The sequence below is a fragment of the Spermophilus citellus genome, assembly GCF_964194105.1.
Source record: "Spermophilus citellus genome assembly, chromosome: 4".
NCBI classification, from domain to species: Eukaryota; Metazoa; Chordata; class Mammalia; order Rodentia; family Sciuridae; genus Spermophilus; species Spermophilus citellus.
The window spans coordinates 25873857-26012825 of NC_138185.1; the positions used below are offsets into that span (position 1 = coordinate 25873857).

The window sequence follows — 138969 nt, forward strand, 5'->3', positions numbered from 1 at the left end:
TGGCACTCAGTAACCCTTGCCCTGAGTGAATAAGTGGATGCAGACACCCATGACATAGAGGGGTTGAGCTGCCCATCTCCACCCGAGACAGGGGAAGCCCTGACTCCATGGCCCATCCTCTTTCCAGGGGAATAAGCTACTCAGGAGGTTCTGGATGGCTGAACCTCAGGAGGTTCCTCCTGCTGAGGCAAGAGGATCACATGTTCAAAGGCAGCCTCAGCCATTTAGCAACCCAGTGAGATGCTGTCTCAAATTTTTAAAAAATAAAACCTGGAGGGAGGAGAGGATGGAGAAGGAGCAGGAGAGAATTAAGGGACCCTCAATTTCCCTGCAGTTAGATTAGGGCCTTACTCAACCATTCAGCAGACTTCTCCCTGAGGGTCCTTGTCCTCAGTGGATTCCTGGACTTGCAAGAAATCCAAAGGCATTAAAAAAAATTCTGGTCCAAAGCAGGAAAGTGATTAATGCCAGAAGAAAATGAGAATCAAATTCCTTTGGAAGACCTGCAGGAGAGCAAAGGGTATCCAGGTGCCTGTCGCAGGGTCTTCTAGGAGGAGGGTCCTTGAGGGAAGAGTGAGCACTCAACAAGTAGAGAAGGAACCAAAGGGCACGTCAGCGAGAGGGCGCAGACTGAGCAAGGCAGAGAGCTGGGAAAGCCGGGGTAGTTTTGGGAACTAGAGGTTAAGAGTGGAGGAAGACAAAGTGGGAAAGAATGGATCTCAGAGTCAAGGACACAGAGGCGAGTTCCTGAAAGACCCTGCAGCCAGTGCTTCTTAAGATCCACAAAGATGGAAGAGAACTTAAATGCTTGTCTGCATGAGACAGCAATATAATACGTACAGCGGTGACACTGGCCGGCCATAGGAAGCTGACTACATCCAATAGTGGTGAGGATGAGCCTCACAGAGAGGAGAGAGTTGTGAAGGAGAACAGCTGCTCCAAAGGGGGAGGGGGAGAAAGTATGCATGTGCCCCATGACAGGAGATGCCACACCAGGATGTTTGGTGTGGCGCTGGGTGGGGGGGTTGATGGGAAGAGGTAAAGCAGTCCCCAAGTCATTCAGAGCTGCAGGAGCAAGGAACTGAGTGGGACAGATCTGAGAAACATCAAGAGAAGCTTTAAAAAAAAATAGGAAAAGTTCACAAACAGTACACTCATCGCTGGGTGCGGTGGCGCACCCCTCTAATCCCAGTGGCTCAGGAGGCTGAGGCAGGAGGATCACATGTTCAAAGTCAGCCTCAGCCATTTAGCAACCTAGTGAGATGCTGTCTCAAATTTTTTAAAAATAATAATAAGTGAAAAAGGGCTTGGGATGTGGCTCAGTGGCTAAGTGCCCTTGGATTCAATTTCCAGTACCCAAAACAAATAACATGACACTTAGGTATGCTTCTCTCTTTCTCTTTCTTTCTTTCTTTCTTTCTTTCTTTCTTTCTTTCTTTCTTTCTTTCTTTCTTTCTTCTTTTTCTTTTTCTTCTTCTTCTTTTTTTTTTTTGGTACCAGAGATGACTGAACCCAGGGGTGCTTAATCCCTGAGACACATCCCCAGCCTTTTTATATTTTGTATTGAGACAAGGTTTTGCTGATTGTTTAGGACTTTTTTAAGTTTCTGAGGTTGGTTTTGAACTCTCGATCCTCCTACCTCAGGCTCCAGAATCTCTGGGATTACAGGCGTGCATCACCACACCTGGCTTCCTCTGTGTGTTATACTACTATAAGAATTTCAAAAATACAGAAACACATAAAACAACACTATGTATTTTGCAAGATATCTTAAATATGTGAGGATGCACATCAAACACCATAGAGAGGGTTTCCATGAGGTCAGAACTGAGTAGGGATGGGGGACAAGGAGAAAATTATATAAAGAAAGGATCCTAGCAGGTCTAACATGATTATCTGTTAAGAGTTGATGGATGCAATGAATTCAACCCTCTGTATTTTGGTGCATAAAAAATAAATGTAAAAATTAGATGAGAAAAATCAAGCAATGAACTATAGTTCCTTTACACTATAGAATTTTTCTAAATGCTTTTTTAGTTGTAGATGGATATAATACCTTTGTCTTATTTATTTATTTATTTATTTATTTTTTAAAGCTAGAAACACTTTGTTTATTTATTTTTTTAAAGAGAGTGAGAGAGGAGAGAGAGAGAATTTTTAACATTTATTTTTTAGTTCTCGGCGGACACAACATCTTTGTTGGTATGTGGTGCTGAGGATCGAACCCGGGCCGCACGCATGCCAGGCGAGTGCGCTACCGCTTGAGCCACATCCCCAGCCCATATTTATTTTTATTTTTATTTTTTGGTACCAGGGATTGAACTCAGGGGCACTCAACCATTGAGCCACATCCCCAGCCTTATTTTGTATTTTATTTAAAGACAGGGTCTCACTGAGTTGCTTAGTGCCTCGCTTTTGCTGAGGCTGGCTCTGAACTCATTATCCTCCTACCTCAGCCTCCGGAGCCACCGGGATTATAGGCCTGCGCCACCACGCCTGACTCTTGTTTATTTATTTTTTTATGATGCTGAGGATTGAACCTAGTGCCTCACACATTCGAGGCAAGTGCTCTACCACTGCACTGTAACCCCAGCCCCATACACCATACAATATTTTGCAGCTGTTAAAGAATAAGAAAAAACTCTGAATGCACCAATCAATGATGGCTGAGAGCAACAGGTTTGGGACTAGGCCCTCCAACCTGCCTCCCTGCCCTCCACACACACTCCAGCCCCTTTCTCTGGATCCATGAGCAGGTCCTTAAAGGCATATCACAGTTCTGAAAAGATACAATCAAACTAGGACTCTCCAGGGAACTGAGATGCAGTGTCAAAAAGTAGCTTTGATCTTCTCCGTAATATTGTCATTTATTTTTTCCCCCAGTTCTTGAGATTGAACCTAGGAGTGCTCCATTACTGAGCCACATTCCCAGCCCTCTTTTTTTTTAATTTTTAAATTTTAAAACAGGGTCTGGCTAAGTTGAGGCTGCTGTCAAACTTGTAATCCTCCTGCCTCCACTCCCCAGTCGCTGGGACTACAGGCTCACACTACCACGCCCAGCAATATTGATAAGAAGAATCTATTCATGGAATTAACATGAATGAATAAAAAGTAGTGAAGAGCAGCTCAGGGAGGTATGGAATGTCCAATTCAAGCCATAGGTTCATCTGTTGCCTGGTGAAAAATCTAGGCGTGAGGAATTGGCAGACCTGTCCCCACCTGGTGTCCCCATCTGGCTGCATGACCTCAGGAAGGTCCCAGCCTCTTTCCTGGCCTCAGTGTCCGCATCTGCCCAATGGGAATCAGATTTCTGCATCACCCAGGGATGTGGGAGGATAAAGGGAGGGCACAAAAGGGAATCCCATGAATGTAAGAGATTATGCTCTGGGTCAGGGGAGGAGAGGAAGCGGAGGCTTCCCGTCCACCTGCCAAGCCCACAAAGGCACAAAGGAAGTGGAGGGCGGCGCCAGGGACCACCCAGGCAAGCACACAGCCATCTGCTGGACAGGCCGGGTGTGTGTGGGGAGGGTGCTGGGTCTCTTGGATCTCTCAAGGGCCAGAGCTGGCAGAGCCGCCACCCAGGCTGCCTGGAGAATTGGGATGTCCAGCTGGTTTCTCACACTGAATCCTCTTAGCCTAGTCACCCTTTCAAGCCCCCAGCGTCCCCTCCCACCCCGACACACATACACACAACCCAGAGGACTGTTCCACAGCAGCCCCTGTTAGCCCATCCTCCCGCCAGAACCAGAGGGGCTTCACCAGGCAAACCTAGCGATGCCCGAGCTTGCTCAAACCCTCTGACAGCTTCTCGTTGCTCTGAGAACAAACTCCAGAACCTTATTTTCAAGAAGGCTTGGCCTAAGCTGCCACTTCCCTCTTCAGCATCTGCCATCCGTGTTAAGAGCCTGGACTCAGAAAGAATCCATTTTGGTGAGGATTTGGGCTCATCTCTTCACTCTTTTATTCAAAAATGTATATTGAGCACCTACTATGGGCCAGGTTCTGTTCTAGGCATTTAAGACAAAGATTCCTGTCTTCAAAACGTGTCCTTTACAGTAGAGGGAGGTTGACCCTAAACTTAATCAGTAAGGAAATTACATAGCCTGCTGGAAGGTGACAGGCTACAGAAAAGAAAAATTAGAGCAGAGGAAGCTGATCAGGAGTACTGGGAGGGTGTAGGTTGCATTTATAATTAAGGTGGTCAGGGTGGGTCTCATTACGAAAGTGACACTTAAACAAAAACTTATAGGAGGTGAGGAAGAGTCATATAAGCAGCAGGGGTAACAGCAGGCAGAGGGGGCAGCCAGTGCAAAGGCCCTGGGGTAGGACCAAGTCTGACTTGTTTGAGAATTGCAAGGAAGTAGGAGAGAACTCAGGGAGGGAGGGTAGGTCATGTAGGGTCCTGTGGGCTTTGGTAAGGAGTGAAATGGGAGCCTTGGAGAGTTTTGACCAGGAAGGTTTGAAGGAGACAGGACAAGGAAGAAGAGGAAGCCCAGCAGGATCATGATCTCAGAAAAAGTTCTATGGGGGACTGCTTTAGCCGATCCTGCAGAGCAGCTCCAGGGTGTAAGCTCCACCTCATTGCCACCCACCCCACCCCTGCCTTGCCACAGGCCAGGAAGATGGCTGAGATGTTAGGCTACTGCTTGAAGGTTCCTCCAAGAGGCTCTAGCAGTCTTCCCCAAGGAGATACGGGGGTGGCTGGTCACTGAACCCACAGAAGTGGCTAAAAAAAAGACACAGGGGAAGAGTGGGGTATTGTTCCTGGTGGCTCCAGTCCTCACACACCAAAGCCCCAGAAGCCGCCTCCCTGGATTGGGACGGCTAAAGCTGGGGACACACTCCAAAACGATGCCATGGAGGTTCTGGGTTAGAAAAGACCACCCTGGGGCTGGGGATGTGGCTCAAGCGGTAGCGCGCTCGCCTGGCATGCGTGTGGCCCGGGTTCGATCCTCAGCACCACATACAAACAAAGATGTTGTGTCCGCCGAGAACTAAAAAATAAATATTAAAAATTCTCTCTCTCTCTCTCTCAAAATAAAATAAAATAAAATAAAAATATAAAGCCAAACCCCCAAATCTACCTTTAAAAAAAAAAAAAAAAGAAAAGACCACCCTGCCCAGACCTTGATCTCCTCTGCACTCTCCAGGCACCTGGTGGTCCAGCCGTGGCTCCCTTGCCTGCCTCCTGTGATGGCGAGCTGGTTGCCCTGAGGTGGCTCTGTTCATCTTCAGATAGTTTGGATTTTAGGAAGTTCATTCATTCATTCCATAAACAGTGCAGGGGTGAGCGCCTACTGTGTGCCCTACTGTGTGCCTGGCTGCATGGTTGTATCTGGAGATACACAGTAAACATGAGACCCACTCTCCATTCTAAGGAGCTCATGTCCAGAAAGGGGGAGATTCAGAGAAACAAAACAAAACAAAATCCATCTGATAAGGCAGGATGATCACTAGTTCAAAGCCAGCCCAGGAAGCTTCAGGGTCCAGAAGAGATGCTGGCCAAGTGGGGGATTTGAAGAAGTTGTGCAGGTGGAAGAAAATCCATCCAGGCTGGTGTTGGAGTGTGAGCAAAGGTCCCACCATGGGTCACTGCCCCACTGTCCCTGGGTTCAGCGACCATCCTCCTTTGTCTACAGGACAAAGACACCAGGACGCCATCATTAATTCCTCTGACTTCTTGGTGGGGTTCCTTCCTGCAGGTGTTAACTCACCTGCATTCCCTACTCAACCTGCATCAGCAAGCAGAGACCAGCCATAGTCACAGGCTTGTGGTCCAGGGAGGAGTTTGTGGTTTGGGGCGGGACACTGATAATGCTGTCTACAGCCGGGTATTCTCAACACCTCCATTCCCCCTCGGACTCCATCTCCTGCTCTCTCCCTCTCTTTCTGGCACTGGTCTCTCTGTTCTTCCAAAGGTGCATCTCAGGGCCTTTGCACCTGCTGTTCCTTCTGCCAGCAATGCTGTTCCCCCAGATAGCCACCTGGCCCACCATCACCTCCTCAGAGCAGCCCTCCTGGACCACCTGCGAGGTTCTCTCTCTACCTTGCTCAGCTCTGCTTTCCTCTCTAGCACTTATCACCACCTAATTTGAGGTACATTTACATGCTCCTTTGTGTATTATCTGACCCAGTGACTGGGAGCTCCTTGAGGGCAGGGACCGTGTCTGGTTTTGTTCATGGTGGATTCCCTATCACAAGGCTGGGAAGTCAATATGCATTTTTGAAATAAATGATCTGAAACGTAAGTGATCTCCAAGAGCCCTTCCGGGTCTAATCATCTTGAAGTTTTAGTTATGACAATGACTCACTTCCCCAAATTCCAGCGGCCAGGGGTGGCCTCTAAGAAACTGCTGATGTGGGAGCCTCCATCCACCCCTCCTCATGCAGACCCATCTGGCAAGGGTCAGGGGTCACCCTGTCCAGCCCTCTTTCAGCCCCAAAGTGGGAGAGACCCGGTGCTAGGGTACAGGCATCTCTGGGGCCCGGAAGTAAGCTCGGCTCTCCTTGGCAAATGCCCCGCTTCCTTCCCAGGGCCTGTGTCTGCATTTCTGAACCAGAAGGTGTTTACACAAAACATCCTGGGTTTGACACAGATTCACCCTCCATGAAGAATCCTTAATGAACCTCCCTTCTTCCCCTCACCAGGCGGCTTCAGGGAGAATTAGCTGTGTCTCTGGTAGTTACAGGCAGCCGAAGGCCAGGCAAACAGGAGGTGCTACTGCATTTCTGGGGCCACAATTTTGGCAAGAGTCCAGAGACAGCTGTGGAGTGGAGACAGCGCACTTCCAGACCCGGTCTGAGCCTGATTGGCTGTGTGACAGGCGTTGCCCTTCTTGTCTTTTCTTTCTCTTTTCTTTTGTAACTAGGGATTGAACCCAGGGGTGCTTTACCACTGAGCCTCAACCCCAGTCCTTTACTTTTCATTTCTTATTTTGAGACAGGATTTTGCCAAGTTGCTGAGACTGGTCTCAAACTGGTGATCCTCCTGCCTCAGCCTCCCAAATCATTGGGATTACAAGTGTGCACCACCATGCCTGGTGAGGCATTGTCCTTCTGGCCTCAGCCTGCAACTATAAAATGGGGCAATAAGAATCCTGTCAAGGCGGGCATGGTGTCGCACGCCTGTAATCCCAGCAGTTTGGAGGGGCTGAGGCAGGATGATCGCGAGTTCAAAGCCAGCCTCAGAGAAGGTGAGGTGCTAAGCAACTCAGTGAGACCTGGATCTAAATAAAATACAAAATAGGGCTGGATGAAAGAAACTCTTGCTTTCTCACTTTCCTTTCACTGGGGATGTGGCTTAGTGGTCGAGTACCCTTGAGTTCAATCCCTGGTACCAAAAACAAACAAACAAAAAAATCCTGTCTATACAAATGTTGCTGTGATTAAGTAAGACAAGAATGTGAAAGGGCCATGCTGCCAGGAGCCAAAAGGGGAGAATAAAAAGCTGGAATCAGGGAGGCAGGTCAGAGTCTTCTCCTCTCTCTGAGCCTTGGATGTGGCTGCTATACCAATAAGGGGTTCAGGCATGGAGATCTTTAGGGGACCTCTGTTATTTTGTTTGTTTTGTTTTTGTTTTTTTACAATAACAAAATGTTTATTTGGTAAAGCAAACAGATGCAGACCAAATACAAATGGCAGGAATACCAAAAGTTTAATTGACCATTTTATGTTTAAGTTCTAGATGTAACAGTGTAGCCGAAAGCCTCTGTCCTCCTCGTCTTCAATCCAATAACGAAGACAAGGTCTTGAAAAAAAGGGAGAAGAAGGTTTATTGCTTTGCTAGCCAAAGAGAAACAGAGGGCTGGGGATTAGCTCAGCTGGTAGAGTGCTTGACTTTCAAGGGTGGGGACAAAGAGACCATGAAACTGACATCTCATTAAAAGTCACATCATTCTGAAGACAAGAGAACATCATCTTTCAGGTGCTTTAAAAAAAAAGTCAACCTACAATTCTAAACCAAATAAATTTCACTTAAAGAAAGAAAGTGAGCTAGTGGGCAGTGGCACACATCTGCAATCTCAGCAACTAAGCAACTTGGTTAGACCCTGTCTCAAAAAAAAGAAAAAGAGAAAAAAAAAAAAAAGCTGGGGACGCGGCTCCGTGGTTAAGCGCCCCTGGGTTCAATCCCTGGTACCGGCAACAGCGGCAGCTGGGAGAATCGTGCTGTCCCGGCCTGCAGAGGGCGCTTCAAACCTACCCCACGCTAGGCCCCGCCTCTCGGCCCCGTGCGTGGAGTTTGCGCGTCACCGTTCTTTGAACTGCGCAGGCGCGCCGGAAGCCCTCTCCACCGGCGCTTGCGCGGACGGGGCCTCAGTGCGGCTTGAGTGGAGCTTGGGGCCTGATCGGATCCGTGACCGGAGCTGTCAGGAGCCATGCTGTCACCGGAGGCGGAGCGGATCCTGAAGTACCTGGTGGATGTGGAGGAACTCGCCGAGGAGGTGCTGGCGGATAAGCAGCAGGTGGGAGGCCATCCGCGGCCCTGGGCCCAGCGGCGAGGCCGTGCGGAAGTGCGCGGGGGGCAGTGAGTTGGCCTGGGCTGTGCTGTGGCCCAGCGGCTGCGCCGACGTGGGTCCGTCGCTCGGCCTGGGCCCCTTTTTCCGCGGGCGTTGGTTAAGAGGGCATTCCCGTTCTTGCCCCTCTCTGGCCGCCGCGGGCTCCCCAGCATCCCTTTCAAAACGCAGTTCTGAACCCCTTGGTGGATCTCGGTGCTGCACCCGATCGGTGCTCTGAGAGGACAAGAGGAACACGGAAGAGGTCCGAGGGGCCTTGTGGTTCGGCGCGAGGGGAAACGTTAGGGCCTGGTAGACCCGCACAGGGTCTGGTTCATAATTTTAATGCTTGAAGGTAGTTCATAGGTTGAGGGGCGGGTAGGTTTTTAAAGGATCCCTGTGACTGCTACATGCAGTACACAATGTAGTGGGGGCGGAGACAAGGGTGGAGGCAGGGAGACCTGCAAGGGGCCGTCGTCCTAGCCCAGACTCGAGATGGATCTAGGGATCAGGTGGTGGTGGTGATGTTAAAAAGTGAATTGATCAGAAACATTTTGGAGACGGACTCAGTAGGCTGTGATAATGTCTAGATAAAGGAGTGACTGAGCCGTCGGAATCAAGTATGATTCCTGAATTCCTCACATCTCCAGTGAGAACACACGAGAGGGGGTCAGGTATTCACTGAGAAGAAGAGGGGCTTGGGAAGAGCCTGTCAAATTACTGTTTAAAGGTCTGCCAAATGAGAATCAAAATAGCAGTTAAAGTTTATCATACACTGTGTGTTAGGTACTGTGTTAGCTTATTCAGTTTCTTGTTCAGGTACCTACAAGGTAGGTTCTGTTCATAGCTCCATTTGGTGGGGTGGTGCACCAGGGATTGAACTTTGGGGCACTCAATCACTGAGCCCCATCCCCAGCCCTATTTTGTATTTTATTTAGAGACAGGGTCTCACTGAGTTGCTTAGCAACTCAAAGTTACTGAGGCTGGCTTTGAACTGGTGATCCTCCTGTCTTAGTCTCAGGTGCTGCTGGGATTACAGGCTTGTGCCATGGTGCCCAGCTCTTTTATTATTGGGTTTCTTATAATACTACATCAGAATTAACAAGAAGAGCTTTTCCGAAAACAGAGCTTCTTAGGTCTTCTTAATTATAATGTCTAGAGAAAAGGTTTCCACTCCACGGTAATTCTGATATACCCACAAGTTTGAGTGGATAATATAAAATCACCCACTTAGTCAGTGAATGTTTTCTTAGCACCTTCTGTGGGGGCTAGATACCTGCACAAGGCCTCATCTTTAAAGACCTGGAAGTTGAATCCAGTTTAGGCAGGATGTTATCTTCGCAGCCTCTCATGTGTTGAGAAGAGACAGGTTGGGGCAAGAGACAGCTAAGTTTCAGTCTGCTCCTGTTTCAGATTGTGGACCTGGACACCAAAAGGAATCAGAACCGAGAGGGCCTAAGGGCCCTACAAAAGGATCTCAGCCTCTCTGGTAAGTTGAGACTTCCTTACCTGGAGGCCTATTCAGTCTTTGAAGTCATTCACCTTGTCCTTGTTAGATATCAGGCAGGAGGCCACAAATGTGTGTGATTCAGTCTCATGGGAAATTAAAACAGTCTGTGGAGGTGAAGGAGCAAATGTCACTGTTCGATAGGCCATTATTAGCTCTTGTCTCGATGATGATGGTAGACACTGAGACAGGGGATATATATAAAAATGACAGTTCAGGCCCTTGTGCTGTACAACAACATCCAATCTTGTCTTTAGCTTTTGCAAAATTTCCAGTTATATATCTTATGTTGTACAGCATAAGATTGGATGTGGGTAGGTATTGAGACTATCCAGGAGGAAGGGAGGGGGTAGTGTTCTTTGGATAAGGCCAGGTGGCAGATAAACTAAGGGGGGCAAGGTATGAGATAAGCTTGGAGATGGGCAGCAGTCAGGTCATAATGAAAGGCCTTGGGGCCAAGGGAGACATTTACATTTTGTTTAAAGTTTAGTAGCATGTACAAAACCTTCCAGTTGCTTTCTATCTCACCAGAGTACCAGAGTTGTCTTACAAGACTCCATGTAACCCAGCCCCCATAAACATTCCCCCCACCCCCACACATTGACTCACACTGTCTCTTTGTTGTTCCTAACACCAAGCACACTATACAGATCTTTGCTGTTCCTGTTTCCTCTGCCTGACTCCCTCTTCCCCAGATGTCTGCCAGGCTTACACCCTCACTTTCTTCAGTTTTTTGTCAGATATCACATCATCAGTGAGGCCTGTACCACCTGGTATGAGTAATGCATCCATCCTCTCCCTAGTATTCCTCTTAGCTGGCTTTCTTTTCCCACCAGCTCTCATCAGGCTCTAACAAATCATATCTTCCTTTGTTCCCTGCCATCTACTATAACACGAGCTCCATGATGGCAGGAGCCCTGTCTTCTTTTGCTGTGTTCTCAGCATCTGAAACAATCCAGCAGATAATAGGTGCTAAAAATAAATACTTGTTGAAAAAATGACTGTTTTCTATTTCAGAAGATGTGATAGTTTGCTTTGGGAGCATGTTTATCAAGATGTCTCACCCTCAGACGAAGGAAATGATTGAGAAAGGTAAGGCCTCCAGAGGATAGGTCAGGGATGTGGTTGCCTTTCACATCAGCTGAACTTTAACCCAGGCAGTGTGATGGAAGGCAGCTCTGCTACAGGGTTCAGACTGATGTGTGTTTTCTTTTTTTTTTTTTTTTTAAGAGAGAGGAGAGAGAGAGAGAGAGAGAATTTTTAATATTTATTTTTTAGTTCTCGGCGGACACAACATCTTTGTTGGTATGTGGTGCTGAGGATCGAACCCGGGCCGCACGCATGCCAGGCGAGCGCGCTACCGCTTGAGCCACATCCCCAGCCCCTGATGTGTGTTTTCATTCCTGCTCTGTCACTATGGGCTATTTCCTCATCTGTAAAAGGGGCACACATCCAAATAGCACAGTTAAAAAGTTGAGATGAAATAGCATATGTATAGCATAGTGCTTGTTTATAAGCTGGGTTACAAATAACAGAAGACCAACAAATTGAGGCTTAAGGAACTGTGATTCTATTTTTCCCATGTAAGAAGTTGCCCAGAAGACTGCCACAACTGCCCAGCAGTGGCACTTTAGTATATTCTCATGTCACCGTTATGGGCCTCATGTCCCATAATGTGCCAGAGTGAAGGAAAGGCAGATGACCCTCTACATATGGCCTTGCATTCTGTTTGGAAGTAAGGCCATCCTCCCCAGGGACTTCCTGGCAATACCTCATTGGCCGAGGCCATCCATAGCTAAGTCACAAGCCTACTCATAGTTGCAAGTGAGCTTTGTTTTTACGTCCCCTGCAGTAGAGACTGGTTGAAAACAGAGGTTTGGGGAGAACAAACCTCCCACAGCCTGGGCACCTAACGTGTTGTTTCCAAAACCATGAAAATTCTGAAAGTTCTGGAGAAACATCATAGAAGCCAAAAGGCTTTGTAAACATGGGTTCTTGACTGGGAAAACATTACACATATTTTCTCCTTCTTATCTTTGAAATCATATGGACCAACAGGACCAGCAAGGTTGCCTCGGTTCCTGAAGACAGAGTGTCTTCTTTATACCCTTTGAAACCAAAATTCTCAGGAAACTAGATCAAGCCTATAAGAGTTTCCAACTTTTGTTTGAAAAACACAGTCACAGTGCGGTTGGATAAAGAGTTTCTGTGCTTGGTGGTGGGCCGGAAGCTGCTCAGGCTGAGCTTTCAGCAGGGCCACTTCTCTGGGTTTAGGATCTAATTCTGGGCTCTATTGGCCCGCAGATGTGATCTAGTCAGTGTACCTAGAGGGGTTCTAGGACATATCATTGTTCTCAGGGATACACGCTGATTAGACAGACTCAGGAGACACTATTTCCTATTTACAATGAGAAATAGAACCATTGAACCAGATGCAGCGGTGTTCACTTGTAATTGCAGTGACTTGGGAAGCTGAGGCAAGAGGGTCTGAAGTTCAAGATTGGCTCAACAACTTAGTGATACCTTGTCTCAAAATTTTAAAAAAGGGCTGGGGATGAAGCTCCGTGGTCAGTCACCTCTGGGTTCTATCCCTAATACTGGGGGTAGGGGAAAGAAGAAAGAGGATCGTTGTCTAGACCCTGAAGCTTGGCTTCCAGGGCTTCTCCTCAGCCAAAGGATCGAAAGTCTGAGGGAAGACAGATTAGCCTGAAAGTTACCCATAGCAGGTGGGATTTCATAATATTTGATAGATGGTTAAAATTTGAGAGCTGCTTCTGTCATGTACAACTTCTTAGGTTCATGTCACCTAAGAAGTGAGGTAGGATCACTTTTTCTGTCCTCAAAGTTAATTATATTAAGCTGAGGCATTAGAGTTGCCCATTGATTGTTCAGGTCACACATTTTCTAAGAACCCCTAACCTTGATGGAATCGGGTTTGTAAAATTCGTCAGTCATCTATTTTCCAGCCATCGAGGTTGGCTAGATCCCTCATTTTGTTTCTCACATTTAAATCTTCCCTTGCTCACTGAGGGCCGGTGGCCTGCAGTGCTGAGGTGGCTTAGCCATCCACTGGCCACCTCAGTGTTCTTTGCATAACGAAAAAAAGATGAGTAAACCAGGAGTCGGGGAACTGGATGCCCAAGCCTCATCTTGGGCAGGTCATGTTCCTCTTGCCTTTAGCCCTTCCTCAGTTGATTTCTGGGGTCCCTTTTTCTTTCCCCAATTCTCCCATCTTGAGGGGTCGGGGGAGGCTGGGTTTCTCTCTCTGTAATACAGCCTCATTTTTTCAGATCAGGACCGCCTGGATAAAGAAATAGAAAAACTCCGGAAACAACTTAAAGTGAAGGTCAACCGCCTCTTTGAGGCCCAAGGTATTGCCCTGGGGGACCTGGAACCAGGAGGGGAGGGAACCATCAGTCACACTTGGAAGGACAGGATGGGAAGCCCCTCATAGATGGACAGTGATGGGAGCTTCATGTGCTGGAGTAGTGGTTGTAGCCACCCAGAGATAAAATGGATAGGGAGGTTTGTGGGTCTTTTAACTCCTGTCATAGCTTCTTTTCCAGGCACCAGAAACTGCCTGGGGTGGTGTCATATCATATGCCAGCACTTGATGTAGGGACCATGATAATAATTCTGAACGAGATAACTCAGGTGGTAGGCTGGGGCTGGGGGTCAGTGGTAGAGCGCTTACCTGGCACATGTGACACACTGGATTCGATCCTCAGCACCACATAAAAATAAGTAAACAAAATAAAGGCCTGTTGATGTACAACTAAAAAAATCAATTAATTAATTTTTTTTTTTAAAGCTCAGGTGATGAAGGTCAGAACTAAAATCCTAGGTAAACCTAAGCATTTCTGTGATGGGGTCTGGCATAAATCTGTAGTTCTGTAGGCAGCAGCTGTGACTTTGCAGGTTCTTGAGGCCCTGGAGCTGTGTTGCTGTGCATCGTCTAGTGCGCTGCAGAACCGGAGGCCCATCCTGTCAGACAGGCTGTTTGGCAGCATTAATGCAGAGTTAGCCGCTTTCCTGGGCCTGACTCCAGAGCCAGCAGTAGGTTGGGCAGCAGGAAGCACAACTTGCTCATGAATTCTTCTCCCCCCAGGCAAACCGGAGCTGAAGGGTTTTAATCTGAATCCTCTCAACCAGGATGAGCTTAAAGCTCTCAAGGTCATCTTGAAAGGATAAGACTCAAATACCAAGATGGGGGACGACCTACGGACCAGCATCCAACCCTCCAACCTTGAAACCTGCAAGGACAGGATCAGCCCTGTAAGGGCATGGGTGTCAGAAATATGGCTGTGGCTCCTCTATGAAGCCTCTATCTGTAGCACTTGGCTGCTGTGGGATCCCTCAGCTTGACCCTCTCTACTGTCTGACCACTGAGGCTCGGTGGACACAAGACCTATTGACAGGCCCTTCTGCTACCAGTAGGTGTGTGGGGGTGTTGAATGACTGCAGCAGGCACTTCTCAACAATGGCCTGCTGTCCAGATGGGCCCTGGTAGGGAGAAGGGAGAGGTGGAGCACAAGCTCCTGCCAGCATTCCTCTAGAGGGGGGAGGCCTTTTCAGGCAGCATGTGTAACAATGGAAGGAAAGCAGGAGGCTGGGCTGGCAGGTGGCTTCTGAATGAAGCTCGGACTCTGTTCATCACCGCCATCCATGAGGCAGACCTACGTTTCCCCCACCTCCAGTTTTGTCCTTCCTGCTGGCTTTCTGGAGCAGGTGCTGCTTATCAAGCCCCACAGCTGCTCTCAGTGGGGCCTTGCAGAATGCATTAGGGAGGGCTTCCCTCCTAGCTCATGTTCATATCTAGTGCCTCTGAAAGCTTTTAAAGGCAGTGGTGCTGCTCAGTCTTGGCTTCTTCCTGGCCTGAGATGCTAGGATAGCTGTGCTGTGAGGACAGAATTGTCCTTTGTGTTTATTGAAGGATCAATAAATGTTAGCTACACAAACAAGTAGTTTCTAGTTATCACTTCTTTCAGTCCTTCACTGAGGACATAGCATTCCTTTTAAAATATAATTTATGAAGGGAGGAGGCCCTTCCCTTAAAATGATACCAGGCTCAAACAGGTAACAAGTAACAAATGAGGTGTTGCACCTCACATGGTCCCCTCGCTCCACTTGGCCCCAAATGATGGAAGAACATGGGCCAGTATGGCCATAAGACTTCCAAGAGGAGCTAGAAATCTCCTGTCTTTTAAATATTGCTGACCAAATGTTTAGAAACTTGAGTTTCAGTCAGGTAAAACACCTTATGGAAGCCAAATCTGACCCAGACCTGCAATTCGCATCTCTGTGTAGAAATCCCTGTTTTCCTTGTAATAACCCTGAGAAGTAGGAGGTGGAGTCGAACAAGCTCCATGTCTGTCCACAGGGGACTAGTCAGAGGAGTGAGTAGCTCTAGAATGGACAGCCGCATGGCCGTGAGCAAGGAGAGGGAACTTGGACCCCAAAGTAGAACAAGTTCCAAGCTACACTGAGAAAAGCAAGAGGCAGAACAGGTGTGTCCGGCTGTGCGTCGACACTATGTGGTTCCCTCAAGGAGAAACAAGGGTGGGAGGGAAGGTGTCACTGTTTACCTTTTTTTGTAGATTTTGAACTTTATGTAAATATATTGCATATTTTAAAATAGAAATGTAAAGGTAGGAATTGCAGAATTAACTTTGGTATATGCCGTCTGGTATGACTATCTGGCTTACAGTGTCCCCTTTGGAACCTTGCTTCTGCTTGCCTGGTGGGTGGGTGCCCCAAAGAGCCAATCAGATTCTTTTTCCTGGAAACAGGAAACCTGGAGCCCATGCCTTGAGTTACACAGCCTTGCCACACAGGGATGAAGGGAAGTTCCCTCCTCTGGAGGCAGAAGGTCCAACGCTGGGTTCTTGGCCTTTCCAAGGCCAGTTGGCTCACTTTTTGAATTGCTGTTATTTTTCTTCCCCACATTTGCAGCCAGAACAACCCAGAAATGGAGAGTTAGAGGGAGCCACCTGGATCCCTGGGTAGGTAGGTCCCCATGGAGCAGTTAGCCTGTCAGTCAAGGTTGTTGTAACCCCTCTGAAACCAAGAATAGAATTTGGACGGGAATGTCAAAGGCAGAGGTGGGTAGGGATGCAGAATATTTTACTTGTATCCAGTTCCCCAGGCAATCTTGTTTACCCACCCAAGGATTTCTGGATTTGAAAACTCAGCTCCCAACTCAAATAGGAAGCCCCAGATAGGTGCCTAAGGCACCTAGATGACAGACAAAAGCATTTTGGGGTGAAGGGGTACTGGAGATTGGACCCAGGGGTGTATGATCACTGAAATGCATCCTCAGCCCTTTTTATTTTGAGATGGTCTTGGATAAGTTGCTTATGGCCTCACTTAGTTGCCAAGGCTGGCTTTGAACTCACAATCCTCCTGCCTCAGCTTCTTGAGCCACTGGGATTACAGGCATGTGTCACCACTCCCAGCCACAAATGCATTTTTGAAGAGACACTAAGCAGCTTTACCTTCCCAACCCTCACCTTTTCCATCTGAAAAATGAGCATACTGGCTTTCAGATGGTGACCAGGGAAATCCATGGGTTCCACTGAGAAGCAAGGTCATTGTGTTACAAAAAGGAGGGCTCAGCGCTTCCCCAGACACCTAGTAAACACAGTCTAATAATTGCTTGCTTTGCAAGAACAGTTTAAAGACAAATTCCCTGGAACCTGAACTCTTGATCCAAGGGATCCTTCCAGCATGATCTGAGAGACACCAAAATACCAAAGCCAGCCAAGCCTGGTGGTGCACACCTGTAATGCCAGCTACTTGGGAAATGGAGGCAGGAGCATTGCAAGTTCAAGGCCAACTTTGGCAACTTAAATAGACCCTGTCTCAAAATTAGAAAATAAAGGACTGGGGATGTACTCAGTGATAGAGCACCCCAGGTTCAAGCCCCAATACTGCCCCATTAAAAAAAAAAAAACAAAAGCTAAAGTTCAGTGAACCTGGCTGCAACCAACAGCCTCCCCTGAGCCAGACCCAGTGCCCAGTGACTTTCCTCCAAGTAAGGCCTGTGCTCATTTATTAGATGTGATCTCTCTAGGGTAGCAGAACTTGCTGCACTTGTCTTCTTTGGGTCCATTCACCAAGCCAGTCTGTCAAGGTTAAAGCCCCTCCAGTCCCAGGGATTGGCTGTCTCCTGGTGCAAAGAAGCCAGAGGGTGGGGGTAGGGATCCAAGGGGCCCATCCAAGCAGCAAGCAGAGGCTGCTTAGCCAGCAAAGCTGCTGCCAAGCTGGAGGGAGGGAGAGAGGGAGGGGAAAGGCCGCGAGGTACCACTGTGCTGGAATCTGGGGTGGCACCTTGCAGGGCCTCTTGGCTCCCCATGGCAGCTGGGGTCAGCTGGATGCTTTCTTCTGGGCTTGGAGGGAGCGGAACAGCTGCCTCAGCTGTTTTTTCCGATCGTTGACGCAGCCTGGAAGGGAAGTGAGGTGTTGGCTGGGATGCTGTTCTTGGGGGGGAGTGGAGGGTCCCATGCACCCATTAGGAGGGAAGAGGGGACAGCAGGAGTTGTGCAGCCACATGTGGCCAGGGTTTGCATCCTGGCTCCACTCCTGAGCTGCCAGGGCACTCAAGCGGTCATTTACCTCTGTGAACGTCAGTTTCCTCAGTCAGGGCAATACCACCCACCTTGCAGAGAGAACATAAGGACCCTGCAGCAAGAGCTGAGGTTGGCCTCCAGCCGGGTGTTGCAGGTGTCACACATGCATAAACGTCTTAAACCCTCACAGGGCCATGTGCCCCAGCTCACACAAGCAGCCCCATGGGGACTTGAACCCAGGCTCTCTGGTGCTGGAAGGAAGCTCATAACCGTTGTCTCACTTTAGTCCTGCTGTTGCTCAGTGAAGATGCATAAAGCTAGCACAGCATCTGAAGCCCAGGAAATGCCGGCTTTCTTACCCTACCCAGCCTGTGTGCCAGGCACAATTGGCTAAGAGATGAGTTGTCCCCACAAGTGGCCCCTGGCTCACCAAAATGTGTCCCTGGGCAGTCCATGCCGAGGCCACCTCCCAGCATGTTCATGGCGCGGCCTGTTTCTGCCTGCTTTCACAGCTGATCCTTAAGGCACCTCCACAGTCATTTAATCTGTGCCAGGCATATTGATGGCACTCATCAGTGCTGCCTGAATGGCTTGGCCACAGTACTGACCTGGAGGTACCTGCCATCTTAGCACTCAAACCCCTGCCGGTCATCAAGGCCTCCCTGAGCTGAGAGCCCACTATGTCTCTCTGGCCTTAGGATTTTCCAAAGTGAGTCCCCTGGAACCCTAGCTGTAACTGTCTGTCATTGGCTCGTTCATCATGCCAAATCTTCGTGTCCAGTGCAAACCCCTTTACAAATTGCAGACTGATCTCTTATCTGCTGACCTTGTCATCCAGATATCCCTGAGCACATCCCTAACTCAGTCCTCAATTATCTTCCTCCTGCCCCCAACCCCCACCTCCTGTGTTTACCACCACCCACCCAAATACTCAACTGGAAACTTAGAATAATTCTAGAGACTTTTAAAACAGTGGCTCTCTACCTGCACTGAGTCATTGGGAGCTTTTTAAAATGTCAATGCCCAGTCCAACTATATCTTTATTTCTGATAGGCATATTTTTTAAAGTTCCCAAGTGATTCTGATGTGCCACTGAGATGAAGAAGCACTGTGCCCTCTCTGGACTACCCAAACAGGTGCCTAGGAGCCAGCAGCACTGGTATTGGGAGTGTTTTGCCCACAGAGATGGCTGCGATTTTCCCCATTGCTACACATACCTCTGTGAGGTGACTGCCACTCCTCTCATCAAGAGGGGGTCTGTTTCCTCACTCTGCAATTCTGGGATGGCCTAGCAAATCGAATTGAGCAATGGATGGCAGCAGAATGCCAGTGTGGGAGTCCGAGCCTCTGTCTCAAGAGGCTTTACCTTGTCTTCTCTTGGAACCCTGGGACTACCAGGGGAAGAAGCCAGGGACAGGCTGTTGGCCACATTAAGGAGGCCCAGCTGACAGCTAGTATCAACCCTCAATTGGGATAATGAGGTTCTCCTGGGTCATTGTGTCCCAATAAAGCTGCCAGGGGCCTGCAACCCATGAGTCACCCCAGGAGAGACTTGAAGAATCATGAAGAAATAGTCATTTGAAGCCGCTGGGTTTGAGGAGGGCTGGTGACAACATAGTTAACAGAGCATTACCTGAGAGCCTGTCAAAAATGCAGCTGTCAGGCCCCAGCCCTTACTGAATCCTAATACACATTTAAACAAGATTCCCTGGCATTACAGTCTCCACCAACAAGGCAGTTGGGGCTCCATGTGGAAACGATGATCACAAGCCCCCTCATCTTTGCCTTCATCAAAGCAAACTGTTCCAAACTTGTAGCTGGGGTGGCCATGTGACCCAGTTCTGGCCATTAAGATGCCTTACAGTTCCCTGGAAGGGCTTCCCTTTTGAAATAAGAAGTTGATGCCTTTAGGACTTTTCTGTCTTCCCTCCTGGGACAAGGCACACAGTGCCTGGAGTTGGTGCAGCCGTTTTTGCAACCATAAGACAATAACTATGAACACCAGACCAACTGGTTAGTATGGCAAAGAAAGAAGAAAGAGCTGGGTCCTCAGGGTATCACACAGCCATGTGTCAGCCCTGTGTGGCCTACCCAAGACTTCCTGTGGCTCAGACAAGCCAGCCCGTCTCTATTAGTTGGCTTTTTAGTTGCATGCAGCCAAACCTGATCCTAAGTCCTACCAACCCTAAAAAAGATACAAAGTTTCATCAAAAAAGAAAAAAGCCACCATGAAACAAATTTAAAAACAAATGACAAACCCAGGGAAATCTTTATGGTAAGTTTGACACAGGGGTAATGTCTCCAACACATTAATATCCAAAGCTTTTATAAATTGAAAAAAAGCTATAAGCAACCCATAGAAAAATAAAGAGCATGGATAGCTTACAAAAGAAGAACTGCAAATTTAAGATACTGAAACCTCACCGGGATCAACGGAGTGCACATAAAACAACAATGTGCCACTGCTTTTTACCTATCAGTTGAGTTGGCGGAGACTTTTTTCTAAATTACAAACTGGCAAACTGGCGTGATCTTTCTGGAAAGCAGTTCAGTTGTAATACATTCATTCCTTTGGCCCTGTAAGTCTGCTTCTAGGAATCTGCCCTAAGGTAATAGCCAGAATCTCAGTTGGGTTATGGGAGAGGAGTCCATTATGATATTATAAAAGTAAAAAGTTAGACTGTGCCAAATGGCCAATCAGAAGAGACTGGCTTGGTGAATTTGGGCACACACGCAAACTCAAGTATTTCGCAGCTGTATGGGAATTTTAACTAAGAGGTCAGGAGAGTCCAGCAGTGAATGTTCGGGCCTTGGGGTCACTAGAGTTCAAGTCTGACTCATCACTTAAGACTGAGGCCTCCAGCAACCCATGACCCATCTGGAGACCATTTCCTCATCTGTAGAACGGTAACAAAACTCACCTAAAGATACAAGATAATGTGTGTAAAGGGTTTAGTCCAGACCTGGCCAAAAAATTCTTCCAAATGGGAGGTTCTGATTAATATTCTTGAATGGGAGATACTGGACTCAAAATTCCAGCCCAATGCCAATTTTATAGAAGAAAAAGTATGAATATATGCATTTTTGTAAAACTCGAAGGAAACACGCCAGATTGTTAAAGATGGTTATGTCTGCATGTTTTTTTTATCCTTCTTTAGTTTTCAAATATTCTACAATGAGTGTGAATATATATATATATATGTGTGTGTGTGTGTGTGTGTGTGTGTGTGTATTTTTTTCCCCAGTACTAAGGATTGAGTCAGGGGTATCCTAACCACTAAGCTACACCCCTAGTAGCCCTTTTTATATTTAATTTCAAAGCAGGGTCTAAGTTTCCCCCACTGGCCTTGAACTTGCAATCCTTTTGTCTCAGCCTCTCAAGTCACTAGGATTATAGATGTGCACCTGGCTGTGTGAATAATTTTTGGTCTTTTTTTTTGGTGGGGAGAGGCTACTAGGGATTGAACTCAGGGGCACTCAACCACTGAGCCACATCCCCAGGCCTATTTTGTATTTTATTTGAGACAGGGTCTCAAATAGTTGCTTAGCGCCTCTCCATTGCTGAGGCTGGCTTTGAACTCAGGATCCTCCGGTCTCAGCCTCTTGAATCACTGGAATTGCAGGCGTGTGCCACCAATTTTTATAATCAAGAAAAAAAATTCACTTTTTAGAAACTAGCTTAAAGCCAAGGCCTGAGGCCCTTAATTTCTCTTAATGACATTATGCATTTTTCCATTGGTTTTCCACTTAAGCCTTTTGAGATCCGCCTCCTGACAGATCAACAATGTCTCGCTGTGTGCCAGACAGTGTTCCAGACATACACGGGAACTGTTCCCTCTTAATTCCACAGATGAGGACCAGGGAGGTTGACTCCCTTGCCTGGGGTCACAGAGCTGGTGAGGAGCAGACTGATTCAGACATTCCAACTGCTCCTTGAGGCTGCCTCTAGACAACCCACCACCTCCTGGCGCAGCCCTGGTGCCCACGCCCCACCTGGCATGACATACCGAGGTGTGTGTTGGTCACGGAGTTTCCCATCCCTGACAGGTCAGCAGCCCCCTCCTCTCTGCTGACAGGGCCATCATTCCACATAAGGTCAAAGCCTCCGACCCGCTTTTCCCTTCCTGTGAGCCTGCACGGGCAGAGACACCAAAGTTAGAGAGGCCAGGACCCAGCCCTCTCTCAACCCCATGGGTGTCCACCCTGTCAGAAGCCCTTTTTTTGATCCAACCATTCACTGTCTGTTCCCTGGACCCCACAGTCTCTGAGAGGTTGTCCTCTATTTTTATGCTGAGGTCCCCACACTTGCCCTCAGGAAGATGCACCCAGTTGTGATTTTCAGTTTAAAGTCTGTTTTCCTCCCCAGACCATAAATACCACAAAGCCAGGGACTAGGTCTGCCATCTTCATTACCGTATTCCTAGTGTGTGGCCCAGGGTCTGGCATACAATAGAGTCTCAAATGTTTGTTGAATGAATAAGCAATGGTAGGTTTAGTGGATGCCTGAGGTTTCTCTGCTCAGCATCCAGTTCACCTTCTTTCAGTCCAGTGGTGCCTCTGCTTTTCTTGAAGAGTCACCCCTCTCTCCCTTACCCCTAGGCCTCGGGTGGGGTTGCTTCTACCCCCTGGTCTATCAGAGTTACAGTGATTGGTTCAGGAATGGGCACTCTCTCTTCCAGCATTGAGAATTGGCCCTCCAACTTTTGCTGGAATAATTGGGAGAAAGCTGATACAGAAGAGTGGGGGTGGGCAGAGAACAAGTGTGTGAGTGTGTTTGTGCAAGAGAGGGAGGGAGACCAACCCACTAACATTGACTAAGTACCTGGATGCACCCATTCCTGAAGCTAACCCTGGATCCTTCCCATTACATAAACATTGTTATAACAATAAACAGTCTCTTATTTGGGCAGTTACTGTGAGCTAAGCACTTTGCAATAAATTATCTTAGTAAATTAGAATAACCTGGAGGGACAGTCATTTCCCATTTTACCTATGAGGAAACTGAGGCTCAGAGAGGTGAAGTGATTGGTCCAGGGTCCCATAGTTAGGAAATTTTGAATAAATCCTGCTAGACTGAGTCTCAGAAAGCTGTGGATGGCCTTGCTCCCTTCTGGAGAGGCCGAGTCCTTGGGCCAGGACCTGACCCTGTGTGGACATCCATAAAATGTGGGGCCATCCAAGGGCCTGAGTTCTCTTCCCTGGTGGAGCCCCGGCTGCCTCGGCCAGGGCTGCCTCACCTGGCCTCCATGTCCACTACGTGCAGTGTGTCCTGCAGGAGTCGGGTCTTGAGCTCATAGTCCTCCTGGCTGCTGGCCGTGAGCGACGGGGATGCGTTGACCTCCAGGAGCCACCTGGGGAGGAACTGGAGGGAGAATCTGAGGATTTCCCTGAGGCTAGATGCGGTGCCTGGGACCCACTGTCACTCCACCCAGGTGGCTCCATCTTTCCCTCTGAAGAAAGGGAGCTTAGAGGAGCGGAGCCAGCCCTGGGCGAGGGGGACCATGGGGCCCTCCTGCTGGTGATGCTTTTCCTTTTCCAGTGGAGACCTGAGTGCAGGAAGATCCCTTCCAGAGGGACAGTTGGCCACGGCTGACAACTGACCTGCCAGGTCAGGGGCTGGGCAGGCGGGGATGGGGGTGGGAGGTGGCGGGAGACGGCTTGGAGGGGCGTCCGCATCTAAAGGGAGAGCTGTGGGCAGCTGCAAGCAATGTTGCTCCAGGGGAGCATGAGCCGAGAATTATGAGATCATCTGATTTTTCTAGAAAAGCCCCAAATCCTGATTTTTAGGTAAACATCTCCCAGATTTTGTCAAAAAAATTAAAAACAGAAACATTCTGAAGATCAAACCTAAAATACCTGTATCTGCAGGTCCCAAACAGCCCGGGACCTCCAGTTCCCCGGAGCCCACATGGGTCCGGAGGTTTTGTACAGCCTGGTCATTTTACAGACAGGAAGCTGGGGCACAGGAAGAGCAAAGGGCTCCCCCACTGGACAGTGGGGGGCCAGAGACCCACTTTCTACTCCTCCCAGCTTGTTCCCGTCTCAGTCTACCCTAATGATGCAGCCAGAGCTCGCTGCCAGGGGCAACAGGAGAGAGACCGCTGGGTGCTGGGACTCAGTGTCCCTTTAGCCAGGAGCTGACTCAGGTGTCACTATGCCTGGCTCTGAAAGCCCACAGCACCTCCGGGGTGACCTTGGGCAGGGGAGTGGCCTCCTGCATCCAGCAGTGCTGGTGGGGAGCAGCCCAGCCCGGGCACTTGACCCTGAGCTTCATTTTGCCCTTGACTCGCCGCTGACCTCCCCCTCCCCCAAGCCGACAACCCACGGGTTTCCATGTCCTGTCGTGTCATGTGAGGCCATCGCTCTGGTCCCTGCCAGCACCAGCTTGTTCTCCTCGCCAGCTCAACCCCCTCCATGGGCAAGAATGCACCACATTCTTGGCAGGAACAGCCACCGTGACAATATTCCCTTACGTGGCACTTCACATCCTCCAAGGGCCAAGACTTCCAGAGGGGAAGTGTTTTGCCAGGTATGAGGGGAGCACCCCTGACTCAGCCCACCAACAGGACAGGCTTCCCAGAGCCAGCACGAAGCCCCGTGTCCTACAGACAGCTCATTTGTCCCTCCTAACAACCCTAGAGGTACAGCACAGTGATCAACCCTGTTTTACAGACTGGCAAACTGAGGCACAGAAATAAAGAAGTGTGTCCAAGGTCACACAGCCAGGAAGTGGCCGAGCTGGGCTCCCAGACCAGGGTGCCCGCGTGTAAAGCGAGACCCCGGGCCCAGCCTCCCACTTACGGCTTGAGGTCCTGGTCGATGAGGATGTCGTAGCCGTACAGCTCGAAGCAGTGCTTGTCGCTGATGATCACCTTCTGCACACTCTGCAGGCTCTTGATGAAGATGTTGTCCATGTCGCGAAAGAGCGCCTCCACCGCCTCGGGCCCGTGCCTGGACGCCAGGTACTGCCGGAAGCGCTGCAGCATCCACTTGCAGCCCTGGGACCCGGGCAGTGGGGTTGGCAGAGGAACTTGAGCCAGCAGGACCCGCCTGCCTCGACCCTCCTGCGAGCCCATCGGCAATACACTAGGCCTGGGCAAGGGGGGCCCAGCCCTGAGTCCCAGGATTAGGACAGCTAGAGTGTCCCCCCTCGTGGGTGGAGATTCTGATAACCCATAACTGGCTACCCAGGCCCCCAGAGGCCCCTGCCCTGATGGCCGGCACAGGCCCTCTCCCTGGGTCTGCTTTTGAGGGCATCTCAAGGCCTAGGATGGTTAATGGGCTGCTGGTCACAGGGGTGTGTGTGTGCAGTCACCCTGTGTGGGATGGAGGCCCAGGACAGAAAAGAAGGGAGCAGGTGTGAACTGAGGCTCACTCTCCCGTTGCCCTAGATCAGGCCCTTCACTCCCAGAAGCTGGAGCATTCAGCGTTTCAACCTGGCTCTGCAGGTTACTACATAGATGATAGATAGATAGATAACAGATTGACAAAAAGAATGTCTATATGATATACCAGTCAATGGATTGATCAATAGGAGGTCTCTGTCGGATGGAGCACATTTTCTTTAGGGGTGCATTTTTTTGACCTGCACTTTTAAATATTGAGGTACCCGGTCCATGGACCTCTGTTGTACCATGCCCTGGGCTCTGCAAATGGCAAGGGTGGGCCTGTCCTCGCTGGTGAGCTATGAGCCAAGACAGGCCTGACCTGGGCTCCCTGCCTCTGCCCTTCCCTCCCAACCTCATCCCAGAAGGCTGCCGGGGAGGGTAGAAGCCCAGCTTCTCACCTTCTTTGGGTGGTAGTCCGGAGATGTCTTTTGCACAGCGACATTGGTGAGGTGAACATCTGGCAGAGGTTGGTGGTCAAGGACAAGTGTGGACAGGAAGAACAAGACACCCTCCATAGAACCCCCAGGACTGAACTGAGACCGAGTTTGGGAATTGATGAGGAAAACTACAAAACAGCTTAAAGTTCACATGCGTGGGCTGTGGAGCCAGATGGGCCAGGATTCAAATCCACCTGCCTCTTTGCTACCCGTGAGCCCCTGAGCCTGGGGCCCTTGCCCTCTCTGAGCCTTTCTGCCCACCTATTATAGTATGTTGGCTTCACAGGATTATTGAAGGATCAGATAAAACACTGTATAAAAATGCCTCTTAGCCAGGTGTGGTGGCCCACGCCTGTAATCCCAGGTCCTCAGAAAGCTGAGGCAGGAGAATTGCAAGTTCAAAGCCAGCCTGGGCTACTGAATAAGACCCTGTGTCAAAATAAAATTCTAAAAAGGGTTGAGGATGTAGCTCAGAGGAAGAACACTCCTGGGTCCTGTCCCCGGTCCCCACTCCCAGCAATCACAAGTGCCTCTCACAGGGCCTGGCAGAGCCGATATTATGATGATTTTTTTCAACTCAAGAGAGTTTTTTAACAAGTAGAGACACAAATGTAGAACAGTCATCTCAGGACACACTGAGCTCCCTGTCACCAAAGGAGTTTGGACTGGGTGGCCACTAGTAGGAATACTAGAGAAGGGATCCAGCATTGGGATGGGTTCAGGTGGCCTTAAAAGGCCCAGCCCTGAGAGTGTGCTTTTGGTATAATCACTTGTCACCTTCAAATGACATCAGTGACACGGTGCAGCTCAGAGTTCACACATATCATCTCATTTGTTTCCAGATACTTCCCATCTAACACATGAGACTTTGGAGGCCCACAGAAGGCAGTGACAGCCATCTGAGACACCCCTTCCTTCGCACCCTCCCCCAGGGAGCAGGACGGACACCTGAACCTCATGAAATGACCACTATACGCAGCTTCCTCCAGGACTCACTGGGAAGGTAGAGGCTCTAGGTCGCTGGCTCAAGTCTAGTTCCCCTAAAGAACTAGTTCCCCTGTCTGTCACATATGGGACAGGGCAGGGTGGCTTCCACCTCTCTGAGAAGGTGGGTGTCCTTGTCAGCAGCTTTTTCCTAGAATGTCATCTTCAGAACTTTTCAAAGATATTTTTTTCTTTCATATTTGAGAATTTTCCTGCCTCCACTTCTAAAGAAGGAGCACACGGACAATCGCTCCATAGGATGGAGCCCTCAGGCCTGTGTCCAGGTCATTTTCCAAAAGGTTCTGGGGCAATTCAATAGGGTGTGTGTGTGGGGGGGGGTGTTTTTTTAAACAAATGACAAATGCAGCAGGGACTCCTGGATATCCAAGTGCAAAAGAATAAAATAGAACCCCTTTCTCATACCTTAGACCTACATATAAGAGACAAAACTAAAAATTCTTAGAAGAATATATAGGAGTAAGTTGTCCATTGGCCTAGGCAGAGTTTCTTAGATATGACACCAAAAGCACAAGCAATAAAAGAAAAAATAAATAAAATGGACTTTACCAGAATTAAAAATGTTTGTGCTTTAAGGGACATTATCACGACAGTGCTAAGACACCCCACAGATGGGAGAAAGTATTTGCAAATCACATATCTGATGCGGGACCAGCATCCAGAATACATAAAGCATTTTTGCAAATCAACAATAGACAGATCATCCCATTTTTAAAAGAGTGAAAATTTGAATAGACAGATCTACAAATGGCCAACAAACCCATATGTGTCATGAGGGAAATGCAAGGTAAAACTACTTCACAACCAGGGGGGCTGCTGTAATAAAGTGGTTAGACGATATTGTGTGTTGGTAGGAGGTGGGGAAATCGGATTCCTTCACAAAATGCTAGTGGACATGAGAGATTGTGCAGAACTTTGGAAAACAATTTATCAGTTCTTCAAAGGGTTCAACAGAATTACCACGTGGCCAGCAATTCCATTCATAGCCATGTGCTCAAGAGAAATGAGAATAGCCCGTAAAAAAGTTTGTACCTCTCTCTCTACCTCTTTTAGTACCTAGGATGGAACCCGGGGCCTTGCACATGCTAGGCCAGGGCTCTGCCACTGAGCCACACCCCAGCCCTTTTGCTCAACAAGTTCTTGAAGCAGCCTTTTTTCATAATAACCCCAAAGGGGTCACAACTCCAGTGTCTATCAATAGGTAAATAAAATGCCATGCCCCCTTTATTGGAATAGAATATTATTTGGCATCAAAGAGATAGGAAGCTTAATCCCAGCTACTTGGGAGACTGAGGCAGGAGGATGGCAACGTTCAGTCCAGCCTGGGCAACTTAGACCCTGTGTCAAAATAAAATAAAAAGGGCTGGGGAGGCAGCTCAGTGGTACAGCACTTGCTTAGCGTTTGTGAGGCCTGGTTCAATCCATCTCCAGTACTAGAGAGAGAGAGGGGAAGGTATTGGTACATGTTACAATAAGAAGGAATCTTGAAATCATCATGCCCAGTGAAAAAAGGTGGACACCAAAGACCACACACGATTGATCCCACTTACATTAAATGTCCAGGACCTTGCACATGCTGGGCGAGCGCTCTGCCATGAGCTACATCCCTGTATCTAGGAAGATGCATGGAGACAGAAAGCAGTTGCAAAGGGCCGGGAGGGGAGTGGAGGGGGCATGGAGAGTGCTGGCTAGTGCGTGTGCGATTTCTTTTGGGGGAAGATGGAAATATTCTTACTGACTGTGCTGACAGCTGTTTGATTATGATACACACCATTCCTTTGCTTGCTTTATCTGGGTGAATTGCACGCTGTACAAATTATATCTCAATGCTAGATCTAGATCTCAGTATATAAAGAAGTTGTAAATAAAGCTCAATTATATCCCAATAAAGCTGTTATTAAAAAAAAATAGGAACAAGAGGAAACTCAGGAAAAACAAGTTCCTGACGACGACGACGCAGGGAAAGAAAGCTTGGCTCCCAGCAAGACCCGCTTCCCTCTGCTCCTTCCTGCAGGGGGGAGGAAGCAGGGCCTCCCCAGGAGCAGAGGAGGAGCAGGGCTGAGGGAGGAGAGCCAGGGGGCCAGCCTCAGCCCTCGCCTCCACCGGCATCCCCAGATCAAGTCCTGACGGACCCACGAGACAAGTAGCAAGGAGCAAACAAGCCATCAAAATCAATCTGTGAGAGGCACAGCTGTTGTGAAGTCTTTAGGGGAAGAGAATTTCCCTCGCCTAACGATGACAGTAGAGGTGACAGCGGATCTCCATGGACAGTGACGGAATCAGCTGAGTGCAAATGGAAACAATCACATCAGGACAAAAATTAAGGGGCAAACCCAATGAGAGACTATGGCAAATGTGACAGCCTAACGTTTCTGCCACATGAAAATCTCCATAAACTGTCAACAGTAAAACGCTATGTCCCTAATAAATAAAGGCTGTGAAAACATAAAAGAGAAACTGTCCCTGGTAGAAGGCCATCTGGGAAAATGCTCAAAAGTTTCTAGTAATAAAAGACACACAATTTAAAAAGGATGTAAATGAGGGGGATGGAAATTGATGAAATCCTGGGGCAGAAACCTCCTTCCTCATCAAGGCAGTTACACCTTTGGGCTTTTTCATTTTGGAAAATTTATAATTCAGAATAGTTGCAGGATAGCATCACGAAGGCCTGGGGATTCTTCACCCAGTCATGCCCATTGTCTTAGAAGTGGCTTTTTAAAATAATTGTCCCCAACAGTGGGGACTGGAGATGAAATGAGTGTGTTGGGGTTGGGGACATAGAGAGCTCCTCTGGGAAGAACCTGGTCAGATGCCCTTGACCCGGGATTTACTCCTTTGTCACATCATCCAAAGGAAAAAAAAAATACAGTAAAATTGTTGACCATCAAAGTTGTCCCTTTCTCCTAGAAGACAATGTAGGATCGATACACCAATGTGTAGGTGCAGGGTCGACACTTTCTCAATAGGACCCTAAAGCTCAGGAAGTAATGCCAAGAGTTAATAAATGGGATGGTATCAAATTAAAAGGCTTCTGCACAGCAAAGGAAACAATTAAGAATGTGAAGAGAGCCAGGAATAGTGGCATATACCTGTAATCCTAGCAGCATGGGAGGCTGAGGTAGGAGGATTGCGAGTTCAAAGCCAGCCTCAGTAACTTAGAGAAGCCCCAAGCAACTTAGTGAAAGCTTGTCTCAAAATAAGATATTTTGGGGGTAGGGATATGGCTCAGTTGGTAGAGTGCATGTCCCACATGCACAAGGCCCTGGGTTCAAACTGTAGCACCACACACAAAGGATATATATATTTATGTATGTATGTGTGTGTGTGTGTGTGTATATATATATATTTTTTTCTTTTTTTTTAAGGGCTGATGATATGGCTCAGTGGTTAAGCACTGCTAGATTCAATCCCTGGCAACAAACAAACAAAAAGAGAATGTAAAGAGAACCCATAGAATAGGAGAAAAATTTCCCTAGCTACTCTTCTGATAGAGGATTAATATCCAGAATATAGGGGCTGGGGCTGTAGCTCAGTGGTAGAGCACTTGCCTAGCATGCGTGAGGCACTGGGTTTGATTCTCGGCACCACCTTAAAAAAATAAAATAAAGGCATTCTGTCCATCTACAACTTCAAAAAAGTTTTTTTAAAAAATACAGAATATATAAAGAACTTTTAAAAAAACTTAACACTGAAGAAAACAAATAACCTAATTAATAAATGGGCAAATGAGCTAAACAGACATTTCTTAAAAGAAGAAATACAAATGGCCAACAAATATATGAACAAATGTTCAACGTCATTAACAACTGGGGAAATGCAAATCAAAACTAGATTTAGATTTCATCTCACAGCCAGAACGGCAGTCATCAAGAACATGAATAAACTGGGCGTGGTGGTACACACCTGTAATCCCAGCAGCTGGGGAGGCTGAGGCATGAGGATCAGCCAGCCTTGGCAAAAAGCCAAGGTGCTAAACAACTCAGGGAGACCCTGTTTCTAAATAAATACAAAATAGGGCTGAGGATGTGGCTCAGTGGTCGAGTGCCCCTGAGTTCAATCACCCACATCCAAAAAAAAAAAAAAAATAGAAAAAGAACACGAATAATAATAAATGCTGGGGAGGATGTGGAGAAAAAGGAACACTTACACTGTTGTGGGATGGTAAATCAGCACAACCATTACAGAAATCAGTATGGAGGTTCCTCAAAAGCCTAGGCATGAAACCACCATATGACCCAGCCATACCTCCTCGGTATTTATTCTAAAGAACTGAAGTCATACCACAGCTATGCATGCACACCTGAGTTCACAGCAGCACAGTTCACAATAGCAAACTAGGGAGCCAGCCTAGGTGTCCATCAACAGGTGAATGGATAAAGAAAATGTGATCTATATACACAATGGAGTTTTATTCAGCCATAAGGAAAAGTGAAATCATGTCATTTGCACGAAAATGGATGGAACCTGAGGATGTTAAGAGAAATAAGCCAAACTCCCAAGGTCAAGGGTTGCATGTTTGCTCTCATAAGTGGAAACTAGAGAGAAAAATGGAAAAGAAAGGTGTGGGGGGTGGGCAGGCAACTCAAAAATATGGAAGGGAGGTCGTCAGTAGAGGAAGGGGACCAGGGGGAGAAGGGAAGAAAGAGAAAGGGGAAATACCAGGGAATGACATTGGCCAAAGTATATTGTTATATTACTGCATGTACAAATGTGTAAGAAGTCCCACCATGTGTACAAGTATAATGCACCAACAACAATATGGGAAAAAAAGTTCCCTTGGAGCTTTGTGTGTTATGACAATCAGGAACTGAACACTTCCCAAGTGCCCACGGCCTGGAGGATTAGTACACCAGCACGTCCACTCAGTGGGATGTTTTGTAATTCGAAAAAATGTACACAAGGAAAATACTGATGATAATGTTTAGTTAAGAAAAATCTATGTTTATACCATGGGATCACTCATATATAAAATTTAAATGACAGCAAAATTTTTAAAAAGTTCTACAAATGAACCTGGAAGAAAATACACCAAATGCCAAGTAGTTGTTTTTAGGAAAGGACACTAGAGAAGGTTTTTTTCCTCTCTTTCTCTTTTTTTTTTTTTTTTTGTACTTTCTTGAATTTCCTGATTTGTCTTTAACAAGCTATACTGCTTTTAGGATGAAACCCATATTCTTTACATGTTTTATTGTTTTTATTATCAGAGTAAAGCGTGTCAGTTGCAGACACAATTCATACTGTAGAGAAATGTATGAAGCTGAAAGTCAACATGTCCTTGCCTGATTCTCATCCTCTGTAGTGTTCAGAGTTCCTAGATCAGTAAATAATGAACTTCCTTTCATATGTGTTTCCTAAACAGGAACACACATTTTTAAAAGCAAAAACAGGATTGCAAACAAACCAGCACTACAGCTTGCACTTCTTTCCACTTAGGTATTGCACACCTTTCCATGTCATGACATTCTACTATAGACTTTTTTTTTTTTGTACTGGGAATTGAACCCAGTGGTGCTTAACCACTGAGCCACATCCCCAGCCCTTTTTATTTTTATTTTATCTTGAGACAGGGTCTCACCAATTTACTTAAGACCTTGCTAAGATGCTTTGAACTCTCAATCCTCCTGTCTCCTCAGTCGCTGGGATTACAGGAGTGCGACACCACGCCTGGCCTTTGACTATAAACTTTATTGTTCTTAACAGATGCACAACATTAGTAGGTGCTTTATAATTCAGTTCACCATCCCTCGAGGATGATTTAGATTGTTTCTACTTGATCATTATTATATACAATGGTTCAGTTAATATTTTTATAATTTGTGTATGTTTGCATAGGTGTGTATTTGAATAACTGTGTGTAAACTATATGTAAATATACTACATATGTTAAAATTAGGTTAAAGATATTTCCTGTTATTTTGTGATTCAAAAACTTATCTGCTATTTTTTATATTATTTTTTAGTGATGGACACAATCTCTTTATTTATTTATTTTTATGTGGTGCTAAGGATTGAACCCAGGGCCTCACATGTGAGGGGCAAGTGCTGTGCCACTGAGCCACAACCCCGGCCCCTTATTTGCTATTTTAAAGTTGGCATTGTGGGAGCTGAAGCAAATGGGTAAAATATTAGGGTAAAATATGTTAAATATGGAGGGTAGATACATAGGACCCTGCTATAGTCTTTTCTGCAGTTTCTACACATTTTAATATTTCCAGATTTAAAAATCAAAAACAATTTAAAAGAAGGGGTGGAAAATAATGCGTATTCACTCCATTCACTCACTGTGAATGTTTAATGAGCACAGGCTCATTAAATAGAAACTGGCCCCGGGAGAGGGCTCAGTTTGCTTAATAATCCCTGAGATGCCTGGAAATGTACAAACACTCATGAATGTGGTGGTGGGGGGGGGGGTGGAGAACCCCAGCATTTACCGAGGGTCACTCCGGCAGGCACAGTTCTATGTGCTTTGTACGCATTATTTAATTTTAATAACAAAAGAGGTGGCAGTAAAACTAAACTAAATTTGATGACTTGCATGTGATAAATGTGTGTTAAAATTATACAATAAACATGCAGAAAAAGAAGTCAGCAAAGTAGGAAAAAAACAATTTGTGAAAAGTACTCAGAAGGGCCTGAGGTGGGTCCCTCGTTGAGGCAATGCCAATGTATGACCCTAGACACCCTCACATTAAGTGACAAAACCAAGGCAGAGAGGTGGATTCTGTGATGTTTAGGGGGCACTGGGGGTTGAACAGGGGACACTACAGCTGAGCTATACCCCCAGCCCTTTTGATTTTTCATTTTGAGACAGGGTCTAATTACCCTGCCTCCGCCTCTAAGAAGGAGAGATGAACTGACTAAAAACATTGCCTGGGGTTCCCAAGCAGGAAACTAGGCAGCATCATTCTCCATTTCCAAACACAGATTGTCTCCTACATGCAGGTAATCTAGCTTCTAGATCTTTCTGAATTGACTCTCCATTTTCTTCTAATCTCAGGCCTGGAAATCTTAAAAACTTTCTCTTTTTTTGGCACCTGGGATTGAACCTAGGGGTGCTTAACCACTGAGCCACATCCCCAGCCCTTTTTATTTTTTAGAGACAGGATCTTGTTCAATTGCTTAGGGCTAAATTTCTGAGGCTGGCCTTGAACTTGTGATCCTCCTGACTTGGTCTCCGGAGTTGCTGAGATTATAGGCATCAGTTGTGCAGTACTGTAATTGGCTAAAAGCTTTTCTTGATGTGTATCATTTTATAGCTAATACATTCACATGACCCAAAAGTCAAAAAGTGCAAAATACATAGAAGAAAAAAAATCTCCTTTTCACCTGTCCCTATCTACACATTCCTTCTCCCAGAGACAGCTTCTGTTTCCAGTTTTTCTTTCTTTTCTCTCTCTCTTTTTTTGTGGTGTTAGGATAGAACCCAGGGCCTTGTGTGTGTTAGGCAAGTGCTCTCCTGATGAGCTACACCATTAGCCCTGTTTCCAGTTTCTTGTCTGGCCTTCAGAGATATCTATGCACAGATAAACAGACATATATAGACATATAATTTTTAAACATAATTGGTAGCATGATTCTTGCTGTTCTATACTTTGCGCTCCACCCCAGGCACCTATCAGTACATAAAGCACTCTCCCCTTTCCGTTTTAATGGTTGCATAGTACTCCGCAGTATGAGTACACCATTTGCTTCATTGTTGCCTTCTTTTTTGCTCTCACAAGTGAGGCTGCAAAGTGCCTGACCTTTAAGCCTGTCTTTCTCTATATTGTGAGTATACCTGTAGGATGGAATTTCAGAGGGAAATTGCAGGATCAGGAGGCGTGAGCATTTGGCCTTCACAGATATTTACCAGATTGCCTTCTAAGGATTTGCGCTAATTTACACTCCCACCAGCAACAGAGGGATTCCCCCAGCCTTGCCAAGTCAGCGTGTTTTCAAAGTTTTGGTCCCTGACAATCAGATGGATGAAAATTGAGTTGTATTTGAGCCAACCACCAGGCATTAAAGAAAAAGGCGGGCGGGCGCACACACACACACAAGATGCAAACATTTTCGGGGGTGAGGGGGTGCTAAACTGTCTGCTATTTTGCATATGAAAAACATAAACCTTTGGCATCAGTCAAAACCTGCCTCAAGCCTGGCGAAGCCTCACAGGCCTGTAATCCCAGCGGCTCTGGAGGCTGAGACAGGAGGATCAAAGCCAGTTCAAAGCCAGCCTCAGCAACAGGGAGGCACTAAGCAACTCAGTGAGACCCTGTCTCTAAATAAAATACAAAATAAGGCTGGGGATGTGGCTCATTGGTCCAGTGCCCCTGAGATCAATCCCCAGTACCAAAAAAAGAAAAAAGAAAAAAAAAAAAAGAAAAAGAAAAAAGAAAGAAAGAAAGAAAGAAAGCTGCTCTGCGCCCTCCCTCCCGTCCCCCCAAGCCCGGGATCCCTCCATGGAGAGGCCCGCGCCAGTCTTGTGCCTGTTCACGCTGGTCCCCCGCCACCCCCCACCAGGCACCCAGCAAACATCCATGGGGTGAAGAGGCGCGCGGGGCTGGCCCCTGGGTGGGACCGCAGGTTGTGGGCGGTGGCTGATGGGACCCAGGATACACTGGTCGTCGATGCTGTTCAGCGTGAAGCGCGTGTTGGAGAACCGGGCGAAGCCGTCGCGGTAGAGCCAGGCCCGCAGCGGGATGTACTGGGGCGGGGGCGGGGGCGGAGGTGACTCGGGTGCCCGCTGGCACCCGGCACGCCTCTAGCGTTGGCACCTTGGGGTCCTCCACCTGGAACCGCCCCCTCTTCCTTTCTACCTCCTCCGCCAGCCCCGCGCCCCTTGACTCCACCCTGTCCTTCCCTGGGGCGGTGGCTTGCAGGAGGGAACCGAGGTGCTGGCCACCACGTGTGACACCCCGCTGGACTGAGAGGTTCAGGAGGAAAGGGGCCAATCCTGTCTCAATCCCTCTGTGGCCTTGTGCCCTGGGAGGAGTGGCACATCGAGGGCTTCGGGCGTTTGTTGAATGAATGAATGAATGAGGAGCGGAGGTGGAGCGAGGTCAGCGACTCCCTAGTTAAGAGAGCAGGCTCTGGAGCCACGCTGCCTGGATTTGAATCCCAGTTCTGCCATTCACTCGCTGTGTGCCTTTGGGCAAGTCACTAAACCTCTCTGTATCTGTAAAATGAGGATAATAATAGAATCTACTTCACTGTGTTGTTGGAAGGACTGAACGAGATACAACCTGCTGGGTACTAACTAGGGCCTGGTACTTAGTAGGTGCTCACTACATGTTCACGGTGGCTCAGGCCTGAAATCCCAGTGACTGCCCAGAAAGGATCATGAGTTCAAAGCCAGCCTCAGCAATGGCAAGGCGCTAAGCAACTCCGTGAGACTCTGTCTCTAAGTAAAATATAAAATAGGGCTGGGGATGTGGTTCAGTGGTCAAGTGCCCTGGGTTTAATCCCTGGTACCCCCTGCCCCCCAGCCCCCAAAAAGGACTGGCAAATCCAGATGCTGGAACACCTAGGATGGTGAAACTGAGGTGTATCTGGTGGCCCACTCCAGCCCTAGATGTCCTCTCTGAGCTCTCCTGGGCAGAGAGAGACTCACAACTCCCTGTTCCCTGCCCTGGTGACTCACCGACATCACCAGCACATAGACACGCAGGTCAAACTTGCGACCTGTCAGGCAAAGAAAGAATTAATTGGTGGAGCGAATACTGGTTACCAGATGTTTGGGGTGTGGCAGTGCACAGACGGAGCTCCCCGCAAAACACGTGAGGTGCCAGGAGAGAGGAACTGGGGGTCCCTGTTGGGGAAAAACTTGTGACTTAGTGGCAGCTAGTCAAGGTTTGCTGAGTGAAAGCCCCTGGGAAGTGGTGGCCTGCAGTGAAGAAGGGGCCCACCTGACCCAGAGGGGCACAGGGCCTTGGGGCAGGACAGAGGCCCTGAGGGGGCAGAACCCGGCCAAGGGAGAGACAGGAAGGGGATGAGGGGCGTGCGGTTGGTGGGGTCCCCGCGGTCTCTGGGGCGTATTCTATAAACCGCGGGAAGCTGCTGGAGGGTGTCTGATGCATCTGGCTATTGGTGCCGCTGTCCAGGGAGAGGACAGTGGCCAGGATCAAGATGGAGGCAAGAGGGACAGAGGTGAGAGGGGTGGCAGACAGCTGTGTGGGGGCTGGGGGTGTTGCTCAGTGGTAGAGCACTTGCCTAGCATGCATGAGGTTCCACCCCCAACATGCAAAACCAAAACCAAAAAAATCAGACAGGATGGGGGGGAGGGGAGGAGAGACCCAGGGGCTGCCCCCTGGGGAGGGTCATTGGCCCAGGAGATAGGGGAGGGGAGGGGCACTAATTCTGTTGCAATGAAGTGCCACCTACAAGAGGCCCCAGACCCTGTCCCTTCTCTCCTGTGTGGGCAAAGCCCATGCACCTGGGCCTAGGGAGGCCGCCTGAGCCTCAGGGAAGAGGCTCCCTGGGCCTCAGAGAGGAAGCTGGCTGCACCAGGAGCCTTTGTCCTTGCCATTCCCTCTTCCTGTTTTCTCCCTCCAGTTCTACCTACAGGTGACTCCCAGGTGTCACTCGTTTACTTCACAATGGCTACAGCTGCGTGGGATTCTTGGATTTCTTTGCTCTCTGGCTTAAGGCTGTCCCCTCACCTAGGGTAAAAATAGACTCCACAGGAGCAGAGCGACAGACGGCACCCAGGCCAGCGGCTGGCACTGAGGAGGGGCGTCATACTTGTTGGGTAGATGCATACGTGAAAGAATTGGTTCTCAAAGGAGAATTTTCATGAACCCAGAGGGGGAGGGAAGGCACGTCAACCACGGGGAATCTATGGGCAGCAGCCAGGACAGATCTTTCCTGTGCATCCCCCTGCCCTGGATGTGAGCCTGGGCCCTCAGTCGCAGCTAGTCAAGGTTTGCTGAGTGAGTGACTGACCGACTGGTCAGAAGGGCAGGGAGCTGGGGACAGCCATCTCACCTCCGATCAGGTATGGATTCTCGATGTAACGCTGAGCTACATAGTTCTCCACAGGGATCTCATCTCTTTGGTCATCAGAATTTCTTGGGTCCTAGTTGCAATAGTATTATTAACATTTATTGAGCGCTCCTGTGTACAAGGAATTACGTTAGGCACTCTACTTGGGATATCTTTTTTTTTTCTTTTTCTTTTTGGTGCTGGGGATTGAACTCGGGGCCCTTAACCACTGAGCCACATCCCCAGAGCCCTATTTTGTATTTTATTTAGAGACAGGGTCTCACTGAGTTGCTTAGGGCCTCATTAAATTGCTGAGGCTGGGTTTGAACTCTCAATCCTCCTGCCTCAGCCTCCCGAGCCACTGGGATTACAGGTGTGTGTGTCTCTCCATGCCCGGCCCTTTCACAATTTTTTGAAAGGAAACAAACAAAAACTTTAGTCCTTCAGTATCAGTGGCCACGGGACAAGTGCTCGATATGATGTCCACATGTGGCCAGTGGTCAGATACTAGACAGCTCAGATATGCTCTGTTGCCATCACTACAGAAAATCCTGTCAAGGTGCTGCCGCCAGGGCATCAGCAGCCCCTGAGGCCCGGAGGCCATCCCTGGCCCTTCTCTACTTGCCCACCCAGCTGGGGACGATGCCATGCTCTCACACAGGTGCACAGCCCTCCATGTCTGCAAACTTTCTCACCCATTATCCCCTTCACAGTCACCTGATGAGGAGCCCAGGCTCAAAGACAAAGGTCACATACTTCCTGGGCTCACACAGTGGCCCTGTGCTGGGAATGCTCTCCTGAGCAGACTCCCCGCAGACCCCCACACTGCTCCCCACCCCGACAGCCAGACTTCCCTCCAGGGACCCCGGCCACCCCCTCTACTCACATGGCTTCCAGAGGAACTGGTGGAGTAGCGGGAAGGCTGGGCCTCGAAGCCCTGGAACTTCTTGCAGGCAGTGCCCTGACAGGTGCCCAGGGAAGAATGGGGACGCAGGCAGCAGGGGGAGGTGCATTAATTGAGCACCTGCTGTGAGCCCACAGGAGTCAGGTCCTCCAGCTCCCCCCACCCACCCACCATCTCACTACCAAGGTTCAGAGGGCTCCAGTGATTTCCCCAGGGACACATGTCTGTTGAGAGGCCGAGGCAGGATTTGACCCAGGATTTCTGCTTGCCCAAGGTCACACAGCTATTGTTTGCAACGTCAGACTTTGAACCCAAACAGTCTGGTTCCAGTGACCCTGCTCTGTGGGCAGGCCTGTGCTGGTTCTCTGAACTTGGAAGGGAGAGAGGAGGGGAGAGGGCAGAGGACGTGTGGAGAGCAAAGGGAAAGAGGCAGACTCACCTTCCTCCAGTCCATGATGTCCTTCAGTCTCCGGAAGAGGAAGATACCCTTGCCCTGGGACCGGGCTACCTGAGGGGAGGGGCGGGGGACAGAGAAAGGCCACTGTCAGCTTGGTAGTTTCTTGTTGACCTCAGTACCTGGGAGCCCTCCCCAGCGTTTCTCTATGTCCATCTCCCCGAAACCCCTTAGGCCCAGAAAAATGGTCCAGCCCCCCCCCCCAGGCCTGGGGGAGCAAAAGTGCTAAACACAGGAGGGAGTTCAGACAGGAGGGGGAGGAGAGACTCCTCTGCGCACAAAGACACGCATTTGCATGAATAATGCAGAAGAGGAGACAATTAAAAAGCCATTCCTACAGTCCTGGGAACATATCATCCAATTCTTTTTTTGGAAATCAATTTGCCTTCCTAATTAGGTTTTGCTTCTGCTAATACCGAAATCAGTCTGCCTATGCTGAACTCCAGCATGGAGAATTCACAGCTCACAAGGCCTGGGGCCCAAGGATCTTGACTACGCTGCAGAGTGGTCCTCCTGTGTGTAAGGGGGCCCCAGCGGCCCATCCACCCTGGTCACCTGTCAGATCTTGCACATCCACAGTGCCCAGCAGCTCAGTCACCCTCTCCTCACCCACAAACACAGCCCATCTGTTACAGGATAGCTTTGCTAAGCGTTCATCCAAAATGTATATATTGGGTGCCTACTGTGTGCTGGATGTTATGCAATAGCTGTAACAGACCGCAGGAAGCATTCCCAGTCTAACCTGTTTTGAACTGAAATTTGCCAGCCAGGCCTGGCTTCTAGGGCCACCTGGAGCAGATCTGGTTCCTGGAACCACCCTATGGTTATCTGTGGCTACTGAGCCTGTCCCCCAGAGTCACCTTTATTTCAGCACAAATGCAACCAGCAAGTGCAAATTCTCATTTCTCTCTGTTCTCCTCTGAGCATGGGCCACCTGGCCCGCCAAGGCCTGCTGTACAAACTCGGGGCTGGCAGAGCTGCCACAGGGCTGTAGGTTGCCGGTCGGTCAGGCTGAGGCCCCCTGCTCTGCCTGCCCTCTGTGCACCTGGGTTCAGGGTTATGTGTGCCCAGAAAACAAGGTGGACACAGTGAACAGGTCCTGGGCTTCCCTAGTCACCAGGGAGACGCAAACGAAAATCACACTCCCTGAGCAACAGCAAGTGCTGGTGACACTGGAGAAGCGGGAACTCCCACATGCTGGACAGACAGGCACATCCCTAGGAGGGTCACAGGGCTGGGGCCTTCCGGGAAACTGAGGCAGTGTGAAGACCCCCCCTTCAAACCCTGATTCTGCGATCAACTCAAAAGATTTCAGACATGTCACTTGGAGTAACAGGCGGGAGTTTATTGAAGGGATAGGGAAAGGGATACTCCCGAGGAGAGACTGGGTCCTCTCTGAGAGGAACAACGTGGCTCTCCTGCACTGGTTCTCCTGGGATCCCAGAGAAGTTTCCAGAGAGTCCCGCCCAGGTCCACCTCTTGGCTTTTGACTAACAGCAACAAGACATCACACTTTCAAGTCCCCACTACCATGACAACCCTAGGCACTTTGTCCTGTGCTGATGGGTTCTAATTGGATTCTTTTTTTTTTTTAATATCTTTTAGTTGTAGATGGACACAGTGCTTTATTTTGTTTATTTTATGTGATGCGAAGGCTTGAGCCCAGGGCCTCACACATACTAGGCAAGCGCTCTGCCACTGAGCTACAATCCCAGCCCCCTAATTGAATTCTTAGCCATACATTCTTACAGGTTTTATGATCAGGAGGAATTATCCTATCTCTCTGAGTTTCGGGATCTGGTCTGTGGAAAGGGTTACAGAAATCTCCCCCTCGGGGAATTTGGTTCCTTTATTCAACATTATTTGGGCCTGCATTTCTCCTGCAAACAACAGGTAGTTTGCTGAGGAATGTGACAGAGCCTGTCCACCTAAGCCAGGCAGGGCTGCAGGGAAACGCTTCTTGGAAGAGAAAGCCTGTGGGGGTCAGCGCAGTGGGGGCCGTCTTATATAATTATTCCCTTGACCTGTGTTCCCACCAGCCTCATCTGTCTGTTCCATGTCAACAGCACCATTCATAAAAGTGCCAGCCTTGGAAATACTTTCTCAGTGGAACAGTACACAGTGATGACAGTTAGCAATTCCCAATTACTTACACCCGTAGGGTGAATCACATGACTAAACTGTTGAGGGAAAGAACTAGAAACTGTGGAAATATTCATATTCTGATTATATCAAGTAAAGAATCAGAACAAATCTGTGCCGTCAGTGGCTTAGGGGGTCGTGAATGGAGGAGGTCAGAGGGAACGCTGAGGAGCTGGTAGGGTTCTGTTTATGACCTGGGTGCTGGTCACTTGGATGTGTTTACTTTGTCAAAATTCATACCAGACCCCTATAACTTGGGCACCTTTAAATGTTTATCTTCAATTAAAAAGTGTCTTTTAGGGGCTGGGGTTGTGGTTCAGTGTGAGGCCCTGGGTTAGATCTAAGCACCACATAAAAATAAATAAATAAAATATTGTGTCCATCTACAACTATTTAAAAAAATCTTTAAAAAATGTGTCTTTTAAGGCATGTATGTACCCTTTGATCTTGGAACCCCTCTCTCACCCCGGAAGCCATTCTCCCTCTCTTTTCTTGCAGGCAAAGTCCCTCTCTCTGTGATGGGGCTAGAAAGGCTTCCTACTGGTTTTCCCAGCTTCCCTTGCAATTAGCATGAGCCAGTTTTGGCTAAGAGACCCAAGACATCTTCTTATCCATTCTGGGGAGATTTTCCTCTGTGTTAAAAATATAAAGAGAGAGGGAGGGGCCAGGTGCAGAGGCACACGCCTGTAATCCCAACTACTCTGGAGGCTGAGGCAGGAGGATCGCAAGTTCAAGGCCAGCCTCAGCAACTTAGCAAGACTCTGTCTCAAAATAAAAATAAAAAAATAAAAATAAAAGAGCTGGAGATGTAGCTCAGTGATTAACTAACCCTGGCACCAAAAGAAAAAGAAAAAAAAAGAAAGATAAAAGAAAAAAATTGAGAGAGAGAGAGAGAGCAGAAAGGGAACACAGGGAGGGGGGGGGTGGTCAGAGAGACAGACAGGGAGAGAGACAAGAAGAAATGTCTGGCCCTTCCTTCTTTTTTGCTTTTTTTCTGAGGAGGTGAGGTCTGCGGTCACAGCAGCCATCTCATAGACATGAGGTGACAGATCTGATGGCTAAACACAGGGAGGAAGCAGAGTGGACAGGGAGAAGACCCAGGGGGCCCTCAAGGCATCGCCACGCACATGCCCCAACCTGGAATGGCCGACCTCCAGCTCTTGTTGTGTGAGATGATAAAATGTCCTTGTCAGTTAAGTCACTGTAGTAACTTGACAAACCTCTTCCAAGAGATCCCCCTCCCCAAGGGAATAATCCTAAAAGTGAAAAATAAACTTCCTGCTCAGTAATAGATCAGGGTTGTTAAGACTGGAAGTCACCCAGAGCTCCGGCAGATGGTGTTTCCAAAACCAATCACAACATCTCCAGTCCCGTATGTTCTCCAGAACCCCACCAAGAGGTAAAGTCAATGTCCCCTCCCCTTGAGTGGGGGCAGGGCTTCAGGACGGTCACAGCTAACAGTGTGTGGAAGAAGTGGCAGGGTGAGAACTCTAATGAGGATCAGGAAAGACAATGTGGTTTCTACCCAGCCATGATGCAGAGCCCAGATGCCATGCTGTGAGGAAGCCCAAGTTACATGAGGGGCCCACAGGGAGGACAGCTGAGTCTTCTAGCCCTTACCCTGGCTGGGCTTCCAGCCAGCAGCCAGCACCATCTTGCCAACCCAGCGAGCGAGGCCAGATTGGCATCCTCCAGCCTCAGCAGAGCTGCCCCAGAGGATGCTGGTGCACAGATGAGCCTTCCCTGTCAAGCCCCAGTTGGAGGCTCATGAGCTAAAAACAAGAGGTTATTATTGTTTCAGGGCCTTCCATTGGGGTGGTTTGTTACTCAGCAGTACTTACCAGTTTACCTTGTGCCAGGCCTCTATGACATGGGCATTGATAGTATTCCCATTTTCAACCAAGGAAACCAAAGAACAGAGAGGCCAAGCATATTGCCCCAAGTCATCAAGCCAGCGGGTCATAAATCCAGGATAGTGAAATCTGTGCTACACAATCCCGGGGCTCATGTACCTCTTGCAGGGTGCCATGGGATACACAGAATCATATAGCAAGATTAGCTTCTGGGAATATTACTTGATAACTTGGGAGGAAAATATTTTTACATATAAAGATACATTTATGATTGGAAAACATTTAAATGGATTATTAGAATGAAACATAACTTTGGTTTTGTACCAAATGTGGCCATTTACAGTCCTTGTCCCCTTACCAAGAACCACATTTGGGTCACCCTGTGGGTTGTCCAGCCCTCTGGGGAGGTCTGAGCCCTCATGCTACTGCCATGGGATTGAATGAGGCATTAATCTACAGGATGCCACAGGAAGTTTGCTGCTGAGACTTCTGGGAAGAGTTTGTGACTTCTTCAAAAGTGACACAAGACCAGGGCATTCCTGTATTCCCATGGCTCGTAGAGGTATAAGGAGGTGACACTAGAGCTGTGGCAAGAGGAACCGTCTGCCTGTCGGGCTAGGAATTGATGGGGTTGTCGAGCTACCCAGAACCATCCCCTGTCCAGCTATTCTACATTAAAGGAAATTCCCCTGGACCTCTGAACTTGAATGAGAAAAACAACATCTTCCTTTTGACACCCTGCCATGTACCCTGTGTTCCCTTCTATGGTGAGTGTGGTCAACACATCATAGGAGTATCTGCCATCAGAAGTAATCACAGCTATTTTTATGTATCACATTACAATTGTTGCTGATGTCTCAAGATGTTGTTTATGCACCTGTGGTTTTGAAATTATGATAGTTCGGGGGTCTGCTGTTAACGAAGAGCACGTATATTCTATAGCACAGAGGGTCTTTTAATAATGTGCGTGGCAGCCCTGAGAACACACCGCACAGACCTCCAGCTGCAGGAGAGCAAGGCCTTGAGGGCGCCAGCTGCCGCCTGCTGACAGGCGCTGTGTCCTGACCTCCTGTCCAGAGGCTGCTCCCAACCCATGACTGGCTGGTTCCTGAGGCACAGGGGACTTCTCTGACAGCATGAAGCCCCCAGGTCTGGCTGGACTTTGCTCAGACTGCTCTGCCCTAGGAAGTTCCACCCAGCCTCCCTCCTCCCTCCCCTCAGCCCTTCCTTCCTTCCTTGCCTCCCTCCACTGAGGTCCCACAACTCCCCCAGCCTCTCCCAGCTCCTCCCCCATTTTCTCTCATAGGCTAAGCTCTGGCAGGTGGAGTCTTGTGGGTCATCTATTTCTTGGGGGACCCCCAACTAACACACATACCTAGTTTTCAACATAGTTGTTTTATTTTTAAAATATTTATTTTTAAATTGTAGGTGGTGGACACAATGTCTTTATTTCATTTTTATGTGGTGCTGAGGATCGAACCCAGTGCCTCACGTGTGCTAGGCGAGCGCTCTACCACTGAGCCCCAGCCCCAGCCCTAGTTGTGTTATTTTGTAATCAATTATGTTTAGATTATGCCTGTAATCCCAGTCACTCAGGGAGGCTGAGGCAGGAGGATCCCATGTTCAAGGCCCCTCTGGGCAACTTAGTGAGACAGAGTTTCACTAAAAAAATCAAAAGGGCTGGGGATATAGCTCAGTGGTAGAGCACCCCAGGGTTCCATTCCCAGTACCTTAAAAAAACAAAACAAACCTAGTCTTTCATGGATATGTACTGTACATACTCAGGTTCGAGCTCATTCAACTATGTACATCAAATGTGTGCAGATTTTATGTTGATCAGATCTCAATAGTGTGATTTATTTATTTTTTTTTTAGTTGTAGATGAACACAATACCTTTATTTTGTTTGTTTATTTTTATGTGGTGCTAAGGATGGAACCCAGTGCCTCACATGTGCTAGGTAAGTGCTCTACCACTGAGTCACACCCCAGCCCCACACAAATGCGATTTTACATAGGAACACTGTTCTTATATTTCACCAAATGTCAAAAAGTCCGAGGCATTAAAACAGTTCAGAAGCCCCACCCTCTTGTTCCAGTAAGCCATGTTGGTTGGGTTTTCTACTATTTGCTGACCAAAGCATCCCAACTCTGAGAGGGTTTGGCGGAGCAGTTTGAGATGCTCTGTTTGGTGCACACAGTGTAACTGAATGTTCAAATGCAGCTCTTCCTGCTGGTGGGTTGAGCAAAGAACAGCCCAGGGTCACCAGGGATACCCACAGCCCTGTGAAAAGGGCTTGGTGGACACACAGACTGATGGACAGGCTGGTCCCTGACCACCCAGCACCACAGAGAGGCGGGAGCAGTGGGAGTAGGCCATGTGGTCTGCGCCCTGCCACCTCCCACACCCCACAGGCCAAAGCTGCGAGGAGGGCAGAATGCTCAGGTGGGAAAAAGGATGTGCATTCATGTGCTTTTTACACTAGACTGGACATTTTTTCCCCCTGTGCTAGGAATCAAACCTGGGGCCTTGCACATACTCGGCAACAGGTGGCCATTGAGTCCTAGGCTGGACTTTAATGGTCAGACCTGTTTGTTCTTATTCTCTCCAAGATTGACAGCAAAGCTGGGAGATGGTTTGGGCTCCAGCCCCACGGGAAGAGGGTCCCTGAAGAGCAGCACTGGGGGACAATGCTGTCTCGGCCTTTCTGATCCAACCTGCCCCCTCCCTGGCTGTTCTGCCACCCCTCCCTGCAGAGGAAAATGAAGGGGCACAGGCTCCAGGGAAACTGCAGGGAGGACTTGGAAGGACAGGGCTGCCAGAGACTGGCCTGGCCACAGCAACCCCCTGAGAACTTCTGCCTGTGAGTGGACAAGGACCAACTAGGTCACAACAACAGGCCTTATGGGAAGAGCAGAGGGACTCAGGGGACATCTGTTTCCCAAATTTAAAGTAGTGTTCTACCTTTTACCATTCTCTTCTCCCCAGTAGTATCCAAATAATAAGATCCAGAACTAACACTCCAGGCCCCTGGTTCTCAGAGTGCCGCTGGAGCAGAAGAGCCCTCATACCTGGTGTGACCTTTCATCTTACGCATCAGCCCGGTGAGTCTCTGCTGCCTAGTTGTTTGGTCAAACACTAGTCTAGGTGTTGCTCTGAAGGTTTTTTTTGCAGATGTGAGGAACACCTGTAATTAGTAACTTTAAGTAGAGGATAGTGCCCTCCATGTGGGCGGGGCTCAACCAGCCCTTGAAGGCTTAAGAGCAAAAACAGAGGCTCCCTGAGAAGAAGAGATTCTACCTAAGACTGTAACACAAAAATCCTGCCTGAGCTTCCAGTCTGCTGGCCTGGACTGTACATGTTGGACTTGTGGCCCTCACAATATTGCAGAAGTCAGTTCCTTAAGCGCGCACACACACCCTGGGCTTCGGTTTCTGCACACTGCGCAGGCTGATACCTGGGGGACTTGACAGCAGCGCATTTGCTCGCAGGTTTGCCCAGGCCTCCGGGGTCAGCCACTCAGGTGGGCACGATATACCGGCCTCTGCCAGAGTCTGTCATGCCCCAGTTTAGGGTCAGCTTCTTTCCAACCTCACCAAAGTGTCACCTGGGGACCAGGGACCAGCAGTGTTGGCATCCCCTGGACACAGCCTCTCAGGCCCCACCTAGATCTGCTGAGTTGGGCTCCGCATGTTCGCCAGATCCCTAGGGGATGCGGGGACACAGAAAGTTTGAGAAACACTGCCCTAGTGCTTCCCAGCGGCAGGAAGAAGAGGGGTGTTTCCTGAACTCTTGGAAAGAAGAAGAAAAGTGAGACAATTATTGGGCACCTCACGCCAAGCCCTTGATAGAATTCGGGCGATGCATGGATATAACATGCACAGCTTCATTGAATTCTCCACTACCCCGTTGGGCAGGTCCACTCAGTCCCAGTTTACAGACGAGAAAGTGGACTGGCCGGGGCTGAAACCTGCTGGGGTCACGCAGGGGGAAGGGGTGGATTCAGAATTTGGCCCCGGCCACGCCCACTAGCAGCACCACTCTCTCCGGCCACGCCCATTAGCCCTGCTACTCTCCCAGGCCACGCCCACCAGCCGTGCCACCCTCCCGGCCACGCCCACTACCGCACCGCTCTTCCCCCACAGACAGTGCAGTGCGCCTCGGCTCTTCAAGGAGGAAGACGCACAGCCAAGATGCCGCCCCTTAATTACAGCTGTCTTGTGTCTGCCGCTAACAAAGGCCGTGGGCCGGGAAAGGAATCAACCTAATATGCAATTGCTCATTCCCAATTAGCACAAATTATCATTTGTCTGAGAGGATAATGCTGGGAGCCCGACTCTGCCCCTGGTGGGTGTCACTGTTCATCTGCCTAATCCCTACTCCTCCAGCCCCAGCCGCCTCACCGTGCCTCCCAGGAGCAGAGGTGGTGAGAGGGTCTGGGTACATCAGGCATCCCTTGTGCCCTGCACTGGGTCCCCCTCCAGGCACCCATGCCAGCTGACTCCGTCCACGCCAGCCAACACTGAGCCACGCTCTTCTGCTCCACGGGAAGGCTGCTCACACCTCCTCACATCCAGCTCCTTTCTCGAAGTCTGGCGCCTTCTCAAGGGGCTTTGATGATGCCCTTTGAGGCTTTGGTGGTGTCATGGTTTGGATCTGGAATGTCCCCCAAAATCTCTGCAGCAATGTCCAGAGGTGGGGCTTTGGGAAACCATTGGATCATGAGGGATCTGGTCTCATCAGTGGATTAATCTATTTGGTGGATTAGTATTTTGAATGGACTACAGAGAGGTGGTAGTAACTACAGGCATATTGAAGGAAGTAGGTCACTGGTGCGGGCCCTTGGGGATGGTACCCTGTCCCTTGCCTCCTCTCCTCTCTCTCCTTTCTCCTTCCTGACTGCCATGAGCTAGGCAGCTTTCCTCTGCCACAGCCTTCATTCACACACACACACACACACACACACACACACCACACACACACACACACACACATTTTTAATGCAAGTGCAGTAGAACTATACCACCAAGCCACATCCTTATACCTTTTTAATTTTTTTTTAATTTTGAGAAAGGGTCTTGCTCAGTTGTTGAGGCTGGCCTTAAACTTGGGAACCTCCTGCCTTAGCCTCCAGTGCTGCTGGAATTACAGGTGTGAGCCACTGCATCTGGCTGGTGTGATAGTCTGATTCTGCCTCACCTCAGGCCCAGAGCAATAGGGCCTCTGACCACAGACTGAAATCTCTGAAACCATGAGCCATAATAAACCTTTCTTCCTCCAAGTCACATCAGGTAGTCCTATTACAGCAATGAAAAGCTGACTAACAGGTGGCATGTGGCCGAGAGGTAGCCCTGGCACAGGAAGGACTGAGCGCCATCTTGCCCTGTTTCTTGACCCTGGAAGGGCTGTCCAGAGCAAGGCTTCACACATGCAGTCCCCTCTGCTGGAATGCTCTTCCCTACCTCCGCCTTTCTCCAGGCTGACTCTCAGGCATCCTTCAGCTCAGAGATCAAGACTAATCATTATAGTCACAATAATGACTATCATTTATAGAGCAGGTACTATATGCATTAACTTGTCTACTGCACAATACTCTGCAATAGGAACCACAGTTCTTCTCACTCTGCAGATGGGGAACTGGGGCACAGGAAAGTTGAGTAATCTGCCTGAGGCTGCACAGTAAGTGGGATGGCTAGTGTTTGAACCAAGGATTTGGCCTCAGATCTCAATCTCTCACTTCTTCTCAGTAGCTGCCTGGCTGGGGAGGTCCCCACCCCTGTTTTCCCTCTCCTGACACCATTCTCCTTTTTTTTTTTTTTTTTTTTTTGGTACCGGGGATTGAACTCAGGGGCACTTGGCCAATGAGCCACATCCCCAGCCCTATTTTGTATTTTATTTAGAGACAGGGTCTCACTGAGTCGCTTCGCGCCTCACTTTTGCTGAGGCTGGCTTTGAACTCATGATCCTCCCCCCTCAGCCTCCCAAGCCACTGGGATTACAGGTGTATGCCATTGCACCCATTCTCCTTAGTGACACTCAACACACCGTAATCACGCAACACATGTATCCTCTGCTGGCTTACTGTCCATCCTCAAAGAGAGCAAAGACCACGTCTGACTTGCTGAGAGCCGAATTCCCTGGGCCTAAGTCTGTGCCTGGCACATGGCAAAGGCCCAGTGAGCATTTGAGGGATGCTTGAATAAACAGGCCCCAGGCTCTCCATCCTTAAAATGGGGCTGGTGAGGCCCACCCCAAGGCTGATGGGCAGTAAAGCACTTGGCTGGTTCACCCACTGTTTTCTTCCACGTTAGGAAGAAGGGCTCTGGACCCCTGCCTTGTCCTGATGACCACTTGTGCATTCAATAAATGCTTATTGAGCACCTACTACGTGCGAGCAGTCACAGCCGCTGGCTCTACGAACTGCCAAGAAAAGGACCTCAAGTGGCCCTTTAGGGACGGCAGTTAGTGCTCCTAGCAGATCACCCAGGCAGAGCCGTCCCTGTTCGGGTGCCTGGGGCTTCCCAGGATCCCCGCTGACTCCCTCCCCCAGGCCCCTGCACCAGGCACTCACAGGCTTCATGATCCAGGTGATCCCCGGGTTTTTGCGAAACTCCTCCACAAACAGGTGGTACTCGCAGGGCATCTCGAAGGTCTTGGGGAAGAAGTCGCACTTGGCCGCCTCCAGCTTCCCTGCGTCGCGCTCCAGCTGCTTCCGGAAGCGCTTCAGGTTCTTCACCATGTAGTTCTTGCGGGTCAGCTGGGCAGCAGTGGGCAGGCTGGGTGAGCCTCCAGCTCCTGCCCGGCCCCAGCTCCTGACCCCAGCCCTGCCACCCAGTACACCCCCAGCCTCCTCTCCTGGCCACAAAATAGCAGGAACAGTCAGAGCAACCCAGACCAAGAGCCTCTAGTCTATGATTGTCCCACGTCCCAGGCAGGGACACCGAGGCAGGGCAGAACGCAGCTGGTGGCCCAGGGTGCCAACGAACAAGTGGCACATCCAGAGTTTGATCCAGCCTTTTCTGACGTGGAAGTTTGTATTTATTAACCATTAAGCCACACTAACATTTTATTTTTTATTTATTTTTGGTGCTAGGGATTGAATCCAGGGGCGCCCAACCACTGAGACACATCCCCAGCCCTTTTTATTTTTTTATTTTGAGACAGGGTCATGCTAAGCTGCTTTGCGCCTAAATTGCTGAGGCTGGCCTTGAACTTGCGATCCTCCTGCCTCAGCCTCCCAAGTCTCTGGGATTACAGGTGCGCGCCAGCTACGCTAACATTTTAAATCCCTCACCACTGGTCCTCCAGGTCTCTTTGAGGTCAGGTTCCCTCCAGACCTCCAATCTACCTCTGGACCCCAAACTTCTCAGCTTTCCTGCACCCTGAAGTCCCCCAAGACTCCTGCTCCTTGCACCCCCAAACCAGCCTGCCCCCCCATAGCCTGTGTCCTTAACTCTGCATCCTCAAACAGACTGCTCCTCAGGCTTTAGATCCGCACAACCTCTAACCATTGAGCTTGCCAGATACCTAGGCCTCATGTCCCCCACCTGGCATATACCCCATCATCCCCTTATATTTTTCTGTTCTGGTCCTTGTCCCTCCCAAACAAGCTCCTACTCATCACCACACCCTGTAACTTGAGTTGGTGGGGTGGGTCCCTTTGACCTGCCCAGCTCACCTCATAGTGGTTCCGAAAGTGACAGATCCGCACATGCTCGTCCATGTAGGTGTGGTCAAAGTTCTCCCGGAGCCAGCTGACGTCACACCAGTAGAAGTCCCACTCCCCTTCACTGGGGTGAAGAGGCAAAGGTCATGACCTGAGGGCCTCAGCACTGCTGGGGTCTGGGGCCCCGGGACTTGCAGCTGAGGGGCCCAGGGAAGGGCGCGTGGCAGTGCGTCCACCAGGAGTCCCTTGGAGGCCACCACTGTCTGCAGGTTGTGCCTTCCCTGAGCCCTTAGCACATGTGGGCACATGAGCTCAGGTACCAAGTGGCCGCAGCTTTAGGCAGGGCCTGCCTGTCCAGTCACAATCCACACCAGGCCCTGCACATGGGGCACACCTGTCCACTCCACCTGCCTTCCTCCTCCACAGCCCATGGTATCAAGTGATGGAACGGCTCACACCTGAAAGGTCTTCCCAGTTCACAAAGACCCCTCTTGCTAAGCCTCAGAGTGGCCCTAAGAGGTGACAACGATCATTCCAGGACAGGATGGCCTTGTTCACCAAAGACACGGCACCCCCAGAACTCACACCGGGCTCCACCAGGGGCCACGTTCTGACCCTGTTCTTCACCACCATGCCAGAGAGGGGGACAGGAAATCAAGTGATGGACTAAATTCGGGGACTAGAGCCAGGTGCTGGGAGCCGGGGTGCTCAAAAGAGGAATCAGGAAATAAAATAGTGCTGCCATGATTATGCCACTTTTTTTTTAAAGTACATATAACTGAAGGCCCCTGTATATCCCTGCATCTATCTCCTCTTTCTGCCCCAGAGGAAACCACCAGCCTGAGTTTGGTGGCTTGTCATCTCTTCACAGTGTCTGGATGGCTTTCCTCTGTCTGGACACGGCCTGTGACATTGTCTGGCATGTTTTTTCCCAACTTCCTTCTTGCTAATCCTTATGGCTCACCACCCGCCAGGCGCTGTTCTAAGTACTGTGCAAATATGAACTCATTGATCCCCACAGCAACTCCAAGTTCTGTCGTTATGTCCATTTTACAGATGAGGGAACTGAGGCCCACCCAGAGAGGTTAAGGAGCTCACTGAACAGAGGCCGCTGGGCTCCAGAGTCCAAGCTCTGGCCAGAACCACTGCAATCTGCTTCCTTATTTGTCACATGGGGTCTAATTCAGTAATTTTAACCATCACGTTCCACTTCATTGAGTGAACACACTACAGTGTATCCATTTTCAAACTAAGAGGTGTTTGAGTTGCTCCCTGCTTTTTTTTTTTTTTTTTTCCTACTATGGACAAATGGACTGAGTTTTGAAAAAAAAAAATCTTGGGGAACTTTGAGGCAGAAACTGAACAAGAAAGAGGCAGCTACAAGAAGGGTGACCCATGACCTTGGCCTGAACATGACCAACTGTGGGAGAATTCTGTGGTGGACTGCACTGCAATTCTAAGAGATGCCAACATGAGCCGGAGTGGTGGCACATGCCTGTCATCCCATTGGCTTAGGAGGCCGAGTCAGGAGGATCATGAGTTCAAAGCCAACCTCAGCAACTTAGCAAGGCCCTAAGCAACTTAGCAACACCCTGTCTCTAAATAAAATATATGTTAAGTGGTTAAGCACCCCTAGGTTCAATCCCTAGTACTGAGGTCAGGAGGAGTTTAAGAGCCATGTCCCTGCTTTAATGTCAAATGGGGGGAAAATAAATCAATAGCAAGACAAATGCATAATCCCACAGATGCTATCATAGCAATATGAAAGTTCCTTTATTTAAGGAAAAGGAGTGAGTCAGCTTGAGGACAATCCTAAGCAAACACCACATGCCTGCACAGGTGGTGACACAGGTGGTGGCAGTGATGGAGCGACATGAGTCAGGAATCACCCTTTTCCAATTCCATCCTGAGTTATGAATGAAAACCTGGGCCTGGGCCTCCTCCAAAGCTTCTCTCAGGCTGTTGCTGCACACACAGCAGTCGTGAGCAATGGCTACCATAGCGGATGGAAACCCCCTGGGGACATGGCCATCTGCCCTCCAAACCCTTGGTCACCAGACAGCCCCATTCCAGGCTGGCCGCCCAGGCCTCATCCAGCTCCCTGTCCCTCTCCACTCTGATGCTTGCACTGGGCCACATCATGCAGGAGAGAGAGCCCCTATTCTGGTTCTGCCACAGGCAATGACTCCTATGTGACCTTGCCCTCTTCTCTGGGCCTCAGTTTCCCTACTAGAGGATCAAGGAGTGGATATTTCTGCTCAAGATAATGGATATCAATGAGCCAGACCAATACTAAATAAGTAAGAAGCAGGAGAAAAAAACTATTTCCTTACAGAAGAACGCTACCCAGCCAGGTGTGGTGGCACATGCCTGTGATCCCAGCGGATGAGGAGGCTGAGGCAGGAGGATCATGAGTTCAAAGTTCATAGCCTCAGCAATGTCCAGGTGCTAAATTATTTAGAGACCCTGTCTCTAAATAAAATACAAAATAGGTGGGGATGTGGCTCAGTGGTCGAGTGCCTCTGAGTTCAATCCCCAGTACCCCTCCATAAAAGCTGATCTTTTTTTTTTTTTAAAGAGAGAGTGAGAGAGGAGAGAGAGAGAGAGAGAGAGAGAGAGAGAGAGAGAGAGAGAGAGAGAATTTTCAATATTTATTTTTTAGCTTTCGGTGGACACAACATCTTTGTTTGTATGTGGTGCTGAGTATCGAACCCGGGCTGCACGCATGCCAGGCGCGCACGCTACCGCTTGAGCCACATCCCCAGCCCCAAAGCTGATCTTCACTGGAGAAACACCACCTCAACTTAGCGACCCAGGTAACACCAGTGTAAGACCGGCTGGGCCCATGAGCCCCCTGATGCAGTTCACTGGGGAGGACACCGCATCACTTTGTGGTGTTCAGCCCTGTGATGAGAAGACATCAGACAAATCCCAACCCAGGGACATTCTATAAAATAAACAGTCCTCTTTGAATGTATCAAGGGCATATTTGTGGTAATAAAGATCAATTAAAAGTAATGTGGGACCTGGAATAGATTATGAGGCAGAAAATGAAATTAGTAAAAAATACTGGTGAAATTCCAACGATGCCCGTTGCTTACTTCATAGTGTCTGTTCACTTCCAGGCGTGGACAGATGTACTGGTCACATAAGCAGCTAGAGGAGGAAACTGGGTGAAGCTGCTAAAAGAAGGAGCTATGTCCTAAAACCAATCCCGCTCGTCACCAAAGGACAACTGTATTTTGAAGCTTTCAGTTTAAAAAGATTTCAAATAAAAAGTTTAAAAATTACAATGAAAATGTTAAAGTTGGATTCCTAACTCACACCATATACAAAATCAAATCAAAGACCTACACGTGAGAGTTAAAAATATAAAAAATTCTTAGAAGAATTTAGAGGATCAAGGGTTGTGGCTCAGTGGCAGAGTGGCATGTGTGAGGCACTGGGTTGGATTCTCAGCACCACATATATAAAGGTATTGTGTCTATCTACAACTGAAAAGTTTTTTTAAAAAAAGAAAGAAAATATAAGAGTAAAATTTTGTGATCTTGGATTAGGCAACGCTTTCTTAAATATGATACCCAGAGTACAAGCAACCAAGAAAAAAATAGATAAATTAGACTTCGTCAAAAATTAATTTTGTGCCTCAAAAGTCACAGTGAAGAAAGGCCACAAAATGAGGGGAAATGTTTGCAAATCATGTGTCTGATAAGGGTATAAAGAATACTTACAACTCGATAATAAATAGACAAAGAACTGGGTTTTTAAATGTGCGATAGGTTTTAATAGTCATTTCTCCAAAGATTAAAAATGGCCAACAAGCAAATGAAATATGTCAAGCATCATTGGCCACGAGGGAAAAGCTAATCAGAATGAGATGACACTTCACACCAACTTGGGATGGCTAAAATTTTTAAAATATCAATGAGTACTGGTGAGAATGCCTAAAACCTGACATTTTATACAGTCCTGTTGGAAATGGAAAATGGAATCCAGCGGTTCATCAAAAAGTTAAATATAGAGTTACCATATGACCTAGCAATTCTACTTCTAGATGGAGTTTCTCCCAAGAGAAAAGAAAACATGTTCCACTCAGAGTTCATACATGCATCTTCATAGCAGCATTGTTAGCCCCAAAGTGGAAGCAATCCAAATGCCTCTTCACTAATGAATAGATAAAGCATGGTATGTCCATACAGTGGAATAGTACACAGAAATGAAGGGAGTTGGGGGTCTAGCTCAGTAGTAGGGTGTGTGCTTAGCATGTGGGAGGCCCTGGGTTCAATCCCCAGAACCAAAAGAAAATTCAAAGAGAGCAAATCTGTAGTACCTGCCGTCATCAGCATTATTATCCTTGCTGTAACGGTTTCCAAAGTCCCAAAGAGAGTGCTCTGTATTCACAACCTGTACCACAGCTTGCCACGGACAGCTGACTCCTAATTTCTGCAGCACCAGGATCCGGAACATTCTCTCATCTGTTCCTTCCCTCTCTGAGAGCCTACTGAGGGAGGCGGGGACGAGCCTGTGACTCTGCAGACGTGCACACCAGCTGCAAATCCTAGCCTTACAAGTGAGGGACTTCTGAAACATGGCATTTTCGTTACTCTGTGCCCAGGTTTCTCACTGGTAAAATGGGGTTGACAGTAGCATCTACCCAGATTTTGGGGGATGGCTAAAAGAGATCACGGATGCCAAGGGCTTTTTTTTTTTTGGTACCGGGGATTAAATCCAGGGGTGCTTAACCACTGAGCCACATCCAGGGAGGAGCATGCCTTTTTTTGGGGTGGAGGGTATTGAGAATTGAGCCCAGGGGTGCTTAACCCCTGAGCTATATCTCCAGCCTTTTTTATTTTTTATTTTGTGACAGGGCCTCATTAAGTTGTTGAGGGTCTTATTAAGTTGCCGAGGCTGACCTCGAACTTGCGATCCTCCTGCCTCAACCTCCCCTCCCGAGTTGCTGGGGTTACAGGCAAGTGCCTCTGTGCCTGGCTGGCATGGCTTCCCTGCCTCCTTCCGGCTGTGTGACCTTAAGCAGTTGGCTTAACACCCCTGAACACTGCCATACCTGATTGGATGGTTGTAAGGCTTAAATTAGAGACAGAGACGGTGTGAGTGATTTGGCCACCACAGTGTGGGTGCTAAATAAATGTCAGCGCTACTTTAGGGCAAGTCCTAGTGGCTACTGGGCTGAGGGGGCTGGGAGAAAAACCAAGGCAGGCAGGGATCTGTAAGAAACAGGGGAGGTAATCAATAAAAAAATTAAAAAAAAAAAAAAAGAAACAGGGGAGGGGGTGAGGAGAGGGAGGGGGTGAGGAGAGGGAGGGGGCAAGGAGAAGGAGGGGGGTGAGGAGACGGAGGGGGTCTTACTCTTTCACTTCCACCCATCCCGGCCTGTGGCGCAGGACGTCCATCAGAGTGTTCATAAGGGTAGTCTTGAACCGGATCAATGCTCTCTGTTCTCTGCAAGACAAGGCAACAGAACACTTGCTGGAATCCAACTTTCCTAGCACGCTCCAGGGATAGGATAAAGGGGGAGGAAGAAAGATCAAAGCCACAGCTAGAAATGCCGAAAACAGGATCCCCGAATTTCAGAGTTTAGCATCAGAGCGTGACAATCCCTGAAATAACCAAATTGAGCATTACAGAAACTTTGAATCATCAAAAAACAGCAAGTGTTTTGTCCAGAGCCTACTATGTGCTGGGCACGACCGGGCTGCTCCACGTGCACCATGACTAGTTCTCACACTCCATGCCACACGTGCGCCCATTCTGACATCCGTCTGGGAAGATGGAGCAGATGTCATTTCCCCTATTCCTCCTATGAGGACAACTGAAACCCAGTACATTCTGTATAAAACAAACATATGGTGGTGAATTCCCTGGGTTTTCTTTGGGCTTCCATATCCCAGGTGTGGAGATAAAAAAGCCAGCCAAGGCCTGGGGCTGGGGCTGAGTGGTGGAGCGCTTGCCTGGCATGGGTGAGGCCCTGGGTTCCATCCTCAGCAGCACATAAGGATAAATACACAAAATAAAGGTATTGTGTCCACCTGTAACTAAGAAAAAAAAAAAAAAGCCAGCCAATGGCCACCCAGACATGCCAATGGGCACAGACTTAAATAAAGCCCCGGCAGAAGCCTGCTCTCTTTAGCCACAAGAGCAGAGCCCCCCAGCAGGACGCAGGGCACAGAACAACTGCTCCATCAGCCAAAGCCTGCAGAAAACATCTGCGTCCCCCACTTGTGCCAGCAAAGGCCAGGGAGTCTAGAAGCAATGCTCCTGCCCCTGTGGTGTCAGAGAAGGCCCGGGACAAGGCTGGGGCTTCCTCCCCGCCCGGGAGACCCCGTTGAGAGCCTGGACCTCTGCTCCCACCCCTCAGTGACCAGCTGCCCTCTCGCTCTGGGGTGACGTCATCAGAGGCCTGGTGGAGAGGGAGAGATCAAGACAATTGAAAACAGGAAAAAAATCAATAAAATAAAAGGCTAATTCTTGGGAAAGATCAAATCAACAAAACCATTTGTCAGCAAGATGACGAGAGAGAGAGAGAGAGAGAGAGAGAGAGAGAGAGAGAGAGAGAGAGAGAGAAGATACAATTACCTAGGAGGGAGTGCCACAGGCCCTGCTGATGGGAAAATTACAGTTAGGAGCAGGCCAAGGCCCCTACACACCTGCTTGTGACGACCCACACAGGGTGAGCCCCGGAAAGCACTCGGCACACATACACACCTAATGTGAGACAGGTCATTTAAATAGCTCTGTGACTATCGAGGAAATAGAATACATAATTTTAAAACTCCCAAAAAAGACATCTTCAGGACCAGATGGTTTCACTGGAGAATTCCCCCAAACGTTTAAAGAAACATTAACCCCACTTCCACACAGTCTCTTCCACAAAAGGGAAGAGGAGGGAGAGCTTCCAAATTTACTTTGTGAATTTAGTGTTCACCTGCTATTAAAGTCAGGCAAAGAAGCTGGGTGTGCTAGCACATGCCTGTAATCCCAGCGGCTCAGGAGGCTGAGGCAGGAGGATCACAAGTTCAAAGCCAGCCTCAGCAATTTAGTGAGGCTGTAAGCAACCTAGTGAGACCCTGTCTCTAAATAAAACACAAAAAAGGGCTGGGAATGTGGCTCAGTGGTTAAGCGCCTGGTACCCACACCCAGAATAAAAAAACATACCAAGGTAAAGCACAGTCAGGTTGCTGGAGGCCAGGAAGAGTTACTGCCAGGGGTAGAGTGGGGAGACAGAGACTGACTTCTGACTTCTAAGAAATAATGTCAGTCTGAAGACAAGGGAATGTCATCTTTCAAGTATGTAAAGAAAAAAGTCAACCTAGAATTCTATTCCCAGTGATATGGAAAGGAAGAGGAGAGGGAAGGGAAGGGAAGGGAGGAAGGAGGAAGGGAAGGAAATTAGTTCCAATAATTGGACGGAGAGGGACCACTCACCGCTCTTTTCCTTTTGAAAATCCATGGCCCTTGTAATTTTGATTCTGTAAGGAGAAAAGGAAAATGATGTCACTGGTTTTGTACGTCCACCTGCCTTCCCAGCCCACAGTCAACCATGCCTCCGTCCCAAGACAGGAAGGTGCAACCTGGTCAGGTTCTCATCCACCATCAGGTGCCCAGAAAATCAGTGCAGAACTTACCTGCTACCCTTAGGGTGAGTTCCCAAGCAGCCCACTGCACTGGAGGCTTGTTCCATGAGCAACACCCGCAGAGTGAATGCCTATTTTATTGGCGCTCCAAAGTTCGACCCTGAACCCCAGTTTTGAGAGCTCAGTTTATCAGGCTCTGCGTCTGTCCTAATTGGGGGATGTGTCTCAGCGGTAGAGTGCCTGCTAAGCACATGTGGAGCACTGAGTTTGATACCCAGCTCTAAAAAATAAAAAAAAATTAACTTTGCATGTTTGATTGGACCTAGAATCCAGGAAAGGGCTGTGTCAGACTCAGCAACATGAATTCTTTTCACCCAAAACAGACCTTTCAAATCCTCAATGTGTGTGTGGCTGGGGGAGAGGGGTGTATTTCAGCTCCAACCATATCCAAAACAGCTTGTCCCCTGAGTCCTGGTAAGACTGATCCCTAAGGCATGTATGAAAGAGAAACTGATATTGGCCCTGTGCAGCCGACCTTTACAGTTGGGACAGAGCTGTGATCCGCATTCATTTTCAGCGACTGTGTAATAAATTGCCATAAATTGAGTGGTTTAAAATAATGCACATTCACTACCTCATGGTTTCTGTGCGTTGGGAGTATGTGCACAGCTTAGCTGGAATGTCTGCCCTGGTCTCCTAAGGCTATGTTCAAGGTGATGGCTGGAGTTTTGGTTCTCATCGGGGCTCATCTTCAAGCTCATTCACATGTTGGCAGAATTTGGTTGCTTGGGGTTGTAGGACTGCTGCCCACTGGGGACTGCTCCCAGTGTCTAGGGGCTGCTTACTGTTCCTTGCAAAGTGGCTCCATAGGCAGTTCACCACATGGGTGTTCTTCCTGAATGCCACCCTTAGCATGTCCCTTGGACTTCCAACCCACTGCCCTCCAAGTTAGCTATGATGGTTTCATATAACATAATGTCATCATGGCAACAGCAATGCCATCAAATTCACCCACACTCAAGGGGAGGGAATTATGCATGGCATGTACACCAGGCGTGGGGACCTTGGGGACCATCTCAGAATTCTGCTTACCACATTATCATACCCCTCAAAGAGCCTGTGGAAAGGGACGCGAGATAGCGCTTTCCAAAACCAGTAGTTAATTCCCTCGCAAAAGAAAATGAAATCGTATCCTTCCCCCACCCAAGCCCTGCCTACTCCCCCAGCACTAGTCAGCTCACCCTACATATCTTTTTGAAAATTAGATCTTTAATCCTCTCTCTTTTTTTGTACCATACGATTTATTTTTATTTTTTTTAGTCATACATGACAGCAGAATGTATTTTGACATATAATACATACATGGATTGTACATACATCAATCATAATGTCTGTTCTATTCTGCTGCCCTTCCTATCCCCCCTCCTCCTCCCCTCCTTAACTCTCTCTCTTTTCAATTCCACTTTTCATGGGTTTATCCAGTTGCTCCAGAGTCCTTGGTTGCAAATCGTTTCCTTTCCTTACCAAATTGCACCGGCATGTTTGTCAAAATTCAGTCGACCATGACCATGTGGGTCTGCCTTTGGACTATATTGGGCTCTATTTACTTGTCTATTCCTATGCCCCCATCACATGTTCTTAAGTACTGTAGTTTTCTAGTAAATCGTGAAATCAGGCAGTGTAAATCCTCTGGCTTTGATTTTTAACATTGTCTTTGCAATGAGGTACCATTTGATCTTGGATATAAATTCTTCTATCTATTTATCTATTTATTTGTTTGTTTAATTAATTAATTAATTAATTTTGGTGCTGGGAATAGAAGCCAGCTAAGCATGGCTAAGTGTGTGCTGTACCACTGAGTTATACTCAACCCAACAATACAAATTTTAGAATCAACTTGCTGATTTCTACTAAAAGACATGCTGGGATTTTGATGAGGAGCACATTGACTCTAAGATCATTTGGGGAAGAAATGGCATCATAAAGCATTGACTCTTCTAATCCATAAAATGCGTTTGTTCTCTCTCTCTCTCTCTCTCTCTCTCTCTCTCCCCCCCCCCATTAATTTAAGTCTTCTTTATTTTTTTTCTCAATGGTTTCTAGTTTTTAGTAGAGAAGTCTTGCACATTTTTGTGAGGGTACACACAATTTATTCTGTCCTTCTCTCTTAAGAAGTTCATATACCCAATTTCTTGGGTCATTTAAAAGAAAGCATAGTCCTACACCAGGCCTCTTGCCTGGATTTGATCCAAACACCAAAAATGGGGGGGGGGACCTTCTTGGATGTGGGAGGTGAATGGGGAGGAGTCAAGACAGAGCCCGGGTGTTTGTCCTGAGCAGCTAGCGAGTCCTCTACCAGTAGCCGTTCAACAGTGATCATCATATGTCTGCTCCCTGCCGGAGCCGGGGTTAAAGCAGGGAAGATGGACCTCGAATAACCATCAACAGGAATTATGACTCCTGACAAAAAAAGCGACGTTCACGACACTCTGAAAGCAGATAAAGTTGTTTTTTGTTGTTAAAGGGAATTAAAAGAAATGGAGATGCCATTCTTGAGAGGTTGGAACCTGAGATAAGAAGCAGGTTGGGGCAGAGGAGCTGGACTCCACAGTAATTCATTTCCCTTTTTGCGCCTCATCTTTCCTAGTCTTAAAATGAGAGTTGGCTGGTCGGTCTTGGAGAGCAGGGTTTTGCCTGATTCACCTCTGTGTCCCTTGGTCAGGGCTGGGCTCGGCTTGGAAAAGGCACTAATTAGAGTTTTACTGGTGTTTGTTTTAATGGGCCACGGGGAATCTGAACTTGAGCTTCCCACGGGGTCACAGAATGCTTATTTTTATTTGTTTGTTTTTTGTTTTGTAACAAGAATCGAACCAAGGGCGCTGAGCCGCATCCCCAGCCCTTCATATTTTTTAGAACATGGTCTAACTAAATTGCTTAGGGCCTCGCTAAGCTGCTGAGGCTGTCCTCGAACATGAGATCCTCCTGCCTCAGCCTCCTAAACAGCAATCTTGGTACAGCTTAGAATCCGGTCCTGTAACTTTCCCGCCAGAGGGTCTGCGAGCAGCCGTCGGGCCTCGTAGCCTTCGGTCCCGTTTGGACCTTTCCTTCCTGGGTCGCAACGCCCCGCGATGACCCGCCCCCGGGCTCTGAACCCCGTGGCTTCCCTCCCTCTCTCGGAGGACGATGAGAGCCTCTGGCTCGGTGCCACTCCTACCTTCGGTCGCGACATGACGCAATTTCCCAGGGCCAGATCCAAGCCGCCACTATGTCCGGCTAGAGCCTGTGCGTCCCGTTGCCAAGGTGACGAAGGGACGCCCGGATCCGCCGCTCTGATTGGACGAGCCAAAGGCGCGCCTCCCGGTGGAGTGCCCAGCTCCCAGGGCGTCCTGCACCCAGGTCCTCGGCCTTCTCGACCTTTCCCTCCCAGTCCCACTTTTCTGCGACCCTGGGCACACCCGGCCAGAGGAGGGGGCTGCCCGCCGCGGGCACTTACTGCCCAGCGCCGCCTCCAGCCAAGCTTCCTTGATCTAAAAATGCTGCTTCTGAGAAGTTGTCACTTTTTGATAAATGCAATGGGACTGATTCCTTACTCAACGACCATTAAGTCACCTGGTCAGTTGGTAACGTCACCAGTCCCCTCTGCTCTTTCAGTCACCTTCTAATTTTTAAGCACCAACTCTTATGCCAGAACTTCCCTCGACACCTGCAGCAGCCTCCTGACCAATTATCCCTCTGGCCATCCAGATTCAGCCATGCTCTCCCCGGCTTGTGTACAACCTTCCCTGGTTCCCCATGGCCCTTAGATGGAAATCCTCATCCTGATTGGCAAGCCTTTTTGTACTGGGGATTGAGCCCAGGAGCACTCAGCCACTGAGCCACAACCCCAGCTCTTTTTTGTATTTTATTTAGAGACAGGGTCTTGCTGAGTTGCTGAGGGCATCGCTGAATTGCTGAGGCTGGCTGTGAACTCGTGATCCTACTGCCTCAGCCTCCTGAACCGCGGGGATTACAGGCGTGGGCCACCGAGCCCCGCTTCAGTAAGGTTTTTACTGATCCAGGGTCTGAGGACTTAGCAGCCTCATCCTTCCAACTCTTTGCTGCTGCTCTTCCCATTCCAGTCTCCTCCCTTCTTTCAGTTACTGGTTTGACCCTTGGCCCCCCTCCCACACTCCTGGATTCACACTTATCTCTGTTCATCTTGGTGTTCTTTTTTCTGGTGCCTCTTTTCATCCCCTCTGCCCAGGCCTCAGTTTACATTTGATCTCAGGAAAGTCTTCTCTGACCACCCGCTTTTCTATGCAGACTCCTTTGAGTCCTCAATATCTCCCCCACATAAGCATCAAAAAAGAAAAAAAATGAGTTTTATTTATTTGTCACTGCATTCCCAGAGCTTAGCTCATGGCCAACACTGCTCAGTGAGTGAATAAACAAGACACATTAACTCAATGAATAGTGACAAACTATGAAACAAAGCACAAGAAACCTGAGGTATAGACCCCCAAAGAACTGAAAATAGGTATTCAAACATTTATGCCCACATGTTCCTAGCAGCATTGTTAATAATGAAAAAGTGGGGGCTGGGGTTGCAGCTCCGTGTCAGAGCACTTGCCTAGCCTGTGTGACGCACTGGCTTCGATCCTCAGCACCCCATAAAAATACATAAAACAAAGGTTCATCAACAATTAAAATTTTTTTAAATTAGTGGAAATATTACAAATGTCCAACAAGTTGCAGTACATTCATATAATAGAATACTATTCAGCCATAAAGAAGAATGAAAGAATGAAGTATTGATACATGCTGATATTTGGACTATTATTTTAAATATTTATTTTTTAGTTATAGGTGGACACAATATTTTATTATTATGTACTGTTGAGGATTGAACCCAGTGCCTCACGTATGCCAGGCAAGGGCTCTATCTCTGAGCCACAACTCCAGCTCCTGATATTTGAACTACTAATGTTGATACATGAATGAACCTCAAAAGCATTATGCTAAGTAAAAGAAGACACACAAAACCCCCACAAAGTGTGTATGTATATATGTATGTGCATGTGTGCGCGCGCATTTGTGCGCTACCTAAAGAACTACAAACTTCAGGGAACAGAAATCTCCTTTGCAACTTTCTTTGTAATGGTGGAAACTATTACACACAATCTAAATGTCCATTGGGAGGATGGTAGATGAATAAAATGGGGTATATTCTAATAATAAAATATAGCATTGTAGGGCACTGGGTTCAATTCTCAGCACCATATAAAAATAAATAAATAATACAATAAAGGTATTCTGTCCATCTACAACTAAAAAAAAAATTTAAATACTATACAGTGATTAAAATGATTCAGATGTCCCCCAAACTTATTGTTCAGTGAATAAAAGTTACAGAATGATATATTTTATAAGGTTATAATTTGTGTTAACTATAAACATACATATGAAAGTATGTTTCATATTCTTATGGGTATATAGATGTGACAAGCTTTAAAACATGTCTCAAAAGATACACATCAAGCACATAAGAATTGTTATATCTGGGGAGAGAGGAAAGGAATTGGAGAAGGACAACTTCAACTACTCAAGTTTATTTGGAAAGTTCTATTTAAACAATACAGTTGAAGCAAATAGGTCAAGCAGTTCCTTATCTGGATTTTAGATTTTTTTTTTTCTTAAATGAAAAAACCCTCAAGTCCTAGTAATAATATGATAGAGGAGTTTAGGATGTTTGGGAAATGCATAACAGGGTGGTCCAAACAAGTCGACATGGGGTCAGTAAAGACTTTCAGGAAGAAATGAGAGTTAGCCTGATAAAGGGGATGGGAAGAGCATTGCAGGCAGAGGGAACAATATGTGCTAACTCAGGGAGTATGGAGTATGTCACAGGAAGAAAAATGCAGATGAGGACCAGGAGAGGGTGTCAAGGAGGGGAGATAGAAGGCCATTAAGCATGAATGCTTTTGTTGGTTTCCTTTTTTACAGATTTGGTAACAGATTTTTTTAGAGACAGGGTCTAACTAAATTGCTGACTTACCTAGCTACTCAATATGTCCTCTCATTTAATCACATAAAGATCCACAGGCCTTTCCCCTCCCCCACTCCTTATTTATTGATGATAAAACTGAGAAGCTAAGCAACTTGCTGAAGATGCTCCCGGCAGAAGACGGAGCCCCTGAGGTCATGCTAAGCAGGCTGAACTTTTTTCTAAGGGCACTGGGGAGCTCACAAGTTTCCAATTGCTGCTTGTCATTATCACAAAATTAGTGACTTGAAATCACCCGAAGGTATAATCTTATAATGCTGGAGGTTAGGAATCTGACCCGGGTCTCACTGAGCTAGCAGGGCTCCAGAAGAGAATCGGTTGCCTTGAGGTTTCCACCTGCATTCCTTGGCTGGTGGTCCCCTTCCATCTTTCAAACGGGAAGTCACAGCGTCCCACCTTCTGCAGTCGCATCCCTCTGACCCTCACTCTATCGCCCCCTCTTTCACTGAAAGGACCCTTGTGATGAATCCAGGTTCTCTCCCCATCTCAAGATCAGCTGATTAGCAACTTGGATTCCATCTGCAGGAAAAAACAAACAGACATAATTTCATCCACGATATTACTTCCCCCTTCCCAGGCTGCATAACGTTGGACGTCTTTAGAGAACCATCATTTTTGCCTACCACGGTGAACCACTGAAGGGTTGGAAGCCAGGGAACGACAGGGTGAGACCTGCAATTTTAGCATCTTCATATAACTGGCTTGTAAAACAGTCACTTCACGACTGAAGAAAAACTGGGCTTTGCAATAACAAACATTTTCAAAGGCTGAACAATACACAGCTAATCAATTATTAAGTCTAATAATGATCTCTCTCCTTTCTTCGGGGCTTTGAACAACAGTTCTTTCATACATGTGTCTAGATCGTTCCCCCTAATGACCAAGTGAGGGTACACAGGACTGTCATAATTGTCCCTGTAGGGATGAGAAAAGAAACCCAAGGACACTCACCTGCTTAGGTTCACAGAGCTGCTACAGCCAGGACTGGGATGGGGACCTAATCATCAGGGTCCTTTATCATTCCCCTCCCCCTCCTTCCCTCCTTTCTTTCTGTCCTTCCTCTTTTTTCCCCCCAGTACTGGGGCTTGAACCCAGGGCCTCACACACGCCAGGTGAGCACTCTACCTCTAAGTACAACCCCAGCCCTTTAAAAGTTTTATTCTTTTTTTTTTTTTAAAGAGAGAGTGAGAGAGGAGAGAGAGTGAGAGAGAGAGAATTTTTAATATTTATTTTTTAGTTCTCGGCAGACACAACATCTTTGTTGGTATGTGGTGCTGAGGATCGAACCCGGGCCGCACGCATGCCAGGCGAGCGCGCTACCGCTTGAGCCACATCCCCAGCCCCTAAAAGTTTTATTCTGAAACACGTTCTCATTGCATTGCCTAGACTGGCCTTGAACCTGTGATCCTCCCACTTCAGCCTCCTAAGTAGACGGGATCACAGGAGAGCGCCACCTCACCCAGCTGTCAGCATCTCTTTATTCCATTTGGAGTGGGGCATTCTGGGAAACTCAGTGTCAGCGCATCTTGGGAACAATTTTCCAAGTGTAGTTGGGCAACGAATAAACATGTGTGGAGCTGGTGAAGAGCCCTACTCCATTCCTGCGGCTCAGATAATGACTGTCAAGGCAGGGCGCCTGAAGCCATCCTAGCATTCCTTCCTTCCCCCCGAAATATCAGCTGCACTGTCCAAACTGTCATCTATGCTGAGTACCCACCCCCTTCTTCCCAGCTTCTTTGTCCACTCTGTACCAGGGCACCATCCTCTGTTGCCTGGGTGGCCACAGTCCACTTCTCACCAACTTCCCAAAGGGAAGAGTTAGTAAGGGTAAGAGAGGGACTTAAAATTTAAACCAGATGACCTGGCCTCCTGGGGTAAAGTGTCCCATGCTTTCTGTCACATGGCAGAGAAAACAATGTCAAGGCCCAGTCATGGCCATCGATGGTCCTGCGTGCTGGGCCCCCACTCCACTCTCTAGCCCCATCTCTTACCACCTCCCTCAGCTTCCTCTGCTCTAGCTCTTGACAAAGGCCACATTCTTGTCGCCATGGGTCCTTTGCAGTGCTGTCCCTTCTGTGGGAAATACTCTCTCCACTCTTATAATAGTGTGTCCTTATATCCCAGTCTCCTGTCCCCACTTCAGAGAGGTTCTCCCTGACTCCCTTTGTGCCTTTCATAGAAAACTTCCCCTTTTGTGAATGTATTATTTGCTATTTGCTAGTTTCATTTGCCTTCTCTCCTAGATCTGAGATGCTCCCTGTGTACCTCCTAGCCACACCTGGCCCTTAAACATTTGACATGTAGTTTGTCTGAATTAAGATGAACTCTGCATAAAACATATACCATATTTTGGAGACAATACAATAAAAGTGATATAAAGTACATGAATAATCCTAAATATTCTGTGCTGAAATTATAATATTGTAGAAATAGTATGTTAAATAAAATCATTAACAATTAATTTCCTTCTACTTTTTAAATGTGGCTACTAGAAACCTAAATGACACATGTGGCTGGTGTCCTCTTGGGCAGTGCTGGTCTAGATTGTTAGCTAATGAAGAGAGGAACCATCTCCACCTTGTCCACAGATGTGTGGTACCTAGTACCTCATACTCAGCAAGTACTTGCTGAATAATTCTGTTTGTATGAGGAAACTCAGCACAGAGAGAACTGAGGCAGGCAGCCTGATGTGTGCTGTGAACTTGAGAAAGAAAGAAAACATGAAGAAAAGGTTTTATCTCCAGTCATCACATTTCAAGTGGACTATGTCCTCTTTTTGTCCTGCTGTGTGCTGACACTTCCCCACAGTCAAGATGGAGAGACAGGGTGATCCCTGGAGGATGGTTTAGCTGCTTCTATGTCAGTCCCATAAGAGATGTCTGGTCTCAATTATGTTATATACTTGGACCTAGACGCACAGAGTTAGCTGGGACCCCCTGGGGATTTTCCCAGGGTTGCTCATTCACAAGTCAGAGGTGAACAGAGTCTTGAACCTTGGTCTTCCAGGACTCTTGCCTCTAATTAGATACCATTTTAGTTTCCTAACCCAGAACCCAGGTGATTTGAATACTCCCACATCTCCCTTCCCCCGATTTTACCTCTAATATTTGGGATCCCCAAAGTAGTTATGCCTGGTCCCAGGAGAGCTTGCCCAGCTGACACCATCTTCAGAGGGGTCAGAGTGGATGAAAGGAAGGGATGGGATGATGGATGGATGAATGGGAGAAGGGATGGATGGATGGATGGATGGATGGATGGATGGATGGATGGGATGATGAATGCACAAGTGGGTCGGTGGATGGATAGTAGGATGAAAGGATAGATGGATGGATATGTGGGTAAACGGAAGGATGAATGGATGGATGGGAGGATGGATGGATGGACAGGAGGAAGGAGGATGGATGGGAGGATGGATGGATGGACAGGAGGATGGATGGGAGGATGGATGGATGGACAGGAGGAAGGAGGATGGATGGGAGGATGAATGGATGGACAGGAGGAAGGAGGAGGGATGAGAGGATGGATGGATGGAGAGGAGGAAGGAGGATAATGGGAGGATGGGTGGATGGACAGGAGGAAGGAGGATAATGGGAGGATGGGAGGATGGACAGGAGGAAGGAGGAGGGATGGGAGGATGGATGGACAGGAGGAAAGAGGAGGGATGGGAGGATGGATGGATGGACAGGAGGGAGGAGGAGGAATGGGCGGATGAATGGATGGACTGGAGGAAGGAGGATGGATGGGAGGATGGAGGGATGGATGGACAGGAGGAAGGAGGATGGATGGGAGGATGGATCGGAGGATGGGTGGATGGACAGAAGGAAGGAGGAGGGATGGGAGGATGGATGGATGGACAGGAGGAAGGAGGATGGATGGGAGGATGGATGGATGGACAGGAGAAAGGAGGATAATGGGAGGATGGGTGGATGGATGGACAGGAGGAAGGAGGAGGGATGGGAGGATGGAGGGATGGATGGACAGGAGGAAGGAGGAGGGATGGGAGGATGGAGGGATGGATGGACAGGAGGAAGGAGGATGGATGGGAGGATGGATGGATGGACAGGAGGAAGGAGGAGGGATGGGAGGATGGATGGATGGACAGGAGGAGGGAGGATAATGGGAGGATGGGTGGATGGACAGGAGGAAGGAGGAGGAATGGGAGGATGAATGGATGGACAGGAGGAAGGAGGAGGGATGGGAGGATGGAGGGATGGACTGGAAGAAGGAGGATGGATGGGAGGATGGATGGATGGACAGGAGGAAGGAGGATGGATGGGAGGATGGATGGATGGACTGGAAGAAGGAGGATGGATGGGAGGATGGATGGATGGACAGGAGGAAGGAGGATGGATGGGAGGATGGATGGATGGACTGGAAGAAGGAGGATGGATGGGAGGATGGATGGATGGACAGGAGGAAGGAGGATGATGGGAGGGTGGATGGATGGACAGGAGGAAGGATGGATGGGAGGATGGGTGAGAGTGCAGAAGGGCTAATGGGTGAGAAGGAGGGTGGGGACGCGGATGAATGAAGAGTGAGAAAGGCAGAGGGCTAGCGGAGGCTGCACGGACGGGGTGATGTAGCAGATGGAAATCACCCACTTTTCTTGTCGCGCACACAAACTGAAGAGCTGGGAGCCCTTCGCGACCCAAGTCCAGGCGCCTCCGGTTTGGCTGGAGACCCGGGGCGGGGGAGCGGGTGCTCGGCCCAGGGGCGCAGGGCGGTCGGGCGCCGCGGGAGCCCGGTCTCCGGTGGACCCGCCGGGGGCTCCCTGGACACCCCTCCCCGCCCGCGCCTGACGGTGCCAGGGTGGGGGGAGCGCCCCGCCCCCACCTCCGGAGGTGGCGCCCCACGCGGCCGCAACAAGCTGCCGTTGTCCCGCGGGCCGTGAGCCCAGCACACTGGGGCTTTGTCCGGCCCCCGCCACGACCCACGGGGGGGCCCCACATGACCGAGGGGGTAGGAGGAGCCTGCGGCGGTGGCGGCGGCGGCGGCGGCGGCGGCGGCTCCTTCGTTTCCCTCCAGGGCCGGGGGTCGGCGGGCGGTGGCGGCGGCGGCGGGACCAGGTGGGGTAGGGCCGCGGACGCCAGGCCCCCGGTTCCCCGTCAGGCTGCAGGCTCCGGGCCTGGGCCAGCAGGGCAGCTGTGACCCGAGCGCTTTCCGGGCGGCGAGCTGGGGGTGCGCCCCGACCCCCGCCCCCAGGATCATGGGAAATGGCATGACCAAGGTAGGGGGGCGGCGACCGCGCATCCCTCACCTGGCTGTCTCCAGCCCTTCCGGCAGGCCACCGGCTGCGACTAGGTCGGTCTGCCCGCCTCTGACCTTCTGGTCCCTCTCTGAGCCCTGTGTGTCCACACCTCTGTGTCCCTGAGGTTCCGAGGCCGCGGCGTGTTCTCTCTCTCTGCCTGTGTCTGTCTGTCCTCTGTGCGACTCTGTGTCTTGCTGTATCTCTGTGGCTGTTACTCGGGGATACCTTGCCCTGTCTTGCTGTGTCCCGCTCCCAGACTCCCCAGACTCTGGTGCTGTTTTTCCGACCCTCCCCACTCGGCCCCTGCATGCCCTACACCTGCACTGGCCTGGGTCCTCCGGCTCCCAGCCCACTCCTCTGCTCTCCTCCCATTCCCCCTGGGCCCTTTGTCCCCTCCCTCTCTGTCCCCTAAGCCTCCCTCCTCTTCCCTGTCGCTGGTCCCCAAGCCTGACTCTCCCTTGGTTAACTTGCTGGCCTGCTCCGACAACCTCCCCAGAGCCCCAGACTCTCTCACAGAGGGCCCAAGCCTCAGCGATTGCTCCTGAGGAACCCTCATGGGAAAGAGGGGGGCTGTGAGTCTCCCAGCCACCCGAGGTGGGAAGTGGTATGGCCCTGCCCTGCTGACCCCTGCCCCTTCTTCCTCTAGGTACTTCCTGGACTCTACCTCGGAAACTTCATTGGTGAGCACTGCCCACTCTGTCCCAAGCCTGAGTCCACCATCATACTCTGGCCCACACACCAGAGACAGGAATGGGGCTAGAGGTGGGGAAGCCACACCAGGCTGGGAGGAGGAAAGGGGTCCTGGGGGTTGAGGGGGTGCTGGGGGGAGGGGGAAGGGGCAGCCCTGGAGCGCTGGGGTCTGATGCTGACATCTTCCCCATGCCAACCTCCACCCCGACTTCACCACAAGGCCAAAGGGCAAGGTTCATGATCTGAGCTGGGACCATGCAGCAAGTCTGCTCTGCACCTCTGCCGCCTCCTTGGCTCAAGGCCCACCAGCCTCTTCAGGGCCCTTCTGGCCCTGTGGTTCTGAGCTGAGGTCTGCTTGAGGGTGTGTTTCCACCTGGGAATCGAGGAACCTTCCCCCATCCCCTTCTCTCCCGGGGAGGGGTCTCAGGCCCTCCTGTAAGCACAGACCCAGCATCCAGCTGAGGCTGGGGTGGCGAGTCTATAAGCTTCTGCCTTCCCTGCTCTCTCATCCAACATTTCCCAACTTTCAAAGGGGGATGGGGACAAAGAGACAGCACCCCCCCATCCCCCTCCTCAGGGGCTTCCAGGTGGCAGAAGGGAAGCAAATCTAAACAGAGATCTTTGTGAGGGAGGAAATAGGCTGAGGCAGGTGGTCCAGGGCTTGGGGGAATCAGAATAGAAAAGCCACTTCAGTCTACAGTGTTGAAAGGGAGGAGCTCAGATGTTCTACCCTCGTAAGCCCTGGTCCCTTTTTTCCTGGGACCCCAGTAGCTCCTGCCACATTGATTTCCATTGGCTATATTAAGGTCTGAATCCTCTTTAAGTATATAAGTCCCATGAGGATAAGGAGCCAGGGAGTTGACCTCCAGACCCCGACGCTGCATACCATATGCTCTCCCAAGATGATTGTTGAGTAAGGCATGGCCTTGTGGAGACGAGGGCCATGTGCCGTTTATTCTGATCCTAGAAGGTCTGCATGGGCTAAACATCCAGTCCCTAGAAAGGCTACTGTGGGACCTACCCCTGAGTAGTTTTCCATATATCTTTGTAGATACAAGATATAATATTTCAAACAAAATGGAAACCTATCCTGCACACTGTTCTGGAATCTGAACTTCCCACTTCAAAGTCTACTGTGTGCATTCTTGCACATCAGCACAGAGATCGTTTTAATGTCTGCACAGTGTTCCAAACTATGAGTATGTCACTATTTACCCAGTCCCTTTCTGATGGACATGAGGTGGTTGTAACTGTTTAACTATTCCTGATATGAACTGCGCTGCAGAGAACACTGTCTGCCACCCAATAGCTTTCTGTGTGTACAAACGCTTCTGTCCCCAGATTCCTAGAGGCAGAACTGCTGGGTCAAAGAATGTGCTGGGCAAGGGTGTTTGGGATGGAAAGAACAGCGTGAGCAAGGCAGGGAGAGGCTGGGCTGTGTCCTCTGGGTGCCCCAGAGGCCATTCTGAGCCTCGGGGTGTACAGGACCTGGGGAAGGAGCCGCAGCCAGGGGAGGAGGGGCCCAGTGGGAGCGAAGCGGTGAGGTGAAGAGCTGGTTGGCGGCTCTTGCTGTACTTAGCCTCAGTACCCAATAAGTCATACTTGCCAAATTGGCGCAAGCACCTGTTTCTTTCAGATGCCAAAGACCCGGATCAGCTGGGCCGGAATAAGATCACACACATCATCTCTATTCATGAGTCACCCCAGCCTCTTCTGCAGGTATTCTGAACCCCCATTCCAGGGCTGTGCATAGGTGGGGGATGGGCTCTAGATCTCCATAGCACCCATTTATCAACTACCTACCATATGCCAGGTCCTGTCTTATCTTCTTGACTCGTGCTTATGCCTTCTTCACCATTGGATTGGTTTATATTATCATCCTTATTTGGAAACTGAGGCCCAGAGAGGTAAATTAACTTACCTAAGGTCACACATCTAAGAAACTTACCAGCTGGGATTTGAGCACAGGCCATCTGGCCCAAGAAGTCTCTCCTTGATGCTTAAAAAGGCCCTCACAAAGCCACAAAGGCCCACACAAAGGCCCTCACAGTGGCGCATGCCTGCAATATCAGCTCCTCAGGAGGCTGAGGCAGGGATATTGCAATTTTTTTTAATAGAGAGAATTTTTAATATTTATTTTTTAGTTTTCGGTTGACACAACATCTTTGTTTGTATGTGGTGCTGAGGATTGAACCCTGGGCCACACACATGCCAGGCGACCACATCCCCAGCCCAGGGATATTGCAAATTTGAGGCCAGCCTCAGCAACTTAGCAAGACCCTGTTTCAAGTTTGAAATAATTATAAGGGCTGGGGACACAGCTCAGTGTTCAATTCCCAGTACTGGACAGGGGAGGGTGGACAAGATCTTCCCATTGCCTTACTGAATGGATGATTCCAAACAGATGATTCTGGGCTGTGTCTTGCTATGCAACCTTGGACTGTGACTTCACCTCTCTGGGCCTTTGATCCCCAACTCTGACTGTCCCCCAGGGGCTGTTGTGAAGAGCAAAGAGAATGCAAGGTGGTAAATCTGCTTCCAACACTGCAAAGTGTGGTCCCCACTGCAGGGGCTGCATTGACATGGAATCCTGGGAGAGGGGAGGTGAGGGTGTCAGGACTGAGGAGGGAAGCAGTCAGTCTAGACCAGAGGCCCTGCAGTAAGAGACCTGGGTTCTCATCTTCATCACTTGTTCTCTTGCTGACCTTGGGCACAAGACTTCCCATCTCGGAGCCTCAGTTACCTGACCTACTAAATGGAATTTTTTATATCAGTACCTACCTCGATGAGTGGCTGACAGCCACATAATAGATGCTCAACAAATTAAAACTGATATAATACCAAAGTTTAAAATATTCTTATCACATAAACAGAGACTCCTCCTCATCTGTTTATAAGTCTGTGTCACCAGGCGTGGTGGCACATGCCTGTAATCCCAGCAGCTCGGGAGGCTGAGGCAGGAGGATCTCAAGTTCAAAACCAGCCTCAGCAACTTAGCCAGGCCCTAAGCAACACAGTGAGACCCTGTCTCAAAATAAAACATAAAAAAGAGGAGCTGCAGGGGCTGGGGAGATAGCTCAGTTGGTGGTGTGCTTGCCTTGCATGCACAAGGCCCTGGGTTCAATCCTCAGCACCAAAAAAAAAAAAAAAAAGGCTGGGGAGCTGAGGATATGACTCAGTGTAAAGCGGCCCTGGATTCCATCCCTATTACCAAAAACGAAAATCTGTTCTGCCACAGATGTGCTATGTGGGGTAGGGTCCTTTCCCTCTCTGGGCTCAGTTTATTCGATTTGGGTCCTTTTTTGAGGTGCTGGGGGTCAAGCCCTGGGCCCAGACATACTATGCAGGTGCTCTTCTTCTGACCTACACCCCAGCCCTAGGCCTCCATTTTTTCATGTGACAGATTTGATAGTCTCTAAGGGCACCCTCCAATAATCTATGACTTTCAGTGTCAAAGAAGAAATTTCCAAGCCATTGGGAGTGTGAGTTTGCTTTATAGGGCAGCCTCATTCTAGAGTATTGAGAATATGCAATCTAAATAGACTGCACAGGGAGGGTTGTCAGTTATTAATATATTTACCTGTGAGGTGACTGCTTACAAAAATTAGCCTGTGCCCCAGCGGCCCTCCCTCCTCTCACTAGCCTCTCTCCATCCCAGGCACCAGTGAATTTAGCAGAGTTTGATAATATCATGCAAACCCAAGGCCAAACGTTTTGCAAAGTGAAATTGCAAACCTTGCAAAAGATGCAGGGTTTCATGACCTTGGGGAATGTGAGCTAGGTAAAGAAGGCCAGGACTTCACACAAAGCCTTGGGCAAATGAGGGCCTAGGGGTGGGTCACTTGAACATCAAAGTATCAAAGGAGGTCCTCAAGAAAAGCAACGAGGTCCTCAGGATGTGAGCAGAAATAATCTTGACAAAATTATGTGGAAATTAATAAGCATGAAGCAAAGGGTATCACAGCAAATGTGTTGGAAAAATTACCCACAGTTTATTCCCTGACTAATATGTAAACTTGGTTTTATAATTTTTACTTCTTTTCAAGATAAACAAATCTGCTCTGCCCTTTTTACTATGTAATTTTGCAATCTCCGCTTGCAGGGGAGACACTTTCCCAGGCTATTGGATAAAAGGCTTGCCAACTCCTTCTTATCAAGTCCTCATGTCCAAGACACCTATGAAGTTAGGGCATTGTCTGCTCAGAAAGCTCTGAATCACAGACAGAGTTGGGAGGCTCACAGAAATGGTATCTACTTTCTTTGGACAGAAAGAGAAGAGTGGCCCAGAGAGAGGCAGGAACTGGGCTGGGGTCACACAGCACTTGGGTTGCTCAGGCCAAGGAAAGGGGGTGCAGGCAAGGTCCCCACTCCCTTAGTGTGGGTTTTTGCTTGTTTATGTGCTATTGGGGATTGAACCTAGGGGGACTCTGCCAATGAGGTACACCCCCAGCCCTTTAAAACAAACAAACAAAAAAACTTATATTGAGAAAAAGCCTTGCTAAATAGCTCAAGATGGCCTCAAACTTGTGTTTCTGCGCCTCAGGCTTCAGAGTCACTGGGATTCCAGGTGTGCTTTGTCTTTGCAGGATATCACCTACCTTCGCATCCCGGTGGCTGACACCCCTGAAGTACCCATGTAAGTTTCCCTGAATGGACCAACAGAGCTACCTCCTGCAGTGGGGGAGGGGAGGCCTGAGGAAGGACAGAGAATACTCACACCAGATAGCTGTCACAGGGCACCTCTACCCAAGTTTGACTCTGTCTCAACCATGCTCTTGTGGTAGGTCCCCATCCCTCATTCCTGAGCCTCAGTAGTCTCCTCAGCAATGAGATGGGGACAGTTCCCTGCCTCTAGAGATCTGGTGCACCAGCAGATTCCAGAAGGTGAGGCTCAGCATGTTCCTGGCCTTGGAGTTAAGACATCTGGGTTCCAGCCAGCCTTTGCCATTCCCTGCTGTGTGACCTTGGGCAAATCACTTCCCATCTCTGAGCCTCATCTGTAAAACAGGGTTCTGACCAGAGGCAAGGAGGCTTTCAAAGGTCCGATGACATGCCTTAAGGATCTAGGACAGGACCTATTGTGTAGTGGGGGCTCAGGAAAACAGACATTTTTGCTGGGGTTATTTGCATCCGTGCCCTTCAGCTCGGGATGGACCCAGGCTAAACTCCTGCCCCGTGGGGAATTCTGCTCCCAGCCCACGGCTGACTGTCATTGTTCCTAGATGTTCTTACGTGTGGCCTTTCAAAAACATAGGTAGGAGGTGACCCCGGGGTCCCACTCTTGAAAGACCCTGAGAAGTGGGACCCTGGGTCTCCTCCTATTTCCTTGAAAAGCCAAAACCGGACCCCAGGACCCTGCAGGGACGCTCTGCGGGATGGCGGCCCCTCCCGGCCTGGCCTGCTACCACCGCTGCCTCCCACACCTCCCCCTGCTCCCTGCAAACGCTGGCTGACCTGAGCGCCCAGGGCTCCTTGTCCCTTGCTAGTCCCATGAGGAAAGGGCTCCCGGGAAACTGCCCCATACTCGCTCCTCTGTCCTCTCTTCTCCAGCAAAAAGCACTTCAAAGAATGTATCAGCTTCATCCACTGTTGCCGGCTCAATGGGGGGAACTGCCTTGTGCACTGGTGAGTTGAGGGGGAGCTGGCGGCTGTCCTCCATCCCCAACACACAGCCATCCCGTGGGCCACAACACCCACAGTCCGCCATTCATCCAGGGGAGCCACCCACAGGCTCAAGTCAGGGTCCAGTTCTTTACCAGCCCTGTGGTCGTAGCCCAGCAGTTGTTTCTCCCTGTGATTCAGTTTTGACATCTGTAAAATGGGGAAAAGGTTGTTGAGCTGACAAGGCTGTTGAGCTGTTGAGAGAGAGAGAGAGATGACCCAGAGAGAGGCAGGAACTGGGCTGGGGTCACACAGCACTTGGGCAGTCCATTCCTCCTGGCTCCCCCTCTCCTCCCTCCCAGGCTTGTGAGGTGGGGAATCCAGGCTAGGAGGAGAGACTTGTGATCTACTCATTTACCCCAGGCCTTGCCTATGTCATTCATTCCACAACTTCTCACCAAGCACCTGTCCTGTGCCTGGCTGGGGCTCTGGCAGAACCAGACTGAGCCTGGCCGGCACTTCTGGAGCCTACATGAGACCACTCTCTCAAGCTTTGCCTTCTCTCTCCCTCCTTCCCCCGTTCCAGTTGCACTAGACTCCCATACTTCAAATCCACCAGACTTCCACCTTATGGTCTTGGTGCACGCTGCCTAGAACATGGTTGGCTGACCCTTACCTATCTCTCAAGACCTCTGAAACCTCTTCCCTGACCCTTCCTCATCATCCCCACTAGATCAACACCTCTTCCTCTATGGAACTCCTCTTTAACACAGTTACAACCACCTGAAATCATGTCTCTGGTTAGTGTCTGTGTCCCCCCAACTTACTGAGCTCTAGGACAGCAGAGACCATTGCTTTTTTATTCCCCCCCCCCCCCGTATCCCCAGGACCTGAAAAAGGAAAAGATGATGAGGAAATATTTTTTGAATGAATGAATGAGGTTTCGCCCAGGCCCTTGATGTGGGAGAGAGAATGCCAGGCAGAGGGACTCTCATGGGCAAAGAAAGACCTGGAGCTAGGAGGAGAGGTCCTGGCCAGTTGCTTGTGGTTGGAGGAAAGGGCAGGGACGCTGCAGTGGGCGGGTGCCTGGGAGCTATGGGGGAGATGGAACCTTACCTGAAGCCTGGGGGCTGCTGGGGACCCCAGCTTTGCAGGCATCTCCCGCAGTACCACCATTGTGACAGCATATGTGATGACGGTGACGGGGCTGGGCTGGAGGGAAGTGCTTGAAGCCATCAAGGCCACCCGGCCCATCGCCAACCCCAACCCAGGCTTCAGGCAGCAGCTGGAGGAGTTTGGCTGGGGAAACTCCCGGAAGGTAAGGGCTGGCAGGAGCTGCTTGGACTGGGGGGGGGGGGGTCCGGGGACCCTTCTTTCCACTTGAACCTGGGCAGGATTGGGAGGAATTCAGCACAGGCTTCAGATCTGGCAGATTATCCTGGGGTCTTGAACTAATCCAGCTCCTGAGTTTAGTTTCTGTTAACAGCCAGGTGGGTTTGGGGGCTGCCCCAGACCAGTCTGTAGACCCTTCAGTCTGGCCAGGTGTCCCAACATGCCCTCAGGCCCTATCTATCTGCCTGCCACCTAAAGCTTTGAGGGTTTAACCTCTTGGGGGAAAACTGGCCCTGCCACACCCCAACGTTGGATCTGAGGTCAAAGCAATCCCCTTCCTTATCTCTCCCAGAATTTCAGGAATTGAGGTCACCCCGGGCACAAAGGGTGAGAGAGGAGGGAGGAAAGAGGAGAGAGCTGGGGACGGCCTGAAGGCTCCCAGCAGGGTGACAGAAGGGTCCCCAGAGGCTTATCTACGGGGCTGTGCTAGAAAGAAGCCCTGGTGAGCGCAGTTGCTGAGACCACTGATGTGGTCAGAGGCCAGAGAGGGGGGTTCATGCGGCCCCCGCTGTGTAGGTGGGGGTCACTTTAGCAAATCTGGAAAATGGAGGGAGTTGCAGAGGGAGAGGGACTCTCGGCGACGCCTTGGAACTCCGAGAAGGGAGGCCAAGGGATGCTCGCGAGGGCGGCCGGGGTGGGCAGCGGGCCGAGGGCGGCGGCCCTGGGGCGGGACCGACCCTGACTCCGCAGCGGCCACCCCAGCTCCGCCGGCAGCTGGAGGAGCGCTTCGGGGAGAGCCCGTTCCGCGACGAGGAGGACGTGCGCGCGTTGCTGCCGCTGTGCAAGCGCTGCCGCCAGGGCTCTGCCACCTCGGCCGCCTCGGCCGCCCCGACCCCGCCGCACTCGTCAGCCTCGGAGGGGACCCTGCAGCGCCTGGTGCCGCGCACGACGCGGGACGCCCACCGGTCGCTGCCGCTGCTGGCGCGCGTCAAGCAGACTTTCTCTTGCCTCCCGCGGTGTCTGTCCCGCAAGGGCAGCAAGTGAGGACCCCACTCCAAGCGGCTCCCCTCGGCCTCCCGCTCCGCCCCTTCGGGGGCTGTCTGGGCCCCCCACCGTCAGGACGGGCCCAGAGGCTGTGGGAGCCCCGCAGAGGCCCGATCCCTGCCCCCATGCCCACCTCGCTTGTCTGCGTCCGCGGTCAGTGTGTCCTCCCTCTGTGCGTCTGTGTCCGGGCCGGCCAGCTGCAGCCACCTGGTGCCTTAGTCCTTGGGCTGGGGGAGCCTCCCCCCCCCCCCGCTTCCACCCGTAGTGGCGGCGGGAGCGGGAAGTGGGTAGGGTAGGGGTGGACGGGGCTGGAGGGATATTAAAGAGACACGAAAGCTGCCTGACCCCGTGCCTGTCATTCAACAAAGGCCAGACCCTGGTGTCTGCGGAAAACAGGGCCAGGTGTGCAGTGTGCAGCCGTCGGGGACGGAGGGACCTAACCTCCTTAACTGCGGTCCGGTCCGCAGAGCTGGATTCTGGGACCGCGAACTCCTGACACAGCCCCTCCTCTCTCCCAGAGCCCTGATCTCCCTCCTGAGAGGCTCCTAAATACTTCCTTCCATCTCTCGAAGCCCCCCACCTCTTCTCCATACAGGGACTGGCCAGTAAGGTCCAGTAGTGCTTCCCCAACACCTGACCTCTCATTGCTTAAGTTTACTTTATTCTAGGGGAAGATGTAAGCCTCAGAAAGGTCAGGCAGCTTGCTCAGGAACACACAGCTAGAACTGGGAAGCCTAAGTCTCATGACAGTTGGTAGGAAGTAGCTCCTGATTTGGGAGGTTACCGGTGGGGAGAACCCACCTCCAGCTAGTGGGAATCATCCTTCCCAGCTAGAGTTTAAAAGCAAGAGCAAGCAGGGACTGACCCCAAGAATGAATGAATAGAGGTCATCAGAGCTGAGGAGTTTGAAGTAGCAATAACCCAACAGCCACTGCTATGGGCTTCTAACTTTGTACCAAGCCCTGGGTGTAGGGGGCCTGAATGAAATGACCTTCCTGTCATCCCAATCTTCTATTTCTCCTTCATTTACCAAATGTTCATTGAGCACCTACTGTATGTCAGGCACTGGGTTGGGCACTGGATTTACAGCAGTGGATAAGACCTCTGCCCTCACCTTGCTGACATTCTAGTAAGATACCAGGTAAGAAAAAGGAAACATACCAGGTGGTGAGGGAGTGGACCATTTTGCTACTGGGGAGTGTAGGGAGCCTGTGTCTTCTTGGATAATTTATGGTACCACCGTCCAACTGGTTTAAAACACTCAGATGGTGTCTTCCCCTATTTAAAAACCACAAGCCCCATCACCTGGAGGACAAAACAAAGCCCCCTGATCTGGTGTTCTGTGTCCTTCAACATGCTCCCTCCCCCTTTCCAGCACTCCTCCACCGCCTTGGACTCACAGCACACCACTCATTTGTGTTTGTGCTCACTCAGGCTGTATGCTAAACTTTCTACCTGCATCTCAGGCTATTCAACAGTTGAGGAAACTGAGGCTGGTGCCCAAGGTCATCAGGTAGCAGGTGGTGGGGAAGTCTGGCTGTAGACCCCACCCTCTAGACACCACCCTCTGCAACCTAGAAAAATGAAGGGATGGTCCAATACACTGAGGACTCCTGCTTAGTTGTACAGCCTGCCTCAGACTGAAAATTTAACCAAACTTGGGCAAAAAAGTGTCTGAAAAAAAATCGAATCTGTATTCAACATACACAGACTTTTAATTTTCTTGTCATTATTCCCTAAACAATACAGTTTAACAACTATTTACACAGCATTTACATGAGAGGTGATTTAAAGTCTAGGATATACATAGGTTATATGCAAATACTACATTATTTTATATAGGAGACTTGAGCATCCATGGATTTCAGTATCCAAAGGGGTCCTGGAACCCATCCCCCACAAATACTGAGGGTGACTGTCATTATTCTTGTAGCTAATCATATGAAATAATTTGTGCTCTGCTCCACTGGAGTCTAAACCCAGACTGTGTCTATGGAAGTGCTGCTGGCACATGGAAGGGGGACACAGGTGCACATGAGGGACAGTGCTTGGGTCTCTGGTCAGTGCTGGCTGGAGCCCCGCTCTCTGCCTGCTTCAGGAGAGGATGTTATTCTCTCCACCCTGTTTCACCAGGGGCTGGAGCAATCTGAATTTCTTAAAATCTTTCAGGTCAGGAATCCCCTTTTGACAATTGAACGAAAGAAACGTAAAATGCATAGATGCGACAAAATTTATGTACTATTTCACAGGATCACAGACCTCACCAGGAATCCATAAATCCCAAGTATAGCTGCCATTTAGGTCTCTGGACTCTCCCCAATCAGCTTTGAATGCTGACTCTCCCACCAGACTCTGGGACTTTGTTACAGGGCTTCAAACTTTCTGAGCCTTGGTCTTCTTCATGTTAAAATAGGTAATGAGGCTGGGTTGAAGCTCAGTGGTAGACGGCTGGCCTAGCTTGTTTGAGACCCCAGGTTCAACCCCAGCACCACAAAATAAGCAATTAGACTTGTCTCCTGTGCTCTTGTGAGAACCAATGTAGGCACCATAGGGAAGGGTTCAGGCCCAGCACCACAGTGAGCAGTCAGTAAATGGGGATTCCCAATATCTGAAGAAAGAAGTGTGGCTCTGGGCCACCTGCATCAGAATCCCTCCTTCAGATTCAGGGTCCTGGGCTTCTGGCCCAGAAAGTCTGATTCCTCCAATGGGGTCGGGAGGGGGCACCAGAACCGGGTTACTGCCTCCCAGTCGGGACAGGAAACAGTTTGAGAAGCACCTGGCCTTTCCAAACTAGCCAGTCCAGGTTCTGAAAAGAGACTGAAAGCCAGGGGAGGTGTGGTCCCGGCCACTGGGGAGGTTGATCCAGGAGAATCTCTTAATCTCAGGACTTCAGGGGCCAGCCTGGGCAATTTAGGGACACTTGGGGGGGGGTGGCATGGGAAAAGAGGGAGGAAGAGAAGGAGGGAGGAAGGGAGGGCGCGCAGAAGGAAGGAAAATCAGAGACCAACAAGTGTCCAGGGGGCTAGGCAGAGCAGACCACGGGCGCAGGAGTGGGGCAGGGTTTGTTCCCTGGGTAGCAGTCGAGCACCTTCCTCCCAGACCCAGAGCCCAGGCCACCCACCGGAGCGCTCCTTGGGTCTTGGCAGTCCGGAGCGCTCCTTGGGTCTTGGCAGTCCAAGCGGCTTTCTACAGCCACCACGTGAGGCCCAGCGCCCTCGGGCCAATCTGTCGCGGGGAGGGGCAAAAGGAAAGCGAGAGGGGACGTAACAGAAAGCGAAACCCTCGCTCAGACTTTCACTTCCTTGGGCTCCGCGCGCCATCCAGGGGCCCGGTGATCCCTGAACCCGTGCGGGTCCCCTCGGGATCCAGCCCTCGCTTCACAGAGCTCCAGATGGCCAACGGCCCCTGGCGGAAAGAGGAAGAGAGGGTCCCGATCAGCAATGGACCTATGTTGAGAACCGGGGGTCCCCTGCGTCTCCGCGACTGGCTAGTGGCACAGATCGAGAGCGGACTCTACGCCGGGTTGCGCTGGGAAGACCCGGACAAGACCCTCTTCCGCATCCCCTGGAAGCACGCAGCCAAGCAGGGCTACCAGGCGCAGCAGGACGCAGCGCTCTTCAGGGTAAGGGTCAGGAGCCTACGGACCCCAGCCCGGGACGGCTCTTGCAGCACATGGTGGCAGCAGACCAACCCATGAGCTGTGTGACCTTGGGCCACTCGCTTGGCCTGGAGAACTAAGGGTAGTGTCCTCCATATGGGAGAACCTCAGACACCTCCTAAAACAGAATCAGCCAGGCTGGCGGTGGACCTGCACCATCCCCATCTCCTCCCATCCCATGGCAGAATGAGATGCCTCTCATTCCAAACCCACCAGACCCTGCAACTTGGGAGCCTTCTCCGTGCTCCCAATATTGGACCTTTTCAGGGCCCCCTGCAGGAAGAACTCCTTCCCCTTGGCCATCCTTAACTTTCTCCAAGTTGACTCCTTTCCATGCACACTTAAACTCTGAAATCTCTCCCCAAGCAATAAGCAACCAACTGCACACCAGGCCATTGTCACCACTCCAAACACCCAGGTAACCTCCAGCTCCTCCTTCTTTAGCTTCACCTCTCCCTTCACACCAAGAAGTACATGCAATGTCCTCTTCATTTATCTCCTCCTTCCTAGTCCCCCCACCATGCCCCAGCACCCCCAGTCTGCTTTCTGTCCCTCCTGCTAATATCTCTAGTTGCCAAATCCTGGGATACATCCCAGCCTTCACCTCCTTGACTTCTGCGTAGGCTCACACCTGGTGGACTCTCCCTTCTCCCAGAATCACTCTCACTTGTATTCCAGAATCTACCCCTCTTGTCCCAACCCCTGCTGCCATTTTCCTCCCACCTCCCAGGCCCCTGCTGCTCAGCCTCCCATCTCCTCCCCTCCTCCATGGGGGCTCCCAGCAGTCCCTCTGGACCTCCTTCCTCAGCCTCAGCATGGAGGCTCCAGGCCTCCCCTCCAAGCCTCAAGCCTGCTGATCTTGAAGTCTCCCAGATGCTGTCTCCTGGGTGGCCCCCAGGCCCCTCAGATTCCGCCTATGACTGTACCACATTTGTCAGCTCACCCCCCACAAAATTCTGCCACCTGGGCACCTGAACCCTAGCTGCTCTGCAACTTCCAACCTCATAGTATCCAATTAGCGAGGCCTGCTGTCTCTTCCTGCAAAACATCTTAAACCCATTTCCACCCTCTCTCCCAGGACATCTGCAGTGACCTCCTGAGCTCCCCACTTCTCCCACCCCCGGCCCTCAGCCATCCCCTCAGTCCTTTCTAAGTGCAAAGATGTCCTCCTCAGAATCCTTCCAAGGCTCCTATTTCCCCTCACCCTGGCCTCAAAACCCCCGCAGAACTGCCCCTCCCCGGCCTCCTCTCCCTTCCCTCCCTAGCTTGGGTTCTTTCACTTTCTAAATACTTTGTGTGTTGCCTTAGGACTTTGTACGTGCTGTTCCCTCTTCCCCCTCCTGGCCAGCTCCCGTCAGCCTCAGCTCAAACATCTCTTCCTCAAGAGAGTCTTCCCTGGTGCACTCATTAATTTAATGCATTTATTAAGCACCAACTCAGTGGCCTCCCAAGTCATCCCCATGGGAGCCAGTATGAGTTCCCTATGAGTTTTCCTGCCTGAGATGACTCTGTCTCCTTACAGCAAACTGTGAGCTGTGTGAGGGTGGCAACACTGAGCACAGTGCCTGGCATACAGTAGGTGCTCAATAAGTGTTGAACAGGTAGATGCATGGCTTATCCCTTAAACTTTATTCACTGTAGTTCAAAAGAGGGGGATTCTGGGGGCTGGCCCTCCCCATCCCTCAACCCACCACTAATATACATATGTGACTCCATGGCCCCAACAATATGTGACTTCTGGTGCCCTGTACCCATGGGATAAAGCTTGACCTTCAAGACATAATCTATCTTCAACCCATGTCTTCTTCCTTAATTCCTCTCCCCTTTCCCCCAGCACACACAGTCAAATATGAATTCCATATTTGCAAATTCTCCTGCTTGCCAAAATGTATTTGTATTCCCCAAATCAATACTTGAGGCACTTTTGCAACCATTCATAGATATGCACAGAATGACCAAAATGTCAGTTGCCCAGTGGGGACATCTGAAGCTGAGAGCACTGCCTTCTGTCTTCAGCTCCCACACGGTGAACATTGACCCTTCCATGGTCTATGTAGTGCCGTATGTTTAATATTTTGTGAGTGATGTCCCTATTTAGAATGACCCCCAAGCATAATGCTGAAGCGCTGTCTAGTGTTCCCCAGTGCAAAAGGCCACCATGTGCCTTAGAGAGAAAATTCATGTTAGATAAGCATTGTTCAACCATGAGCGATAGTGCTCTTGGCCATGAGTTGAATGTTAATGAATCAACAGTGTATATTAAAGAGTGTCCTTCAACAGAAAACACATTAAACAATGTTATGGACTGGTCAGTTGAAGAAAATGCTGTGACCAGAGAATTGCAGAAACTTAGCCCTGTATTTCCCCATGTGTGTGCCTTAGAGAGAAAATTCATGTTAGATAAGCTAATAATGGTGTCATATTGGCTAATTCAGTGTTTGTGGAGACTTAACAGAACATAACTAACTTGCATAACAAGAATCTGCACTGAGGCATACATGCCCAACCCCTTGCTGATGTCAGACATTGCAACGTTTTTGCCATAGGTGTGTCTATTATTTTTGTTTTCGTGCTGGGCATTGAACCCAGGGGTGCTCTATCCCTGAACTACATCCCCAGCCCTTTGTATTTTGTATTTTGAAACAGGGTCTTGCTAAGTTGCTGAGGCTGGTCTCAACTTGCCCTCACCCTGCCTCAGCCTCATGAGTCACTTAGATTTCAGGTGTGCATCACCATGCCTGGCTTCATGCCTATTAAGTTTTGCTTTTGATGTGCTCTCTGGACTGACTCATTTCAATATCCTTAGTTCAAGGATAGGTGTACAATAAAAGAGTAACAGAGAAGAATGCAGCAGATATAATGCAAACTGATGTCTCTGGTTCCATATTTTGCCTCAAGAATCTCTCATCTGGGGGCTGGGGCTGTAGCTCAGTGGTGGAGAGCTTGCCTAACATGTGAGAGGCACTGGGTTGGATCCTCAGTTTCACATATAAATAAATAAATAAAGCAAGGTATAAAAAATACTCTCTCATCTGAAAAGTAGGAGGCTAATTAGAACCAAGTTTATTTATGTTATTAGTATTTATATAATGTGACTCATTTCATCTTTTTGGATCTAAATTCCCTCTTTTATAAAAGGAAGGAAGACTAATTCTTAAAGTCTGCTTAACTCAATAATTCCATGGTTCTACAATGGAATCATATACTAGTAATAAAGATTTGTTAATATTTTAAAAAGAGATGTTCTCTGCCTCTGGAAGATTTCTCCTGTATTATTGTCTATTAATCTTAGTTTTATCTCCTATCCATGTTTTTTTTTAATCATCTGGAGTCCACTTTGTTGGTGGCAATAGGTAGGGACTTAGTTTCATGATGATCCGGATAGCAAACCATTGCCATTATTGATATGCCATCACTTTATTATTTATTGTTATTTATCACAATCCATAATTTGGGACATGATGATTTCTGATCAGCTGATCACAGCTGCCCTCTGATAGGATTGAGTTCCTTGAGACCCAGGCTCATATGTCTTGCTTCCCATCAAATCCACAGCTCTTTCTAGAATATAGTAGGAACCCAAAGACTATGGGAGGGGGAAAGGGAGAGCCCCAGAGAAGGATTTAGAGCCAGGACAGTCTCTCATCCCACCCCCCGCACGGCCCCCCAAGTGCTCCCGCCCTGCTCTCCTTCAGGCCTGGGCTGTGTACAAGGGCAAGCACTTGGAGGGTACTGACAAGGAGGACCCCTCCACCTGGAAGACGAGGCTCCGCTGTGCCCTCAACAAGAGCATCGACTTCCGCGAGGTGCGCGAGCGCAGCCAGCTGGACACCTCCCACCCCTACAAGGTCTACCGGCTGGTGTCTGACCACATCTCCCGCCCAGGTACCACCCTGCCCCTAAGGGTCGTGGCCGAGGGTGGCTCTCTGGGCAATGATGGACCTGTTGAGCTTGAACTCTGGGGAATTTAGAAGGCGTTTAGATCTCCCAGTTTCCCTGTTAGAAAAGGGGGAAGGGCTGGGGTTGTGGCTCAGCGGGAGCGCTTGCCTAGCATGCCTGAGGCACCGCATACAAATAAGTAAAAATAAAAGTCCATTAACAGCTAATATATATATATATATATACAGAAAAGGGGGAAGCAGGGGCTGGGACTGTAGCTTGATGGTAGAGCGCTTGCCTAGCACATGTGAAGCATGGGGTTCAATCCTCAGCACTCCATACAAATAAACCAATAAAATAAGGCATGCTGTCCATCTACAACTACCAAAAAACAAACAAACAAAAAAAAAAAAAAAAGAAAGAAAGAAAGAAAAACAAAGAGAAAGAAAAGGGGCAGGTCCTGCAGTGAGCTGCTGTGCTCTTGACTGGGGTGACCTTAATTGAGGGGTCCTTTTGGGGCCCTGGGAACAACAAGCTGTTCTTGCTCCATTCAGTTTCCAAGGTCCATGCTTCTCCTGCAAAAGAGGGCACTCCCTCAAGTCAACAGCGACCCCCTGGAGAAGCAACTGGGCCTGCTTGCAGGGGACATCAGGTCAGTGTGGCCTTTGAGCCCCTGAAGACTTGTGGGTTCAGTCACTGCTCAGCGAAGCCACCCCGTGGCCTTCTCTCTGTCTGTGATCTCCAGCAATATCATTCACCTCATCCCTCCATGAACCCCACCCATCCCCCCACCAGCTCTGCTTTCTTGGTACCTGTGGCCCCCCTCCCCCACCAGCCCCAGCCCCATCACCCTTTGACCTCCCCACCTCTAGTGTGCCCTCTGTCCCCCCCACTCCATCTCCATCATTCTGTCTGATAACCTCTGTTATCTCCTCCCCCTCACCTCTCCCCATCATCTATGGGTCATTGCTCTGACCCATTCCCCTGTCAGCTCCGGCCCTTTCTGTGTCCTTAACGCCCCCATCAGCCCCTGTTCTGTGGCTCTACCTCCCCATCTCCTTCATCTCTAGCTCCTTCGCCTCCATGTTCACCTCCAGCACTTCTCTCCCCAGCTCTGATACTATCACCTCCAACACCCCTATCTGCTCTTCGGAGTGGGGAGGGTCTTGAGTTCTGAAACTCCAAAGTTCCCATCAGCCAGAGCTGGCCTTCAGTCTGCCAGACCTCTCCCTCTCCAGGTGGCATCAATCTAGCAAGCTTTGGGGCCTTGGGTCTCCTCTCTATTTTCATGGCCAGCCCTTTCTTCCAATGCTCAGGATGGCTCCAGATTAGCCACAGAGGATGAGGACAAGGAGCAGCCCCCAAGGCTGGCCCAGCAGGGCTCCTTGCCACCAGCCGCCCTCCTCCCAGACCCTTTGGCTGACCACAGTAAGAACTCAGTCTCCTCACCCGCCCCAGCCTCCTCCCTGGCCTCCCCCTGGATCTCCAGGTCCAGGAAGTCAGGGTGAGGTTGTGTCTGACTGATCCCCTCCTTCCCCAGGGTACCAGGCACAGGACCTTGGACACCCCTGGAGCTCAGTGCCCTGTGAGGACTTCAACAGCCCTGGTAAGGAATCTAAAGGCCCTCTCCTAAAATAAATAAATAAATAAATATCCTCTCCTCTGACCAGTGTGCAGAACTGGGGAGGGCTGGGGATAGGGCCAGCTAGCCTGTGTCTCCTGCCCCACAGGCACTCCCCAAACAGCCACAACACCTAGCATTCAAGGACTTAAGTTTGTGTCAGGCGTCTTTCTAAGTTCTCCCTATAGACCTGCAATATAGAGGCTGCCATTGCCCCCATTTTACATATGCAGACACTCGACCTTGCTCAAGGTCACACAGCTAGTTACTAAAAGGTCACAGCTCCTAAGGGGCAGTGGGAGAATTGAATCCAAGGGCTGCAGAGCCCGCAGCCCGAACTCATATTGAACTGTACTGCTGCTCCTCCTACCGCTGTGTTATCGCCGTTGCTGTTATTATTTCAACCAGTATTAAATCTTTGCTGGGAGATCCTAGAATCCCGAGATCTAGGCTAGGAGAGCCTCAAGGCCATACCCTCCTGTACAGGCGGTCCCAGACCCTATGCTTTAACCACAGAGCTCGACTACCGGTTCGTCTCCACTGGAAGCTATCATTTTACTATCACCACTGCTAGAATATTATTGTGACTGATTGGGAGGGAGTGACAAATTCCCGAAGTGGGAGCCAGAAGGACCTCCCGGTGCGCCGCCCGGCTGTGTAGGCCGGTGGCAGGGGAAGGGGTGGCCTGCCAACGCTCCGCCCGCGCCCTCTCCCTGGTGCCCGCAGATTACTGGCTGCACGTGCGTCTTTTCTACGGCCCGGCGCTGGTGCGCGAAGCCACCGCGCGCACCGCGGAGGGCTGCCATCTTAGCTCCGGGACAGCCGCCTCCGCCGCCGCCCAGCGCCTGCTGGGGCCGCCCGCACGCTTGGCGCAGGTTCACTTCCCCGAGCCGCCGCCGGGCGCCCGCGTGCTTCGGCGCCTGCTGCCGCACCTCGAGCGCGGCGTGCTGCTGTGGGTGGCGCCCGAGGGCGTGTTCGCCAAGCGTCTGTGCCAGGGCCGCGTGTACTGGCGCGGCCAGCTAGCCCCGCACCGCGCGCAGCCCAACAAGCTGGAGCGCGAGCACACCTGCCAGCTGCTCGACACGCGCCGCTTCCTCGAAGGTAAGCGCGCTGTAGCTCCGCCCTGGGCGCGGGACAGAGGGCTGGGCCGGGGGCGTGGTCACGCGGTAGCCAAAGAAGAGTGGGCATCCGAGAGGAGGATGCCGGGATCTGGTCCCAGGCGTCCTGGGCTTGGGGTAAGCATCGAAACAAAGGTCACAGCTCAGAAGCGCCAGGGATGGGAAAGAACGTGGACATCAAGAGGGCTGGCCACAGATCCCTGTCTAGGTCTATAAGGGGCGTAGGCGCCGGGCATACTGAGGCCCTTAGATCTGTGACATAAGCCTAGGACTCAGGTACGTTTGTTGGCATAAGAGCGCGGGGCATGGGGTGGGCATCAGAGCACTGGCAGACATAGGTGAATAACAATAAGCATGGAGTAGGCCTAATGACCTGAGAGTGGGCAGAGGGACACCAGGCAAGGGACATGAAAGCAGAAAGTGGGTGCAGATGTGGGACATAGCACAGGCACAAAAAGCTGGCCTAGGACATGGGCACCCAATGGGGATGTGAGCTTACAGAACCTGGGCTCAGGATATAAGCACAAGGTGGGCACCGGGTGGGACGCCTGCTGGGCCAGCCACAGTCCCAGCCCCACAGTCCCGGTGCTTGCAGAGCTGCACGCCCACCTGCAGGATGGACAGCCCGAGCCGGAATACCAGATCCGCCTGTGCTTTGGCGAGGAGTACCCGGGTCCCCCAGACCAGCCAGAGGAGAGGCTCGTCATGGCTCACGTGAGTCACTCCCTCCATCCCAGGGAAGAACCACACCCTCCAGGCCCTCCTGTCCCTCTCCATACCCAGCCGCACCCCACCCAGACCTGTATGGCCCTCTGATATATATATATATAAATGGGTGTGGGGACAAGGCTGTCACTAGGGCTGTGACTTCCCATGGAAACAGAGAGTTGACTGCCTCCGGTCCCCACAGGTGGAGCCGTTCTTCGCCCGTGAGCTGCTCCTGCACGCCAGGCGCCTTCGCCCTGGCACCCCTCGGGGACCCCAGCCGGGCATCCTGGATGGCCTCACCCACCTTTGACAGTCAACCCTACTCGGGATGCTTCCCCCTCTCCCACACACTAAAGGAAGCCCCACCACGGGGTGAGACACCCCAACCCTGCCCTCACTGAACCAGTGGACTTGGGGCCTCCCTCACCTATTGCCCTGATAACGGGACAGCTTAGGCGCTGGTGGCCTTAACTCTCCCTGAAGGGAATGGATCCTGGAGCGACGAGGGGGGTGGAGGCCCAGCGCTGGGCCTGGAGCATCAGCCGGCCCCAGGAAAAACAGTAATGGGGGTTCGAAATAGGACGAAATCGCCTGTTGAAAGCCTAACACGTCAACAGCTGCTTAGAGCTAGTCTTATGGTGCCATTGGGTTCATTTGCTTAAAGCCTAGTTGACCTCAGGGTGGTTCAGAGTGGGAACAACCAGTAGCAGTTGCTTGGCCTCTGAGGGACTCTGGGCTTCCAGATCCTTCCTCCCAACTGCTGCTAGTCTCATTCCTTTATCTGAGGGTCAATGAGGGGGATCCCGAAACAGAGAATTTGAACCCTGGGTTTCAGATGCTGACCACTGAACCACCAGCACAGTCTTTAGAGAGTGAGGCAGGATCCCAAACATAACCCTAAGGCAGAGGCCACAGTGGCAATCCAGTCCCTCCCCCAGCCCCACTCATCTTCACAAACTGTGTGTCGTGGGGAGGATTGGGAGGGTTCCCAACTGGAAGAATTAACCTCGATGTTAAATCCCCCCACCTTATGGGTAAAGCAACATTTTTCTTCCTTTTCTGATTTCTGACTTTATTTATAGGAATCCTCTTACAGATGCCAACATAATAAATCTTTTAGTGATGCATTAATAAGTGCCTGTGTGTGTGTTGCTTCAGATCCTGCCCAGAGCCTCACACATGCTAAGAATGGACCGTATCACTGAGCTAAACCCCCAGCCAGTAAGCTACTTTCATGGGGATAAAACTGTAAGATTTAACAAAGGACAAAAGTCAATTAGTAGCTGGCACAGTGATGCACGCCTGTAATCTCAGCACCTTGGGAGGCTGAGGCAGAAGGATCATGAGTTCAAGGTCAGCCTCAGCAATTTAGCAAGGCCCTAAGCAACTCAGTGAGACCCTGTCTCAAAATAAAATATTAAAACAGCTGGGGATGTGGCTCAGTGGTTAAGTACCCTTGGGTTCAATCCCTGGTACAAAAAAAAAAAAAAAAAAAAAGTCAATTGTTGCTGTTTTTTCAGTCACTAAACAGACTTTTTCCTTTTCTTTTTTTAGTTTTCTCTTTTTTTAGTTCTTGATTATATGTGGTGCTGAGAATCAAACCCAGTGCCTCACGCATGCTAGGCAAGCACTGTACCACTGAGCTACAGCCCCTCAACAGACATTTTTTTGAACACCTATTCTGTTCCAGGCCTCTTTCCAGTGTCCAGTGCTGAATACTAGGGATAGAGCAAAAATAGCACAATCCCTACTGTCTTGGGGTTCACAGCCTATTTTCCTGTGATTGTCCCCTAATCTCAGGAGAGGCAGCCCTCTCAGAAGGGGTAGTGTTAAGGAGTTAAAGAATCCTGAATTCAAATCCTAGCATTATCATACACTAACTGTGTAACCTCAGAAAACTTACTTAACTTCTCTGAGCCTTAGATCCCTCTTCTATTCAAAAGAAGCTATGAAGACCTCCAGATCAGAGTTGGTCCAAGGAGTAAACATGGTGGGGGGAGTGAGCTGGCCTGAACAGAGTAGGTGACCACTGTCTTGGCAGTGGGCAAGAGGGAGGATACTGACCCATCCTTCAGAAGAGCTGTCCTCTGGGCCTGAATGGTGTCTGTCCTCCTAGACCCCAGCTAGAGGCTGCAGCGGGGGTGTCTTGGTGCTGGATTCTGTGCAAGAGAGCCTGATGACCCCTCACTGTGGCCCAGATTACTGAAAAGTTGCCAGCTCCGTTTTAGAGATGGAGAAACTGAGGTTTGACCAGCATTTTCCAGACGCTTCCCGGGAGGATCTCTCTGCCCAAATGTCTGTCTTCCCCACACCTGGCACTAGAGGGCGCCAGGGCTCACAGAACTGGGCTCTGCCTCGGCTGGGCGCCCTCCCCCCGGGGCTGGCCCACAGGGTATGTGTGGCCTCCGGGGTTCTGGGTGGCGGGAAGGAGGTATGGAGGAGGAGAGGAGAAGCAGGACCAGCGGTGGGGACTCAGAGACCCCTGTGGCTTCTCTCTGTCACCCTCTACCTGTCTCTGGTGGTCTTAGCAGGGCACACCCCACCCCACCTGGCATCTCTACCTGTCACTGTAGTCCCCACCTCCTCTCTGTCTCTGAGGGTCTCTTCGTTTCTCTCGGTGTCTGGCTGATTCCAACCCACCCTGTTGGCCACTTGCCAAGGTCTCTCCCTGGAGGTGTGTCTGTGAGTTTTGTCTGCCCATACCTCTGTCTCTGCCTGCTTCTCTCTCCCCCTCTCTCCCTCTCTCTGCTTCTCTGTTTCTGCCACACTCTATTTTTCTGTCTCGCTCCATCTCACATCCTGTCCCTCCCTAGCTGCTACCACCCAGCACTTGTGGGCTGAGGGTCTCTGTCCCTTCCCTCCCACCTCCTCACCCCTGGCAGCTGCTCACAGGCCTCTCCTGCCAGCCCCTCCTGGGGCTTGCAGGGGGCGGTGAGGGAGGAGGGCCCGGTAGGCTGCTGGGCCCACCCCTTTTTGCCTTCCCAGGCTGGGAGGCTGGGCCAGTGGGCCTTTTAACCAGCCCGCACAGGCTGCTCCTGGCCTCTGTGGTATCTGCAGCCACCAACCCGGCCATCCGGCCAGCATGCAGCAGCCGCCACCACCACCGCCTGGGCCCTTGGCCCCGGCCACCGAGCCCACCAAGCCCCCCTACAGCTACATTGCCCTGATCGCCATGGCCATCCAGAGCTCCCCGGGGCAGAGGGCCACACTCAGTGGCATCTACCGCTATATCATGGGCCGCTTTGCCTTCTACCGCCACAACCGGCCTGGCTGGCAGAACAGCATCCGCCACAACCTGTCTCTCAACGAGTGCTTTGTCAAGGTGCCCCGCGATGATCGCAAGCCAGGCAAGGGCAGCTACTGGACCCTGGACCCTGACTGCCATGACATGTTCCAGCACGGCAGCTTCCTCCGTCGCCGCCGCCGCTTCACCCGTCGGGCAGGTGCAGAGGGCACCAGGAGCCCTGTCAAGGCACACCGAGGACCCGTCAGGGCCACCAGCCAGGACCCCGGAGTCACCCACACCACGACCAGCAGGCAGTGCCCATTCCCACCAGAGCTGCCAGACCCCAAGGGCCTAAGCTTTGGGGGTCTGGTGGGGACCTTGCCAGACAGCACGTGCCCAGCAACTGCTGATGTCACCAGGCCTCGGCTGCCCGTGGAGCCCAAGGAGATGTCCACACCCAAGCCTGCAGGCCCAGGGGAGCTCCCAGTGGTCACTTCACCCTCCCCGTGCCCAGCGTTTGGCTTTCCTGCCAACTTCTCTGAGGCCGAGGGCTTTAGCAAGGCCCCCGCGCCCGTCCTGACCCCCGAGGCAGCCGTCGGGAGCGGCTACCAGTGCCGACTGCAAGCCCTCAATTTCTGTGTGGGCGCCGACCCGGGCCTGGAGCACCTGCTGGCCTCTGCAGCGCCCTCCCCGGCACCCCCCACCCCGCCAGCCTCACTCCGGGCCCCGCTGCCTCTGCCAGCTGACCCCAAGGAACCCTGGGTTGCAGGAGGCTTCCCTGTCCAGGGAGGCTCCAGCTACCCACTGGGGCTGCCCCCCTGCCTATACCGGACACCAGGAATGTTCTTCTTTGAGTGACAGCAGCCTCACCTCTGTAGGGCCTCTGCCAAACCAGTGCCAGGCTGAGCCTGGCTCTAGGACCTGGAGAGTTCTCAAAGGACCAAGCCCCGGCTGGCCAAGCACAACCTGGACGGGAAGCCAGGACTGGAGCAGCGGCATTCAGCCGGGCCCTGGGGGCCCCTGGAGAAACTTGGGGGTGAGGGGGCCGGGGTCCTTGGGATTTGTTCTGTGGCTCTTGGCCCCAATAAAACCAGTGTGATGAAGAGGGGCAGCTTGCTGGGTAGTTGGGGCTGAGGGCCGGAAAGCTGGGTTCTACGTGTGGCCGTGGGATGGTGCCACAGGGGCTGGGGACCCCTAATGGAAATGTCTCGCTTGAGGCTTTCTCCTGCTGGGGATTTCCTTGGGGAGTTTCCCAGGAGCAGAGAATGGGGGCAGGCACAGGAGGGACTCAACCAAGAGACACCAGGCAGGGCGTGAGGCAGGGCTGGCCTAGGGGTCCGTCTCCAGCCCGAAACCGGGAGAGACCCAATGCCCTCCGCCCTTCATTAAGAGTTAAGCGTAGCTATAATACCTGGGACCCTTTGTGACATTTCTTCTGTCCCAGGCTTGTATCCATCATCTCACCAGGGTGCCACAGAATGTGAGCCCCAATTCCAGTGACAGAAGCTGAGGTTCAGAGGGTCTGGGGTCCTCGGGGCTCCCGGGAGTTGGATGGCAGATGAGTGACAGAGAGGAGATCGCAGCCAGGTCCGAGGGCTTTGACCCACAGTTTAAGGGAGATGCAGGAAGGAGAACCCCAGTTCCTTCCTCCCCCGAGGAGGGGCTTCTTTGAGACCCTGGATTGTCAGGGCTAACAAGGTGCCCCTTGTCCCTAGTCCAGACAGGGACCCCTGGGCTTGAAAGCTGTACGGACCCCCTTTTGTGGATTTCCCACACGAATGAGGACCTCTCCTGGGTTTCCTGGTGGCTTTTTATGAAAGCGTTTCCCTGGGGCTGGGCAGCCTTCCTGGCTGACCTGGGTACTGATCAGAAGTAGAGCTTGGCCTTTCCAGTGCCCCCTCCCATGGGAACAGGAGACATGAAGACACTGGTGGCACCCATCAGAGGAAGAGACGCGGGAACCTCACTGTCATGTCTGTCCTGAAGGAGCAGGCAGATGGCGCCCTCCCAGAGCCTGGTCCTCCCCTGCAGATCATGGGTACAGGGAGAGGAGAAGGAAAGAGGATGTTGGGGCACCTTGGTGTTGGCCTGGGGCTCTGAGGGTCTTCTGTCCCACGAGGTGACGTCCAGGGTCCTGGAGATCCTTTCATTGGGGAGGTGGCCCGGTCTCCTCCAGAGCCCTCCCATGGGCAGCTGGCCATGCTGACTTCAGCCCAAGTGGCTCCCCCCCTCCCTCAGCAGGTCCCCTGGGGCCTGGGAGGAAGCGAGCCCGGCTGGACAGCCTGAAACGTCTGGTTCCCACAGACTCCAGAGCCGAGGTGGAGGGGGGACCTGCAGGGCGGGGGCTCACTGCAACCAGAAGGGGCTGGGAAAATGCCTGGCCAGCTTCGGGGGGCCCCTTCTCCCCACGCCTGTCGCACCCCGCCCCCAAGCCACCAAACAGTGGGGAGAACCGTGAGGGTCTGTCCTGCCTCAGGCGGACAGCTTCATGGGTTGGCAGGGGGGGAGAAGGGTCCTCTGGTGCCGGGGCATGGCCCAGGAGGGGGAAACAGACCCCAAGATGTTTGCCCCACGGCGAGTGCCCGTGTGGGTCAGCATGTGGCAGGAGGTGTGTGGCCATGCACTGCTCTGTCTCAGTTGGGTGGAGGAAGGAGGCCTCCGCTGAGCACCATTCCTCACTGTGCATTCCTGTGGGGCCCTGGTGACCCCAGTCTCCTCCCAACCTGTGTCCTGAGCTGGCAGGAGGATGGGAGGCCGACATCCTGTTCCCCACTGAGGAGGGGAATCCCTAGGGGAAGAGGCCTGAGTCCCTGCTCATCCCGCCCTGGGGTACCCACCGCATCCAGCAGCCAACTCAGCTCTGGGCAGGAGCCCCCTCTGCACCCCTCCCTCTGACCCCTCAAAGACTCCTTCTCTGTCAAGAAGTGAAGACAGGCTCCTCAGCTCCAATCCCCAGGCAGGACCCGGGCTCGGTGCCTGCTTGGCCTCACTGCGAGCTGGACTGGCGCCCACCTCTCTGGGCCTTAGTTCTACTCCCTTTGCCCAGAGGGTGGGGGATGGGCAGTCTGACTCTGGGTCTGAGTCCCTGGGGAGGGTCTGCCCTGGGGGGTGGTCTGGAGGAGGTCCCATCCCCAGAGGAGCTGTGCCAGGAGGCCAGACACCATGATCTCATGTTGCCCCTGCTCACTGCCCAGCCCAGGGACCCCACCCTCTGGGCCTCCTGCCCTCACATTCTTTCCATGACCAACAGACACCCCTGGCTCCCTCCTGGCCACCCCCTTCTGGGTGGGCATTGACGGGGTGGCAATCTCCACACAGATTCAGGCACTGAATCTGGGTCACCCAGAGAGAGCCTCCTGGCACACAAAAGGAGAGACTGAGGCCAGAGAAGGTGAGTGACGGCCCGAGCTCACACAGCCAGGCAGGACAGAGCTGCCCGTGGGTCCATGGTCATGTCCCTCTGCTGCCTTCACTGTGAGGTTCTCAGGGGACGGTCGGAGCCATTGGGTCTGACTGCACCTCGGGTGCCCTCCTCCCAGAGGCTGGTCTTTCCCAGGTGAGGACCCCCGACCCCTTCCCTCCCCACAGGTCGGAGCAAAAAAGAAGGATCCTGAGCGACCTTGCAGAGGGAGCCTGAACCAAACCCTAAAATGGCAGCAGCGTGGTCTTTAAGAATATTCCAGAGTTCTTAATCACCACCGCTCAGATTCTGGGAATACTGGAGTTGGCCGGCGGCTCCCGCCCTGTTTCTGACTCCCTTCCCTGACCCCACGGAGGCTGCCAGGAGGGAGGAGGCCCCTTCCCATCAAAGCAAGGACTGTCAGGAAGCTCCTCACCTGCTCAGAGGACTCCCTGCCCGCCAAGGCCACCCTGCCCACAGGCCCGGCCTTCCTCAGCCTCCTCCACTGGGCCTTATCTCCTCTCCCGCCCACCGCTTCCTTCCCTGGTTTATGGCATTCCAAGGCCCGGGGTTACTGCTCCTTCCCACACCCCAGGAGCGCCGAGGCTGGGCGGAGACCCTCTCCCCCAGAGGGTGGGGCACCGGGAGGCTGCCACAGTGATCAGGAAGCCTGGTGTGCAGGACCAGGAACCCAGGCCTGGGCCCAGACACCCTTCCCCCCAGGCTCCCGTGGCCCCCAGCCCAGTGCCAGGCCTGAGTGCTTGGGAGCCCACCCCAGCTCCGCGGCTTCGAGCTGCCCGGCAAGCGACTCCCCTTCTCTGTGTTTTCTTCGTCTGTAAAATGTGGACATTCATAGCACCTATGCCCGTGGGGTTGGGAGGATTACATGAGTTAATATTTGCAAAGTGCTTAGAACAGGGACTGGCACATGGAAATTGCACTCTAAGTGTTTGTTAAGTGAAATAAAAAGGCATTTGGGTCCTGGGCATGTCCCCCTTAACCTGACTTCTCCCCCACCTGGGTGGTGTCTGATTGCTGTGGAGGGAGGAGGACAGGATGCAGAGGGTTCTGACTGTGACCTAGTCCGACCACGGCTTTGCCTCAATTTCTGGCCTCTCTACTTCCCTGCTGTGCAAACCTTGGGCCAGTAGATTCACCTCTCTGAGTCTTGTTTTCCTCATCTGTGAAATGGGAGGAATGACTCCTACCCCGAGGACTGGTCTGTGGGAAGTCCCATCCTGCATACTGTGTGTGTAGGGGGTCAACAGGAATGAAACTGGAATTGAAAGCAACCCGCCGGAGGACCTTCTACCCTGGGCCAGTCCTCTCTGACCCTTCCTTCACACATGGCAAAAACCACATCCCTGAAGGTCCAGAGATGCCTCGTCCCTGTTCCCGCCCTGCTGGTGACTCAGGGAGGCAGCTGGTGGGGACAGAGGAAGCGGTTCCATGGCTAAAAACAGGCTAGAGGCCTGTTCCGTCCCCCATCGGCCTGAAGGCCAGGGCTGCCCCCTCAGGACCATGTCCTAGAGCCAGCCCCGAGGTCCCACTGTCCCCCTTGGGTGCCCTTCTGCTCCCTGAAGACAGCCTCCTCCCTGCCGGGCTCCCTTTCCATCCCTAGGGCTTTGCACTGGCTGTTCCCTCCTTCTGGAATGTTCCTCCCCACTGGAGGACTCTACATTTTTAAAATTTTCTTTTCCTTTTTTTTTTTTTTTTTTTTTTGTGGTACTAGGGATTGAACCCAGAGACATTTTACCACTGAGCTATACCCCCAGCCCTTTTTGTTTGTGTGTTTGTAAGACAGGGTCCCACTAAGTTGCCCTGGCTGGCCTTGAATTTGTGATCCTCCTGCCTCAGCCTCCTGCTGGCGACTTCTTAAAATCTAGAGCCCAAGTCAGACATCAGCTCCTCCAAGGAGGCTGCACACCCTGGGCTATTTCCCCTCTCTGCCCCTGTCCTTGCCATCTGGTGGCTTCTGTGTGCGCATATTCATGTTCAGGCCTCCACCTGAGGATGCAAGACCCAGCCCACCAGGTGGGGCCTGCCTTGTTCCTTTCATCCTTGGAGTCCTGGTCACCTTAGTCCAGGCACCAGGGATTATATCTCAAAAACCCCCCAGGGCCCCCTCGCTCAGAGCAACAATCCCTGTGGGGAAAGGCCTTGAGATCTGGCTGCGACTCCCTCCTCCCTAGCCCTCCAAGCCTTGGCCTGGCTCCTCCTTCGGCCTGGTCCCGTCTCCCACCAGGAGCACAAGGTCCTCTCCTTCACCTTGTCCTTCAGTCTCTGCTCAAACAACCGCCATCCTCGCTTCTCCCCCAAGAGCACGTTCTACCTCCATTACTGCTGGTCAGCTGCCCGCTCTGGAAGAAGCTCCACCCAGGCCTCTTATCTTCTCCCTGTTTGTCCCCAGCACCTAGAACAGTGTCTGAACCCAGCAGGGGCTCAGGGAACAGCTGTGTAACAAAGGGCTCAGGAGCCTGCACCAGGCTCCACCACACACCTCATGCAACTTTGGCCTTGACCCTGGGAGGCAGGGACTATTATTACCCACCTTTCCAGACAGGAACTGGGGCTCAGAGAGGACCCATAAGTGGATTTGAATCCTTTCTGTTTGACCTGGAATTCGGTCACTTGTTCCCATCCCGTCAGCTTAGAGATGTCTGAGCTCAATACTTCCCGGCTCTCGACCTCAGTGGCCTCCTGAGAAGACACCGCCTGGCCTCCCCTGCTCTCCCTTCTCCAGTCTCCATTCACTGACCCGCCCAGATGCAGGAGTCCTTTTTAGTGCACAAATGTGATCATGTCCCTCCTCTGCTCACAACCCTTCCGTGGCTCCCTACTACCCTGAGTCAGCCTGCCCTGCAAACTTCTTCCCAACTTCTCCAGTCCTACTTCCTGCTTCATCTTATACAAAAGCCCTGCAGCGCCTGGTGCTCCATAAACACCACCCTTTAGAATGAAGGGAAGAAGCGGGGAAGGAAAACAGGGGTGGAGACGGCTGCCAGGTGGGATCGTGGGCCAGGTGGGCACCTCCCTCAGGACGCCCCGCCACCTCACACGCCCAGGGCGGCCCCGTCACTGGCTGAGTCTTTTCCCACCACTGCCTGGTTGGGTCCAAGGTGGCTGGTGGAATTCAAGGCCACTAGACCAGACAGGAAAAGGCCACGTCACCAGTCCGGGTGTAATCCAAACCAGATGTGGCCTCAGTGGCTTCCAGGCCCATGGGGGTGGTCACTGTGGGCCTGGCCAAGGCCCAGAGGCAGGAAATGGTCTTGGAGGAAAGCTTTCTGGGCTGGGGCCAGCTGGGAAGGGCAGCCCCACTGAGGGGGTTAACCCTTCTCAGCCCACGGGGCGGGGGAAGTGCCCCAGCAGCACAGCCCACCTTGGAGGGCACAGGGATGGACACTGCGGGAGGCGCCCTGTCCTGGCCTGTGGGCCAAGCGGATCATGCAAGGAAGAGGGCAGTCCACTGGCACCTTGGAAACCGCAAGGGACAGAGCCTCGGCCCGATCCTTGCTCAGGGTCCAGCTTGGCCCAAACCAGAGACACCCCCCCCCTCCATCAGGGCAGCTCCAGAGTGAAAAGCCTTTTGTCCCGATGATCACCAGGGATGCCAGCCCATTGAGAGGATAGGGGCCCAGGCCACCCAAGAGGGGGCCCCAGCTCACACCTGACTATGCTCTGCAGCCCCAGAGAGAACAAGACCTCTCTGAAATCCTCTTTTCCCACCCACATTCTCTGCCTCCAAGGAGCAGGGGAGGCTTAAAGGAGGCCCCCAACTAACCCAAACAGCTTTCTAAGATGCCTTCCTGGGAGGAGATGGAGAGGGGGGCCCTCAGCCCTGTGCCTTGGTCCTGTGTTGGCTTCTTGCCCAGGACGTGTTCATTTGCCGTGTGGCCTTGGGAAGGTCACTTTCCCTCTCTGAAGCCTGTTTCCTTACCTGTGAAATATGCTAAAGCCCACCCCAGCCCATCCCTCCATTGTCCTAATGGCCTTAGGGGTGGCAGAGGAGAGCTTGAGGCTGCCATGGTCGCATTACAGAGGAAGAAACTGAGGTGTGGCTGGGAGTCTGGAGGCCTGGGTTCTGGTCCCAGCATCAAAATGGTGGATGAGGGATCTTCCCCTTTGGGCCTTGGTTTCCCCAGCTGGATCCCAGCCTTGAGTTTCTGCTCTGGCTGGACACGGCCTCCCCCCCTCCCCCTCGAGGTGACTCATCCCTCATCATCGTGCTGTGTGGCCGAGGCTCAGTCTGGGTGGGGGCCAGTGAGGCCGAAAGAACCACTCAGAGGAAACCGCAGGCCTGGCCCAGCTGGCAGGTGGCAGGGGACCGAGGGCTCCAGGGCCCTGGGGCCCCGCCCACCAGCAGGCCTCCCCACAGAGCCCACGCCAGGCTCCTGGCCCAGGTTCCCAGCCTGAGGAGTCACGCACAGGTCCCAAAGTCCCCCAGGCCCACCCCGTGGGGCACCTGCACAGCGGGACTCTGCACCCACCTGCTGGAGCAGGGCAGAGCGGTCAGGGCCCTGACTTCAGCCTCCAGGGCAGTGTTTGGAGAGGGATGGAACCAGCTGCTAGGGCCTCACCCCGGGTCAGGTCCAAGGTTGCTCGAGGCAGGCAGAGCAGGGTGAGGAGCAGGGCCCACCTCAGTCGGGGTTCAAATCCTGGCTCCACACCAAGTGTGTGACCCTGGGCCAGTGGCAGACCCTCCCTGGGGCTCCCCCTGAGCTGGGAAGCAGCAGAACGCTCACCCGCTGGCCCCGAGAGCGGCCCAAGTGGTCGGAATGGGGCTCACTGCACCTCTGCCCCCCCCCACCCCGGGGACCTCTGAGCCCCTGCAGGCTGCACCACTCTGACCCCGCGGGGAGACTGCCCTACCAGGCTCCGACCTCCTACCCTCCAGCTGCCCCCACCAGTGGAGGCAGCCCCCTGCCCTGCTCGGCTGCCTGGCAAGTGGGAGGGACAGAGAGCAGGACTCTGCCCTGGGTCCCCTGGGCACCCTCACCACCGCAGGCACCACAGGCCACCACGCCTGCCCACGCCTTGATTCTGCAGGCAGCGGCGGGGTGAGCTCCTGGGCAGAGCCTCGCTCTGGAGGCAGAAGAGTCCATTTCAAGCCCCAGCCCCTGACCCGCCTTCCAGCGCCTTCCCCTTTCTGAACTGTCTCCTCATCTGACAGCAGATTTTGGGCAGTGGCCCACACCTGTCATCCCAACAGGTCGGGAGGCGGAGGCAGGAGGATCGGAGGTTCAAAGTCAGCCTCAGCAACTCAGTGAGACTGTCTCTAAATAAAGTACAAAATAGGGACGGGCTCAGTGGTTGAGTGCTCCTGGGTTCAATCCTTAGTACCAAAAAAAAAAAAAAAAAAAAAAAAAGACGATGACCCTTGGGCTGGGGATGTGGCTCAAGCGGTAGCGCGCTCGCCTGGCATGCGTGTGGACCGGGTTCGATCCTCAGCACCACATACAAACAAAGATGTTGTGTCCGCAGAAAACTAAGAAAAAATAAATAAACATTTAAAAATTCTCTCTCTCTCTGTCCCCCTCTCTCTCTCACTCTCTCTTTAAAAAAAAAAAGACGATGACCCCCCCGTGCCACGCTCCTGATGCCCCAACCTGATGGAGGCAGAAATGATATAGTCCCGATATGAGGACTAACGAGATAACATATGCAAGCACTTAACCAAAGCCTAGCAATCACTGCCACCCAGTCACTGTGGGCTGCTGCTGTGCCCTCCTCTGCTGTGCCCTCCCTGCCACAGGTGAGAAACCTGGGTGCAAAGCAGGAACGCCTCTGGCCCAGATGGTGCGCTGGGCGCTCTGGCTCCTAAGCCTGCGGGGGTGCCCAGTGCTCAGATGGACGTCGGAGAGTGCCCACCCGCACCCGCGCAGAGGGAAGGAGGCCACGTCCGCGTCCAACCTGTACATTTATTTACAAGGCACAAGCTGAGAGCAGGTTGGGGGCTGCCCAATGGCCTTCGCACTCCTCTGGGACCTGCTGATCCCTGCATCTGAGGCCGTGGGTGCCCCCTGGGATGGGTCCAGAGTGGCCAGGTGGGGCGGGCTTGACCCTCAGGCAAGCTCAGGGGTGGTCTCCTGTGTCCCCCAGCCTCTCCCGGCCCCCTGCCAGGCCTGGGCGGGGCGTCCCCCTCTCACACAGTTCCTGTGTGTTGGTGGTCACCGAGAAGGCGGCCGGACGGCCAGATGGTATGTGCAAGGCCTTATCTGCTGGGAGTGGGCGGGGGCATGAGGTCCCCCTTCACAAAGCCTGCTTCTTCCGGGGCAGCTGGGCCTGAGGAACTGGGGGCTGCCTTCCTGCCCCCTCCAGGGGCCTCCGTCCATGACTGCAGGAGCCCCACATGCACGCGGGACCCCCAGCCATCCCACCCCAGCTAGGAGCAAGCCCAGGCCGGTGGGCAGAGCAGGGGCCACCAGGGCAGCAGTTCAAAGGGAGCCAGGGGGAAGAGGAGTGGCCGCAGTGGCCCTTGGTGTGGTCTGGGGTGCGGTGGACAGCCAGAGCCGGTCTGGGGGCGTTAGCTGGATGGATCTGGCCACACTCCGAGCGGCTCAGGTCGGGGAAGCATCACTGCGCGGAGGCGTGGGGAGCCCCGAGCCTCCCTGCCCGGCACAGCCTTGTCCTGACCAGCCCACCCAAGGATCTGGCCTGCCCTCTCGGGCCTTCTGGACTGTGTGGCCTCAGCCCTGGCCACTGTGCGGCTGCGTCCAGGCCTCAACTGCTCCGGGGGCTCAGACCCCTAGAGCCATCAGGGACCCTGAGCTGCTGATCTTCTTGAAGCGGTTGGCAGCGCTGACAGCGATGAAGTTTTTCTAGGGCAGAAGAGAGAGGGGTCAGGGAGTCCCCGTGAGGAAGCTGAGCGTCCTCTCAGGGTCCCCTTCACTCCAGGAGGGCCAGAGGCTGGGGTGGGGACTGCCCAAACCAGCTACAGGATTGCTTCCTCCATTCATTCATCAGATTAAGTCAAACAGGCCAGAGCCCAGACCACTCTAGTGGCTCTAAGTAAAAAACCTCTTGTGGTGGCAGATAAGTCCCTCTGTCTCCTGTCCCTTTGTTTCTTTCTGACGTCATTCCTACCCCCTCACTCACTCTACTTTCAGCTATACTGGCTCCTACCTGTTCCTTGAACTCACCAGCTGGCTCTGCCACAGGGCCTTTGCACTGACTCTTCCCTCTGCCTGGAATACTCTTCCCTCAGTCCTGGCACAGCTCACTCCGTATCTCCTAGAGGTCTCCCTTCACAGGCTCCTCAGCGAGCCCTCCCTGACTGCTTATTTATAAGTGCAGCCTCTCTCCTGGCACTGCTGATTACCCTCATTTTTTCCTAGAACCCATCCAGCCTTAATCCATTCCAACAACTCTCCATTTTCCACCCAAGGTAGTCCACAAGGATTGGGATCATGGTCTCTTGTGTCCACTGATGCCTAGTTTGATAAATATTTGGAATATGACCCCACACAGTGACGGGGTCAGAGACACTTTCCTGAGCCCGGGCCCCTGATGAGCCCCTCCCCAGATGGAGGGGTGGGCGGAGGGCCCCACTCGGGGTCAGGAGCCAGCCCAGGACGCAGAGAGGGAGGCCAGCCCTGTTTTCCAGGCCTGGTGGAAGAAATGTGCCGAGGCAGGGCTGGAGGGGCCTGGGTCTGGCACGGGGACTCCTCCCGCCCACCTCCGGCGCCCGGCGGTACCTTCCAGCGCCTCTTCATGAGATATTTCTTAAGCAGGATCTGGGACTTGAGGCGGCGGTTACAGCGCTTGGCTTTCTCGGCCAGGTTGTTGAGCCAGGGGTGGGCCAGGCACTGGGCAGCGCTCATGCGGGCCCTGTGGGAGGGGCGTCAGCAGGGTGATGGTGGCCCGGTCCCCACCCTCTCCCGCACAGTCACACGGAGGCTCACCCCTGATCCTTGACGATGAGGTTGGAGACAAAGTCTTTGGCCTCATCCGAAACGGCCTCGAAGGTCTCCTCGTCAAAGTACCAGTTGGCAGACAGGACGTTGTTCAGGGTCTCTGTGTCGTCATCTCCCAGGAACGGGGAGAGGCCGCTCAGCCTGGAGGAAAGAGGTGGCAGGGGGCCGGGAGGTGAGACTGGACCTGCAGAGTGGGCGGGGGGTGGGCAGAGCCTCGGAGGCACACCATGTGCTGGAAAGACCCCCGGCTTCCCGAGTGGGACAGACCTGGGTTTGGATCTGGCTGGGTGACTTTGGGTAAGTCACTTCCCCTCTCTGAGCCTCACTCTTCTCATCTGAAAAATGGGCATAATCATCCCAGCTCCCCAGGGAAGATGAGGAAGGACGAGTGCAAGGCCCGGTGATGAGCGCACAAAAAGTCTCCACTGCCCCTCTGCCCCGCCCAGGTCGCCTGCAGCCTGCCGTCCAGGACCCTGGGCTGAGATGCTACGCCTCTGGGGGCCTGGGCTTTTCCATCTATGAAATGGGTACAAAAGCCCCTTTCCTGGTTCTCCCAGTGGGTGGGCCCACCTCACCAGGACCCCGGGGCCCACTTTGGCCTCTGCTGCCCCTCCCGTGTACCCCAACCAGCCCCACAGTCGCCGCCCTCCCCCGGGGCTCACAGCATGTAGGTGATGACCCCCAGGCTCCACATGTCTGTCCTGTCGGAGATCTGGTCATAATTCACCACCTCAGGTGACAGGAACTCCGGGGTCCCAAAATTCACCTTCAGCTTCTCGTTGGGGTTGTACCTGGGGGTGCGATCACGAACTCAGAGCCCCAGCCTGCTCCAGGCACTCTCTGCCCTGCCCTGGCCCTGCCCACACAGAGGCCGGCCCTGCTGTCCCCCGCACCCAGGTGGTACCTCCGTGCCAGGCCAAAGTCGATGATCTTCACCAGGTGGCCCGTGGTGTTGACACACAGGATGTTCTCTGGCTGCGGAGACGGGGTGACCTGGATTGGCCTCTGGTCCTGCTCTCTGTCCCTCTCCACCCAAGACCAGGCTCCCCGACGCGAGGCCCAAGTTGCCAGTGTGGGCAGCCATCAGGGGCCATCCACTCTGACTGTCCCTGCACAGAGAGGAGGCTGAGACCCCCAGGGGACTCGCAGGAAGGCTCAAGGCTGGAGAACACTCGTTGGGTTTGGGTCGGACTCCCCTCCCTCTAAGCCACAAAGAACAACGTCCTAGCGATTCTGAGGGGGACTGAGGTCTGCAGAGGAGAGAGGTGTGCCCAGGTGGGTGGCCAGGGCAGGGCCACCTCCAGGCTGTGGAGCGCCAGAGTCCCAGGCCAGAGCACACCAGCCCAGGGCTCCCGGGGCTGTTACCCCAGGACGCAGATACCATTCTCCCCACTTTATGGCCGAGAAAACTGAGGCTCAGACTCAGAAGTGCCATGGTGGCCCAGAAATAAATGACAGAACCAAGATCTGAGCCTGGATCGTCAGACTTCAGCACTGGCCTCCCGAAGTCCCCGCCAGCCAACAAGGTCCTCTCTACACTCTACAGGGTAGGCCTGGGGCGCATGAAGTGCTTGTGGGTTGGTGCAGGGCAGGGACCATCTTCTCCCAGTCTCCCTAGTCCATCAGTGACTAGCCAAAGCATTCAGTAGGTGCTCAACAAGGCTCCAAGGAAATCTGCTTGTCAAGCTCGGGTGAGTGTGAGGAGGACGCTCCCAGCCTGTTTCCTCTTCCTGAACACGACCCAGGACTAAGCCCAGTCCAGGGCAGACACAGGAGGGTCCCCAGGGTTTAAGGCAGGTTCCACATAAACCCGGCTCCTTCCTGGAGACGGAGGCCCAGCACCGGGGCCTCCTGCAGTAGAGGGAGACAGGACCAAAGTCCTTGAACCCCTGGGTCTTCGCCACGACCCGTCACTTGGTCCCTCTGGGTGTCTGATTCGAGGTCTTTAATCAAACGCTTCCTGAGGCCTTTGCAGAATCCATGGGCTCACTCGGCCAGACACAAGAGACCTCCACGGTTCGGCCGGGTCCCACCAAGACAAGGAAAAGAAAGGCCCCAGGCTGCGGGCACTTGAGGGAACAAACAGACTCAGACCTCCTTTTGGAGATGCTCAGGCCAGAGCATCCCCAGAGGTCCCCAGAAGCCCTGCCGCCACGAGTCCTGGAGAACAGCCTTGGGCTGGGGAGCACCCGACTCTCGATCCTGGCAAAACCCTTTTTTGATGAAAATCTCATTGTTATCCTGAAAACCACACTGCAGGTCGACCTTCCCGGGGGCAGTGCATTTGATTGGGGATCCTGTTCTAGTCCCCAAAGAAACTGGCTTTCAGAGGGGAATGCAGGCCTCCAATGTCCCCACGCAGGCACCAGCTGCCCCCAGTAACTCTGGGGTCACCTTGATTCTTTCCTGCCCCTGCCCCCACTCAAACCATCAGCAAATCAGCTTGGCCCAGGCCCCCTCCCTCTCTGAGGATCTCCCCACAGTCTCCTGAGCACCCCACGCCAGCCCTGGCCCCGTGGAGCCATCTCTTTACCCTCCTCCCTCACCATCACAGGATGGTGACAGGGCACTTTCACTACGCGAGGCCCAAGAGGCAGTTGGAAGGATCCCATGACCAGGCAGATCGAGCCTGTCACGAGGCGACCCCCGTGGTGTCAGAGCCACCTCCTGCCACCCGCTCCGACCTCCCAGTCTCTGGCTCTTGCCTGTCTCCGCCCTCACGGGCAAGAGGCAACGCTTCCTCGTTATTGTTGTGCACTTTCCTGTAACACTTTTAATAATATTTTTATGGGTATAGATGTATGTATGTGTTAACCATTTCTTTTTCTTGGGGGGGGGTTGAACTCAGGGACTCTTAACCACTGGGCCACATCCCAGCCCCTTTCTCTATTTTATTTAGGCCCCATCTCACTGAGTTGCTTAGGGCCTCACTAAGTTGCTGAGGCTGGCTTTGAACTCACGATCCTCCTGTCTCAGCCTCCTGAGCCACAGGGATTATAGGCATGTGACACTGCACCCGCCATAGTGACCATTTCTAAGTGTATTCTTTTTTTTTTTTTTTTTTTTTTTGCAGTGCTAGAGATTGAACCAGGACCTCGCACATTTCAGGCAAATGTTCTACCATTGAGATACCCCCAGGCCTCCGCACATTCTGAAAGGTTTATAATGCTAATTATTGTAGTTATTATTAGTCATGCTATGAATGTCCGTTTCCCCCACTAATCTGTAGGTTCCCTGGGACAGGTATTCTGTCCTTTGTGGCCCTTACGGGAAGACCTGTGTTAGGGGTAGTCTAACCTGCTACTGGGCAGTCCCTTCCCATCACAGATACTTGGCACGTGTTTATCAAGTGAATGAATGAAATCCACCCAGCTGGTGCCACTGACGCACTTCGGCATTAACGTTTCATCTCTGCTAGCCTCGCCACTTACCCCACAACGTTAGCACCTGCCATAAGGGTACCTGGCACTGGTGCAGCCCCTCCCTACTCCACACCTGGGCAGGTGTCACCAAGCTCCTGGCAGCCACTACCAGCCAACAGGAGTTGATGTGGTACATGATTCCAGGTAACCTCCTGACCTACTGCATGCCTGGTGCCATGCCAGGTCAGAAAGGGACATAAATATTTTCCATTAAACTGATGGTGACACCACGTCTCCTGCATTGGTGCCTGGACAATATTCTCATTGGTTAGCTCCAAGAGGGCAGGGGTCGGTCTTTATTTGGTTCAGCCTCAGATCTCCACCATGGAACGCTGGCTGGCAGACAGCAGGCCAGAGACACATATTCGTTGCTTTTGAATAAATGAACAAGCGCTCATAGTACCTATCACAGGCCAACACGGAGGCAGCTGCTTGGCCACCTGGATGTGAGACACACCGAGCCTGGAGCTCACGGGACTGTAGAGGATCCTTTAGCATCCAGGCCCGGTGGCACACACCTATAATCCCAGCAGCTCGGGAGGCTGAGGCAGGAGGATCACGAGATCAGAGGCAGCCTCAGCAATTTAGCGAGGTCCTAAGCAACTCAGTGAGACCCTGTCTGTAAATAAAATATAAAAAGGGCTGGGGATGCGGCTCAGTGATAAAGCACCCTAGGGTTCAATCCCCAGTGCCAAAGCAATAAAAAATATTCTTTAGCAAATACTTAGCACCGGACTAGAAGTTCCATGAAAACTGGAATCACAGGACCCCCAGCTCCTGGTACTTAGTAAGTACCCAGTGCCCTTTGAATCTGTTACTGGAACGATGGATGGAAGTGGGGGTGGAAGACCACTGGTGACAACGCGGACATTGGGTGTTAGTGGTTAGTGCCTCATCCCTTTTGGGAGCCCCTGCCCAGTACCTTGAGGTCCAGGTGCAGGACCCTCATCTTGTGCATGAAGAGGATCCCGTCACAGATCTGCCTGACGAACACCATGGTATCCACCTCGGTCAGGTGGTAGTCTTCATCCACGATCCTCTCGAAGAGCTCGCCACCCTCGATGCTGCGTGCACAGACCGCAGTACAGGCTCACCCTGGGGGGCCAGCACCCACCCCCCGCACCGCCCCCCAGCTGGTACTCACTACTCCATGAATAGGATGATCTCGTGCGAGGTCTCAATGGCTGCGTAGAGCTGGATCAGATTGCGGTGGTTGAGCTGGTTCATGACCTCAATCTCCAGCATCACCATTTCCTGGGGACCCGTCAAGCAAATCACTCCCTGCCTCCAGCCCCTAGACCTCACCCTTGGCCAGACCTGCGGGTCCCTGCCTGGACCCCTGCCCAGCCTCCTTCCCTGCTGGCCTCTGTGCTTCTGTCTCCCCCCTTGCTGAGATCTCTCTTTGGAAATCCACATCGACGTCACAACTGTCCACTGCATGCAGGGATCCGTTCCCAAACACACATCTCAGCCTCTGACCCCGTCCTCCAGCTCCACACCCCAACACATCAGCGGCCTGCCTGCCATTCCCTGGGGGGACTGAGAAGGAGCGCAAATCCATCGTTGCCCAGAGGAAGCCATGGATAGCACCTTCTCCACAGCTGATGGGCCCCGGCTTGCTCCCAGCAGAGGGGCAAAACATTAGGAGCCACCTCAGCTTCCCGTGTCCCTGGCTTCCTCATGCCCCACATGGGAGCCACTGGTAAGTCCTTCAGTACAGGCCACTTTCAAACTAGATGATGTGCCGGTCATTTCTCACCTCCCCGCACCGCCTTCTTAGTCTAAGTCACCAGTATCTATCACTTTCAAGAAGTGTGCCAGCCTGTTACCACATTGGTAGGTTGGTATTGGCTCTGGGTAGGGACATTCACACCGCCAGAAACCTCAAATGCCACCCATCAGCCAGGCGCGGTGGCGCACACCTGTGACTCCAGCAGCTCGGAGGCTGAGGCAGCAAAATTGTGCGTTCAAAGCCAGCCTCAGCAACTTAGTGAGGCCCTACGTAATTCAGTGAGATCCTGTCTCTAAATAAAATACATAAAAAGGGCTGGGGTTCGATCCCTAGTACCAAAAACAAAACAAGAAAAAAAATGCATTCCTTGCTACCATGCTTACAGCCATGAAGGGCTGCTGTGCTCCAAGCTGCTCCGTGTGCGCCTGCTGTGCTCTGGGCCTTTGCATATGCCACACTCGGTCGCCTCTGTGGAAAACGTCATAACCTCACTTCTTAGCACCCCTGCTATTTCTGGTACTTGGTCCTTACTTTCCTCTCATGGTCCCTCTCCTCTTCCTCCTCCTTTTCTTCCTCTTCCTCCTCCCCTGTGCTGAGGATGGAACCCAGGGCTTTGTATAGGCAGGCGCTCTACCACTGAGCTACACCCCATAATGCCTTCTGCCTGAAACTCCTTCCTGCTCTCTCCTCCAGAACATCTCACTCTGAAAAGCCCTTGCTCAGGAGAAGCTGCTCCAGGAAGCCTCCCTGACCCCATGGCTGAGTCAGGGCCTCCCTGATCCCACTCCTGAGCCCCCCGCTCCCAAGTTGCGGCTGTGAACACCTGGGCAGGAGGCCATCCTCACCCCCACACCAGCCCCTGCCTCACCACCTGTGCCCAGCTGCCCGCCCATTCCTGGGACAAACATTACTCATGGCCTCTGCGCTGGGCCCAGGCTGGGGACTAGAGATGCTTTACACCGGGCCCTTCCACCTTGGTGGGGACAGGGACTGTAGCCACACACTTCGAGACTCTAGTGCCCAGCACAGGGCCTGGCCCAGAGCCCACCCTCACCAGCAGGGTTGAAGTGAACCTGGGGTCATGAAGAGCCCAAGCCTGGAAGGGGGGAGTCCCCAGAGAAGTTCACTAACTGAAAAGTCTGGTGTGTGGTGAGGGCTCGGGCTCCTGCAGCAGAGCTGTCTGTCCCCCTGTCTGTGCAGCAACTTCAGTGCAACGATTTTCCCACCAGGCAGAAGGCGGTGAGAGGTGCCCACTCAGGCACTGCCCGCCCCGCCAGCCAGCCCCCCCACTACCTTGTCTTTGGGGGTCTGTTTCTTGATGACTTTGGCTGCCAGCTTGAGGCCTGTGGCTTTCTCTGTGCAGGTACACACGGCGCCAAACTTGCCTCTGGAAAGACAGGAAGCCGGGAGTGAGGGGCTCTGAAGGGCAGGGAGTCAGCAGGGCCCTGTGCACAGCTCCTGTCTTGGCCCCAGACCCGATGGTGACTCTGGATCCTCGTCTGGGAGGTAGGAGCCATGGCCCAAGCCAGCCCTGCTGCCCTCCGGAAGCCGGGTACCAGCTGAAGGCAGGCTGTGCTCAGGAAGGGCAGCTCCTGGGCAGGATGGCCCTGGAATGAACCCTTCCAGGCTTCGGAGGGGCACCCTGGGCCCTGGGGAGGCGCCTTCAGGCCTCAGGGAGGGAGCTGGCTCTTTAGTGGTACCAGACCCAGCCAGGATTATTACCAAGCAGGAACTGCAGGGTCACTGTGGTCCCAGAGACAGGAAAATCCTGTGTATTTCCTCTGGGAACACTGAATGACCAACGGTGTGTCCATGAGAGGGACAGCGTCATCTGCATGAGACAGCCTGTGCACGTGTGGGCACACAGAAATGACCGTCTCCACGTGACCCGTCCCCTAGTGAGCTGTGTCTGGGCCGGGGTCTGGGTGCCCATCCACCTCTGGGTCCCAGATTGGGGTCTCAGCTCTCACCCTCCCAGCGCCTCCTTGGAGTTCATGCTGAATTCACTGCTGACGTTTCCGGTCCTCAGCTCCACAATGCGGTGTGGGAAGGGGGCGGGGGGTGGTGGGCAATCATCTGGGGAAGCAGAGCAGAAGGTCAGTGTCAGGACTGCTGGGGATGAACTCTGTCACCCCTTATCTGCCTGCCTGGGTCCCTTCCAGGGAAGGTAAGTTCACTGAATGATCACTGGGACACCAGGAGAGGTGCTGGGGGCCCAGTTTCCAATTTCCTGTTCCATGACACCTAAAATAATCTTGGAAGAATCCAGTGTGCCCGGGCAGGACCATGGGAGAGCTGATTGGACTTCTGGGACCCTCCTACTTTGTAAGGTCGGGTACTCCATCCCGAAGTGTCTTTGTTTGTATTAAAACAACCAGTACAGCAGCCGCCAAGTGGAATCCCAGACACTGGGGCTGCTGGTTGGGGCTGGGACCTGCCCTCCCTCGCGGCTGATCTTGCCACCCGGACCCGGGCGGAGCAGTTCGGTGGGGGGATGGCGCCACCTAGCGTCCCCATGGGGAACTGCGGGCCCCGCGGGCCTGCGGGCTGAGTCATCGGGAATGGAAACCTCTTTATAAATAGCAGGAGGCGGCAGGGAAGCCGGCGGGTGATAAATCAGACGGCCCTTGGAGGAGGTTCAGGTACCGTTCGCCGAGGATGTGATCTCAGGGCGGGGCGGGGGGGACGGAGGTCTGTGCCACCGCTGGGGGCAGGAGGCAGGGCTGCTGGCCGCCGCCCAGCCGCCAGGTCCTCCCACCCAGTCTGGGTGGCACTGTGCCGCTCACCAGGCAGGCTGGCGGGTCTCCCGGGGCACCTCGGCCGGGAGGGGGTGCGGGTGGCGTCCGGACACTGGGCTCTCCTGACCCCATCTCACCTACCCCAGCCCTGTAGCGTCCCTGTCGGGGCCCTTTCCGTCTTCGCCCCCTCCCCAGGTCCACTCATACTCAGGGCTCTCTGCTGCCCACTCACAATCGCCCCTGGCTCCTTGTCCGCAGTCCTGCCCCATCTCATGCACAGTTCCGTGGTCCCTGGTCCCACACACAGACACTGGTGCTCCTCAGCTCATGAACCCTCTATGGCTCCCAGAAGCCCTTCCCCCCAACCTGTAGTTGACCAAAGCCGGGCATTTGAGCCCTGGTACAGATTGACCCTCAAGCCACACTGTGCTGCAGTTTCTTGCTCTAATAACCTGCCTGACTTTTTTTTTTTTTTCTTTCTTTTTTCTTTTACTTCATTTTAGTCAAAGTAGAATAAAATCTAAATTGGGAGTCAGGCTGCCTTCGCTTATGCTGTGGGGCGCTTGGCTTCCTCTCTTCCACTTCTATCCAAAGGAAATACTTCCTGAGGCTATGAACATTCAGTCTGGTGGGCCTGGGTGGGGCATGGCTCAGGGCCTTTCAGTCCCCTGAATGGGGACTCTTGGGACTGATGGGTCCCTTCCCTCCCCCCACCTCTAGGGCAACCCCAGTCCGCCTGCCCCTGGCCTACCCAAAATCTGGAAGCAGTCCTCTTCCCTGGCTGTCAGACAGAGGGCCTGCCCCACCTCCGATCTCTCTGAGGGAACAGCCTGGAACTCGATCCCCCTCGAGGTGTCCCCTTGCACCTTAGCCTGGCCAGCCTGGCCTGGGGCTTTGTCTCCGGCTTCCTTCTGGCTCCCTGCCTGGATGTTCTTCCCTCCTTCTGCCTTGGCTGGCCCAGGATCTGTGGGGTCAGGGGTCACCGGCACCCCTTCAAAGATGAGCTCTGACACCTCGCTCGGGGGCTTCTCCACGAGTGGCTTCTCAGAGCTAGAAAGTGAGAACAGAGTTGAAGCTCCCGGCAGCCGCCACCCTGCGCCTAGGCTCCACGCTTCCAGAACCTACCTCACCTGCAGTGCCCACCCCTGCCCCCAAATACATCCAAATTCACTTTGTGCAAAATCAAGGAATGGTCATTACCTTGACCATCAACCCACTAATAGGTCCTTATTAACTATTAATGGGTTGCTGATATCATGTAGATACAGCTAAGGAGCTATGTAGCTGGGAAGGGGGGTCCTAGGGATGGAGCCCAGAGCCTCTAGCAGGCCAGCCAAACATTCTACCGCTGAGCCACATCTCCAGTCCTTTTTCTTTTTTCTTTTGAAACAGGGCCTCAATAAATTGTCCAGGCTGGCCTTAAACTTGCCATCCTCCTCCTTCAGCCTCCCAAAGTAGCTGGGATTACAGACAGGTACCACCTCACCCAGTTAAGTAGCTCGTGATTCTTAAAAACTGTGACCATGAAATTGACATTACATGATTATCAGATTGCTATGGTGTGATCACTGTGGATGGCAACGTATCAGGAATGACTTCAGGTGTACACAACTGATGCAACACGGGACCTGTGCTGAATGATGGTTACCAAAGTATTAGCATTGACTACCAATCTATTAGTCATCTTTTCATATTACACCAATAAAATTAGAATAAGAAGGATTATCCTTTCCCCCAAGGTCTTGGCCAGACCTAAGTCCACGGAATAAGGGGGACTCTTGACCCCAGATGCCTAGAAAAGGAAAGAAAAATTCAGCCTAGGTGGTCTTTGGGGATAGCTCCCACCTAACATTCCATGTCTGGTTTGTGCAGGGACAAGATGTTTAACCAATGCCCAGGACAGAGGGACCTGGACATCAGAACTCCCCTCCCAGAACCGAAGATGATGACATCCTGGCCAGTAGGGGACCTGAGCGTGACCCCGGGGATCAGAGCCACCACCCCCTCCCCACTCCCAGGCAGAGGGTGTTCACCTGGAGATGGCCGCGGGGCAGCTGGGGCTGTGCAGAAAGGCCGGGGAGCCCCTCCTGGTGGCGGCCTGGCCCTCGGCTGCCTTCCTGCCCATCTTGGGCTCTTCGGGGCCCTGGCTGCCCGAGGGTCCCTGCTCTTCCCTGGACTTCTTGACACTGGCCTCGGCCGTCGCCGTCTGCTGGGGCAGGGCTGCCGGCTGCCCAGCACTGCCCTCCGCGGGCCCCCCGCCCCCATCGCCCTCTCCCCCGGGGCCCTGGCTGCCGGCTGAGGGTTGCTCAGGGGCGCCGTCCCCTTTCTCTGGGGTGGGGGCTTTGGTATCTCCCTTTGGGGGGCATGGGTTAGGATCTTTCTTGGGGTCTGGGGGGCCAGGGTCCTTCTCTGCAGCCGGAGGTCCTTCACCTGCAGCACCTGTGGGTGCCTCTTCTGCAAAGGAGGTGAGACACCCATCAGGACCCGCCCTCCTGGTCCTCCCTCCCCATCAGCTGGGCAGAGACCAGTTCTGGGCTCAGGTCTCCACTAGGAAATGGCTTGCAAATGCTGGCCCCACTGGGCCTAGGGGCCACTTGGTGGGCCCTAGAAATGAGTGCCAGGACCTTGGAGGCCTCCGTGGGAGGCTCTGTCCCTTTGGATGGGCCTTGCTGTCCCTCCCTCCACTCCTTGCCTAAGGTGTGTAAGTGGGTCCCCAGGAGCCATCCACGGTGGCTTCACACCTCCTGGTCTCTCCAGGAAGGGCTTCCTGCAGGCCCTGGACCCAGCCCAACCCTACCCACAGATCATCCTGATGTCTGAATCCCCATGCACCATGCAAAGAAACTTCGACACAGAACTCCCTCCGAGGAACTGCCCAGCCCTGGATTCAGACACCCCTTCCCAAGCTCCTCCCTCCATCTTCGGCCCCAGCTTGGCACCTGTTGATGGGCTCTGGATTCCCAGCTCCACTGCTCCGTTTTCTGTCGCCATGAGGTAGGGAGGCGTGTGCTTCTGTTTGTCTAACTCAAGTCTTTCTAGCTGCAGAAAGAAGAGTGAGGTATGTCGAGCTAGTGAATACCTCCTGTGGTCTGGCTATAGCCAGAGGAGGCCAAGGCCAGCTGACTTGAGGGTAGAGACATACCTGGAGCAGAGAGGGGCAACCTGGTGGCTGCCTGTCTCGCAGCGGCTGCTCGGGAAGAGTTCTGGGGAGGTTGTAAGGGATTGGGCCCGGTGGGCAGAGGCGGAGGCAGGGGCACGGGCAGTGGAGGCGGGGACGGAGAAGAGGATCTCTTACACCAGGGGCCATGTAGCCCAGGCTGCCACCACCTGTCACTCTTGGCCCCCGTTCAGAGGACACGGCATTCTTCCCACGGCCTGGCTGGGGGGAGAATGGTGTGGAATAAGCAGGAAGAGAAAAGGGAGGGGGCCCCAGGGGCCCCGGGGGAGCAGCCCTTTCCCAGGCCTTGCCCAGTACCCCTGACTTGGTCAAGACCAGAGGGGGACCCTGGCAGGAAAGGGGCTCCCAGGCAGGGCTGAAGGGCAGAACTACACCCAGGCCCAGCCCGACTCTGCCACCTACCTGCTGCAACTCCTAGGTCCCCCAGAATCTGAGGAAAGCCTGCAGGTCCAGGGACAATCACCTGACCCAAGTACCCCGCTCTGTGCCTCTGGCTCTGGACCTACTCGGACCATCTTTGGGTAAGAATCGTCTCAGGGGGACCTGCTCGACATGTCCCTAGGCCAGAAAGCTTTTTCCTTAGATAAAAGGAATGGTGAAGGCTGGCTGAGCGGCCACGGGAGCTGGTCAGTGCCCTGGGCCCCTCTCCTGCGCAGGGCCAGTTCTCTCTGATGTCCCACCTGAAAGAAGGAAGCTGGCAGACTCTTTTCAAGGATGCTTCACTTCGGTGGGGACCTGAGGGACGGCCTGGTCTGAGGTGTTGGGGCTGAGACAGGGAGAGCTGTGCTCTGAGGAGCCGTCCCTCCGCGGGGGCTGCTACCCAGACTTCCTCTGCGGCACCCTGATCCCCAGGGTGGCAAACTGTCTGGCCACCCCACCCACACCGTGGCCTCGGCTCCCCCATCCAACAAAGGCAACAGCCACTGCCCAGGTGGGCGAGGGAGGGAAAGCCAGGAGGGAGAAGGCCTGGCTCCTAGGCGGCGAGGAAATCCATGCCTGCGCAGGGGGTGGAGGAAGCCGTTCCTGAACCTCCGTGTTTTGTTTCCGAGGTGGCACCAAGAGCAAGGTGCAGAGTGGCAGCAGGAGTGAGCCATGGCGTGTGCAGAACGGCCAGGGGATGATACATAAGGTTTCCTTTATTTATTTTTTGGTACTTGGGATTGAACCCGGAGTGGGGGGATTTACCACTGAGCCACATCCCCAGGACTTTTATTTTTTTTATTTGCAGACAGAGTCTAAGTTGCTTAGAGCCTTGCTAAGTTCTGAGGCTGGCTTTGAACTTGCCGTCCTCCTGCCTCCGCCTCCTGAACCTCTGGGATTACAGGTGTGCACCACCGCGCCAGCTTGTCAAAGGTTCTTGACGTAAAACTAGCAAAAACCAGAACTGGAGCCCCCTCCGCAGTGTCGACTCAGTGTGACCCTCCATTCCAGGCCTGGCCTCTGCTCCCACCCTTCTCTGTTCAGTTGACAGCCTGCCTCTTCCAGGAAGCCAAGTCACTAATGCCCACATAGCACCTGTCACAGGCCAGGCCACAGTGCTCTTGTGTAGATGAGCTGACGCGAGCGATCTTCATAACAACCCCATGAGGTAGGTGCTCTTACAGATGGGGAAATGGAGGCACATCTGTCTTTACACATCATCTTGATAATAACTGGCAGTATTTGTTCCATTTTTCGGATGAGAACAAGGAGAGTTAAAGGAATGAGTTGCTCACCTAAAAAAAAAAAAATCACTCAAAGAAGGGATGGCAGGGAGGTAGCTCCGTGGTAAAGCACTCCCCTAGCACATGTGCAAGGTCCTGGGTTCAATGCCAGCTCTGCACACACACACACACACACACACACACACACAGAGTTGAGGCAGGAATGTCTTATTTCAAACCCTAAAGTCCTCTTTCCTCCCTAAACTTCCCCAGAATGTGCCTCCACCCCTCTCCCTGCTGGTCACCCTGTGGAACTCATAGCTTTCTGAGGGTGGAAATGCTTCCTGTCGGTGACTATGAGGGGACCTCCTAGCCTTCTGTTTGTTTGTTTCCACAGCAAGTTCTAGTCTAGCTCAAAATGTTGGATATGTCCCTGCAACCAACCCCTGTCAGTGCCCCAGGCTGATCCAGCGTGGGCTGACAATCTGGGCAGGGATGCTCATGTGTGTCCCCAGCACAGAGTGTGCCTGCCAATCACTGTTTGATAACTGTTAAATAACTGAGTGACCATCGAGAAGTGGCCTTGGGTGGGATTACTGGGATTTCTGTGCCGGCCACTGCTGACATCCCCTTGTTATTATTGTGGTTATCAATACCAGTCATGTACTGAGTGAGGACCACTAAGGGCCAGGCTGGACTGACTGCCAGATCCTCCTGAGGGACACTAGGGGCCAAGTGTCAAGAGCATTATCTCTCTCTCTCTCTCTCTCTCTCTCTCTCTCTCTCTTTTTTTCTCTCTCTCTTTCTCTCTCTCTATCAGTACTAGGGATTGAACCCAGTAGTACTCTACCACTGAGCTACATTCCTGGTCCTTTTTATTTACTTTTAATTTTTTGGTGCCAGGTAGCGAACCCAGGGATGCTTAACCACTGAGCCACATCCCCAGCCCTTTTTATTTTTTTATTTTGAGACAGGGTCTCAGACACTGCTGAGGCTGGCTTTGAACTCTCGAGCCTCCTGCCTCAGTTTTCCAAGCTGCTGGGATTAAGGCATGCGCCACTATGTCTGGCCTTTTTTAATTTTCATTTTGAGGTGGGATCCCATTAAGTCACCCAGGCTGGCCTCAATCAAACTTGTGATCCTCCTGCCTCAACCCCGATAGGAGCTTGGGTTGCAGGCAGGCGCCACCGCAGCCAGCTAGGAGCATTTTGAAGATGCTGAGACTGATGGATGCTAGAGAGGATAAATAGTTTGTCTCCAGAGTCACAGAGCTTAGTGAGTGACTTCAAATCACCCAGATTCAAATCCAGAGCTGCCTCTAAACAAGACCAAAAATCCAGGCTTAGATAACATAAGTGACTTTTTAAAAATTATTATTGTTTCTGTTTTAGTTCCCAAGTGAAACTTAATTGAACTTTTATTAATAGGGGCCAGATACTGGGGTAACAAGTGTCCTTTTAATCCTTACAAAACTGCTGAGTAGAGGTGAGTGGTGCTGTCCATGACGCTCTGTGACCTATAACTGTGATCTTAGACAAGGGCTTTTGAGGGTGTCCAGGTCTCTAGATGAGCATCTGCCCCAGGGGAAGGTTATAAAGCATTCTGAGCAGTGCAGGGGAGCATAGTATGTGCTTTATCAACATGAGCCATTTAATTCCCATTTCATAGATGCAGCAGGAAAACTGAGTCACAGTGCAAAGCCACAGTCAGGATTGAAACCATCTAACTAACCCAAGACTTGGCTCTGAACTGCTGTGCCCCATGGCCTCCTGCTCACCAGGCAGCTGGGAGTGTTTAGCCAGCACGTGTGTGGAGTGCTGGGCACGGTGCCACAGGTACTAGGGGCTTGATAATGCTGTAGACGCCTCAGGTAGAGGGCTCAGCTGTGCCTGCCCGCTTCGCCCCAGTGCCTGCTGCTGGGATGGGAGGCCAGCCTGGCTCCCGATCCCCTGGATTGCCTGCTCCAGCCAGCTGCTCCATGGGAGTCCCCAAGCAGCTTCTCAGCACTCCCTTGGAGGCACAGGGGTGGGGCACCGGGAAACCTCCTCCACTCAGCTAGGGGCTGCCAGAGCCCCTGCCCACCCTTAGAAGGGGCTTCCCCGCCCTACACCAGCTGTGCAGACACTCTCTGCCTCTACAGGGGCAGGACAGGAAGTGGGGCAATGCCAGGACCAATTAAACCAGCCAGGGGAATTAAGGTCAGCAGGATGCAATTATGCCTGTTAGATTTAACAAGGCCAGAGGGAAGGTTTCTCCAGCCAGAGTTCGCGGCTCCTTAGGCCTCTTGCCCTGGGTAGCTCTGCCTTCCAAGAGCCCAGGCTCCCAGGCCCTTCCACCTCTGAGAATTAATCCGCAGCGGAGGGGTTAACTCCACCCGGGCACTGTTTCCTTGGCTCCTAGGAGGAAATTGGTCCAGCCAAGAGGCTTTAAAAGGACCTGCTCAGAGGAGACATTCCCCCCCTGACCCTTTCCCTGCTCCCCTGTGATGGAAAATCCAAGGAGTTGAGCAACGACCTCTCTGACTCCAAAGAGAGCAGCCAACTCCCCTGCAACTTCCAGCCTGGTCCTGACCTGAGAGCCACTCGTGGGTGTCGTTGGCAAGTTCTGTTCTCTGGCCCTCTCCCACCTTGGGCCCCTGAGTGCAAAGTCCTGGCAGTACCTCTAGGGTCTCTGGAAAAGCCCTAGATGAGGCTGTCGTCCCCTGGAGCAGCCCTGTCCTTGCTGCTAAGGCTGGTGGGCAGAGATCTGTGGACACCCTCTGTGGCAAACTGGACACAGAATTCTTTGGAAGTCCAATGGACACACTGTCCTGTTCTAAAATTGTAGGATTTTATTTACTGAATACTCTGGCCAGGACTAAACCAGCCACCTTGGAGACACAGAAATGAAGTTGGGGGAGGGCTACAGGATCACCATCTATTGCATTTTAGGTTAAAAAAAAAAAAAAAGATTGTGAAGTCCTTCATGGAATAGGAACTTCTCATTATTCAAAATATTTATAGAGATGTCTGGAGAGATGTAGGTACATATTAAGAAGTGTGGCAATGGAGAGGATTCCTATTCTTTATTTGCCTGGATTTTCCAACTTATAAAAAATGATCCTTTATAACTATGATCAGATTAATAAATCAAAACATCAACAGGCAGAAAGATAAGAAGTTATGAAATGCCAGGGCATATCGAAAGCGGTCTTTGGAACTGAGGGTCTGGAATGACTTCCCAGAGGAAGGTGAGGCCCAGGCCCCCAGAGAACTCAAATTCTCCCCCGAGGGCCACGTGCCTGAGCCCCACAGATCTTCTTTAAATGAAGACTGCTTGGAACGGGGCCCAGTATTATCTTTATGGCCAGCATTTCAGGTGGTTTTCATGCAGGCCCAAATTTGAGAACTGCCAGGCCAGTGGCTGGAAAACCTCATGAGAGTCTTTGAAGAGGATCAGTTTTGAGGCAGTCTAGATAAGTCACAAGGGCGCAGCCTGTGGAGAGCTCCGAGGACACATATCCTAGTCAGGGCTGCCCTCCTCAGCCCAGGTGATACTGGAAACACCTGAGAGCATTGGCAGCTCCTGTAATCTGAGCCCCTCCTGATCAGACCAATTAAGTCAGAGCATCTAGAGGTTGGTACAGATTTTTTAAAAGTTCCCCAGAGGATTCTGATATGTCTTCAGGGTTGAGAGCCACTGCTGAGTCTTTCCCAAGAGGGAAACCATGTTTTGGGTTTCCCTTGAATACCCCCCTTGAGTCAGGATAAAGCGATGCCTATGGCAGGTGTTGCTTCTGACTGGTGTGGGCTATGTGCACCCCGGATAGCTGACACTCTGCGAGCCCAGATGTCAACTCTGAACAGACAGGCCAGGTGTCATTCAGCTCTGTACCTCACAAAACTACGTGGTGCTACCGTAATTGGTAGTTAAAACTGCTGATGTTATTGTGTATTTATTGTGCCAGTCACAGGTATGAGCTCCTTTAATCTTATGAGGCAGGTACCATAACCATTTCCATTTCCAAGGGGAAATCGAGGAGAAACTTACCCAAGGTTTCAGAATTTCAACACAAACTGTCTGGCGCCAGAGCCCTCATGCTTAATTTCCACTCTAATACACAAAATATTGCCCACAGAAAAATAAATTCAAGGGGCTGGGTTGTGGCTCAGTGGTAAAGCGCTTGCTTAGAATGTGTGAGGCACTGGGTTCAGGTCTCAGCACAACATATAAATAAAGGTCCAACAACAACTAATAAAATATTTTAAAAAGAAAAAGAAATTCAAGAGTGAAGAATATTTAGACTATTGTCATCAACTTGGCTGCTCCAGGGCATGACATTCAGTAGGTGCTTTGTAAATGTCGAAGAATTAATGTTCCTACTTTGGTAGAGCCTGGGACAAGGGAAAGCCAAGCCCAGCCCCTCCTTCACTCCCCCTGCTCCCCCACCCCAGCCCAACTTTGGTGGCATAAACAGCAAAGCTAAAAATAGCTCCCTAATGACGTCAGAGGAACAAGGTCATTTGAAAATTACCCAGAGCCACTGGACACCTCCCTATAGGATCAAGTAGCAGGAGGGTACCCCAGGCTGGTGCAGCTGTTCCAAGAACAGGAAACGTCCCAGGAGCAGACTTGGAAGCCCTGCTGAGCGAAGGCAGGGCAGTGGAGGGACACTCACATGCCCAAGAGTGGAAGCGAGACCAAGTGGGCAGCCCCAACACAGAAGTGAGAGCCATTTGACTTTATCTGCACTAAAGTCATTTCCATCCCAGGATCCCAGGAAATGGCTCCAGAAGCAGGGAAGGCCTGTTCTGTCTTGTGGCACAGGACACTTCCCGGCCTGCCGTTCAGCTATTTATAAAACTCTGGGCCTGTTTGCTAAACTAGGTTACCATAGAACTAGGGGCTGCATGGCCAGCTGAGCAGTTGCTGGGAGGAAAGGGCCCTCCTGGGATGGTGAGGGGCATCCAAATAAAGGGCAAGGAGGGGGCTGGGGAAGCTCCTTCGCCTGCAGTCTGCTTGGCACCCTGACCACCTCAGCTACCATTCAGGCCTGCCGAGGCTGTGGCTTAATTGACTGGCAGCTGCCACATCCCTGACAGGAACCTAAGCATCCGGCAGAGCAGAGGAGACGCCTGCTGTGCTGATGGCAGGTGACAGTGAGGAGAGGACCTGCAGCCTCGGGAGGCTTAGCTGGAGGCTCCCCCAGCAAGGTCAAGAGTTCAGAGAAGGCTCCAGCTCCCAGAGAGGCAGGCCCTACCCTCCTGGTGCTCCTGAGGATGCCCATTCCCTCCAGGGTACAAGCTGGTGTGGGAAAAGGGCTCTTGGTGCAGACAGACCTGGTCCAAATTCTGACCCTGTTACTTCTATCAGCGTGACTTTGGGAACTCTGAGCCTCAGTTTCCTCATATGACTTATTGGAAAGATATATGGAAAAATATCCTTCCTTCCACCTTCCTCCTGGGCAGTCTTGGCTGAGGAGACAAATACCTTCTCAGTGTACCCAGCAACAGGATAAGACTGCACAAAGTTGATTTCCAGGGGGCCATCGTGGGGAGCAACATGCTCTCACTCTAGGTAGGCTCCTGACTGGTCCTGACACCGTGGGCCACAGGAGAGTGGCTGCTGGCTCCTCAGCCCACGGGAACCTGAGTCAGGATTTGCAGCTCCCTCTCCTGGCATGATGGTCCCCACACTTGGCCATGCACAGTCATCCCCTGGAAGGTGTATTAAAACACACTGCTGAGCCCCACCTGAAGTGTCTGATTCAATAGGTCCAGATTAGGGGAGGGAATCTGATGCTCATGCTGTTGGTCCGCGGACCACTGAGGACCACTGTCCCAGAGAAAAGTCCCACTGCCCAAGAAGCTGAGCTTCCATTTAGCTCAGTTCCAAGGCCTCTGGACAGTAGACAGCAGCAGTGCTCAGGGAACACTCAGGGCCAGTCAGTACAGCTGACATCCCAAGGCAAGAGATGCACACAAAGTGATGCCCCTGCCAACTCCTGCCCCACTCTGCCCGGCCGGCCGTGCCCCGTGCTGCTTTGTGCATTTGTGTTCTGTCGCTGCAGGACACACCACCGCCTGAGAGAAAAGGGCCAGTGTGCAAATTAGAAAAGGGAGGCTGTCCTAAGCTCAGTGAGGCTACAGCGTAGACATCGACCAGCAACCAACAGCAATGAGATTTCTACAGGTTCAACTCAAAGCCATCCCTGTTTTTCTTGCTTACTCGAACCCTCCTACAAAGTATCCCTGTTCCTTTCAGCTGGCTGTGAACTAGCAGCTGCTGACCCTGTCCTGTCAGGTTGTTAGCTATGGGTAAACAGCAGGGGCTTCTGGCAACGCTTGGTGACACATACCCACTGATAATTAATACTGAATATGTGACTCAAGCATAGTCACACTGTTACACAGCCAACAGAGATGGTAACAGTTACTATTGCCACCCACAGTCAGTTGGGGTCATTTTATAGCTGGGGAAAACTCCACCAAGCTGGAGGGTCCTTTCCAGAAACATTGGAGCCTGGCACAGTAACCCCAGCAATTCAGGAGACTTAGACAGGACGGTCACAAGTTCACAGTCAGCCCGGGAAGCTTAGCAAGACCATTTCAAAATAAAAAATAAAAAAGGACTGGGGGTATAGCTCAGTATAGTAAAGCACCCCTGGATTCAATGACCAGTAAGCCCCACCCCCCCAAAAGAAAAAAACACCATTCTAATCATTTTAACTTCTAACATGAGAAGATTTAAGCCCAGAGAATGCAACTGTCACACCCAAGGCCATAAAGCCAGAAGCAGCTCTCCCAATTCCCAGTCTAGGGTTTATTCCACTAAATCAATCTGTGTTCCTCCTGAACTCTGTGCCAGTTATTCAAAAGCAATCCAGATCTCCTTGACCACGGACACTGTAGAAACTGAAAGGCAGCAGAGAGAAATAGAAAACGAGCTAGGAAAGGTTATCAATTTTACTGTGACATCCTTCCAACAATAGAAAGACCACTTCAAAAAAAAAAAAAAAATCAATCTTGGAAAAAACTGCATCTTGGATGGAGAGGGGTATTTCTTTCTGCTAGTCTGTAAGAATTCATTGAACATTCTGTGCAGTCTTCAACCAGTTCCAAGGTCAAGAGAAACATAAGAAAATGTGTGTGTCAGAGGACATTATTCAGGGATTAGTCCCCTGGAGTGATCTGGGCTAGATTTCCGCTTCCAGAACAACCCTTGGAAAGTCCTCAACAAGATAGCACACTGGTTTCCAACATATTTGGTTGAAGTTCACATGGGAAAGAAGGGGCAGAACTTGCTAGAGGTGCCCTCTTGCAGGGATCAAGCAGCTGGCTATAGATGAAATGTAAATATGAAAGTAGGGCTGGTGGGATTTAAACAAATTGCCTAGAAAAAAAATGGAAGATGAAAAGAGCTTTATTAATTGTTCTGATTCAATCTTGCTTGACAGATGTGGAAACTGAGGCCCAGGAAAGGGGGATAACTTGTTCAAGTTTACCCAGCCTGTCAGCGACATGTGAGATTGTACACTCCCACCCTCACTTTTCTGTTTTTTTGGCAACACTGGGGATTGAACCCAAGGATGCTCTACCACTGAGCTACATCCCCAGCGGTTTTTTTGTTTGTTTGTTTGTTTGTTTCATTTTAAGACATAGTCTTCCCAAGTGACTAAGGCTGGCCCCAAACTTGTGATCCTCCTGCTTCAGCCTAAGACTGACTGGGATTATAGGCCTGCATTACCATACCAGCCCCACCCTTGCTCTTCCCAAGACACATACAAGCCCAGCTAGAGTAAGTGAGACAACATCCTTTCTCCTTTCAAATCTGACCTGGAGGGCCAGGGATATGGCTCAGTTGTAGAGTTTGCCTAGCAAGGATGAGGCCCTGAATTCGGTCCCCAGCACCCCCCAAAAAAAAAAAATTGGATGTGAAGGTTCAGAGATAACAAATCCACTCGCTGAGCCTATTTGAAAATGTAGACTTGGAAGACTTTAAAATAACAGAACTACAATTTTCTCCAGAAAGGTTTTGCTAAGTGCCAATGTATTTTTTCACTGGGCACAGGTGCCAGTAATGCTGACATCACATCAGCCAGAAGGAACTCTCCATTTTGCAAGAGCATATGCCAGAATAATGTCATTGACTATACTTTAGGGAGGGGTTTGTATTTCCTTTTGAGTATATATTTTAATTACAAAGCTGAACTGGTAATGGTTAGAACACAGCCATTTAAAGTTTAGATACAGACATGACACATCAGGGGGATGCAAATACAGACAACTCTGACCTATAAATAGGACCCAGAACAATCCTTTGCAAAACAAACATCTTCACAGGGGAGAAGTAAACTCAGAACAGAACAGTAGGCTGCTATTAAAATTGGCATTTACAAAGTATGCAATAATACAGGAAAAATGTGGTACTGAGTGAAAGAAAGCAGTACACAAATACGTGTGTGTGTGTGTGTGTGTGTGTGTACAGAAGAGACACACAATGCATACAAACACAAGTTTTACATCAAACACCAGGCCATCTGTGTAATGCATGCGTGCCTGTGACAGAAGAACAGACTCCTCATCTCACCTTGGCACCAGGGAAGTTTAAACAATGGGCCCCGAACTACATTTCTAGAAGTTAATGACCACTATTAAGTATTCTGACCCACTGAAATCTATTTCTCCCACTCTTTGCTCCTGAAAGAAGGCCGGAGATAACAATCATCACAAAAACAAGTTGGGCAGCAGCACATGGCCAAGACACATTTACACACCTGCCTATAATGTCACAGGTCAGCAGCCCCATAACTACATAGGCCTCTGTAGATCAGAGAGGCCAGATTTTATTAAAATTTATTAAAAACATTTTAAGGGAGAAGGGCAATTGATGTCTTCAGAACAGGCTGTCTGCAAAATCATTCTTTCTAGCATTTCCTTAAGCAGATTAACCTGACTCTTCAACTACGTTTCTCTGTGAGAAAAGTCGGCATTTATGAAGCCTTTCAGGAAGCTGATGCCTTCAGCACAAAAGAGCCATGGTTTGGCCTAAGCCCAGCCCTTTATTCTCTTACAAGAGAATGATAAAAACAAGCAGACATTTCCAATGTCGACAGCCTTCTCCACAGAGCTAGAAAAGAGTAGGCAGGCAAGAAGGCAAAGGAAATGAGGGGAGACGGGCTGGCCGCAGGCTCCTTTGTAGCAACTGTGCTGGCTTTAACTGGATAACAAATTGTCCTAGAATTCTTGGCATCAGAGCAAACATGTCGGCTCCCTGGTTACGCCTTCGTCACTGCTGAAAAGTACCACACACTTTAACCTTCCTGCTCTTTCCATAGGCCTGGGTTTGTCCCATCGCCAGGAAACTTTATATGTTGTCTAAACTGAGCATCCCAGCAGGCTGCAAGGCAGACGGCAACTCAAGATTCAGAATGCTGACCAATTCCTACCTGGATCCACACCATGCTGAAACTCAGCCTGCCTGTGCAGAAATCAGAGCCTGGCCACATGACTAACAGCTTTTTTAACTGCCACTCTCAGCAATGAGGAAGTTCCCCAGCAGACAAGATACTCTGAGATGGCTTTCTTCAAGGGAACTGAAAAGAAAATGACATCAGGATCTAACAGGATCCCAGGTTCAACCAGATACTCAAAATAAGCAAATGCCCACAGCTCAACTAAGCCAAGAGGGGTTGCTGACCTACCCTTGAGTCATTAGGGCTGCAAGTCACTAGCCCAGCACATCATGCAGAGGTCTGCCTCCATGTCACTAGGTTCACATAAGAGGCTTCACACTTCAGTAAGGAGGCAGGTACAAGCTTGAGGTAACACCTGAACTACATCATTCAGATACATCACAAGTTGAAAAAAGGTAAAGAATAGAGGTATAACACTATTTGCATATAGTAATAAAAGCAGGGGAGGTAGGAACACGTATATGTAGAAACTGCAAGAGAACACAAGGACATGACAACTATCTCTGGGAATGGCAATTCAACAACTGGGAGAAAAGACTTTGGCTTCTTCTTCTTATCTATAGATGGACAGTATGCCTTTATTTTGTTTATTTTTATGTGGTGGTAAGGATAGAATCCAATGCCTCACACATCCAGGCAAGTGTTCTGCCACTGAGCTACAGCCTCAGCCCCTGCTTTATATCTTCTAAATTTTCAATCATGTGAATGTACAAAACCTTTCTAAGAACCAAATTTTAAAACATTTTAATGCAGAAGGCTATAATTCTCCCCACCCCAACCCTCCTGGAGACTAACTCCAGGAGTATTCAATCACTGAGCTCCATCCCCAGCCGTTTTCTTCGAGACAGGGTCTTGCTAACTTGCCCAGGCTGAACTCAAACTTGTAATCATTCTGCCTCAGCTTCCAGAGTTGCTGGAGTTATGGATGTACACATACCTAGCTATAATCTTATTTTTCTCAAGGCAGGGGAAATTCTCTATAAATGTGTGTGCATGTAAACATTCTTGAATACAGAACTGTGAACAAGGAGTTACTTCCAGAGGATGGGAGTAGGTGAAGAAAGGAGACTTGCAGGTTTTATTTTATGTCTACTGGTGTGTTTCCAAGAGGCAGTACTACTTTTGTAATATTTATTTTAAAAAAAGAAAACCAAGCTGGTTGTGGTGGTGTACTCCTGTAATCCCAGCGGCTCAGGAGGCTGAGGCAGGAGGATTGCAAGCCTCAGCAAAAGCGAGGTGCTAATCTACTCAGTGATACCCTGTCTCTAAATAAAATACAGAATAGGGTTGGGGATGTGGCTCAGTGGTCGAGTGCCCCTGAGTTCAATGTTCAATCCCTGGTACCAAAAAAGAGAAAACATTTTATGAAAAGCAACCTTGCTTCCAATGAGACTCCCTTAGTTCCCACATCACTCAGTTACTGAAGCACATGCCATCTGTGTTACAAGTACCTGTCCAGGTCTCCTTTCTGTTAAAACATTGGAGCAACTGTAGTCTGTCCACCCCTCTGGCTCTACATAGTTACCACTCTGATGTGACTGTGCAGAGGAGGCAATATAGAATGAAGCAAATGGGGTGGAAGGATCCCTTAAGTTAATCATTCTCAATAACACTTTTCCCAAAACTCTCAACTTGAGGGCTGGATTTATTGTTATACCTGAAACAATCAAAATCAAAAAATGATTTTATATGAATAAAATATCAGATGGAAATACATGAATGACAGTGAATGGTTACAGGAGAACTGCAGTTACAAGTAGAGAAAAAAAGTCAGGATAGGATGGACCCAGAAAAGGGATCAAGAGATGGTTTCTCAAGTGAAGAAACGACAGAGGTGCCAGGAAAAAAGAAAGCTCTGAGAATCCCCCGCCTCCACCCCCAAATATAAGGACTAAGGTAGAACTAGATTTCTCACAGTTCAAGGGATGGAGGAGCTGCCTTTGGGCTGATACCTGCATGCTCTCTATAACACCCTTCTCATCTCCACATCCAGTCTGTTAGCAACATTCAGCAGTTACAACCTCAAAATGCATCCAAGATCCAACCATTTCTGAAGAGCTTTCTACTGTAATATGTAACTCATTAGAATAAAAAAAAAAATAAAAGAATCCAACCATTTCTTACCATTTCCACCGCAATCACCAGCTCTCACTCTCTCAGTTACAACCTCCCATGCTCCCCTCGCCACCCCAGTTCATTCTCACATAGCAGAATGGGAACACCTCTCACCAGACAGAAGGGCCCCGTTATTCCCTTACTCTCTCCCTCCCATTTAAAAGGTAAGCTGCATGTAGGCAAGGTCTTTGTTTTTGCTCATTGCTGTATTCAATGCCATGGTATATAGAACCCAATATTTGTTAAATGGACTAAGCAGTCATGCAACTGTATACTGCATACTTCTAGGAAATGAATCCAGGAATTGCATTTTGTACCAGTTTGTGGATATTCAGGAGGATGAGAAACCTGCAAATCACACTGTGAAAAACACTATCTTGTTCAGTCACCCACTGCTGAATCTACAATGGCCTGCACAATAGGTTTACAAAAGTTCACTGAGAGAATAAAATGATGAATATAAAATAGGGCTAATATCACAAAGTGCTGAGAACTGGTCTACACAGAACACTAATGTTTCTATACCTAATGGTGTGGAAGACAACTGACAGAGTAGATGCTCAAAAATAAATGAAATCTAAAAGAAAATGTATTATTTAACACAGACCCAAGCCAACTCTGTGAAAGCCACAAAAAACACGGAAATGGAGAGATAGGGCAGGGGATGTGGTTCAGCGGTAGAGGAGGGCCTAACACGTGTGAGGCCCTGGGTTCTATCCCCAGCAGCGCACACACACAGAGAGTTCGAGGAACTGACACCTCTATTATAATAGTTTGTGAACAATAATAACTCAGATGTAATATAATTGCTCTCTTAGATTTTATACAAGAAACATTTTGGAGACACTAAGAAAGAAGGACCCTCCTTATCTGAGAAGGCCAGATGGTTAACAAAAAATTTCTAAAAGATTTTACTTGAACTAAGTCTTAAAAGGAGGAATTTACAAGAGGAGAAGCAGCTCATTTAGGGAAAAAGGCTCAGATTATGCAAAGGCATAACACACATGACTGGGTGATTACTGTGAGGGAGGTAGCAAAATGTGGAGGATATTCTGACATTAAGACAGAAAAGTTACAAAGCATTTTCCTTTAAGCACAGAGCCTATGTTCTTAAAAGTTCCTGGACCCACCTCTCCAATTACCCATTCCTCAGTAAGATTTGACCTCTAAAGGGACCTGACAGACTTAACACTAAATAACAAAATCAGGAAGGGTAGAACAAAACATAATATGCTAGGCTAGGTCTTAAAATGCATGCGGCACCATTCCCTGTTATAATCAGCACTGATGAGAGAGACTGTGCCTATAGCAGCTCTGCTAGAAGCTTGCAAATGGTGCCATGTGGTTCCCTATGAATCCATGTGTTGTTCTACCTGCTCACTGGTGCAGGACTCCTGAACTATAAATTCATTTTCATGCAGAGATGAAAAAAAATCTGGTATAAATTATTCCTCATTTAAACCATGACTTAAACCCTATCTGAGGATTTAACTACTTTATTTTCTGATTAAAACACACACATACACACACACACACACACATATATTTATATAAAAAAGGAAGGGGATAAAGAGAAATAGAAATTGCACTGTGCTGACACAGACACCTAAAATCCTAGTCAGAGTTAAGTCCAATATTAAAGGTCAACTGATGGTTTAAAGGAAATAACTACAAGGAGTATGATGGAGACACAGATGAACCATGTCTCAATGTTAGCCTCAAAAATGAATGAGAACAATTCTCAACAAAACTGGAGTCCACCATTGTCAGGTATGCTCTTCTAGGCATGGGTAGGTAGGTCCATGCCTGGTGTGATATAAGGAGCAGCTCCTGTTCCAAGCAGCATCTGCAGCTCACAGCAGAGTTCAGCAGTGGAATCGAGTGGAGAACTTAGGAGATACAGGCACTGTCAGAGGCTGGTCACTTGACTTTACCTCCACAGCCTGGTACTTGCGTATTGGATTTGCCTTGTGAACCTGCAGAGAAGAGAAAATAAGTTACCACTGAGAGAGATGTCAGAGAACTATGCTCACAGTTGTTTTTATTTTTCCTTTTAGAGAAAATGTTTGTACAGTCCTATAGATCCCAGTCATGAATTTAAAGGCACAGGGGGCAACACAGTAAAATGGAAAAGTATATGAGCTTTGGAGCTTCTACAGGTCTTTCTTGGGTTCCCTTGCTTTCACTAACAATGTCAAATATATCTCCAGTATGATCTACAGGGCGTTATGGGGCTATACTCAACTGCAACAGAAAAAAAGAGTCACAAATTAGAAATTTGCTATAATTTTAGGCTTTCTTACTCATATTCACCAAAATGGACCAAAACAAAACATAAAAAGTAAAGAAAATAACAATAATCAGAAAGGGCCACTGTAAAGGACATGGTCCCATCCATTCTTTTGGATATTCTACAATCAAGCCTGATTCAAGCCAGATTAGCAGAGGGAGAACTGGCGCTAACTGTGTCTTCAGCCTATTTTGAGAACTGCCGTAAGAAACAGTTCTGTAGTGGGGACAAACACAAGATGCAGGTACCAAGTATTGAAGAAAATCAAAGAAGTTGAGGGTGATTTTATGAGTGCATTGGGACTGAGAACTTGTTTTCTCATTCAATCAGCAAATAGTAATTTGGATGTCCCATGAGGCTATGGTCTCTTGAAGTTGTTCTTAGAGCCTTCCCGTGGGCATAGTCACCTATGGGTATCTATTTCAACATTTAGACTTGCACTTGGTTTGTTTTGGGGATACTGAATGGGGACTGTACCCAGGGCCTCACTCATGCCACAGTAAAGACTCTGCGACTAAACTACACCACCAACGCTTTTTAAAAAAATCTTTGAGACAGTCTTATTGAGTTGCCCAGGCTGGCCTTGAATTTGCAATCCTCTGCCTCAGCCTCCAGAGTAGCTGGGATTACAGAAATGTACCACTGGGTCTGGCTGACAATGGGATCCTTAAGGTGAATTATGATTTTTTGGTGGGGAAGATAATGAATATCTAAATCATTATGCTGTGCGATTACCTACACCATGAGGATTACCTAGACCAACAAACACTGTAACTCCAAAAAGTCTGAGCCAAATATTAAGAGGAAAGAAAAATATATAGTTGCTACACAGTTTCCACATCCTTCCCTAAGTATTCTGGTCTAATTGTAAAATGTATTGTTTCTTGTTAAGCACAGAATAATAAAATAAATTAAAAAGTAAACAAAAAAGAATCCTAGGAAATACATCACTGTGTATGACTATATCATATGATGTCTTCTTCATGAAGCTCCCTGGAAGAAATTCTGTCTAACTACTATATGAAGGATAAATGTTTTTGCTTTTTTAAAATAAATATATTTTTTAATATATTCAATATATTCAAATATATTGAATATATATATTTTTATAAATATTTTAAATATATTTTAATATTTCAAAAAAATTGGTTTTATATTAGTTTCATAATTAACAGGTTGGTTCCTAAAAAGGGCCAAAATTGTGGCTCATATTTAGACTACAATGTATACATCTTTTGTCTCATTCACACCTCAACCTCCTCACCCCACCCTGAGTCTGGATGATTTCTCTTTTTTTTACTTGTCTTTGAGATAGCCTTGCAGGCCACTGTAGATCCTGTTTAGAACAAGGTGAGGTAAGGTAAAATAAACCAGAGACAACCTTGGGTGAGTCAGTACTCATGCTACCCAGTTACCAATTCTTTCCGTAGCCTGGCCAGCTCCTCCTTCCTCTGCTCTTCTTCCTGTTGCCTGGCCTCCTCCAGCTGCTGGATTTTCTGGGCTTCTACCTCAGCCATTCTCTTTTCCAGCTCCTGCCGCTCCTTGGCTCTCTTCTCAGTGGCCAGCTGAAAAGGTTCCTGAACTAGAGAACCAGAAAGGCCCTCTGAGTACAGAAACCAGAAAGAATATTGGTGCATAAGAAGTATTTGCATGAACCCAGCCCCCCAGGATTGAGCCAAGTAGCAGAGACTCTAAGGAAGCCCTGCTAAAAAGAAAGGCAGAGTAAACCACATAAAAGTCTTAGAATTTTAAGAGTTGTAAGAGCCCCTGGAAATCATCTAGTGTAAATGGAATAAAAACAAGACCCACAAGGGTGAAGTAAGCTCAAAACTATATAGTGATTTTAAGATGGTGGTAGAAGAATCCCAATTTTCTAACACACCACCTAGTGCTTAAGAAATCAAACATTCTGTACCTAAGGCTTGGCTTCACCTAGAACTCCAGAAGGACACCCTGGCCTCCCTTTCTCATTTACTTGCTACTCTTTGGTAGGGAGGGCCTGTAACTTACTAAAAGGCCAGCGGTTTCCACCAAGGCTCATGTTATATCAATCTGTCCCCAGCACATTCTGAAACTCAACAAGGTACTGGATTCAACAGAGGCAACAGACTGGGTCTAAGGGAAGAAAAACCACCATCCTCTAAAACCCAACACTCTGGGTGAACCAAGTATTGTCTGATACAACTGAGTCCCACTTCCCACAGGAAATCTTATAATTCTGCCCCAGACCCCCAAAAGTTCATAGAATACTACCAGCAACTGATTTTTTCTCTTTCTTGGGAACAAAGGGCTCCTGGGAGGTGATGGTATTTGGACGAGCCTTGAAGCAAGCTGCTTCTTTCTGTTGTTTCAGTTCTTCCTCCAGCTATTAGGAAGAAAGACTGTCAGACAGGCAACTTCCATGACCACCACGTTAATTCAAGATCTAGTGTTTCTGAACTGCTTTGGCATTCCAGATAGATGATGATGTGATCTAACCTCTAGTTACCTTCTCCCACCACCCAGAATCTAGAGTCCACTCAGAGAACTAAAAAATATCTTTAAGATATTTTAAGGCCTATTTTAACATCATAAAAACTCTAAAAAACTAGATATTATATGACTTCCGATGTGATTCATTAGATACCATGCAATAGCACTATAAAACATTCTCCTGGCCTGGGGATGTGACTCAGCAGTAAAGCACACGCCTGGTATATATGTGCAAAGCCCCGATTCAATCCCCAGCACCACATACACACACACACACACACACACACACACACACACACACACACACGAAAAAAAAAAAAGAAAACCCTAACCAGAATTAATCAAGCCTCTAGATCTATAGGAAACAGAAGAATACTTTAAATGAAATATTTGAGCAAAATCCAGATTGTGGAAAAATCTACACAATCTAGTTCACTCAACAAATAAAATACAAAGAGACAAGTTCACTGATTGAGACTTAAGAGATTTATCAAACAAGGGCTGGGGATGTGGCTCAAGCGGTAGCGTGCTCGCCTAGCATGCGCGGGGCACTGGGTTCGATCCTCAGCACCACATAAAAATAAAATAAAGATGTGTCCACCGAAAAACTAAAAAATAAATACTAAAAAAATTCTCTCTCTCTCTCTCTCTAAAAAAAAAAGGAGGGAGATTTATCAAACAAATACGTAATGTGGACCTTATTTTGATCTTGATTTGAACAAGTCAACTGTTTCAATTATGAAAAATTTACGGATATTTGAATATTGACTATTTGTCTCTATATAGGAATCACTGTTAATCTTTTTTTATATTATTGTGTTTGTTTTAAGTAAGTCTTTATTTTTTTGTGTGATGCTGGATATCAAATCCAGAGGTTTGCACATGTTAGGCAAATACTCTATACAAATAAACTTACACCCTTAACCCAGTCTTTATATTTTAAATACAAGCTCAAGTATTTTTGATGAATAGAGATTCCGTTGAAAGTAATGTCGTGTAGGTAACATATACAATGGAGGAGTAAGTGGTAGAAGTACAGGTGAAATAAGATTTTCCACGTTTTAATCATTACAGAAGGTGTTAGGTTCATGAAAGTTTATTATATCATTATCACTTTACTTTTGTTAAGTATTTGAGAAACTGAAAATGCCCCACAAGACATCCTATGTCTTGGTCCTTAAGAAAGGGAGAGTTACTACTATTGCCAAAGCAGCAGTCCTTAGGTTTTCTACAAAACAACGCCAAAAGGTGGCCTGCACTTGGTCACAGAGAAATCAGATCTCTTGGGCTTCAAGAGGAGTGATTCCTACAAATAATGACTAGCCAGCTTGCTCCTTTGGGGCAGAGTCCAGGATAAGTGATGGCATAAAAATACTGACGAACACAAAAATTTTTAAAAATGTTTTTCAACTGGGTAGAAATACATCCCAATTAAACAAGCCAATAACCAATCAATTGCTTTTAATTATTTTGTTATCTATAAAGAGCAAGTTTATCACACACCATGCTGAGAAAATAGCATATCATATTGAGAACTTTTTTTTGCATTCTGTTTCTTACCAAAGCAGTCAATAGAACAGAGTGAATACTTAATGAATGAGTCTAACAGATGGAGCTCTCAGACTCCTACTCAAAAGAAGCCTGAGTTCTCACATTCCCAAGATGATCACTTAAAGCAGGGGTCAGAAAACTTCAGCCTAAAGGCCAAATCCAGCTTGCAAATGGTTTTGATTCAGCCCTTGAGCTAAGAATGTTTTTTACATTTTTCAAAGGATTGAAAACACAGGCACACAGTATGTGGTAGAGGCTCTTCTAACCCATAAAACCTAAAATAATTATTATCTGGTCCTTTACAGAAAAGATGCTGAACCTTGATTTAGACAGAGTACACCGAAATAATCAAGTATGTTTTCCCAGATGATTTTCAGTATAGTTGGTCTGCCAGTCAAACCAACCAAACAGCCAACCAACCACCAATCAACCAACCAACATTTTGGCTGCTCTCCCCAAGCTCCCACCTGGTGCTTCCATATCTGTGCCTTAACAGCACCTCTTTTGTCAGTCTCCAAGCAGAAAGGCTCAATCTGGGTCACATTCTTCACCTTCTTTTCTGGCAGGCTAACGGTGTCAAAATGAGGCACAGGAAGTGCCTTAAACTTGGGCACCTAATGCAAAAGAAACATGAAATTTAAGATGAAGACTTCTTCGGTTAGAAGGCAAGAGCTCCTCCAAAATATGTGGAAGAACCTGAAAAGTTTGGATGGCCAGCCAGTTTTCAAAACAGCACATGGTCTTTTAGAGAAGAGTAATGAACCCAAAAGGAAATCTAGGTTTTCTTCCCAATATTGCCAATAACTGGCAGTATGCTCCCAATAACTAGGAGGAAGTCATTTAACCTCCTTCTGCCAAAAGGATTACTTAAGGGGCTGGGATTGTGGCTCAGTGGTAGAGCGCTCGCCTAGCATGGGCAGGACCTGGGTTTGATCCTCAGCACCACATAAAAATAAAGGCATTATGTTAAATAAAGGCATTTAATATAAATATTAAAAAAAAGGATTACTTAAAATCATTTGCCCTGTTTTATTTCATAAAATTCTTAAGAGGGATCAAAGGAAAGTAGTGATTTTACAGTTAAAAGTACTACATAAGAGGTTATATTTGAGGGCTCAAAGAAAAGCAGTATCCTACTTGCAGAAAAGGAAACACCTACCTCCCCTTTCTGCAGTTCTTTTATTTTCTTCTCCTTCTGCAACTGTCGTTCTTTGTCTCGAGAATCAAAGGAGAAAGGGCACATTTCCACAGTTCTTGCCTCTGGGATTTGGGGCTTAAAAGGCACCCCATAATGTGGCACAGGTTGAGCTCTTATTACTGCCTGTTCATCCTCTTCCTAAGAGAAACTGCAGTTTAGAAACAAGACTCCTCATTCTCTCCTACCTCCTCAGCATGCAGTCAGAAGATACTGTAGGGGTAAGCCATTAATGAAGGCAAGTCCCTCAACCTTAGATGTTTTAGCTTCCTATTTCTTTTCTTTCCTTTCTTTCTTATAAATCTGAAGTTTTTCACAGGAATGTTATAAAAATTAAATGAGGTCAGACAGTATAAATAAAATGAAGATAAGAAATACATTAACCAGGTATATACCTTAGACTCTTCTTTGACCCAGCCTCCAGACTCCAATAAAACATGTGACTGGAGTTAATGTGACTGAGTTGCCAAACCCAGAATAGGACCAGTAAGTTGTTTGGGTTCAAGCTGGTAACATAAGATAACTGTGTATTTTAGTTTCAAATGAACTACAAAAAGGCTTATGCTTGAGATCTGCTATAAAATTACCCTAACTCTGGATATTTATAGATAAATGGGAAATGTAATAAGATACTAGTATGATCAATGACAGTTTATATATTACAAATCCATGAAACATCACTAAACAGTCACCTTTGTGACCCCTGGGTTAACAGAGATAGGACGAGGTAGATGTAACTGCAAGGCCGATGTGACTATTTAGTATGAATTTAAAAGACCCTCACTGAATAATGACTATAACTCAGGCAAATAAAATGCAGAGGTTGGCAATTTTTGATCCACTTTACAAAGACTGACTGACTTCAAAACTATAGAAACAGACAAGCCTCCAATACCTAATTCTTCCCCACAGTTTCCATAAACTGTAACCTATTATCAGTGACAGAAGATTCATACCTTACCAACTACTTTACTCTTAGATGAGCCAAAAAGATGATCAAATGTTAATACCATATTTAAAGACAACTTCGGACAAAAGTAGTTGTGTTATATCTCTTTTAGGTTTAAGAAATGGTAAGGCTTAGGGGCTAGGGTTGTGGCTCAGCGGTAGAGCGCTTGCCTTGCATGTGTGAGGCACTGGGTTCAATCCTTAGTACCTCATAAATAAATAAAATAAAGGTCTATTAAAAAAAATGGTAAGGCTTAGATTGACTATGCAGAAGGAAAAAGAATCCCCCTACTTCCAGGGAATTACCTCTTCCTCTTTGGTGGGTATTCGAATTCTGTTTTTCAATGCAAAAGCTGGTGACTTGGGGACAGTGATTGGAAGTACCTTCTTTTCAGGAACACCCTGGAAGGAACACATAACTCAGTTAAACATCCTGCAACAACCTCCACTATGAAAGATTAAATCACTTTCTTAAAGAGAAGTTTATGTATCATGACAACAGATCTCTGCTCCTAGAACCTGTAGAAGTAAACACCGCCCCCAAAATCCACAGATGCTCAAATCCTTTATAAAAATGGTGTATATTTGCATAAAACTTATACTTTCCTGTACAGTTTTCCTCTAGTTACTTATAATACCTAATATAATGTAAATGCTACGGAAAGTTGTTTGTCTGAATTGTTTAGGGAATAATGACAAGAAAACAAAGTCTGTACATGTTTAGTACAAATGTAATTTCCCCCCCAATATTTTCCAATCATATTTGGTTGAATCTGCAGAGAAACAAGGAGAGATGACTACACCTACAAAACTTCACTGCACTTATTTGTTTACATGTTCATCCGCCTCAGCTAGACTATAAGTGCTTTCAAGGGTAGAGACTATTTTATTCCATCAACCCCTAGCATCTAACACAGACCTTGGCAAGGATAAGGCATTCAGTAAATGTTTGTTAAATGAATGCTCTAAGAATGAATGCATGAGAATTTGAATGTTGGACTCTATGAAGATACCTTGGGAGACTTCTCCTTAATCCCAACAATGCTGCACCTGCTCAAAACATGTTTGGAATGTCTTTCTTGGAGTGGTTTTGAAAGCCACTTTTTGGACCATGCCAGACAGTTGCTCAATCTTTTATCTTTCATTTAACAAAATTATTTCTGCCTCTATTATCTTGGGCTACTCAGAGGTTTTTATTTAAAAAAAAAAATCTTTCCTATAGTTCTAAACACCTTTAGATTAGAACAGATTTATAAACCCTCTAGGTGACCACTGTGAAGGAATGCTCACTCTGCTATAAAATTTCTTATGTTTTCTAAAGAGTGCTATCACTAGCATAGTGAAATCCAGTTCAGCAGTCTTGTAATGAGTGGCAAGAATCTAAGAAATAATTTACATACAACAAAACCTGCTGCTACAATAGCCAGCACAGGTGGACATGAGCACATCTTGACTGAATGCACCAAGGGCATGTGGAAGTAGAAAGAACAATGAGCCAGGCCCAGTTCTGCTTCCAGCCTATAAAACCAGGCACATCAGATAGCCTTCTAGGCCTGGAGAGGAGCAGGGCGAGGGGGTTCATAAAATAATTTAACTGAAATAAATATCCAAGGACTCCTTTAGTTCTAAAATAATCCCCCCTTTCCTGTTTCCTCCCTCTAATCCAACCAGTAGAGATCTACATTTTAAAAGAGGAGCAATGGAAATCTCTAATAGGTAGGCCATGACAGAGACATTATGAGTGAGATCAATCCTCACTAGTTGGCGGGGAGGACATGGCTAAGAAAATCATCTTTGTAGCAACTATCCACCCACACCCCTTCTCTACTACAATAAAAACCAACTGGAGACTTGATTTGAAATAAAAGGAAATTAGACTTCCAGAAAAAAATGAAGATTTCTTGTTATTTTAAGTTTAAATCATAAGCTCCTTGAGGACTAGGATATTGCCACTTTCATTCCTTTGCACTTACAAGAAGACCTGGTAGTAACTGAACATATGTTGATTACTATTACTCTACGTATTTGTTTACATGTTAGTCTACTCTACCAGTTTGCGCAAGCTTTAAGAACAAGAAGGTCATGTCTTTGAATTCCCAGTATCTATAGATACATAGGCCGGTCCATGTCAGCTTGTACTGTACACATCTGGTTATCCTATATTTGTAGGAGTTACTGATGGTCCTTGTTCTCAAGGGTTTCACACTTTAATGGAAAAAACACAATCAATAAGTAATAAATTAGCCAGGCTTGGTGACAGACATCTGTAATCCCAGCAACTTGGGTGGCTGAGGTAGGACGATCCCAAGTTCAAGGCCAGCCTCAGTAATTTAGCAAGGCCCTAAGCAATTTAGTGAGACCCTGTCTCAAAATAAAAAAGTAAAAAACAAAAAAAAACGACTGGAACGTGGCTCAGTGGTTATGCGCCCCTTGGTTAAATCTCCAATACCAAAAAAAAAAAAAGTCATAAAGTGAATATTTTCTAATTTTCACAAATGTTCTAAAGAAACCCAGCAGAATATGGGGCTAAAGGCTACTAGGGGAACACACTCCCTCAACGGGAAGTTTGAGGAAGGTATCTCTTAAGAGATGATGTGCGGTTAGAAGTGGGCAATGTGGGTGGACAGATGACACATTTAGGAAAAACAGCAAGGAAGGAGTTGGGGATGAACACTTGAAATGCAGGAAATGCCCCCCAATTGCCCTGGAATAAGTCTCAAGCCTGTCCCAGAGCAGTTAGGAAATTACTACAAAGCAACGTTATCCCAAGGAGTACACAAA

At 50.3% G+C, this 138969-nt stretch overlaps 6 protein-coding genes and 2 long non-coding RNA genes across 21 annotated transcripts in view; 5 read left to right on the forward strand and 3 right to left on the reverse strand.

The window, feature by feature from the left end:
- Positions 1-8281: 8281 nt before the first annotated feature.
- Positions 8282-14960, forward strand: PDRG1 (p53 and DNA damage regulated 1). 2 transcript variants are annotated; one of them, XM_081289853.1, is made up of 5 exons: positions 8282-8462; positions 9906-9981; positions 11020-11091; positions 13290-13370; positions 14108-14960. In XM_081289853.1, exons 1-5 carry the CDS (start codon positions 8376-8378, stop codon positions 14188-14190), a joined length of 399 nt encoding a protein of 132 aa, XP_081145979.1. In that variant the 5' UTR covers positions 8282-8375; the 3' UTR covers positions 14191-14960. The 2 variants fall into 2 exon arrangements, with proteins under 2 accessions (XP_081145979.1, XP_081145978.1); XM_081289852.1 differs by having other exon boundaries at positions 8288-8462; positions 11017-11091.
- Positions 14961-15104: 144 nt separating this feature from the next.
- TTLL9 (tubulin tyrosine ligase like 9) lies at positions 15105-61195 on the reverse strand (the record flags this gene model as incomplete). The annotated part of the gene is made up of 15 exons (XM_081289851.1): positions 15105-17441; positions 21575-21699; positions 22805-22918; positions 24369-24565; positions 25354-25412; positions 34993-35080; positions 36017-36057; positions 37360-37450; positions 38243-38317; positions 38700-38768; positions 49280-49465; positions 50387-50498; positions 55742-55834; positions 57818-57861; positions 61181-61195. 15 exons carry the CDS (start codon positions 61193-61195, stop codon positions 17365-17367), a joined length of 1386 nt encoding a protein of 461 aa, XP_081145977.1. The 3' UTR covers positions 15105-17364.
- Positions 23199-29155, forward strand: LOC308646638. 3 transcript variants are annotated; one of them, XR_014021440.1, is made up of 3 exons: positions 23202-24529; positions 26235-26675; positions 28306-29155. It is a non-coding gene; the product is annotated as an uncharacterized lncRNA (long non-coding RNA). The 3 variants fall into 3 exon arrangements; XR_014021441.1 differs by having other exon boundaries at positions 26235-26660; XR_014021439.1 differs by lacking the exon at positions 28306-29155 and having other exon boundaries at positions 23199-24529; positions 26235-28002.
- A 7321-nt stretch (positions 61196-68516) lies between the features above and the next one.
- Positions 68517-78514, forward strand: DUSP15 (dual specificity phosphatase 15). 2 transcript variants are annotated; one of them, XM_081292397.1, is made up of 7 exons: positions 68958-69236; positions 69904-69937; positions 71584-71666; positions 74534-74583; positions 75498-75572; positions 76695-76866; positions 77643-78506. In XM_081292397.1, exons 1-7 carry the CDS (start codon positions 69216-69218, stop codon positions 77922-77924), a joined length of 717 nt encoding a protein of 238 aa, XP_081148523.1. In that variant the 5' UTR covers positions 68958-69215; the 3' UTR covers positions 77925-78506. The 2 variants fall into 2 exon arrangements, with proteins under 2 accessions (XP_081148524.1, XP_081148523.1); XM_081292398.1 differs by lacking the exon at positions 75498-75572 and having other exon boundaries at positions 68517-69310; positions 76703-76866; positions 77643-78514.
- A 2344-nt stretch (positions 78515-80858) lies between these two features.
- On the forward strand, positions 80859-90103 carry LOC308646267 (interferon regulatory factor 4-like). 2 transcript variants are annotated; one of them, XM_081288964.1, is made up of 8 exons: positions 80864-81546; positions 85278-85467; positions 86016-86113; positions 86778-86889; positions 87002-87067; positions 87809-88183; positions 88796-88914; positions 89111-90100. In XM_081288964.1, exons 1-8 carry the CDS (start codon positions 81316-81318, stop codon positions 89216-89218), a joined length of 1299 nt encoding a protein of 432 aa, XP_081145090.1. In that variant the 5' UTR covers positions 80864-81315; the 3' UTR covers positions 89219-90100. The 2 variants fall into 2 exon arrangements, with proteins under 2 accessions (XP_081145091.1, XP_081145090.1); XM_081288965.1 differs by lacking the exons at positions 86016-86113; positions 86778-86889 and having other exon boundaries at positions 80859-81546; positions 89111-90103.
- A 12067-nt stretch (positions 90104-102170) lies between these two features.
- On the reverse strand, positions 102171-115434 carry MYLK2 (myosin light chain kinase 2). Of its 2 annotated transcripts, XM_081288963.1 has the most exons (14): positions 115201-115423; positions 114485-114721; positions 114282-114381; positions 113376-113796; positions 112094-112392; positions 110575-110680; positions 109898-109991; positions 108017-108126; positions 107795-107936; positions 104355-104425; positions 104113-104241; positions 103439-103591; positions 103232-103364; positions 102171-102355 (listed from the first exon to the last, which is right to left on the reverse strand). In XM_081288963.1, the coding sequence occupies exons 2-14, from the start codon at positions 114647-114649 to the stop codon at positions 102275-102277; spliced, it is 2004 nt and encodes a 667-aa protein (XP_081145089.1). In that variant the 5' UTR covers positions 114650-114721; positions 115201-115423; the 3' UTR covers positions 102171-102274. The 2 variants fall into 2 exon arrangements, 1 of the variants encoding a protein (XP_081145089.1); XR_014021342.1 differs by lacking the exons at positions 102171-102355; positions 103232-103364 and adding an exon at positions 103718-103785 and having other exon boundaries at positions 115201-115434.
- LOC308646268 overlaps positions 114728-138969 on the forward strand; it is a 51389-nt gene continuing 27147 nt past the window's right edge. The window contains exons 1-5 of one of the 3 annotated variants that reach the window (XR_014021344.1): positions 114728-115041; positions 115570-115649; positions 115749-116108; positions 117832-117998; positions 125480-126882. This is a non-coding gene — a long non-coding RNA (uncharacterized lncRNA). Of the gene's footprint in view, positions 115042-115569; positions 115650-115748; positions 116109-117831; positions 117999-125479; positions 126883-138969 lie in introns of those variants that run through there. The other 2 variants (XR_014021345.1, XR_014021343.1) reach the window with 2 other exon arrangements.
- Positions 127901-138969, reverse strand: part of TPX2 (TPX2 microtubule nucleation factor) — a 51026-nt gene continuing 39957 nt past the window's right edge. For 5 of the 6 annotated variants that reach the window (XM_081288955.1, XM_081288957.1, XM_081288952.1 and 2 more), the window contains 6 exons: positions 136495-136590; positions 135205-135381; positions 134513-134659; positions 132276-132387; positions 131438-131625; positions 127901-129708 (listed from right to left, as the gene is read on the reverse strand). In XM_081288955.1, coding sequence (XP_081145081.1) covers positions 129598-129708; positions 131438-131625; positions 132276-132387; positions 134513-134659; positions 135205-135381; positions 136495-136590 — 831 coding nt within the window. In that variant the 3' untranslated portion in view covers positions 127901-129597. The remainder of the gene's footprint in view (positions 129709-131437; positions 131626-132275; positions 132388-134512; positions 134660-135204; positions 135382-136494; positions 136591-138969) is intronic. The other variant, XM_081288956.1, reaches the window with a different exon arrangement.

Bases quoted from the DNA above. Each gene is read 5' to 3' on its own strand.
- PDRG1 (XM_081289852.1), top strand. From the start codon at position 8,376: ATGCTGTCACCGGAGGCGGAGCGGATCCTGAAGTACCTGGTGGATGTG. The intron at 8,463-9,905 runs GTGGGAGGCCAT...CTCCTGTTTCAG, and splicing joins TGCTGGCGGATAAGCAGCAG to ATTGTGGACCTGGACACCAA. The intron at 13,371-14,107 runs GTATTGCCCTGG...TTCTCCCCCCAG, and splicing joins CCGCCTCTTTGAGGCCCAAG to GCAAACCGGAGCTGAAGGGT.
- DUSP15 (XM_081292397.1), top strand. From the start codon at position 69,216: ATGGGAAATGGCATGACCAAG. The intron at 69,938-71,583 runs GTGAGCACTGCC...TGTTTCTTTCAG, and splicing joins CTACCTCGGAAACTTCATTG to ATGCCAAAGACCCGGATCAG. The intron at 74,584-75,497 runs GTAAGTTTCCCT...TCTCTTCTCCAG, and splicing joins GACACCCCTGAAGTACCCAT to CAAAAAGCACTTCAAAGAAT.
- LOC308646267 (XM_081288965.1), top strand. From the start codon at position 80,860: ATGGGAAAAGAGGGAGGAAGAGAAGGAGGGAGGAAGGGAGGGCGCGCA. The intron at 81,547-85,277 runs GTAAGGGTCAGG...GCTCTCCTTCAG, and splicing joins AGGACGCAGCGCTCTTCAGG to GCCTGGGCTGTGTACAAGGG. The intron at 88,915-89,110 runs GTGAGTCACTCC...CGGTCCCCACAG, and splicing joins AGAGGCTCGTCATGGCTCAC to GTGGAGCCGTTCTTCGCCCG.
- MYLK2 (XM_081288963.1), bottom strand. From the start codon at position 114,649: ATGGCCCCTGGTGTAAGAGATCCTCTTCTCCGTCCCCGCCTCCACTGC. The intron at 108,127-109,897 runs GTAGTGGGGGGG...ACGGGTCCCCAG, and splicing joins AACAGACCCCCAAAGACAAG to GAAATGGTGATGCTGGAGAT. The intron at 107,937-108,016 runs GTGAGTACCAGC...CTGTGCACGCAG, and splicing joins ATCATCCTATTCATGGAGTA to CATCGAGGGTGGCGAGCTCT.